Below are 137405 nucleotides of genomic sequence, written 5' to 3' on the forward strand. Positions count from 1 at the left end.
AATGAAGGTAAGAGGGAAAGAGGGATTCTTCGGTCGTTGAGTGTGTAAATGCTCTAAACCATTACACTATAAACTTATATTGTCTTTATATATCATGATAGAAAAGTCACAACAAATTTATAATCCTAAGTTATGTTATTATTTGGTATGTTAAGCATGTGTTGAGAAATTGACTCGTTATTTATAAATAGGAGAAATTAGGTTCATCCTTCATTTTGCTACTTCATTGATTAAAATCATATTCTTTTTTAATTTTTGATCAAGGTCTTTGTATTAATAACATCATTAATTATTTCAATAATAAATTTTTTTTTATTTCTAAATATATTCATTTAATGTTGAAAATGTTACAATTAGTATATTTATATTTATGACAAAAACTTTTATCATATATTTTTAGTTTTAGTTTGTACCCATTTTTAATTTGTAATTCTTTTTTAACTTGTACCAATTTTCTTTTCAGTTTTAATTTGTACCCATATATTAATTTCTTTTTGTGCCCATATTTTTTAAAGTTTATTTGTATTTGTACCCATATATATTTTTTTATTTGTACTTTTTATTTTGCTAAATGTACCCATGCTAATTATATGTACCCATTCATGTAAAACTTTTTAATCTTAAAATGTACTCATTCTTAAATATACCAATTTGTTATATGTAAAATGTACCTTTTTTTTTCCATAAAATCTATTCAATTATTTTCTAATCCATTTTTAAACTTATATGGGTACATTCTTTTTTCTTTGATTTTAAAATGTATCCATGTCAAGTTTAATCGAAGAAATTTACTAATGTTATTAAGCCTAATATTTTTTTTGTTGTTGTGATTTTTGAAGAATATACCCATGTTTCGATACAATAAATTTTTTGGTTAATTTTGATGAATGTACCCATGTATACACACACTCAATAATAATATATTTATATTTTTAATATTTTTAATCCCACAAATTATGTTTTTTTTTATTTAAAATCTCATTTATATAAACAACTAAAATTTCTAATTTATAATTTAAAAAATATAGTAACGTACAAAGAAATAAATTATCACATTAATTTCAAGGACCTCGATCAAAAATTAAAAACCAACAAGGTTTCAATCAAAGAATATTCATAACTAAGGACCGCATCCAAAGTCTCCTATATAAATATCGGAGTTGAGTTCCAAGTCTCGCTCAAGCAACAACAAATAGTAAAAACCCATTGTAAATCTCGCCCTAGAGCACTCCAACCCGCTTGAGTGGGTATTAGATTTTAAATTGTTCCAAGTGTGGCACCAATTTTGGTAAACTAGGGCTTCTTTCGGTTTCATGGCCTTTTTTGGATTCCTATTGTAATTTGTTAAAGTCTATGTATTATAACTGGGACATTTAAGGGTTGTGGGAGATGAGATTTGAACATATAGAATTAATTAAATTGGGAGAACTTCTTGAGTTTATTGAGAAATTTCTTTAACTACTGGGTATTTAAGCGGGTACTTGACGTGTTATAATACAAGTGGAAAAACATAAAAAAATTATCATTTCTTCCACTTGTATTTTAACATGTGGAATATCACTTGAATACCTAGTACTTGAAAAAATCTCTCGAGTTTATCGAACTCCTACACAAGTTACAAGGAGACATCAAAGGTTTTGGTGTGAGAGAGATTAATACCTAGATTTGATACATAGGAGCCAACGGGGTTAGTTGTTTAACCGAAGTGGTTCCTATTCTTCGGTAGTGAAATTTCTCAGTGTGTTATTGGATTGAAGAAATTTTTCAATGTGCCGAAAACACGGTCCGGTACATCAAGTGTCATAATAAAATTGATTGAAATTTTTTTTTAAGTTTCTAACAAATTGTGTTATCACACGTGGTGTACTAGGCCATTTTTCTGGCGCACTAAAAAATTTCTCCTTCGAGTGGACGCAACAAAATTTTGTCCAATCAGCTATAAATTCTTTGTGCGGTTGTTTACTTTTGTGCGACTATTCCTCTTCTTTGTAGTTGGATGTGTTCAAAATTACATGGTAACTGTTGTTGGGCATAACAATTAATAGGGTAACAATGGTCACGAGACTATTGTTGAGGTAATAATAATCACTACTACACGATAATATTGAGTGCGATTATTTGTGTCATAGTCACTATTACGTGGTAATTAATTATTGTTGGCCATAACAACGAATGGTGCTCCAATAGAAAGTTAGTTGCACTTATAAAGGTGAAATTTTTTATAATGTAAATTGACAACAAAACATAATCATAGCTAATAGCCTAATACCCACGTTTTTTACATTTTACGACTTTTTTTCTTTTTTTTACAATATTATCTACATTAAATGATAAGGATAGGTTTTAGCTCAAAATAACTAGCAATAATGTAGTTCAAATTCTTCTTTGGTGATAATCAAACTTAAGACCTGAAACCTCTCGCTTACAAGTGAAAAAGAATATCACTAGAATATAGTACTAAATGGCTACCACTTTTTTATTTTTTTTACTTGCAACGCTTGTTACTCGAACAATAGCTATCATAAACCACCGTAATAGTGACTATTGTGTTTTAAAGGGCACACACTAAACAATGTTGTCGATGTTGAATACATCACTGCCAACTCATCAAAACTCTTCTCCTTCAGAAAAGATAGTTAGGTATTCCTACTAAAATAACCTAAAAAATAATAACACTGTAAATCATCAACACAAACTATTGTGTTGGTAATTCTTTGGCCCAAAACTCTTCTCCTTCAGAAAAGATAGTCAGGTATTCCTACTAAAATAACCGAAAAAATAATAACACTGTAACATCATCAACACAGATTACGTACATAGGAGGTAGTATTCTTGTATTGATATGTTCATACATACAAGACATGGAAGATTAATTTCCATTAACTAAGCGTATGACTCATTTGAAAATACTTTTAAAATGACTAAAACCGCTTTTAGAGAAAATGATTTTAAGTTCCAAGAGTACTTGAAATGCTTTCCTACAAAAAAAAAACAAGTTATGTACTTCTTGCAGGAACGACTTTTAGTGTTTTTTAGAATTCACTTACATTTTTAACGAAGCATTTGTTCCAAAAATATTTTCACCAAAAACTCTTGCATCTATTTTAAAATACCTTTAAACGAGCCCATAATTATCACCACTATTACTAACATTCTCTACATTGTCCATTTCATACCCCGAATTCTTATATTCCTCAAAGATGCTAAAAACGAAGTTTTACCATAACATTCATTCAGTTTGGAACCAGTATGTAATTGATTTTTTTTATTTATTTATTTGTACATCTGTATATCGGGTCCTTTAGATTTCGAGAGTCTTTTTGTTTTAGAAAGACAGCCGGTATTACTAGTAATCCTTTCGTTATTGCCAAATCAATTGGATAATAGTAATCTATTTCATATATTCCGTGCTCCAGATACTAGAATGAATATCCGACGTTCTGTGATTGTCGTAGGTTCCTCACTTTCATTACATCGATGTGGATAGATTTTCACAAATAAACTGCAGTAATCAAGATTAAGCTCGACCAAAAAAAGTAATTAAGATTAAGCAAATAGTAATTAAGGGCCGACAAGTGAGACTTCTAGTTCATGAGTGATTTTCTCAAATACAGTATTACTTTTGAATTATTTTCTTCATAATTACAAGCCCTTTTGGGGCAAACCCTAATCTGTTAGATGGTTTTCTACTCAAACCTAACATATCGGTTATCGGCTATTGGTGTCATATTGGTTTTATCTTTCATTGTCAAAATTCCCATTCTCATAACTAAGAGTGGGTTCTGATGAGTGAGACGACATAGGAAAATCTAAAGCCAAGAATTGCCTTGGAAATATGCAAATTGAAGTCTGACGTGCAAAACATGTAAAGTGTTTGACTTTTTAAATTAAATTATTATCTTTAATACAACGTTATAATGTTCATTTGAAAAAGCTTTTAAAATGACAGAAAACGCTTTTAGTGAAATAGAAATGGTCCATGAGACTGTCCACCATCCATCATTTTAGTCCCTGAGATTTCAAATCAATAAAAGTGGTCCCTAAGATTGTCCACCATCCATCATTTTTTTGTCATTCCGTTAAAAACTCCGTTAAGTGTCCCGGAGCTCTTGGCCGGAAGTTTGGGTAATTTTCAAAGTTTCATAACTTAATCGTTTCTTAATCAAATTTGACCCATAATATATCAAAATGAAGATAGGAAAGTGTAGAATAAGATTATACCTATTTGGAAGCCCAATGGTTGTCTGAGATGGTTAGAAAATAGCCTCAAAGTTGACTGGTCTGATGGAAAACTAGAAAACTCGCCGGAAACTAGGTAAACTTTAAATATTCAAAACTTCTTCAATACTCAACAAAATCAAGTGATTCAAAAACGAAAAATATACTTCTCGACGAGACGAAGAGAATGGTACCTTTTTTTACGGCTAACTCGCCATGATTTAGCCGGAAAATGGCTCGAAAGTGGCTAACTCGGGACCAAGACAACCACTTTCGAGCCGTTTTCTGGCCAAACCACGGCAAGTTAGCCACTGAAAAAGGTACCGTTCTCTTAATGTGTTGTGAGTAAAAATATGGGTTGGAGTAAAAATTGAGTTAGCGCTCATGCTCTTGTCTTTTGGAGTAATACTCGAGTAATGGGTGTTTAAGCCAAAGTCATGAGAACCCATGTTCCTCGCCAGAGCGACAACCAAGCTTAGCTTGCTTTCTTCTCACCTTTTTCATTTTAATTGTCTTGAATATTGATTACTCACTTAAGTACACATTTATTAGTTATTATAACTAGGCCCATCACAAGTTGAGTGCTAACTCAATTATCATTCATGCGCGCCTGTGCATCAGAGTCTCGCTAAAGATTTCCCTATCAGTTGAAAAGACAACAAAGACAAAATTTCCCTATCCCATAATAAAGAAAAGAAGAGGGACACAGAAATTCAACAATTCTTTTGATTTTTCTCTATCAAATACACCGATTGATTGGACAAAACCATGTGCATCTTTAGACAAAGGAGTTTTGCTATCCCAACCCAACACCTGAATAAGTAAATCATGTGGTACCTACAAGTTTTTCACAAGTAGATCGATCTCCACGAGACACAACTAAGGTGGCTTGGTCCCGTGGGAAATGGGGATCAATGCCTTATGCCACGGGTCTCTGCTGAGCTTTCGATTGTTCTGTTTCATCACCATAAAAATGAACTAATCCATATCATGTTAGATGCATTAATTTACAGTACTTGTGCAGCGTATGCTTATAAAAAAAAACATGTTTTCATTGTTTTTTGAATTACTTCTTGCCTGCCAGTTAGGTGTTTGGGATTGGGAGAAAAACTAAGAGTTGTAAGATATGAGATGAGAGGCAGAAAATGGGAAAAGCATAAAGTAGGGTGGTGGAGGAAAATAAAGTTTTGCTCCATCTTTAGTGACTAGGATTACACTGGATTGGACAGCTCACAAAACTTAATGTACGTTGAAGTAAGAAACCATAGATTGTTCATTGTGCCGAGAACATGGATTGATATATCAAATATAATAATACAGTTGGCAGGAAACTTGACAAAAAAAATTCAACCAATTGTGTAATGACGATGTACCGGGCTATGTTTCTAACACTAAAAAAAATTTCTCCCAAGAACAAAAGCTAACTTTTAAATTTTGTCCAAATTGAAAGTTGAGAGTGCAACTGTACAATTTTGTGGGTTTGTAGACAAGTAATTCGGCCCTACATTATTGGGCCGCTTCAAAACAAATCCAGGCATTCCTCTAAGCCCAAATATTGGTAGATATCTTGGTCCACATTTAAACCTAATTTATCCATCCATGTCGCTTCAAAACCATAAATCGAGGTTTCTTCTTTCTATATTACACCAAAGAAAACTTGACCAGTTACTTCCGGCAATTTACCGGCGACTAAAAAACAGACCACAAAGATGGCGAAGAAACCAGAGAGGAGTGTAAACATTTCCGGGAAAGCCGAATCATTTTTTGGATGTGAACAGTAGGAATGGGAAGAGCAAGGCGCAGCCACGGTTTGCCTACTAAAGGTGTATAACACGAGGTCCAAGCGTGACCCAAGTGAACGGTCTTGAAACACTAGTTTCAGTGCCTCACACTCGAATCCAAAGTGAGGTACACTGGTACGGTACGTCAATATGTATAGATACAATCGATCCAACCAACATGTACACATATATAATACTACTAATATGCGATAATGTGTCGATAGTGTAGGAAACAAATGGTTTCTCCAATTCCCTTGTGACTTTTTTAGGAGCATTCACCAAAGCTTCAATAATTTTCGTTTATCATTTACATTTATTCTTGTGTGTATGCTAATATGTTGATATAATGTTGTCTACTTAGTCCCTCTGACTTGTTCATCAGAATTGTTATATGAATGGTTGCGATATTAGGTGGTCGTATAGTCACGATTTTGATTTTTTTTCCAGAGGATTTTTGGGTTGTAGTTTTTTTAGATTTGCATGTCTTACTCTTCAAGAAAGAAAAAAAAAATCATCGAAAATTTCACTTTTGACTATGGCTCTAACAAATGCGTTCTGTTTCTTGATGTACGGGAGAAAGAACAACATGGGTATACGTATATGCATAGCTTTCCCAGTAACCGTCCGGCAGTCTGTATTTAAGGATTGGTTGGAACTTGAACAGAGCTTGGGCCATGAGGACCCAATGGTGCTAACCAATGCGTTCTATATCTTGATCACTTCATCAGTATTTTGTGTACTTATTTACTTTTCTTAGATTACTAATATGATTGTACAGCTATTATGTTAATTCGTTCCTTCAGTGTGATTTGGTTCCTAAAAACGGTGACACAAGGTTGGTGTAAAGTACTATATATCCGGTGAATCTCTTGCATTTGTTGCTGGCATCAGAATTCAGAAAATCATATAACTAGGTACGTACCTTCTCTTCATCTTGATGTCTTTCATGCATGGTACGTAGTACTAGTGAATTGAAAGAAAAGTCTGCCAAGACGTTAAAATACCTTTTGTGTTATTTTTTGCCTTTTGCTCGAGGCAGGAAACATATAAATTGCAGTTGTAATATGTTATAGTTATTGCTAGTAAAATATATGTTATAATTCATAAAAAAAAATTGTTCATTAACAAAAGGATAAAACAAATTGTTCTTTTAAATAACGAATGATAATTCTACCTAGTCCAATGCGCAATAAAGCTGACACATTTTTGTGCTCCTAGTCCTTGCTGCAAGGTTGCCCCTATTCCGAGGGAAACGAAAGTGCACCAAAGTTGTTTCAACTCCGTACTTCAACTCTGAAACAGATAACGTGCTGAAGATATAGTTGTTTTCATCATCATATTATATATACCACCACTTCTGCATTCTATTCTCAATGTGATGATTTTAATTAATCCTCATCGTTCATTTTCTAGTCTACATAATAATCTCAAACTATTAAATAAGAATTGCTTTCCCTCGTTTGAAGTAGTTTTTCTTTAGATTTTATTCCTTTCTGAGCCTGGAGCCTCACGACTTGCAACGTTTTTCTTTGTGGTTCATAATCCTAATTCCACATGTTCCTCAGAATCCCGACCCAAGTTACCAACCAAATACACGAATGGAAACCCCCACGTAGTTCCTACAAATCTCCCAAATAAAATGAAATGGGGGATGGAGATTTATAGGGGAAAATAAAAAAATTAGCATTTGAAATGTAATGTGACTATGTGAGTGTATGTTATGTGTGTCAAACATGGGCATAAGCCTAATCCCATTCATGATGGTGGAGCATATAAAAAATTGAAAGGGTTATTAAGTAGCTAGTGGGGGTGGGTACATGTCCTCTCAATACGAAGAAAAACTTTAGTTAAAATCTAGTACTGGGGGGCCTATGCCCCTTAATTGTCCAAACTTGATATTAAAGGCAGTGCTTACATAAGAATTTTAATTGGCAGATATATATAATATATTTATATTTTCTCTCACACATTTTGACATATTTTTAGGGCAGACTTTATAATATATTTTAACGATTTAATCGTTTATCTTTTAGGTCTTCTTTTAAAGATTATTTCTATAAAAAATCATCTAAATTTGAAACCGAATACTGTTGAATTAAATAATAGTCGTTTTAGTGTTTCTTTATAAATCCGTAAACGTCCATTTTCTTTATTACAAATGAATGTTTTAAAGGTTTTGATTTGTCTAATTTTTTGCAAAATGATCTATAAATACTGAATTGAAAAATAGACGGTTTTAATTCTTGAGTAAAATTACATAATGAAAACTACAAAAAAAATGTGCAAAATTATTATTAAAAAAATATGCGTCTCTTGATCTTTTATATAATGAATGTTTTAATGGTTTTGATTTGTCTAATTTTTTACAAAATGATCTATAAATAATGAATTGAAATACAGAAGGTTTTAATTCTTGAGTAAAATTACAGAATGAAAACTACAAAAAAAGATGTGTAAAATTATTATTAAAAAAATATGCGTCTCCCGATCTTATATATATATGTTGTGTGTGTATCGTGCTAATTGTAATTGCTAATGGATGATCTTTGTTGATGGTGTTTGGATTGATTGATGGGGGCAATTGGACCTTCCACCATCTAATTTATTTAGGAGAAGATGCTATTTGTCTACAACAAATTCCCTGGTTCCATAAACAACTTTTTCATATCAAATAATGTGAGTTAGTTTGTTCAATTTTCAAGAGAAAGTTGATTTGTGGGCCCTAATTTGTTCAAGAGCATCTCATTATCGTAGGAAAAAAATAGAATAATTATAATATAATATTAAAGAGGGGGACTTGATCATGACTTTGTTTGATAATTAATTCATAAGTCACTTAATTCATGGTGTGTATGATTAGTTAGTGCAGAACTATATAATAGGTGAAGCCATAGAAGAGCTTTTCTACACTGCTTGACGTGGAATTTTGCTTTTCTTGGCAATAAAACATACAATCTTGAACTTCTACTATAAGGAAAGCAAATAAAGTTTCAAATACAGATTTGCCTTGGGGTTTCTTGCCCAAAGTAGATATTACATGTGTGCTCATATATAGGAAAGCTACGTAAAAAAATTTGTAACGCTTAAAACAGAATAAATCATTTCCAACTAAAGTCACATCAAATTTGAAAAACCATGCCCCAAAAAAGCAAGAGAGAGGTAAGGGTTCTAGGATGAGACATGAGAGAAGCTTATTTGCACTTGATCAGGTACCTTTACTATGATATTTTAAGCAAATCAATTATTGTTATGTATTATGTGTTGTATTTTTTTTCACATAGCAATGCGTGATATTTAGAAGTGTCTGTTATTAGTTCTCCTCTAGCTAGATATACCAAGATAGTAACTTTAAATATCACATTTTTAATGGATATACAATGTATATCAAGCACTAAGTCCCGAAAGATCAATATAATAGAGAATGAATTAACAATGTATATTGAGCTGACACCCTCATTCCCCGAACCTGGGAAATGCCGACTCTACCAAATCGAGACCTCCAGATCTTACACCCAAACTAGAGACCCGAGACTCCATTCCCCGGACCTTGGAAATAAAACTGTACCAAATTGATTCCATTACTTGGTCTTATTGTCTTACAATAATCTCATATCACTTTGTAGTTGGGAGATAATTAAATAATTAATGGCTTATTGCATCGCTAATTTCAAGTAAATAATTATAAATTGTACATGTGGTTCACGTTCATAAGATTCAATACCGACCATGTCTCTGCAACATTTGATGTGAAAGCCGAATCCAAACCAATAGCTGAATGCCAGGTAGAAGTTTCATGTTGTACGTTGAGAGTTAAGATTACCCTACTTCTTGACAGGCCAACAATGATTTATCACAGAAAAATAGAAGTTTGTGGTTGGCTTACTCCGATGTACACAAATCATCTCCCTGCTCTAAATTTGTTTTTTTCACCAACTGAAATTAAAAAGATAGGATTGTTTATAATAATCGCATATATAATTGAGACTCTGACCATTTTGTGGAAACTTGTTGATTGACAACCACATCTGTCTTTGTCCCTCGATGATCGATCACTTTAATATTTTAGAAAGTGGCAAAATATATGCATATGTTATCGTCCCACTGTATCTGTCTCACCCTTGTTCCTCACATTGATAATTTGATATGGTGGAAGCTCGTCGTGCCTACTAGCTTGTGCACTGCATCCATTACTCTTATTGCTATTATGGACCACCTCCACAAATATTGTGGTTTTCATGTTTTTAGTTTTGCTCACCACTCTCTCACTGTCTTACTTATTATAGTTAGATGAGTGTAAAATTTAAGATTTGTATATATCCATTACACAAATCTCGAAATTTAAATTCATCCAACAATAATAAATAGAGTGGTGAGCATCACCATCACTTAAGAATAGTAAGGAAGAATATTTCCAATTTTATTATGCGAACTTTTGGTTTATGCTCCATCAATGGTATAGTTATGGGAAAAACTCACTATCTACACTATTAAATATAATCAAAATAAGTTAGCAAAGATAATCCAGGTAAGTAAGATATAGCCCTAGGTTATGTGTTGATATTACAAAACATGCCTTCTAGACAATCTGAAATCAGTTACAGAATCCCAAAAACCTTGCTGCGTCGTTTCAAGAACTTTCATGGTGGGAACATTTACACGGCAAGCCGGTTACACCATTGTTGAATTCCAAAAATCAAAGGTCTCAATGGCAGGAATTTCTCATATAAAATCCAGGTCCTGCAGTGAAGGTTTATAAGGAAGTAAATATTATTCCATATTAGGTCCCCTTTTTATTTGGGGTGTGCTATCCACGCATCCCATTTTACTTCTCACACACACCTTGATAATTTTTGTGCGATTATATTCTTTAATTCATCCGATCCGACGGTCGAAAATTAAAAAGGTGTGTGAGAAGTAAAATGGGGTGTGTGGATATTACACCTCTTTTATTTTCTTTGGTTGCCTGGTGTCTCGTCATCAAATAAACTTTCCAAAACATTCTTCTAATTTGGCTCGTAGTTTTTATTATTACCTGAAATTGAGGTTGTGTTTATGATGTATGTTATCTCATTGATTTGGGGTTGTGATATGTGTAAGCTTTGAACGTTGGTATACAGTGGAGTTTTTAGCTTCATTAGTTGCAGGGTTTTCTGATTTCCTTTCCTATAGGTTATTTATTTTTAGTCGAAATGATGCAATTAGTAATTTCATGAATGAAATGAAACTCTTGTTCTGTAGTGTAGGTTGCAAGGACGTAAGTGTTTTTCCAGTTTAGATATCTCTTTGATAGGAATGTTATATATGGTTTGGGATGAAAATAGAAAAGAAATGAATGGGCTCTTTGGTAGATATGTTATATATGTATAAACATGCCCATGGCAAATTCAGCATATGCCAAGAAAAGCCTCGACTTCAGCCAATAATAAACAACAAAACATATGAAATTAAACACAGAAACTAAGAGCTCATTTGTAAGTGCATTTAAAATGACTAGAAATATTTTTAGAAAAAAATGTTTTAGATTCTAAAAGCAAGTTCTTTTGCAGGATTCATTTACATTTTTATTAAAAATTGATTCCAAAAATATTTTCACCAAAATCGCTTTCAATAATTTTAAAAGTACTTCTAAACAAATTCTAATTGAAAATGTATGCCTAATAGCCATTCAGGGTAAAATGGGTATGAAAAGAAATAGTAAATGACTCATCACCTCAAATCATGAAAGTTTGCAGCTTGTTTGCGTGAAATGGTAATGGTAAAAGGATTTAATTTAAAATTTTCAAATTTTTGGGTTTTCCCTAAAATGCATTTGATGCTTTTGAGTTGATATCAAGTTTTCTATTCTATTATTCATAGACATTAGTTCTTTATTCATAGACCTAACTATGATATATTGACTATTAATTTACTATAACATAAATATTGATAATTAATTAATCTAGAAAACAGAGTCGTCATAATACATACCTTTCTTTTTCTACTTATTGTATAAAAATTGATATCTTTAAACCTTTAATCAAATTTTCAGTTTGAAAGGAGATTCGATTTGAAGAGCATCTTATTGATGTTGAAATGTTATAAAGTTCTGATTGTCCACGATGTGATGCAAAGAGAAAAGAATTGTGGTCATTTTCAAGAGCGTGGGCAATGCTCTTAATAATTAACGACCATCCTTTCCGAATTTTCTTTACGAGGATTTTGAGAATTTTCAAATTATGTTCACTCATCATACATCGTGCAATCAATTTTCGTCAGATACTATTCATATTTAATTTAAAATAAAAGTATTTAAAATAAATTTTAACCGCACAATGTACGATGAATAGACACGATTTAAGAATTCTCAAGATGGTCACAAAAAGAGTCAAGAGAGGATCCTCATTCCTTAATAATTAGATCTTAGGTACTTAGACAAGAGTTGTTGTCACAGTTGCAAGGGCCCTGGCAACCTGTCTTTCACCTATCAATTTGGACCCATGAAAACCAAAAAAAGAACTAGAATCTGGATAATTGATTGGTCATTCTGTGCTAAACAATCCTCACTAATTCGTGTACATTATCTAATAGCCACATTATTGTCACATATCTTATAATTAAATGTTGACAAGGGAAATGATTATATTTTTTTTTTAATCTTCTGCAATTTTTTTCTTAATTTCAACTGCTAAACGTGTTTGATTTGTTCACTTCAGTTCAAACTTTATTTTTCTCACCTTCATTCTTGACTTTAATTAAAAAAACTAATGTGCATAAATAATTTTCTACCTATAAAATGTAAATGAAAATTTCATTTTTCTCGCACATTAGTAGTAATTAACTTCAAATTAAGAATTGATTTTTTTTGTTCATTTAAATGTCTGGCAAGACAGTTGAGATATCATTTCAAACACCAACCTAGCTAGCTAGGGTTTTCACTTTACATTGTTTATATGTAAGGACAAAACTTTCTACTTTGAATTCCACTATTGATATGAGAGTGAGCCACGTTTCCAGTCTGGAGGAAACTTTTATTTAAACCTCCAAAAGAGATGGTCGCAATCTTTTAATCAAACTTCACCAAACTTCTACCTTTTTATTTTGGCATTATAATTAAAGTTGCGATCAATTTTTTTTGTGACTTGTTACACAGTTCCTAACCGACAACATGAATTCTATGTCGAGGGATGAATCCTTGCTCTCTTTATCAAACCCAATAGGCACATAGAAAATTCCCTCGGGTAAAAACAAGGGCTGCTTGATGCAGTTTATTAGTATTTTATTTATTTATAAATAATAGATTTTAAATTCAACTTTTATGGATAACTAAAAGTTTTAAATTCGACTCTTATAAATAGCAAAGGTTTTTTAGTTAAAATTGTGCATGAGATTTGCATAATACATTAATTTGGTACCTGAAATTTAAAATCAATAGAAGTGGTTCTTGAGATTGTCCACTATCTATTATTTTGATTATTCCGTTAAAAAACTCCGTTAAGTTGAGGGTATAACACATAACTTTGGTCCATGAGATTTGCATAACACATAATTTTGGTCTCTGAGATTTGCATAACACATAACTTTAGTCCCTGAGATTGTCCAACATTCATCATTTTGGTCATTTCATTAAAAAGCTCAGGGACCACTTAACGGAATTTTTTAATGGAATGACCAAAATAATGGATGATGAACAATTTTAGTGACCACTTCTATTTATTTTAAATCTTAAAGACCAAAGTTATGTGTTATGAAAATCTTATGGACCATTTTCACTAAGAAGCCAATAACAAATTCGATATCAATTAATTTAACCAAATCCCTCTCCCTCCTTATATTTCTTTCTTCTACGCTAGTGGCTAGCTAGTGGTGTACCACGCACTAACCTATTTAAATATACCTGCTAGGGTTAGGGTTAAGTCACCAAGCGACTAATACAACGCGCCCCCAACCCCCCTCGTTTTGTGAGCTCCTCAGTAATCCTTGTTTGGATGATTAAAGTACTGAATACATAGAGAGTGCATAGTACCGTACTTGTTGCTCTCAAACATCCAATTACATCAACACATAGGCGGATTAGGGTTTTCTGAAGCATGAAGAAGCGCCAAGTGGTGGTGAAACGAGATGGATCGGGGAGGAGCTCAAGTACTTCATCTTCAATGGTGCGAACTGTGAGGTATTGCGAGTGCCAGAAGAATCATGCTGCAAATTTAGGAGGGTATGCTGTTGACGGGTGTAGAGAATTCATGGCAAGTGGTGAGGATGGGACGACTGAGGCTCTTACATGCGCTGCTTGTGGTTGCCACAGAAATTTTCACAGAAGGGAAGTGGAAACTGAGGTTGTTTGTGAGTATTCTCCACCCAATTCTTATCGCTAATTGTGTACTCAATAATCAAATGAATCGTGTATATAGGGAGAAAAAAGGGTCTTGATTTCTGAAATTAACTGATTGTGAATTGTTCTCGAATTGTGTATCGATATCATTGTCAACAGATAATTGACTCTATTAAGAGGTAATCAAACTTTTAATTTGATTGTTCAAAAGAAATAAGTTTCGATTGATGTTGTTTACATGTTCTTGAGATATGGTTATAGCTTCAGAAACTAATACATCATGCTTTGATTAAGTTTGAATCTTTTATTTCCTATAAGATTATTCATGGTTCCGGTTTTATTCTTTGTTTGCCTTTGAATTTCTTTGAGAATTTATCGAAATGAAACTACCATAGTTCAACTATATTGAACTTGTTGGCATAATACAGCAACATTAGGATAAAATATACATCAAAACCAGAGGGGAAAGATGGGGGGACTTCACCAGTTTCCTACCAATATATTGAGTGAAACAAGGATGATTTTTCTTCTTCTAAGGATAGGCGTATCATAATAGTCAATCTCCTACATCATCAACAGTTTTAATCATTTTTAGCTCCAGGACACTGATCATTTTCCTTTTAACGTGAATATGTTATAACTTCTTAAAGGCCCACACATCCAATCATGTTAGCAGCACATCCTATAACCTATTTAATATTGGTTCAACAAAGCTAAGCTTAAAAGAAATTATAATGCTATGGTAAATTGGTACTGTGGAGTGTCCTTCCTCTCTACTTTTTGGTGGCCATCCGCTGGAATTCGTTGGAACCAAATAAAAGAGAATAATGTAAATTAAAAGCAACAGTTTTATTAAATTAGCTAGTGGAAACTACACTTCGTTATCCTTGGAGACATTTGGCCCCTTCTTTATTTTTCTATTCATGTTTGTACCGTTGTATAACTGGCTGTGCACAAGCTTGACAACCTCTATTTTATAACTAATTAGCTAATTAGAAGCTTGCTAGCTCGTGAATAGTAATATTGCATATTTAATTTGTAAGGTTATCTGGATATTCTTGATGGATAAAGTCTTCTTCAACTCAATGTGTTTCGTTTGTAATAACAAATATTATATGATTCTCTCCACCCCTCCAATATTGTGTCCGAATTTAGCATGGATTTGTGAGATCTCGTAGATAATTAGTAGGGAGACTTTAGGGCATGTAAGAAGTTCTGTAAGCTATCGATCAAATGAAGACTTATATTTAGGGCTTTATAATGTGCAAGTTAGATTATATCTCATGCATGGTTGTAAAGAACTCTCCTTGATGAGATTTCTTTGGTTAGAATCTTACTGGTGCGGATATGTGAGAAGCACTCTTAGGCAATTAGTATAAAGAATCTAGGGCAAGCATGGATGCTCTCAATGCCACTATATATCGAACACATGAAGAATTTAGGTTATTAATTTAAGGGCTTCTCACAAATAAGTATGTAACAACTTCACCTTCAACTATACTACTTCAAAAGAAAATAAAACAAATACACACATGACAAGTGGTTAGGTAAGGAGTTTTTTCTCTAATTAATTGGTTTTATAACGGGTTGTGTACAAACAACAAAAAGGTTACTCCTTTGTGATCGAAATGTCACGGGTTCGAGTCATGAAAATAGCCTCTTTGCAAAGCAAAGATAAGGTTGAGAAGGATAGACGTTCGCCCCTTCATCTTCGAAAAACGGGAAGCCTTATTGGTTTGGGATCACCCTTTTTGTGTTATTCTAATTACTATTATAATAAGGAATCGATATTAAACATGTGTATCATCAACAAACAAAAGAGCAAGTTAGATTATAGCTTATGCATGGTTGTAAAGAACTCTCCTTGATTAGATTACTTTGGCTAGAATATATTATTGAGTACTTGTAGTGCTAGTACATTAAATCTCAACCGCGTCACACGAATGAATATAGCATTATATCTTTTCACTCAGTCCAGCAGCAGAATCATGACTGCAATAGTGCTGATTAGATGTGGGTTGAGTCATGTCTGGTGTAATATTCCAGTATGATCAGTAGGTATCAAGCAATACAAAGCTTAGCTCGAACCAATATATTTATCAGGCTCTTTATTTAAAGGGATTTCTAATTTTTTCAAAAAATAGGGATTAGTTGTAGGAATCACTTTATATTGAACTTCAACGATTCGAACCGTTTATTTTTTTAAGCCTAACTAGTGTCCATTATAAAAAAAATAATTGGGGATCCATTTAAAGACATCCTCTACGTACACACACACACACACACACATATATATATATATCAAAGAACACTGCAGGGCACCTCAGACCAAGCTCTCCCACAGTATAGTAAATTATAAGACAAGTGCCAATAGTTTAGTATATTGCACTCTCTAATCTGTTTTATAAGCCTAATGCTTGTTTATGGTTGATTATAATCGAGACGATTGACATGCGTATAAATGTCCAAATCATAGAGATTGTTATTTGGCGCTCCAAATTAGATAGTCATTCTTCATTCTTCTCCAAACGCAATTTCTCTTGTATATTTATAAAAGAGGAGTTCGTGCCGTATGAACATTTTAAAGTACCCAATAACAACTCTCAAATTGTAAACAGCATCGTATATGTACGGATCTCATATGAATACGTACAGCTACACAAGAGTAGTATAAAATCAATAATTAAGCAATATTCTCAACATATGCATTACTTGATTTGGGATTTGTTGCTTCAAGCCAATGCATATGGCTAGGCAATACAAGCATGCTGTCGTTTCCCAGTGGCACTGGCAACAAAAGAATCAAAAGCTATACCAATATTTTTGTCCAATACTGGCCGGTGGCATGGCTCCACACTTAATATAGAACAATATTGGTTACTCAAAGATGAGTAAGAACTCTTGCTCAAAACTCTTAGTGTTTTACTCAAAGATGAGGAAGAACTTTTACTCAAAACTCTTAGTGTTTTAATTAGAACCGTTCATATTATAAATTACACTGTAAAAATCATCTCTACAAAAAATGAATTAAAACTAAGGTTGTTTAGTCAATCTATTGTAACAAATACATAGACGGTCCGTAATGCTCTTACCAATACCGTTCATTTGTTTTTAAACAGTTTGATGACTAAACGACTTTAGTTTTAATTGATTTTTTGTAGAGGCGATCTTTATAGGGTAATTTATAATATGAACGGTTCTGATTATAAACATGAAGTTCTATAAATTGACAACGAACAATTTTGAAAAAAAAGAAGAATATATTTTACATAGCAATGAAAAATGATTTATACGAGTGCTGAGGGAGACTCAATTGTTGTATGAAGACTCGCTTCCCTACGGCTCTAGTGGGTTTTCCTTAACCAAGCCATTGCCTATGAGTCATTGACTCATTTATTCAACACATATCACATGACTTTGAGTTATTGTGTTATATTATTATGTTTATATCGATTTATGTGTTGATAAAATGATGAGTTGAGATGAACAAATGGATAAAAAAAAATAGTAACCTGAACACAAGTAGATTGCCAGCCTAAGATCTAAGTTCAAACTTATTAAAAATTGAAAGTCATTTCATGAGGAATTCCCACATGTAACCGTGGAGACGCCCATTACTTTTTAATACTTGTCCTGTGACTTGGTCAAATTTATAAGGTCCTGTGACTTGGTCAAATTTATAAGGCCATCTCCAGTAAAAAGAGTTAAAGCTCCAAAAGTAAAAAAATGGTCAGAATAGTCTCATAACCCATCTCTAATGAATGATTAGGCTATAATTTAAGGGAGTTCACTAATCCATGTTTCGGCCTAAAAGGCATCGGGCTGGCCAAGCTTGGCCCTCCACCCAGCCTGTTTTCTATGGCCCATTAGTAGAGCTGCATATACACATTCAATTCCAACAACAGGGAAAGGCAACTGCTAGTTGATGTTAGCTACCTGCTAAATTTTTTTTACGTGGAATTCAAAAAAAAAACATCTAATTTTTTTCTTTAAGTACTTATCCTATTTCTCACATCTTCTTCACCCTTACATACTATCTTACCTTTTAATCCAATTTTTCATATTCTATTCACCTGAAAGTCTCAAACATTATTTTCATAAACACACCTCTCTTACCTCTTCCAATTATTTAAATTTACATTTTTCAATTTTTTTAAATGGTCACTTCCAAATAATTATTGAGATTACATAAAGATAAGAAATTTGGAGACTTACCCATTTAGGGACACGTGACACTAAAAAATCATGTCTAAACAATCTTATTTTAATATGGTATTTTTAACTAAATTAACCAATAAATTTAAAAAGTAAACTTAAAACTAATAAATTACTTAGAAAGCTATGCTTAGCTATTTTGGTTGAAAATGATATATGAATATGGTCGAACACTGTTCATTTAAAGTAACTTCTTGTATAACTATAATTCTGAACATAACTATATTTAGCTCCTTTATCTAGAGATGACCTAAAACACCTGGTTGAGAGAGATAGAGGGACACCAAAGTTGTACCTGAAAAGTGACATCTGACCAGACCCATAAACTACATTCATGTCATTTTGGGAGTGGGTGATCAAAAACAAAAGACATGAAGCTGTAGGTCAGGTAATATATATGGGTTGCTAGATTTTGGATTTAGCAAGAGAAAGGGCAAATGATAGGGGAGTCTCATGGTAGGGATGCTATGTCCACAAATCCAGTGGGGCCATACTTGGGCTCAACTTATGACGGCCCCCTGCAAAAGGGTTACTTCATTTTTTAGGCCCAATCCCATGCTCTCATAGGCCCACCCCATTTTTGGAGCCCAGTGAAAAAAAAAGAGAGCCTTTCATTCACTCCAGCCCTCTCATGGGAAAAGACACAAATAGACAGCAAAGGATGGGATTCCGGATGTCCATTATTTACGGCACACGACATGTACTCCTGTCGTTTTGGCTTTTTAGTCATGTGCTCGGTTCAGAAAAGGTCACATGCTCACATGGCTCTCGATATCAAACTCCTCCCGTCGGCCGGTCCCACTGTTTCAATTATTGGGGTCCCATTATTTTTGCATCCTACACTTCGGCACACCATAGTTTCTTGACACCCAACCCTAAGATCTTGCCACGTCATCTATGTTGCATCAATTCTTCATTCTCTAGGTGAAGAAAATTTTTATTGTAACGAGAACATGAGTGGTACGCCATGTGTTTTTATGCAAGTGGTGAGAAATTTTATTTTTTAAGTTAATAACTTTTTAACGCATATATCCCACCATTTGTATAGTAACATGTGGTATACCACCTTGTGTGCAGTTCACACTGAAAAATCTCTCCTCTAGGTGAGGGGAGCCCATTTCCCACTAATATGAAAGTATTTTTACTATACAATACGATTAATCAGAACTGTTCATTCTTTTTATCAACAAAAGATCTTTTGTAGAATAGTTTATTCGATTTGAAAACTTGCTAATCATGATTCGTGTCTAACAAATTTAGAATCCTGATATCCAGTAACATTCTCATGATGAACTTTCATATTTGAATCAGCGACAAAATATTCAATTAAAATGAATAAAAGTTAACAGAATTTACCTGAGAATATTCCTTAGATTCTAAAGCGAGTCGGGTCCAATGAATTTGGATTCGGTTGCCAGAAACAAATTCTAATTCTAATTCGACTTGTTCGACCCAGCTTTAGAATCTAAAAGAAATATTTTCAGGTATATTTTGTTAACTTTAAAGATGGATGATGAGGTCCGCAAGTTAAATGATTTTTTATAAATAATTTCTAAATAAAAAAAAGTTATAATTATAATTTGATAAATGTGATGGAAGCCGTGTGTTGATAGGACTGCGGTGTATGATAGTGTAGTGTGTGGGTTCACGTAGGATCCACATTTTTTTAGGTATTTTATAATTTATTTGTTAGTAAAATTGATTGATATGCTTATAAATGATGAATCTTTAAGATCTAATTGCCCGACTTGCTCGGTTTTTGTGGACCTGCACGTAACGACCTTCCCATGTTACTACAAATCAACTGAAAAAGGTGCCACATCTGTGGAATTACAGTTAAGCCCTTCCAAATACTATCCATAATATCGCATGCACCACACTCCTCTGTTTATCTCCGTTTCTTGATCTTCTTCAATATATTTGATTCAAAGCAAAAAATGTACCTTTATATGCAGAAAAATGAAACGAAGATGAGCGAAAATCATTTCTAAGGTGAAAACGAGACTGTTCAGCAATGCACAAACTTGGCTAAAAAAAATAAGGTAACAGTTGAATATCTCCGACTACCAAACACATTTTACGCTTTATCTCTATATCTAGAAAATGAAAAATCGTTCTCTTCGCTAACGTGGACAATTTCGGAATATAATTTACACAATAAGGCAGTATTCAATCATGGCATCTGCCCTTCCCCCTCCAAAGATATTTATATATATATATAGCTAACCTAACACTCACTCTTGCATTCTAAATCAAGCCCCACACAGAAACGAGCCCTCTTCTGCATCTTCCTTCCTTCCTTCCTTCCTTCCTTCCAAAGAGGCAATGGCAATGGCTAAGCTTGTCTGCTTTCTGCTGCTAGCACTCCTTGGGATTTCCATGGCTGCAACCCAGGTGAGTAGTCCCTCTCCTACCCCTAAACCAACACTTTTTTTTCATTTTACCCTTGCTTAAGTACACTATTTCTTGTTTACCAAAAAAAAAAGGTACACTATTTCTTGATCATTTTCTATATTTTCTTTTTACATGTTTGTAGGTTATGGCAAAAGAACAAGCCCGGAATCAATTGGACAGTGTAAGTAATTTATAAATAAATGCAATATTATTTGAATATTATGGCTAAAACTGGCATTTTCTAATAAAATGTAATTTTGATATTCTTTTCCAGGGAGGATATGGTCCTGGGAGTCTCAAGAGCTACCGTAAGTAACATCTATCGTTTTATTTTGAATATTTTTCTTCATAAATTAGGTTAGTTTAGTAATATTTTATCGAAATATTGACAATTTTTTTGCGTGGAATTACCAGAATGCCCATCACAATGCACAAGGAGATGTAGCCAGACACAATACCACAAGCCATGCATGTTCTTCTGCCAGAAATGCTGTGCCAAGTGCCTCTGCGTTCCTCCTGGCTTCTACGGCAACAAAGCTGTGTGCCCTTGCTACAACAACTGGAAGACCCAGCAAGGAGGACCAAAATGCCCTTGATCAACACTTCTGCTTAATCCATTTTTACCAAAATAATCAAAGATTTAAGTACCCAATTTCATAAGTATTAATTTGGAAATTGTGATCTTCTTCTCTGTAAGGGTCATAGGTTCAGTGACCTGGAAATGTTAGTTTAATTGCAGTAGTCCATTGCTCCTTTGAGAATTGGGATATTGGTTGTTAAACACCCTCTCCAAATGTGAGCGTTGACAGATAAATTTAAGGTTTATTATGTTAATCAAATGAGATTATTTCATCTTCTTTCTCTGCCACAACTGCCGATTTGCAATGCAGTCCATGGCCAAAAAGTCGGTTGAGAAATAAAAATATAAAAAATAAAAGAGTCTGGTTATTCTCATCCCAGTATTTTATTTTTTCATCCACTTTTTAATGAAATTTCTAATTACAAGCTTTCTCATTTGTTAATCAATAAGGACCTTAAAAGATATATAATAATGATAAGTTGAGTGTGAAAGGTAACAGGAACCTAAACTCACATTGGGTTGTGAAAGGAATGCAAAATATGTAAGCCAAATTCGCAAAAAAGACAAGGATGAGGATATAAGGAATTTTGGAACGAAAAGATGTGGATGCCCCCTTTCCAATTAAAAGTAAGCACTAGCAACTGATGATGATTAGATTTTGATGGTAATTATTAGAGTGCATAATCACACACAACAGAGCATTTTGAGGGTCATTTATTTGCTGATAAATTATCGTCGAGGAGACTTTGCTTTTGAAATTTCAATTTTTTTAGTAATAATATTAGGTGGGGAAACAGCATGTTAGAGGGTACTTCAGAAATAATAGTGAGTGGATAAATAACATTTCAATTTATTAACTTTTTATGTGGGTAGAGAAATAGGATATTGAGGTAAGTCTAGTAGTTCTCAAAATAAAATAAAATTTTGTAAGTTGCACTAAGGGTACATGATTAAAAGTGTGTACGTAAGTTGCACATAATGACTGCGATTGAGAAAGATGTCTTGTATACACTCACGTATGCGGAAAAGCTAGTATGATATAATTGCACAAAATTCTCAGTCCTTACTTAGGAATTTTTTAATGGAAGACTACCTACTAAATAAGAAATCGGCTCTGTTATTGCGACTCTTAAGTCTTTAAGTGGGTTGTTCAAGAGTTGAAGTTTGGCTAATCCCAACACTTTCCTCCTCTAATTCAAAATGACATTACCCTTTGAATCTTTGATAATTTTAATATTGAAAAAAAAAAATTTAAATTACTCGATAAACGATATTTTTCTTACCACGCACGCAAATTTTCTTTTATGGTTCCAAAGATTTTCAATACTTTTCTTACTGCGCACACAAAAAATTTAAGAAACCCAACAATCGTATTTAAAAAAATATTTATGACCTCAATAAATAGTAAGACCATTTTTCACTGACTAATGGTTCGTTTGGTTGTGCTTTTAAAATAACTGAAATCGTTTTTAGATAAAATATTTTTGGTTCCTAAAGCACTTGAAGTGCTTTCTACAAGAAACACCAGTTATGTGATTCTTCCAGTGCTTTTTCAGAATTTATTTGTATTTTTATTAAGAATTTGTTTTAAAAATATTTTCTTTAAAAACGCTTTTAATCATTTTAAAAGCACATCCAAACGAACTTTAAATATACTTTTTATAACCTTTAGTTACAAAATTGGCCCAAAGAAAAAAGCTTATTTTGGTCGTAGCTTCAGCTTGCATTGGAACGACTAAAATGACTCGTCTGTAGTTTTGGCACTGTGCAACGTCGGTGAAAGCAATTAAATGAAAATTGGTAATAATTAATTGTAATTTCCGTCGGTCAACAATTTCACACGCCATCTCAAGAAATTTGATCCCCTATTTCTCGCAATGTTTTCTGACCAAAAACAAAGGCCATTTTTTCGCAGTTTTTTTTGTTTAGACACGCGAAAGTTTTACATGTAACAAGTTCACGTTTACCGTAATATTCCCATCAAATAATATAATGATCTCATTTGTATTCACTGCTCACAACAAAAGTAAATTTATTTCATATAAGTTGTTCGTCGACAACACTGATAACATGAGGACGAGCACACCATAGCAGAACTCAAGATTCAAAATTCCCACGAGAAATGTTTCATAAAGTCAAGAGCATTCTGTTCTCCTCGTGAACAAACAAAAAGATTAGTATAAAAATGTTATTTTCATGATTTTTCAAATGCCACAGCTCACCAGAGAGGTTTAGAAATAATAATAAAATATTCATGAACTTTGTTCAAAGGTCCCTTTCTATGTTTTAGAATAGCTTCCTCCTCCAAGCTTGGTCCCTTTTGCAAAAGTCTGAAATTATATATCTGCATGCCATGGAGTTTCAGAATCCCAGTTCATCAGGTGCAGTCTTTTTTCTATTTCTAATCGACCCATTTCATCGAATCATACTTCTGTAAAAACCCAGTTGAGAAAGTTGAGAAATTTTATAAATTTTAATCCTTTCATGCTTTTCTGTTCTTTTTTTTTTTGCTGCAGTTTTAGCTGAACTGCTCAAGAATCCAAATAATGCAGTATGCTTAAGTATTTATTCACTGTGTGTGCAGATTTATCACTCTCTCAGTTGCTCTGGCTATGATTTTAAGAGAGACAGAGAGATTATGGTATTTTTTTCAGAATTTCAAGGTTTTATGTGTAGTAAGTTCACAGAATATAGAGATTTATTTTCCATGAATTGAATCTTGATGGTTGTTGTTTTTAGAAATTTTAGCGATTTTTGTGGCAATTGAGCTGCTTTGTTAAGAATCTGAACCGAAAGGCATTGAGTTTTTAGGAGAGTAGCATTGATTGCATTCCTTTTTTGTTTTTTTTGCAGTTGCAGTTGTTATCTTGTTCAATTTGCAAAACTCAGTAGAGTTTGGTTGCCTGAAATTTCATAAATGTTGGAAAAGAGTAGGATTCCATCGAAGTTTTTTTTCTACTTGATAACGATTTCGGTGTTCCTTTTAATCTCTTCTTCTGTCTTCCTACTTCAGTTTAGCAATACTTCTTTTGCACCCACAGTGTTTAAGCTTGTTGTTCTTAATGGCACATACTTTGAGCCCCTCGTAAAAAGTAGGGACAAAAACCTTCCTTCCTTCTCTTCTGAGGTTCCCCGAGTTGATGCTAAAGGATCCACAAAAAGATGTGAATTGGGATGTCAAGTTTCCAATTCAAGCAAGAAGTTGGGATTTTTAGAAAAAAAGAAAATGGTTGCTTGTGACTCGACGCAGGCTCTCTTGAGGGTGTTTATGTATGAGTTGCCTCCTGAGTTTCACTTTGGGTTATTGGGTTGGAAGGGTAAGGAGAATCAAACATGGCCAAATGTCAAAAACCTGAGTCTCATTCCGGCTTACCCAGGTGGCCTGAATTTACAGCACAGTATCGAATATTGGCTCACCCTTGATCTTCTATCATCAAGTATCCCAACTGTGGTTAGACCGTCCACGGTAGTCAGGGTGCACAATTCAAGTCAAGCAGATGTTATTTTTGTCCCATTCTTTGCATCTCTGAGTTACAACAGGCATTCTAAGCTTCGTGGAAATGAGGAAGTAAGTGTGAACAAGAAGTTGCAGGGCAAGTTGGTGCAGTATTTGATGGGTCGGGATGAATGGAAAAGAAAGGGTGGGAAGGATCATTTACTAGTTGCTCACCATCCAAATAGCATGTTAGATGCAAGAAAGAAGTTGGGCTCTGCCATGTTTGTGCTTGCGGATTTTGGAAGATACTCGGCTGAAATAGCAAATCTTGAGAAGGACATAATTGCTCCTTACAGACATTTGGTAATGACCGTTCAAAGCAGCAAATCACCCTCATTCAACGAGCGTCCTATACTATTATATTTCCGAGGAGCAATATACAGGAAAGATGTATGTTTTTACTTCACTTACCTCTTGTCATGACATAAACAGCATTTTAATTACGTTGTATTTGGTTTAAATAGAATGATAAGGGTGCTAAATACATGACAAAATTTGTTTCGATGAGCTCATATTACTCTGAGTTTGATCTCAGAATGAATTATCTGGCAATTAGGAAATTCTTAATAGGAATGTCTCATTAGCTTTATATTTTCAAAGCTCGGTGACAACTTGAAATAGGTGAGCAGATAGTTTACTGTCATTATGATGGCAGTTTAATGCATAAACTACTCCCCAGCGTAGGGCAGTCTCCACAACGGATTGCTAACTTTATATAGTATGGCAATGCATCCTGATTCCATTGAAGCATACAAAGTGTTTGTATCATGATTGACGTGATCTATTTCATGACCCTACTTCATCTATTCTGATTTCCGAAGCACTTTTGTCATTACTTCTGGCTCTTTGTTTATGTTACCCACAAGCTGGTTGCTTTCATTTACATCATTCACTACATTGTTTTAGCACTAATCAGTTTTATAATTGCTAATATCTTACGTATGGTATTGTTACTTTAAACTAAACCAGGGAGGAATGGTACGGAAGAAATTGTATTATCTTCTTAAAGATGAGAAAGATGTAAACTTCACTTTTGGTAGCGTTCAAGGACATGGTATTAACAAGGCAAGCCAAGGAATGGCCTCATCAAAGTTTTGCCTGAATCTTGCTGGTGATACCCCTTCCTCAAATCGCCTATTTGATGCCATTGCTAGCCATTGTGTTCCTGTAATAATTAGCGATGAGATTGAGCTACCATTTGAAGATGTCTTAGACTACTCACAGTTTTGCATATTTGTTCGCTCATCTTACACTTGTAAGAAGGGTTACCTACTGAATCTTCTCCGAGGAATCAAGCAAGAAACATGGACCAAGATGTGGGAAAGGTTGAAGGAAGTCGTACATCATTTCGGATATCAGTATCCATCCCAGCCAGGTGATGCAGTTGATATGATTTGGCAGGCAGTTTCTCATAAGAAATCCTCCACACAGTTTAAATTTCACTCCAGACAGTTTAAATTTCACAGGAAGAAGAGATATGACAGGTCAACTTCTGGTATAAGAACGAAATGACACTCACCCATCTGAAAGCGTTTCAAATGTTCAAAATCACTTAAGATCTCTTGACCTTGCACCGGGGAAGCATAAAAAATTTGCCGAAGGTGGAGTACAAGGGAGGTACAGGCTAAGTTGAGAACTTCAGATATGTAAGGAATTTTGTTTTTGACAGTATATATTCGCACACATCGATACTGATTTAGTTGTAGTTACGTAATTTTCAATCCAATTATTCATTTGTGAATATCTTTCAACGAAGAATTAGTTCTATCGTTACAGCTACTATTCGCGAAATTTTGACTGTTTTGATGAAACTAAAACCAAAAAGCAACACTGGAAAAGGCAAAACTATTCACAACACAGAAGTGTAAAAGTCCTTTTCTTTTGTAGGGAAATATCAGAAATGCATGTAATCTGTGAGAGCTAGCATCATCATTCTCTCAAAGTATTCATCTATTGGTTAGGACCTATGTTTATACAATACAGATGATGCTAGCTCGATGATCGGGTTTCAGCTGCACTTCTTCAGCTCAACAAAAAAACTTTCGACTAAAAAACATACGAAAACATATAATTCAAACAAAAGAGGATGCCCGCCACCCCGTTGAAACATTTTTGTATTAGTTACAGCCACACCAGCTTCTTCTTCTGCCTGCAATGCTCTGTTTTCGGTATCTTCTCCCCATAGCAAACTGCATCAGCATGTTGTCAACATCTGTTGTGAATGGGGTCAGATCCTCTTCCAACTTTTCTTTTGTTTGATTGATTCGCATTGAATGTCATCGCGGGTGCAGGTGCCAAACTCATCTTAGCTTCCATGTCCTCTACAGCAACAGCCTTAAAAAGATGCAAGCTTTTAAGAAACGGCAAGTGCCCTTTGTCCCATCTGAGAGCCAAGTCCCTGCTTCTTAAGGCGGAAACCTTTTCGGGTTGAAGAGCTAGAAACCCAATGCAAACAAGAAGAAGAAGAGCCCTTCTGTAAGCCAAAACCGCCATGCTTCTGAAGCTATCTGTGTTTGATAAGATACTGAGGAGTAGTGTTTGTTATGGTTTCAATCCCTGTGAGAAGAAGGCAAGGGAATGTCTTTTATGGGATTTGGAGGACTAAGGGCATAAAGCACAAAGGGAGGCCCCTCAGAAGAAGGGCAGGCAGAACATTTGGGGAATATTTGGATTCACCACAATCATAAGCAGCCTGCCACAGAAGCAATATATAAGGCTGTTTTAGAAGACTCTGACAGGCTTGAATCAAAAGTTAAGTTGGAACACTATCCTTGGGAAGCCAAGTATCTTTCTCTCTATCATTTGCCTTGCTCTTTTTTACCAAACCAAAGACCAGTTTTGTGCCTCTTGAATGCTTTTCCAACATGCCACCTCATCTACCCAATGCTTATGTGTAGAGTTCTTATGGGCTCCTCATCTCTTCAAATATTCAGTCGAGCCGCCTGATCACGTGGATGGTCACCAACATCACAAAAGAACAAAATTCTCTGTATTTTAGGAGAAAATTTTGGGTAAAGACATCTTATCACGTCATCTGTAAGACACCTCTCACACAAAAGTATAGAATGGTTCCACCTGACCCACATTGATCCACCCGTGTCTAAATGCTTTAATAAAACAATCACATCGAAATTTCTATTGTATTTTGATCTCATCTGGTCCCATATCCCACCCTGCCTAAAAATCTTAAACACACCTCACCAATACAGCAGCCAGTTCCATATTTAGATATATTTAGATAACTAATGCAGCAAAAAAACCAACCATAAGTAGAAATGTTGGAGTAATGGTAGGGACTAGAAATCCATCCACCAAAAAGCCAAAAACAAATAACCAAATAAACCAACCAATAGCAAAGCTTGATGCACCAACCACTTGCTTTAAGCTAACAACTTGCTTTAGAATTCCAAGCTCTTCCCTCCATGCACCAAGAAATCCCAGTCTTGGTGTCTTGTGCTGAATGGAGGTCCTTTATGCTTTTTCTTTACCCTCTCTTTAAATCGCTTATCTATGAAAACCATCTTCATTTCTCGTTGCAGGCGTGGGTTAAGTCAGCTAATCAAAGCAGTGTTTTCTATCCTTTGAAACCCAGTTTGAATTTCCTTTTTTTCGAAGATTTGAATAGTTAAGAATATTAGTTCGAACTGGAAATGGAAAGAACAATATTGAAAAGGAGTCTCCGTTCGAGTACAAAATCGATGAGGAGGTGGACTGGTCATGGTCCAAGCAGGACATGAGCTTTGAGAGCTGTATTAAAGTAAAAGAATTTGAATGGAACGTTTGCTTTCCACAATCATCCTTCACCATCACATTTTACTTTTAACAACTACAACGGAAGATGACATGGTTTTCTTGAACAATCACACTTCAAGAAAGCAACGGTGTGTGATGCATCTAAAAGCTTGAAATCCCAAATCATCATATTCCAACCAGATTGGCTTCGACTAGAGCCTTTCCTCCCTTGGTGCCGAGACCAAAGCGAACTAGCCGTTGGCGCAGTCGGGTTATATAACAGCAGGATACCGATACGCAATGCAAGTAAAGTTCGTGTTTGGCCCAAAGAACGCATCCAAAGATGGTTGCAACTACAATCAGTAACACACCTCTTTCAACAGCAGTATACCGTGCAGCATAACTGCCGCGGTGATAACAAAGATTATGTACAAAACACGGGAAATAGATTAGGAAGGAAAGTAGTGAGCTTGTACATAGTATGTAAAATAATTCGACTACAGATACACGACAGTCAGAAAGCTAAAGCCTTCTGATTTTCCTCTTTAACGCTTGTTTATGCTACAGAAACAACACGCTCATGTTTCCAGTTCCAGCGTAATCCTCTTCACCGAAATAGAACATTGCCATAGTTGAAGAACACCAAATCATTGAATTGGCTCCTGATGGGGAGTCACTGCAGGTCCTGGAGCTATTGTGAACTGCAAGCCCCTGCGTTGCCCTGCCTGCAGCATAAATGCAACCTCAGTTGCTGCAAGTGCTGCTGCTTCCTGGAACAACAGTAACATATAAACAAATTAGCATGTAATTAAAAGAACCATGTTAAAATTTGCATTCACGACCAGAAAGCTTCTTTGTCCGGAGACATGATTCCTGCTTTCTTTTTGTGCAGTGGGAAGCATGCCAAAGCCCGTTCAAGCTTCGTTATGTAACCAATCTAAGAAACAATATCTCATCTCACCAAGGATATATAAAAAAAAATGATTATTCTTGGGTTTCTCAAAGACAGCAGAGGCCAGAACTTACCTGTCTTTGCCTTCGACGTTGTAATATGCTGATGGCCCAAGCCATAATGTAGCACGGGAGAAGAAAACCAGCAGCCCGGAGCATGAAAAGCTGTTAACATTTGATCATTTAGTTAGATAGTGCAACGATCTGGAATGATATAAGACACATTCAACATACTTATGCCACTTACAGAAAAAAAAGTGGATGCATCATCATCATCCCCGTCACCATTGGGGAGGGTCAATGCATGCCTCAAGAGGAGAAGAGCCATTAACTGCCGAGAAACCAGAGAGGAGACCAATACAAATTAAATTAAATTCTCTTATTCAACTGAGAGTAGAGCACGTGCTGCGGTTTAAACTGTGAATGTGCATAGCAACAAGTTGCAGGGCCCAGAACAGAACCTGCAACTAGTTACACTAGTTCAGAATGACCATAGAGAAAAGGTGCACTAAGAAAATATAAAAGTTAAAAGATTAGGGATATTTTTTATAGCTGACAAAAGCATCAGCTAGGTTTTCCTCATCGTCTGATAAGATCCACAAAATAAAATCAGAAAGAAAATGCGACGAAAATATTTCATTCCAACATGGGCTACTATAAAGAACCACACATCATTAATGGCGACAACTATGGCTTACAATTAGAGCAACAGAGCGGCAAAAGGCTGCTCCACTAGCATTTGTGTCAGAATACTCATCATATTCGGCCTCTAGAAAGTGACGTTCAGCCGCTGCCATTGCTAATAGTCGAGGATCACGCAAATCCAAAGGGGTACCAGAGATTGTCCAACCATCACTGTCAGACGGATCCAAGAAGCAAAACAACAAATCAAAACAGATGCGAGTCTTAGATAAAGCTGTATGTTGTATTGACCTCAAGAAAATGGTAATGCAGAGAGACAGGCAAAGCTAAAGTGCCCAAGATATAAAAACAAGCAAAGTCCTCATCACATCTAGCCAAATGCTAATTTGCAAAAACGATAGATAAAACGGAATAAAAAATCCTTACAACATGAACAAGGTTAGTATATGTAAATTCTAAACTTGCCTGATGTCAATTGTGGTATCTTCAGACTGAGGAGGAGGTGGTGGGGCAGTATAATCAGGTTGGTATGACTACATCAGAGAAACTTTTCATAAAAACCCACTCAATGACTTGCAACTCATGAATGGAAAAAATTCATAATAACCAATTGTAATGACCAAGAGGTTACCAGCAAATGCTCACATGACTTTAATATATTACACGGATGCATCATCGTGGTTTATTGATAAAAACCAAATATCTTCTCATAATACAACATTATATTTCGTCCTTTCCAGAAAAGAAAAGGCAAGACTATTGACTAAGATAGCTTCAAACTAAGTGAAGTTGCTTACTTATATGAACATAAGCAACATCCCTGAAAAGTATAAATCTCGAACATAGAACTGAACGGAACAGATTCTCTACTTAAAATCATAAAAAATTACAATTGCAGATGGTAAGGATTCTAGAAATTTACCTGATGACAAATTTCACAAATTATATCTCCCTTCTCATTGCACCATCGCTGGACACATTTCCTATGAGCGAACTGAATGGAGAAACGAAAGAAAGAAATCACTGGCATTGGTTATCAACATATAATATTAGTCTAAGAAGTCACTGAAGTTGGTTAACAAACATAAGACAATGAGCATGATTCGGACGTTAAAACAACTAGTTTGCGATAAAAACTTCATATAGAGCTAAGATCTCTCCATATGGTCAAACCATAAATAAAAGGGATCATCAAAACATTTAATGGTAGGGCTTCATGCCACAAACTGATTTGGGCATATAGCTGACACTAACTGCGGTAGAAAAGAATTTCTGGACAGCACTAACAACAATCCAATTTAAACACTCAAGAGTAACCTACTTCAAGTATTTCTCTATCATAAATCTTGACGCATTTAAGTATTTGGGGTCAATGGAATCAAGAGAGTGATTCCCCTCACCCATAGCCCCCCAAAAAAATCCAAAATTCTAGTTTTTAAAAAAGGATATGTATCAATAAATCAACATACTTTTAAGCTACCGCTGCAAGAACAGGGGACCTCCAAATTTTTAACGCTATCTTCTTCCTGGCAAATGCGACATTCAACCGTCTGAATCAGAGGCTCTTCTTCTTCTTCAGCTATAGCCTTCTCCCCGACCCCCTTAACATCAATGGCACAAGTGGGTAGCTCAGCAGATTGGGAGCTTGAACCCTCTACAGAAGATCCTGGGGTCTCACTCCCTTGCAAGCTTTCAGTTTTTGTGAAGCGGTCAACACACAACACCAGGTGATCACCCATTCGCACTCAAATTAAAACTCCTGCATCCACAACACAGAGAGAAACTTCAATCATTTCAATACAATCTCCTTAAGAATACAATAAGATCCACCACATTGAAAGTTAGGTATGTAGAAAATCACGATGATGGGTTCCATTGATCACAGAAAAAAAAAAAAAAAAAACCTGCATGTGAAGAAATATTTAAGGAATTGGATCTTAAACCACCTTTAAAACAAAAAGGCAGAAAACCAAACGTTAAAGCTTATAACTTTCCCAAACTACCCTGCATTCGAATGCTTTCAGCCGCATGTTCGGATGCTAAGAAGAATATAACATAAAAGCCAAACAAAAAGCAAAGGAAATCAAAAGAATCTAACATTGTATACTAATAAACCGATACAGCACGATCAGTGCTCCATTGGCCCCATCTAATATTCCAACTATAAACTAGGCAATAAGAAAGCCAAGAAAAAAGAATCACCTGCTTTCTCAGATACCAAACAAAAAGCCCCCCACTTGCCGAATCCCTAACCCACCAAAATCCCCAAACTTCCCAAACCCAAAACACTAAATCGCCACTCGAATTTCACAAAACTCACCGATTCGATCCAATCGCCGATGCAAAAAATCACAGCCCAGATCGAAATGCAACAACTTTATGATCCCCAACACCGAAAAATGCAAAATCTACAAAAAAAATGCACTCTGAAAATTCAGAAAACGGAACTTACAAGAAATTTAAACAAATTGGGGGAAAAAGGAGAATCGAAATTCGAAAGCACCTCTGACAAGACCCGGAATTTGAGCTGTGGAAACGCTGAGAAATTCCTCTGTTGTGAAAAAGTCTCTGGCTTTTAACCTTTTCCTTTTCCACGAGAGACAAAAAATTAAAATTTAATTTAATTTAATTTCCAAGGCATCAGGTTTGGGTTCGAGGAGCCTGGGGATGGTAACGTCCATCCAAAGCAAGGGTACAATCCTCTGTGGGTTCCGTACCAAATGGAGGGTTTTAGGTAAATCGGTGCCGTTGAGTTAGACAAGATTGTGACTTGGAAGGTCCAGCTGTACTTCGTTCCTTCCCCTGCTGGCGGGTCCGCGGATTTAGCGCTTGTTTTAATAGTAAACGAATAGGACAATGCCATGTCATGAAAGGAAATATATATAAACGAGTTCTGTTTTGTTTTTGTTTTTTTTTTCTGTTGTTTTCTTTTTTTGTTGGATAATTTTCTTCTTTTAATTTTTTTTGTCAAACTTCTTTTTTAATCATATATACAATTTTGTTAGGCAGATTATTTTTAAAGTAAAAATAATGAAAATGACTTAAAAACTTTGAGTTTTAACGATAAAGACAAAATAAAAGGTATGAATAGTATCAAAATTGACTTTTTAGTGTAAAAATATAGTTTTTCGTTAATGTAAACAGTAACATGAGCTTTTCGTCAAAATTTCCTATTTTTAAACCCATATAGCAAGTAATCATTTCTAACCTAAAAGGGAATTATTTTTTGCAATATTTTATACAATAACAATTATAAAGTAAGAGAATTGTGGTTGAGTTAAGGCTTGCTTAGATATACTTTTAAAATGTTGAAAACGCTTTTAGAAAAAATGTTTTTGGGTTCCAAAAGCATTTAAAGTGCTTTCTGTAAAAAGCACCAATATGTGCTTCTTTCGGGAAGCACTTTAAGTGCTTTTCCAGGATTTACTTGTATTTTTACAAAGAATTAGTTCCAAAAACATTTTCACCAAAAACGCTTTCAGTTATTTTAAAAATAGATCCAAACGAGTTCTTAAACTTTCATCATTGTCGGCAATCATGTTGCAGGATTTGTAATTTTTTACATAAATTCATATGGTAGCAGCTAATAATTAAGTGACACGCATAAGTTCTTTCAGCTCAAAATTATGGTATGACTTAAAGCTAGTAATGAGAATAATCAATCTTCCCTTAAACTTGTTGTTACAAAAAAAAAAAAAAAAAAAGCATTCATCATTGTGCCTAAGTCTCGAATTAGGATTCCTTCTTCTTTTTAATAAAAATGATAAAGCAATTTTGAATTTTTCATGATGACTTGCGAAATTGAATATTTGAAATACAAGTGGAACCCCATTGATCGGTTCATGTACATATGAGTTGAATTTATGAATATATGAGTTTTTTTTTGTTGTTGTAAAGAAATCAGCTAGCAGTTTCGTTAAGATAATCTATTTTTTCAGATGTTAGAAAATTTACAGGTGCATTTCAACTTTTTTTGTCCACTATCGTGCCATTCACTAATACCAGAAGTCAAACTCAAAACGTGCTATATAAAATATGAATTTAAAATATATTCTCAATTACTGGGCCACCTCGTGGTGATTAATGAACATATGAGTTAACTCTCCTAGAAACACCGGATAACGTCATAACTTGACTTTTTACCTTTGTTGAAACAAGTGTGCAAGTTTTGTGAATCCTTAACTCATTTTTGTCATTTCATGTGCCAATAAGATTTTTCTTTGGTCAAAACCAAGAATTCCAATGAAAGATATACCGGAATATTATTTAGAGAATTTTGACACGATATTATTTAGAAAGTTTTGCACAAAAAAGCTGGTATGAAATTTTAAATAAAATGGAGTCACACTAAACAAACATTAAAAAATATATCAAACAAGCCTTAGGCTTTTCTTGTTGATGATAGTGACAGTATTGATGATAACGATGATAATTGTTTGGACTCGTTTCAAACTACTTTAAAAATAAAAACATTTTTGCTCATAAGTTTTTATTTCTCTTAGAAATGCTATTGTTACAAACAAGTCGGAATTTTTGGTACAAGTTCAAGTTCGTCACTTGGAAGTGTTTCTTCATGACACACCTCACATGTGCTTCTCCAAAATGATATGTGCCTCTCTAAAAAGTAAGAGCACATTTGGAAGTGTTTTTGAAATGACTAAAAACGCTTTTAATGAAAATGTTTTTATACCAATCCTTAGTAACAATGCAAGTGAATCTTCAAAAATCACTTGAAATACTTCATGCAAAAAGCGTATAACTGATGCTTCTTGCAAAAACAGTTCAAGTGTCTTTCAACCTAAAAATATTTTCTCTAAAAATGCTTTTAGTCGTTTAAAAGTACTTCAAATATGTATTTTCTCTAAAAATGTTTTTAGTCGTTTAAAAGTACTTTAAATGTGTCTTAATTCTATGAACTAGAATAACTTTTTAGCTTTTAATATGGAGTTACATCTATATGTGCATGGACGAAGCCATAAATTTTACTAAGAGGGGGCATCTTAAAAAATTTGAGCTCTTTTTTTGGACAAATAAAGTTAGTTCTTTTACAAATGCTGAAAAAATTAATTACAAAATACCTAATTTTATTACTCTATTGTCTAATTTTGTCTTTAATTGTTAACAATCTAATGCTCATTTATACTAATTAACCAAGTACATGAAACTTAACAAGGTTTAGACATTAGTGCGTGAGAAAAATATACAAGACAAAAGGGCATTTAAAAAACTAAAAGAGGATTTTCATTATTTTAATATGATTAATTGAATAATTTGTAATGAAACAAAAAGGATGAGAGGGGGCATGTGCCCCCACTAGGCCTTACCTCCCTCCGTCCATGTATATGTGAATATTTTCAAATTTCATGGGTGGATCATGATTTTTCACAAAAGAAAAAAAAAGAAAAATCATAGCCGGGGGTTACTTGACAGAGGATGGAGATTCCACCTCAAAAAGGGAGGTCGCGTATGCTATGTAAAAAAATTAATGAAAATTGTTTGAAAATTTTGAATTTTAACGATAAAGATAAAAAAAAAAAGTAAAATAAATAATACTAGAATTAATTTTTTAATATAAAAATATGATTTTCTGTTAAAATGAATAGTTCTATATATAAGCAACATAAAATCCTAGGGTTTTGGTGTGAATCACAATCACAAAGATGGTAGAGAAACTCGCCGAAACCTCGGAGGCCACCGCCGCTGCTACCGCTGAAGGCGCTAAACACATGGACCTAGAAGCTTCAGAGCCTACTGCCGCTCAAAATTCCGATGAGATTGAAGCCATTAATGGGGAGGTGGAGGCAAACTCGAAGCGGGTCAGGGACGAGGAGGGGAGTGAAGGAAACGATGCGAAGAAGACGAAGGTGGAGAAGTCGCCGGAGGAAGAACGGTTGGAGGAGAAGTTAGGGGAAGGGGAGAACTCAGGTCGGGTCAGCTTGGGTCCGAAGAGTTTTGGGTCGTCGGTGGAGATGTTCGATTACTTCTACAAATTCCTCCATTACTGGCCTACTGATCTCAATGTCAATAAGGTACCCAAAACAAAGCTATTTGATTATTCTTAATCTTTTCAGCCCTATTTTTCTTTTGCTGAAAGTTAAAGATTGGAACTTTTTGTTAGTGTATAGCAATATAATGTATTATTTATTCAATTTGGTGTTTTGTAATCGAGATTAATTAGGATTTGGGAAATTTAGTTTTGGGTTGTTTGCTTTCCTTCGTTTGGATGATCAACGACTGAGGATTTGGGTATTACATAGTTTTATGAAATAAATTTTAGTTAGGATTCGGCTACATATGCTAATGCGGTATTACAAATAGGTTTTTGTTTTAATCAGTGAATTTGGAGTTGTTACGTTTGATTTATTCAATCTGATTGCTAGAAAGATCGAGGGGAGGGGAAGAAAATAAGAGTGCAAAAGTCACCTTGCTACGGAAAATATTGGTTTCGAGTTGAATGTTATGTTTCGAATTTGAGTGAGTATTCTTCATTCATGTGTTTGATGATATAGTTTGTGTGAATGTGAATTCTCTTAGAATTTGGTAGGAAGCTCGATGATGGTAGTTCTTTATTCAAAATTTCAAATTCACTGCCTTGGTCTTTTGCTACATGAAGCTAGAATCTGTTCACATCACTCTGGATTTTAGTTCACAGAGTTGAATTATATTTACACAATGAGGTCGGCTTTAGAATTTTCAACTAAAAAATGATGAATTTTGTAAGATCTGTGTAAAATGGTTGTGATTGTGGCATATAGTGCTTTGATTTTGAGATTGCTTCGCTGCCTTGCCTTGTATCTAGGTTTATTGGATGAAGTTTTTTTATTGAAATTCTTGTTATATTGCAGTATGAGCATCTGGTTTTGCTCGACTTGCTTAAGAAGGGTCATGCCGAGCCCGATAAGAAGATTGGTGGAGGGGTCAAGGCATTCCAAGTTCGGATCCATCCGTTGTATAAAAGTAGGTGCTTCTTCCTCATTAGGGAAGATGAAGTTGTTGATGATTTTAGCTTCAGGAAGTGTGTGGATCAGATACTTCCCTTGCCTGAGAACATGAAAGCAAACGCTGATGCGAATAAAGCCTTAGGTGGCAAGGGCGGCAGGGGTGGTGGCAGTGGTGGAAGAGGAGGCTGGCGTGGTCGTGGAAGGGGTAAAGCCGAGAAACTAAACTAAAATATCAAGTTTTCTCCTTGCTGGCGGGCGTTTTGCGTTTAGCAGAGGTTCAAAGTGGAAAATTTTTGGACCGGTTAAATTACCTCCTTTTATTGCACTAAACAGTTGTATTATTCAAATTTTGATTCTTAATGTCTTCTTTCGCAGTTTCTATTGCGATTAATGTACTATGTTTGCACACTAATACAAAAAATTTAGGATCTTAGCTGAAATCATCAACCTTGCTGTAAAAATACACACTTTCGAAAAATGGTGTTTTTGTTATGGTGTAGATGGTGATACCACATTTCTTTATAATGCTTGGTTGAGTTCAAGGACTATTGCCCCTAAACAATTCTTTCCATTAGAGCATTTCAATCGAGATATATAGAAGTCACATTAGGCCCATCACCAATCAATGGCATTTGGCCGATATTAGCCTAAATTGAACATATATAATCTCCAATCAAATGGCATCTTGATAAACTTTGTAGGCTCATGAAGGTCCACCATCAACATCAATGCTATCTTCTCCATCTAATCACCTATCGTTAGGTGTAGGGTTTTATTATAAAAAATCTGCATGATAATAGCATTGGAATATCCTATATATAAGTTGGGTTGTATTTTGTCATATGGCGATGTGAGAAGAGAATCTGTTCTCCAACATGCTCCTTCACGAGTGACGACACATAGTGTCATAAGTCATTGATCGACCGGTCATATTTCAATCTTTAGTCTGTCATTATTCAGCCCTTGCTGTCAGTTTTCGAAGGCTCAGTCGTTCAGTAGCCTTAAGTTGGAGATAACGCATCTTTCGAAAGCCCAACTTCAAGAAGCGTGTTCAAGTCCAATAAATCAAGCCCATGACATGTTGAAAGAATTATATTTTTTAGGGCTAAAATTGTGACCAGGCACTTACTTTTCCCCATCTTTACATCTTTCCCATTGGAGGAAGACTAAAATATACATTTCTACAATGTAAAATAAGATGTAAATATGGGTTTTACATTCCAAATTTGTATACTTACACCTTAAAAAGTATAAACAAGAAATGTAAAACGCACATCTTTCAATATATTACAACTCCCCTTAAAAATGCTTTTACAAATTAAGATCCTATATAGAATATTTCTTTCACATATTGCTCAACCTTTATTACAGTGGTGGAAATATATTGAACTTTTGCATGACGGCGTGGGTTCAAATCCCGTTGATGGCTAATTTAACAAAAAAAAAAAATAGCAAGAAGTTTTAACCAAAATGTTAATCAAGTACTCGGTGCTTGTTATTTTGTATTTTTGATGAACCGGAAGAGAGAATTTGAATTCAAATATCCATCAATATTGGGTACAAAAATTACTCATTGTCCATTTTTAACCGCAGAACTATCACCCCTACTCATTGCTACTATAAGACCATCTCCAGTCAAGGAAGATTAAATGTAGCTATTAGTTATGTTTTTAGTCCTCTTAAAATAAATATTTTAAAGACTATTTTAGGGCTAAATTTTTCCATCTCCATTCATCTATGGCTATATTTTTTCCTTTCAAATTTTATTACTTTTTGGGTCAAATTTAGTTTGCCATGGGACTACATGTTGCCCATCTTGAAGCCAAACTTAGCCTGATTCTTGCTACTTTGTAATTAGTAATATGATCTAGTAGTGTTTCTTTTCACTTGTAAGTGAGAGGTCTTCGGTTCGATTCTCACCAATGGCGAATTTGAACAACATTATTGATTGCCCACTATGAGGCTAAACCCACTTCATTCTCCTCAGTGTAGATAATATAATTTGTTTAAAATAAAAAATAAAAAACTTAGCCTGATTCTTTTAGCCGTTTGGTTTGAGACTGGTTTTGTAAAATTTAAAGCTGGGCTCATTCGGATGTGCTTTTAAAATAACTGAAAGCACTTTTAGAGAAAATAATTTTTTTTTGTTCCAAAAGCACTTAAAGTGATTTATGGAAGAAGTACATAACTTATGCTTCTTCCAGGAAGCACATAACTTGTGTTTCTTCCAAGAAGCACTTTAAGTGTTTTTCCAGAATTTAGTTGCATTTTTACTAAGAATTGATTAAACAATTTCACCAAAAGCGCTTTTAGTCATTACAAAAATACATCCAAACGAGCTCACATATAGCGTATGACCCTTGACAAGAGATGGCCTAACTCTTCTATGTTCTAATTGGCCACCACTCATATGCAATAATCAAAAAAATGAAAAGGTCACATAGTACTGCAGTCCAGTAGTATTCTTCTTTACTTGTACCTGAGAGGTCTCAGGTTCGATTCTTGCCAAATGCGAGTTTGAACCATATTATTGCTAGCCCATTGTGAGGTTAAGCTTACTCCCCCCTAGATAATATCATTTGTAACAAAAAAAATGAAAAAGTACTTCTTAATTAATCAAACTATTCCTAACTGATGACAGAAAATAAATTCTACATGATATAGTATCTCCCTTCTCTTCCCACTAATCATAACTTCATAATTTAATGAATAAGCCATTAATTTGTAAATGATTATTGATACGTTACATGCATCCATATTAAAACCCAATCCACAGTGTAGTGTAATTAATCTGAGCAAAGTTATTTTTTACAATTTGAAAAATGAACAAAAAACCACAAAAAAAATATAGAGCATAATCTTATTTTTCAAAATTAAAATGGATAGGGTGAATCAATTTAATGCCATATAATATTCGTTCACGAAGGAAAATAATATGAGACTTCTATAAAAATTTTGTTGATTTCAACCTGTATATTCAGTATCTACAATACTTTTTTCTTTTTAGGAAAAATTAGGTTCTCATCATTTCTTTTGCTACTTCATTGATTAAAATCCTATTTCTTTTCAATTTTTTATCAAGGTCCTTGGGTATTAATAACATCATTAATTATTTCAATAATAAAATATTTTTTTATGTCTAAATATATTCATTTAATGTTAAAAATGTTACAATTAGTATATTTATATTTATGACTAAATTTTTTATCATATATTTTTAGTTTTAGTTTGTACCCATTTTTAATTTGTAATTCTTTTTTAACTTGTACCAATTTTCTTTTCGGTTTTAATTTGTACCCATATATTAATTTCTTTTTGTGCCCCTATTTTTTAAAGTTTATTTGTATTTGTACCCATATTTTGCAAAATGTACCCATGCTAATTATATGTACCCATTCATGTAAAACTTTTTAATCTTCAAATATACTCATTCTTAAATATACCAATTTGTTATATGTAAAACGTACCCTTTTTTTTATATAAAATCTATTCAATTTTTTTCCAATCCATTTTTAAACTTATATGGGTACATTCTTTTTTCCTTGATTTTAAAATGTATTCATGTCAAGTTTAATTGAAGAAATTTACTAATATTATTAAGCCTAATATCTTTCATTTTTTTGTGATTTTGAAGAATGTACCCATAAGTTTTGATACAATAATTTTTTTGGTTAATTTTGATGAATGTGCCCACGTTTACACACACACACAATAGTATATTTATATTTTAATATTTTTAAGCCCACAAATTATGATTTTTTATTTAAAATCTCATTTATATAAACAACTAAAATTTCTAATTTTTAATTTAAAAAATATAGTAACGTACATAGAAATAAATTTTCACATTAATTTCAGGGACCTTGATAAAAAATTAAAAACCAACAAGATTTCAATCATAAAATATTCATAACTAAGGACCGCATCCAAAATCTTTTTTTTTTATTATGCTTATATATCCTTCAACTTGTACAGATGAAAGGGTGATGATCCTGAAAATTATTAGGATATTGAAAAATAATTTGATCCGAATGACGAAGGAGAGACGTAATAATTCCAAAAGGTGAACAAACGTGACCGGAAATGATAATCATAAACATATAGATACGGCTACTGCTGCCCAGATTATGGTTCCAAGATTACTAATACTCCAAGCAAATATGTAGGTAGCTTCTGTAGAAGTAAAATCGATGACACGTGGCAATCATGCAGCACACTTCTATGTCCTTAAGTAATTATATTGCAGCCAAACAAATTACAAAGAAAAGAATGATTTCAGTTGAGTAGAGTATGGTTAAGTAGCAAAATCAAGAAAGAAATTAAGAGAAAAAGGAAGAATAATCAAATTAATTAACTGGTGTGGTGGTGGGAGGTGTGGCGGCGCACGTTCATGTAGGCTAATGATCATCACGAAGCCCTCTTAATAATCAATTAAAAGAAATAATTATGTGTTTAGGAGGATCCATTAATACATCTTGTAACTCTCACTAGGTAATAATTAGGCACGCACAGTGAACAATGAATGAATAACACTCCTAAACACTCCATATTCATGCATGGGATTTTTATCCATGCGATATATATACCCACTACTCGTCTCTTCTCCTTCCTCATCCTCCTGTACATTCTCTCTCTCTCTCTCTCTCATCAAATGGCTAGTCATTCACCAATGGGTTGGCTGGCCAAGTACGACGTCGTCAAGGATCGTGGTGAAGACCCATTTTTCTTCCCACATCAACCTACATTTCCCTCTGTTCATGATTTCCGGTGTGTGAATATTATGGACTTTTGCATACACACACACACATATATATATTTCATCGTGTTTTACTTTTAAGTGTTTTTTTATTTTTTTTTAATTTCTTGTGGATGTTAATTATTTTAGGGGGTATGCATGCGATTGGCAATTTGATTTGCCAATAGTACAAGATCATAGATTTCCTGATCATCCTCTTCCTTCACTCGAGAGCTGTGTGAATATTGATCCTATTTACTCCTCACTTGACATTCTACCAATCCGAACTGTATTGCAAGGTGTGTTTTCAGTATTACGGTTAGTACTACGTCTTTGATATACAGTTGAAGTTAATCTAATGAATAAAAAATTAAGCAGATGATGAAATTTTCTTCGGAAATGGAAACGCGTTGTTTGGAGTTAATTCTAATGATTTATGTGGTGGGTTAACTGAGATTAATCACAATCATCATCAGCAATTTCAACAACAGCAGCAACCTCCATTGCTTCTGACTTGCAAGAACGATGAAAATGGAATTACGGACATGAACGATTCGAGGGAAGAGAGGGATAAGGCGATTAGTGAGAGGCCACACTCTTCTAAAAGACATAGATCATCAAGCTCTTCCCTCTCTTCCTCCAAAATGTTGTCAAGACAGACCATTTCCCAGTACTTCTACATGCCAATCACTCAGGCTGCCAAGGAACTCAACGTAGGGCTAACTCTTCTGAAGAAAAGGTGTCGAGAGTTGGGCATTCGTCGTTGGCCTCATCGGAAGTTGACCAGCCTTCAAACCCTAATCCGAAACATTCAGGTCAATAGGCGTTACATATTTGTACGTGTTCGTGTCTGATTCGAAAAAAAATGAATGTGTAGCGATTATATCGTTTTTATGCATGCAGGAGTTAGGAAAGGAAGGAGAGGAGGGCGAAGAGAAGCTTCGAAACGCGATCGTGTTGCTGGAGATGGAGAAGAAGCTGCTGGAGGAAGCTCCTGATATGCAGCTTGAGGACAATACGAAGCGTCTAAGGCAGGCATGCTTCAAAGCAAATTACAAGAAGAGGAAGATCATGGGGACGAAGGTTATGGAAAAATCACAATCATCTTTTAGTTGCAGCAACATTCAGTATCCAACAAGTTCGATGGATGCTAACGAGGAAGACGAAGAAATCAAGTCTCTATTGTCTGACTCTTTTTCCTCGAATAACAATGCATGCATCACTCTATTTTAAATTTTAATCAGTTGGATTTTCTTTTTAATTTTCTTTTTAATTTATTTTTCATGTTATTTATTTATTTATTTATTTATTTATAATTTTCCTCATTAGACTTCATGTTTTTCGATTTTAATTTAGTGATATATTATGAGTGTTTAACTTCATGAGCAATGGGGCTCTGAATTGAATACAGTTGATCCAAATCCAAATCCAAATTTATGTTATATTCTGTTTTAATACTTAATTTGCACAAAAGGGAAAATTCGACTTTAGCACAAGTTATTTAATTTTGAACTTCTTCCTCAATAAATTGACTGAGATAATGGCATTTTTACATCATGCTATACGAAAATTCTAATGGCATTTTTACTATAAAATGTAAATACATGTGTGGGTCTCACAATAAAATCCACAAGCATCAACGATTACAAATTAGTGATGCAAGTTACTTCCAATGCTCTTGCAAAGTTGGTCGAACAGGACATATGGTCAAGTGATTACGCGAAATATTGTCTCATTCGCGATACAAACACTTATACTTGGCACCTTGTATTGCGTTTGAAAGAATAATTTGAAGTGTCTCAAGCTTATAGAAGCACTTTCTGAAGGAAAAATTCTTCTTGAGGAAGCATTTTCAAGAATTTGGCAAAAGTTTTTTAATAAAAGGAAAACTAATGAAAAGGATTTGAAAACTTTGAGTTTTAATGATAAGGACAAAATAAAGGGTAAAGTAAATAGTACCAGGATTGACTTTTTAGTGTAAAAATGTGGTTTTTCGTTAAAGTGAACCGTACCAAGTGCTTTTCGTTAAAGTTCCCTTTAATAAAATGTTTAACTTGTTTATAATAAGGGTTTAACGTGTTTATAATAAAAACATTTAGCTCTGGCCGGAAGTATATGCCCAGATTGACGAGCTCTTCCTTCGCGCTGCGGCGAATAAAAATGCTTATGTGTTTATAAGGTTCTTGTCCCTCGCCGTCGCTCTTTCCCCATGAAAAAACATCACATATTCCCGCCAATTCTTCGACCAAATACCAAAGCCGACGGCTTTTGACTACAACAAAATGATAAGAGCTTACTCCAAGAGCGACTCGCCGGCGGAGGGGTTTTATCTGTTCAGATATTTGCGGCGGCGCGGCCTTTTAGCTGGCTCTATGGCGTCGTCTTTCGTCATCAAGTCTTGCATTAGAGCTTCGTCGTTGGTGGGTGGGATTTAGGTGCATGCTAGGATTTTGAGAGATGGGCATCGATCAGATAGTCTTTTGCTCACCGCATTGATGGGCTTGTATTCGACTTGTGGTAAGCATGATGAAGCGTGTAAAGTGTTTGATAAATGCTGAAGAGAGATACTGTGGCTTTGGGTTTGTTTGAGATAATGCAGAGTGAGGTTCATAGGTGTGAGCCTGATGACGTTACGTGTTTACTTGTGCTCCAAGCGTGTGCCAGCTTGAACGCGTTGGAGTTTGGCGAACGGGTTCATAAGTACATCGAAGAACATGGTTATGGTGGTGCTTCAAATTTGTATGACTCTCTTGTTGAATGGTGGGCAAGTGGCCATTACCTTTTAGCTATTAAACAAAAAAAAAGAAAAAAAAAAGGGACAACATGATTATGTTTATTCTTTGTTTTGGGGAAAAGAAAAGTGCACTTTGTCTAAAGTTTTTTCTTTGCTCCATGTGGGAAGTCACGGGGTGACTTAAGGAATTATTTAGCAGCAATTGCTGCTTTTGTTGTGAAGAGAAGAAAACAGCCGCAGAAGAAGAAAATAGGAGGGAGCAGCAGAAAAAAGAAGAGAGGTACGCAGCTCCCATATAAGAAAGAAAGGTGATTTTCTTTCTTGGTTAGTTCTCACTAAATCAAAGTTGTATTTGTGTATTAGCTTTAAGCTTCGTATAGAGAAGAAATTATTCATTATATCTCTCTATTTGTTTCTTTGGTGTGTGAGAGCTATTGGTTGTATTGGGGTTTTGGGTTGTGAGCTTGTCAACACTTTGTAAACTTCCATTTGGTTGATAGTGGATTATTGGGTGAGCTCCTACTGCTCCGAGGACGTACTCCAGTTACACTGACTGTTGAGGAACCTCGTTAAAATCTTGGTGTCTTTAATATTTTGTTTTTGCATTTCATTTGATATATTTCTTGTGGGTTAGCTTGAGTTGGTTCCAACGGGTTTGGTGCTGTCATAGCACAACATCTCTTGTATTGATGTATTCACGGTGTTGGAGTTTGGATAAGGCGTATGGGGTGTTTAAGGGAATGCGATATAAGAATGTGGTTTTGTGGAGTGCGATGATTTCTGGGTTGGCCGTGAATGGTTATGGTAGAGAAGCTATTGACGCGTTTGGAGAGATGCAGAAAATGGGTGTTTTACCTGATGATCAGACTTTTACTGGGGGTTCTTTGTGCTTGCAGCCATTGCGGTTTGGTTGATGAAAGGATGATGATTTTCGATCGTATGAGCAAAGAGTTTGGGGTAGTGCCTAATATCCATCACTATGGGTGCATGTTTGATCTTTTGGGTCGTGCTGGTCGACTTGATCAGGCCTATCAGCTCATAACATCGATGAACATGAAACCAGATCCGACAATATGGAGGACCTTACTCGGGGCTTGCAGAATTCACGGCAATAATTCCCTTGCGGAACGAGTGGTAGGCAATTTGATTGAACTCAAGGCTCAAGAGGCAGGGGATTATGTCCTGTTGATGAATATTTTCTCTTCAGCTGGAACCTGGGAGAAGCTAACAGAAATGAGGAAGTTTATGAAGGAAAAAGCAATTCAAACTACACCGGGATGTAGCACGCTTGAACTAAAGGAGTAGCACACGAGTTTGTTGTCGATGATGTTTCACATCCGCGGAAGGATGAATGAAATCTACAAAATGCTGGGTGAGATTAATAGCCAGTTGAAGATTGCTGGTTACGTTGCAGATGTAACATCTGAATTGCACAACTTGGGAGCAGAAGACAAGGGGCTCGTCCCCTCTTACCACAGCGAGACATGGGCTATTGCTTTCGGTGTCCTGTCAACTACTCCCGGCACGCCAATCAGAGTGGCCAAGAATCTTCGCATTTGTGTTGATTGCCACAATTTCGCAATGGCTCTCTCAGGGGTTTACAACAGAGAGGTAATCATCAGAGACCGCACCCGGTTTCATCATTTCCGAGAGGGACGCTGCTCCTGCAATGGCTATTGGTAGGAAAACCGAAGATTTACAGAAGATCGAACATAAGAAAGCATGTAGAAGAGGAAAACAAGCATTGCAATTGAAAAGTATGAATTCACATTCTTCGAATTTATTTTCGCATCAGAAGCTAGCCCTTGCATACACGCAAGATAGAAATACATGATATTCCTAAAAACTCATGATCGACCAGCCAAGTTATTTCAAAACTGTCACTACAAGTTTCCGCCCGCAGGAGAAGGCTTCTATTCTTCAATCTACAACAATAGAAGCAACTCTGTATTTCTTCCGAAAATAGCTTCAACATAGAACACTGAAAGGATACCGACTTCATTCTACAAAACTGAAAGTACTGATGCATTGCTAAATCTGCTAAAAAATATCTGTAAAGCATTCATTAGAATGAGGTAATAGAAGCTTCTGATAATAGCGACCTAAGCAGTCACGGTCTGCTTGTTGGCAAAAGCAATACCCTTCTCAATGCTGGCTTTCAGTTCCGGCTTGAGTGCTTCCAACGCCTTTTGCTCATATTCTGTCAAACCTTGGAGGTCAGACGGTATGAAAGCTTCAATTCCATTCCTTCCAAGCTTAACCCTTGATGCAAAGAATGGAAGCTCGGTCAGATCAGACGCTACATATGAGCACTCATAGACATCCCCATCTCCGTCCAGTGCACGCAGAGATGACTCAACAAATCGAGCTGCTGCATATGCCATTGACAATGTTGCGGACCCAGCACCTGCCTTTGCCTCTACAACCTCGGTTCCAGCATTTTGGATCCTAACAGTTAGCTGCTCAACTTCTTCGTCAGTGAGGCTAACAGAGGGGTTTGTCTTGGATAGCAGGGGTAGAATAGTTATCCCAGCATGTCCTCCGACAACTGGGACATCAACATCAATCAGTTTCAGATTCTTCTTCTGAGCAACAAATGTGTTCGCCCTCACAACATCCAAGGTAGAAACACCAAAGAGCTTCTTTGGGTTATAAACACCCTTCTGCTTCAGAACTTCGGCAGCAATTGGCACCGTGGAGTTCACCGGATTACTGATAATATGAATGAATGCATCAGGGCAGTTATCTGCCACAGCCTCGATCAAGTTCTTCACAATGCCGGCATTGATGTTGAAGAGGTCATCGCGGGTCATACCGGGCTTTCTTGGAACACCGGCAGGAATGACCACCACATCCACACCTTTCAAGGAATTGGGCAACTCGGCAGCTCCGGTGAAATCAAGAACTTCAGAAGGAGTGTTGCAGTGACTCAAGTCAGCAGCAACACCCTTGACATTGGCAATATCATAAAGATGCAGGGAGGAGACCAAAGGCGACATCTTGATCAGAAGAGCCAGTGGCTGACCGATCCCACCGGCAGCTCCAAGAACAGCTACTTTATATGAGGCCTGGGGCCGGAACTGAGACTGAACCACCAGCGCTTCCTTGTGGGCTTTTCGAGCGAAAGAAGCTCGAAGAGCCGAGGCGGTTTCTTTGCCGGAGAACGAGGTCTCGGTTTCACAATTGAAAGATGGGGTTGCCTTGAGCCCATTGAAAGAGCTCTTGAGAGGGTTTTGGGAGTTGAACCTCAAAGCACAAGGCTTTGACTGCTGAAACGCCGCCGCTTTGTGGCCGAGGGAACAATTAGTTCCGACGGAAAAGGCAGCTGCTGATGTTGCTGCCATCTCTCACGCTCTGTAGCACGCAGAAATCCAAATCGAACTCAAAAACTTGAATTCAAAACACATAAAAAGCATACAAATTTGACATCCGAATTCCGTTGAAATGCAACCCAATTCACCAAATGAAAAGATAGATTCTGGGTTATGTCTAAAACAATAAAAAATAAAAAATAAAAGATTTCAATCCATTGTTCAGATTCAGAAGCATCAGAAGTGAAGAACTACACAGCTGGGAAAACTCCAACAAAACCCATTAGATCTGAAACTATTGCTCATAGATCCGTGAGTGTACGAAATAAACAAAAAAACAAATTAAATCTTCAGAAACAGAGTTGAAAAGTTCATACCTTGAGGAAGATGAACGCCAACAACCAGAGAGCCACGGAGACGCGAAATGGCAAAAGGAGGGATTTAGAGAGAGAATATAAGAGGAGAGAGAGTGGGTTTTTGGACCTTTTGGGGGTTTTGGCTTATTGAGTTCGTGAGAAGCTCCGCCAATGGGCCTCGGATGAATCCACGTTCCGCACCATTTTTTCCAATTTTTTATGTGTGTTTGACTATACAGTGGGCCAGTGCACAGCGAATCTCCCCTATTTTGTTCGCTTCATCCTGCCGTTAATCTCTGATTCCTTCCAAGTTCCAACGGATGCGATTATTAGAATAAAATAGGAAATCCAACCGTCACTATGGCGGTAATTCAAACCATTAACATATTTTTACGTGTAGAATTTTCAACACAGGACAACGTATTATTAATTTAAGATACTATTACAATGATATTTTGAAGGAGAAATTCTACAACGACTCTAAAACAAGGACGGACTTAGAAATTTACATACGCTAGATCTCATTACACAAACCTGGAATTTCCACTCAAATCTGTTGGATTCAAAGAGTTCATTCCTCGTTACATAAGGAAAAACAAAAAATTACACAAACAACAAGGCTTCCTCCTTTCATACAGTAATTTTCTCCATCTCCCTCCTGAGTGCATTAGCCCTAACCAAGCTCCCAATGGTATTCACAGCCAACTTCAAATCCTCCCACGGATTCCCCGGCACCACCCTCTTGTACAAGTAGCTATCGAACGTCATCTTCTGCACGTACTCATCCGCACACATCTCCACGAACGCTTCCCTCGCGGGGTTCGACCTATAGAACACCTTCTGCAACACATCCAACACCTTGTAAGTAGGCCAATAGGTCTTGTCCCACTTCTCCAAGTACGTCCTCAAGTCCGCCTCATTCACCATCCTCTTCCCATTCTCCGACCCCTCAACTATCGCCTCGGCACACATCCTGCCACTCTTTGCTGCAAAGTAGATGCCTTCACCAGAACACTTTGTTACGTACCCTGCTGCATCACCAACGAGTGCTACTCTGCCCGCCAACCTTCGTGGCCGGGGGTGTTCTGGAATTGGATGCGCCTCCACCCGGAGAATTTTGCCGCCTAGAATCTTGTCCTTGGCTCTGTTTCTTGTTGCTAGTTGGAATTTCTTGATGTCTCCTTTGTGTGTCACAGTGCCGGTACCAACTGCTACATGGTCACATTTCGGGAACACCCACCCGTAAAAGTCTGGCGAGACATCATCGCCGACATACATCTCAGCGAGGTTTTCATAGTACACCATCTTGTCGTCGGGGATTTTGATTCTCTCCTGAAAAGGCCGAAACCAAGAATTTAATAAGAACGAACCAAACATTGAACCAAATCAACATCTAATTTTACTCCATAAACTTTGAATTTGGTAATCATTTAACAACATACACAAGAGCACGTTCATAAAATTCGAGAAAATTTCAGGTTTCAAAGCGGATCGCGTGTTATTAGCACAAAAATTTCTATGGTAGCCACCTTTTCACGACTGATGACCAATGCATACCTGAAAACTATATCTCAATTTCGAGTAATTCATTGATAATTCTCTTACAGTTCATCAAAATTACTGACATAATGTTAATTAACAACTTCAAATCACATGCACTGAGCCTAGTTCATTGACAAAACACCAAATTCTGCAAATTGATCGTGATTTCAAACACAAAGCACAACAATTGACAGCAAATAATTAATTAAGTAGCAATTTTCAACGCAGATGTGAGTTAGACCAGTTTGTCGGGCCCATTGCACTAGTTTGAGTTCTCCTTCAACCGAATTCGAGATTAGATTTGTTTAGAATATCGTAATTTCCTAAAAGGAGAAAAAACAAAGCAAGTACATAATTAATTACCTGGAAGGCAATAGCATACTCATAATCACCAGCATCAATGCTCTTAGCCACTCTGGAATTCGCCCCATCAGCTCCAATCACCGCATCAACCTCCATCGTCTTCTTCACGCCGGCGCCGCCGGCCTTCCCGTCGTACTCCGTGTAATGCAGGACGTACGGCGCCTCCCCATCTCCCGGCTTATCCATCTTCAAAAACAACCCATTTATCACCGTCGCGCCGTTCTCACTCGCCCTGTTCCTCAGGTACTGGTCCAGCACCTCCCGCCTCACCATCCCAATGTACTCGTGCGGCTTCAGGGTCTGCCCGATGTCCACCGCCACGTTCGACGGCGATATCATCTTCATCTTCGTGACGCGGCGGTCGATGATGTCCAGCGGGAGGTCGAACTCGCCCACCATGCAGAGCGGGATGGCCCCGCCGCAGGGCTTGCAGTTGTCCATCTTCCGCTCGATGAGGAACGTCTCGACGCCGCCCTTGGCTAGAGTTTCTGCGGCCGCACCGCCGGCGGGTCCGCCGCCTATGACGGCGACGCGGAGGTTTCGACCAGTGACTTTTGGGCTGGTCTTGGCGGCTTTGACTTGGATGGTTCGGCGGTTTGAGGGGTTCGGAGAAATGGGTTTTGCTTGCATTGTGAAATGGGTTTTCTCCGTGGCGGTTTGGCGGAGGCCGATGAAGGATTTCAGGGCGATGGAGGTCATTTTCTTGGTCGGAGCAGCTGAAGCAGAGGAGGTGGAGAGGAGGGTGAGAGTGGCAAGAGTCTGATTTACTTTCTTATTTTTATGTATTTGGGGGATACGGTTTGGGATATGAGTGGGGGAAGTGGCCGTTGGATTGGGGGAATGGAGGGCTGAGATTTTTTGTGGATAATGAGTTGGATTTTTTGGATTTTGACAGATTTAGGGAGGGGATGACAGAATGCCACGTTGTCTGGTTGTGTAGATTCTGGTAGACAAGTCAGATATCTTTCACATGCAGCCAATGGTGGATTGCCACGTCAGTAAACTGGGGCCTCTATGTGTGGCACTAATTTTTCGGTGCACTAAATACTACATGTTATGACGGGCACTGTGTACAACGACCGTGGAGCTGATTTTTCGGTGCAATAAATATTACATAGTTTGACGGCCACTGTGTACACCGCCCGGAAACGCATTTACCGACGTATGATTGACCGGCGATGACTAGCGACACGTTCGTTGGAAGATGTCTAAAGTGTCAAATCATCATTGTCATTAAGGGCTGGTTTGGTATTGCTGTGCTTTGAAAAAAAGCAGCTGTGAGAATAAGCGACTGTGCTATGAGAATAAGCCACTGTGAAAAAAATCAGCAGAGTGTTTGGTAAACTTTTTTGTCAAAGTGCTTTTGAAAAAAAAAAGCAGTCTGATAGTGGGTCTTTTCATTAAAGAAGCACTGTAGCTCCGTGTGCTTTGAAAAAAAGTCAGTTTTCCTAAGCTACAAATAGCAGCTTCAGCTTTTTCCTTTGATTTCAACTTATTCTCACAGCAGCTTCCAAAATAAGCCTTTTTTTTTCAGTTTACCAAACACCTAAAACCCTCACAGCTTTTTTTCATGGGTGCTTTTTTTTTAAGCACCTCACTTCCAAACCACCCCTAAGTTTTAATAGAGTCTTAACTCAAAATGAAGAAAATGAAAATGTCATCAATAAGAAATTAATATGTTAATTCAAATCATCAATAATCACGTTATATGATTTAAATAAATAGTCTCTCTAATATTATTTTTTCGTAAAATATGTTTCCAACTTCTCGAAAGTGACTTGGCAAATATCTTCTTTAAATTGTTCCTCTAAAGGGTAAAGCATCTAAGTAGGATCATAATATTAATTAGACGTGACGTTATGTTTTAGAACAAACGATATTATTTATATTAAGAGAGAGGAGATGGGCTTAAGCTCCAACAAGCTAGCAATAATGTGGTTCAAATTCTCATTTGAGAATAATTAAACCTAAAATCTCACTTACAAATGAAGATAAATACTCCTAGATGTGCCATTATGTTTTGTTAAATCATTTATATGAAATATCAACATAATTCAATATTTAATCAACTAAATAATATTGTAAAAGCCAAGTATTCTTGTAGTGGTTATTGAGTCAAAGGAAAATCAAAGGGAAAATATTTGGTAAATGTTTTCACCAGGCTGGTTCCCTTGCGCAAAGTTAGAAATCTTGGTAAAGAACCATTACAGAGTGGTCTAGTGGTTATGGACGAATTTCAAGTTCGTGTTCCACATGGTACGTTTTAAGTTCGACTAATGCGGTTGGTGAATCAAATGATGGTGGTCAGAGAGAGGTTGAAATACCTTTATGAGTCTTCCCAGCTCTCGAAAAGGTGGACTGACGTGACGAAACCATCCGCACGAAATGCACGCCACGCTACTTCTATTTGTCTAGATGTGATCCAAGCGGGTTCAAGCGCTTGAAGAGCATATCTACCGAAGCAAATACGATTACTAGGGCTGGGTTCGGTTCCCAGTGGTTCAGTTTTTACCCAAAACTGAAACTGAACCGAAATTTCGGTTCGGTTCAATTCAATTTTTTTCGGTTTTTTTTTTCAGTTCAATTTTTTCCGTTTGTTTTCAGTTTTTTTTTTCTCTACAAAAAATTGGAAATATAACAGTTCACATTCAAAGAAAAGATATGCCAAAGTTGCTCCATGGTCCACCAACTTCGGGAAAGAACATGTTTACAACAACAAAACCATGATGAGAATCCAAGTCTTCCAATTTCCAAAGTCCAAACTTAAATAAACATCAAAGTTGAAGTCTTTAAAAAGTCCATATTTAAAATAAACATCACACAAGTCAAATAAACCTTCAAGGTTTCATCACTTCATGTCTTGCACAAATAAAATCTTCCAAGTCCTCAAGCTCAAGCTCAACGTTTAGGCGGCCTAGGAGGCAACATAACACCTTTATTTGATCTTCCACTTGTCATTTCTACATACAAATAAAAAAAGAAACAACATGATGTAAAGCAAGCATGCAACTTAGCATCTAATTAAAATAGTCTAACAAAACCAAATGCAATAAGTAAATTTACCTTTCTCAACTTCTTCACAAAACTCAATCTCTTCAATGGTTGGCTCATGATGTAATGCTACATGAATTGACCTAAGCCAATTTTGTGTACATATCAAAGCCTCCACCATTTTTGGACTCAAAGAACTACGATATGGATTAATTATTCTTCCACTTGTGCTAAAGGAGTATTCCAAAGCAATGGTTGATACGGAAATAACTAAAATCTCTTTTGCAACTCATGCCAAAATAGGATACTTAGAAAGCCCATTCACCCTCCACCAATTCAAGATATCAAAGTTTGCCTCTTCTTCCCCTTCATTAGGATCCGAAAGATACCTATCCAAATTATTGTGCACAATACGAGCTATCTTTGCTTTTCTCATTTCACTTTTCTCTTTCAACTTTCTTTCAATCTCTGTCATACTTGATAAAGGATCTCCACTTGTAGTTGCCGATTGAGAACTACCACCACTACTTGCACTTTGTTGTGTATCAAAAGATGACTCTTCATGAATCTTGTAAAGATTAAACAACAAATTTTTCACCGCATTGATTGCAATTTCAACTTTTTCCTCGTCCTCCTCGTCCTCGCCATATAGTATCTCATAATAATCAACCACCTTCTCTAATTTATGGCAAGGATCAAGCACAAGTGCAACAAAAACATATTGATTCATATCCTCAATTGAACCCCAATATTTGTCATATTTTTCTTGCATCAATATGGAGATCATAAACAAGAATTCATTGTCTTTGTTTTCAAGGATAAGACTTTTGATCTTAAACAAATCACCAAAAGTAGTATGAATTGTTAGAGAATTAGAACAACACACTTTTAAAGTGACTTCATAGAAAGGTCTAAAAAAGGATGCAAATATTCCCGCTTCACTCCAATCATGAGTCGAAGGTGGCCCTTCCCTTATATTATCATGATTTTCTCTAGTAAAGTAAGGAAGTTAATGACCATCATCTACCTTCAACCTATCAAAAGCCATCTTGAACTTCAAAACCAATTCCAACATTAAAAATGTGAAATTCCACCTAGTAGGGACATCTAAAATCACAATCCCTTTACTTTCTATTCTCACTTTCTTAACACACCTTTTAAAACTCTCCAACCTTTGAGGGGAAGATCTTACATACTTCAAACCCAATTACAACATTAAAAATGTGGAATTTCACCTAGTAGGGACATCTAAAATCACAAGCACTTTGCTTTCTATTCTCACTTTCTCAACACACCTTTTAAAACTTTCCAACCTTTGAGGGGAAGATCTTACATACCTAACCACATTACGAATGCTTTGTATGGCGGTATTCAACATCTTTATCCCATCATTCACCACCAAATTAAGGATATGAGCAACACACCTCATGTGCAAATATTTTCTATCATGCAAAAGTGCATTAGGAATCCCCTACCCACATATTCGGTGCACCAAATCCCTTAACCCGGAATCATTTGCCGAAGCATTGTCAACCGTAATAGTTAACACCTTCTCTATGCCCCACTCCACCAAACACTCATCCAAAAGTTGAGCAATGGATTCTCCCTTATGATTTGGAATGACACAAAAGTTCAAAATATTTTTATGTAACATCCAATCATCATCAATAAAATAAGCGGTGAATCCAACTTATTGAAGAAAATGTCTTCTTTACTTACTTGATCACTTGAGCTTGAGCCACCTTGTTTTGGAGTTGCATTGGATAAATTTGTGGATCCACCATGAGTAAGAGGAGTTTGTTGAGTTGCCACCATGGGGAGTTGAGGTGGAGTTGATTCACCAACAATGTCCTTCAAAAATAAGAGAAGGAATCATTAAAATTAATTATTAAATAAATTGAGACATAAAAACCATAGAGAAAGTATAGAGATGACAACTTACTTGCGATGGAGTAGAAGTAGATGAGTTTATTTTTTCATGGAAGCTATTTGATGATCTCATTGAGTTTGAGCTTGAGCTCGAGGCCTTTGATGCACTTGACTTCATCTAATTAAGATACAAAACATATAATAAGCAAAGGTAGGATGCACATGCAAAAACTACGAATGCACATAATAAACCGAACCGAAAAAATGTTATGAAACCATTAGATTAGGGATGGTTTTTGTGAGGACCATATATATATATATATATATATATATATATATATATATTATTAAAGGAAAGATGGGAAATAAACATTTGTCATTATGGCCATGAAACCGAACCTAACATGCCTTGTATAAACCGAACCTAACATGCACTATAATCTCAGATGCACCATTATAAGCTTTTAATTAGTAAACTATTATCACAACAAGGGCTGGGTTCATCAGATGCAGTTGCACCATTATGTGCATCTCTTATGGTAGTAACCACAAGTTCATACATCAAGAGATTGATATCTCGGTCAATTTGGGTGCCACCAACAACAAGGGCTGGGTTCAGTTTTTTTCCCAAAACCAAACCTAACATGCAGATAACAGAACCTAACATAGTAACATGCATAATTGCACATAGCAGAACAAGCAAGCATCACAATATCACATTGATCAACTGAAGCTAAAACAAAGAAAACGACCCTAATTTCAGTGCAAAACCAACAACCCTAACAACCATAATTTCAGTGCAGAACAAGCAAGCATCACATAGCAGTCACTCCTCAGTCCCCAACAACCCTCATTTCATTTCCCTAACAGCCCTAATTTCCCCAAATCGTCATTGACAACAGAGTACAAACACTCCCCATACCCAAAACATATTGCAGTGCAAAACCAAAATTTATCGCAAATTAATCCAAACCTCAACTAATAGTCCAATAGTTAAATCAAATTACCCAACCAAATCCAGCATACCCAAAACAAATTGCAAAATCCATGAAATTGAAAAGCTACAAATCAAAACCAATGAAATTTAAAAAAAAAAATCTTCAAAACGCATCCGGTATCACAAGGGTGACTAGGTAAGAGACTAACCTTGCAAAGGAGGGAATTTGTTGGTCGAGACTTGAAACGGCGAGAGGAAGTAGTGGGTCGTGCGCAGGTCACGGGTTATAAGGGTGAGATAGTGAGAGTGAGACGGCGTCACGTCTGCGAGATGTGTGAGACAGGTCGCTGGGAAGGAAGAAGAAAGTGACTGAAGTTCCAGAGTGATAGTACAGAGGAGAGGGATAAGCCGATAAAGGAAAGGAAAAGGATTCGAATGGATCTGTTTAGGGTTTCAGTCTTTCAGACTGAAATGAAGAGAGAGTGACTGAAGTGAACTCTGAACGACGCCGTTCAAGGAAAAAATGATGTCGTTTTGCTTATAATCGGTTGGGTTCGGTCCGGTTTCCGAACCCCAGAAACCGAACTGAACTGAACCAGATTCGGTTCGGTCCGGTTTTACACTTTCGGTTCCATTTTTTTTTCGATTCTATTTTTTTCAGCCTCGGTTCAATTTTCGGTTCGGTTTTTTTCGATTTTCGGTTTTTCGAACCCACCCCTAACGATTACCTCGATAAGATATTCCTTTCATTCTTCCTCTGTGTTGTTTACGGAATCTGGTTCTTTTGGGGTTATAGTTGATGGTTGTTTAACAATGCCATCCATCTCTACTACATAACCGGACACGAAAGTTTCTTCTCATCTAGCTCCTTGCGAATTAACCAATTAAAAATAATTAAACAAAAAAAATACACGGTTAATAATATATGGAATCGTGGGATTCTTTGAAATTTGATCTAATTGATTATAAATTATAAATTATTTGTGTTTTTATATATAATTTAACACGTATTCTATTTATAGATGATGTCGGTTTGATAGAACGCTATAATGAATTTTTATTTTATTTTATTTTTCCTTTCGTCCCCTTTAAAAAAGTTCTTGATAAAATAGGGAATTAGGGGAGAAGTCAAGGAATTAAAGATTGTTGAACTTCATTCCTATGAAGAACTTAGGAAATGAGTGAGCCTATATAGTTTGCCAACATGTTGAAAGAGAAGGCCAAATTGGTTGGTAGGTGAACCCACACTTCCTTATAACATTCTCACAAATGCAAAATCATCTTGACTCATAATTTATTTTCTTAAATTGTTTAGATTTCTCTTAATAGTAACAAAAAGTGCGGAAATTATTTTTCTATAAAAATACAAGAGTATTCAAAACGTTGACACGCACCAAAATACTAAATAATTGGGACTTTAGGGACTCAAACTGTTGTAAACTAGTATATAAATATAACTTGTAACAAAAGACAAATCATGGTTAGTTGCATTTAGGTATGACTGAGTAACAGTTGGTTCATCAGACAAGCTAGCTAAGCTACCCTCTCTGTTTTTCCCAAATGCACCACAGTTTCTAGTCCTTCTTCCCAATTTCCGCAACTCAAATTTCACACGAAATCTTAATTCCCAATAACCCTTCTACTTATATATTCTCCCACGTTGTGTTTAAATCCAAAACCCAAGTCTTCGATTTCACGTAGGAAGGTTTACAAACACCTGCATTTCTCAAGTTTTTTCAGCCATGAAGTTCACAACGTTGGCAGCAATGATGGTGGCCGTGGCCGTCTTCGGCCTCCTCATCGATGGCCACGACTGCAAAATCGTGCAGTTTATATTCGGGGACTCCCTCTCTGACGTCGGAAACAACAAGTACTTGAGCAAGAGTCTCGCCCAAGCAAGCCTGCCTTGGTATGGCATTGATATGGGCAATGGACTGCCTAATGGAAGGTTCTCTAATGGCCGTACCGTTGCTGATATAATAGGTAACGTATGTTGTAGTGGTTTCGATTCTGTGCATGACGTCCTGTCTTTCTTAAAGATATGACATGTTGGTAAAACCTCGGTTACTGAAACATAGAATTTGTTGTCGCGTTTATTTTTCTGCTAAACTTGTTTGTTTGTTTAGGTGATTCCATGGGGCTCCCACGGCCCCCGGCCTTTCTCGATCCGTCTTTAAACGAGGACATGATACTCGAAAACGGAGTGAACTACGCCTCTGGAGGTGGTGGGATTTTGAATGAAACCGGTGGCTACTTTGTAAGTTGCAGCCTTAAATGTAACAAAAACACATAAAAATTGAGCTTTCAATTAAGATTGTGCACGATTTGATAAATAATGTGTATGCAGATTCAGAGGCTTTCGCTCTACAAGCAGATCGAGCTTTTTCAAGGAACACAAACACTTATCAGAAGCAAAATCGGTGAACAAGCAGCGGAGAAGTTCTTCCAAGACGCTCGTTATGTGGTTGCTTTAGGCAGCAACGACTTCATTAACAACTACTTGATGCCTGTTTACAGTGATTCGTGGAGTTACAACGATCAAACTTTCATGGAATACTTAATGGGAACTCTAGAGAAGCAACTTAAGGTTAGAATTATCACAGTTTATCTTAATTTCTACCAGTTGATCGTAGTTATTTTCCTGACTTGCGGTTTACGTGCTTTCGTGCAGCTGTTGCACAGCCTAGGGGCGAGGCAGCTGATGGTGTTCGGGCTAGGACCAATGGGTTGTATTCCACTTCAAAGGGTGCTAAGTTCATCTTCGGCTTGCCAAGATAGAACAAACAAACTAGCTCTCAGCTTCAACAAAGCTGGTAGCAAGCTTATGGAAGATTTGTCCAGCCAGCTTCCTAACGCGAGCTATCGATTTGGTGACGCGTATGATGTTGTCAACAACGTGATCAGCGATCCAAACAAATACGGTATGTTAAGACAGAACCAAAAACATTTCATATATCTACTTGTTTCTCTACTGACCGTTTCTTCATTCAAATTCGGACCATGGCAGGATTCAGCAATGCGGACTCACCATGCTGCTCATTTGGAAGAATTCGACCGGCTTTGACGTGCGTCCCTGCATCAGTACTGTGCAAAGACAGAAGCAAATATGTGTTTTGGGACGAGTACCATCCATCGGACAGTGCAAACGAGCTTATTGCCACGGAACTCATAAAGAAATTCGGTTTCTCGCGCGTTGGTGAAACAGATGGTCCTTCCCCTGCACCTGCCATTGCTCTATCACCAGAGGGATAACTTGTAGTACAATCAAGCCAGCAGTCTCTGCTGATTACAATTACTTTCCTAAAGCAACTTCATAGTGATTATTGAATAGCTTTTCGCTTACAACTATTGTTTGGTTTTGTTAATTCAAATATATTTGTTTCTAAATCTTCGGGATTTTGCCCATAAAGTTAAACATATTTAGCATCAATCTGTCATGAACTTTCGACTCCCATATAATTATCAACCATAAAACATAGTTTCTACATATTTAGTAAGATCTGAACACCTCCTCGTGGGTACATATATATCTTGGACTCCATTTACGGAGGCACTAACCCTAGCTTTACGGAGTTATAAACCCTAGCCCCTTCCCAAGTTCCCGCGTGCAACCCAGCTTCTTTTGTAATCTTTGCATGCATGTACTGGTTTACTGGGATTGTTACGACTGAACTTGTCAAATGTTGTGTTCCTGCTATCACAACGAGGGCAGGGGAGTATCTTCTTGTATGCCTCCTCTCTGGCTCGGACTATTTCATCACCACAAGGCTGCAAAGCTGCAGGAATTTACCAAATGTCAAAAAGAATGTGGGTGCAGTAGTACAGAGATGACAAAATCTCAAACACGCGAGATGTCGAGTCAATTACCAGGTCTAGAGGAGCAAGCTTCCTCTCTCCCATCCTTCTTCTGAAGCTTCTTCTCAGCAGGCCTCTTCCTCTTTACATCCCGCTTCTGAATTCCCGGCTTCTCCTTCACGTCCTGTTGAATGAACAGATTTACACATCAAACAACGTCCAGTTTAATAATCTTACAATACGTACACATTCAGAACCGGTTAATCCATAACATCAATCTGTGTTGTGACTCCATGAGTTGAACTTACCCTGTCGTCCTCCTTAACAAGCGCCTTGCTCGCCTCTCTGATTTTTTCCAACTCCACAAGGTTTTCCACACATTTACTTGCAAAAGTGAATTAAGAAACCCAAATGGTAAAATCAACAAACGAAAATAAATGACCAAATAGATCACGAAGCGAAAGGATACGTCCTGTCTTCCAAGAGTTTAAGCAAGATCTCGGTGTTCTGTAAACACATTCAGAATATAATAACATCAAAGAGAAATTCAACAAACAAAAAATCATCAAAAACCAATTAGATTAGCCAAACCAGATTGATACAGCGACAACATTTGCATTTTTGGTTTCGGAAACAAGTTGGATGAGCTTCATGTTTTCCTGACAACATATTCAGATCAAACAAATCACACCAACTTAATTTTTAAAGCCAAATCAGAGATTAAACTACCAGGGGAAAAAAGAAGAAGCAATCTTGTACCTCATGTAAACTTTGAATTGAGACTTTAGCAAAGCCATCAGTTTGATCCCCAATCTTATACTTTTTAGTCTCAGCTGGTATCCATACCATAAATCTCAGTTAATATTTTTAGGCAAAGCATAATCTTACAAGAAGTCCAAGAATTCTCAGGTCCCGTTCGGGATTTGGTTCCAGAAGCACTAAAAGCGTTTTCTGACAACTAGAAATGCTTCTAAATACATTTGAAATAAAAATTTAAAAACGCTTGTAACGTGCTTCCGGTAGAAATATCAGTCAGTTTTAAGGCTTTCAACAATGCGTAATCTTAGCAAGTGCCCTCTACCACAGTAGTGAAAGGGAGTGTTGCCCTTGCACTACGGCCTGGGATTGAACTCCGCTTCTCCCTAAACTAACATATAATCTAACATATCCATTGTTTACTTAAAAATAAATAAAAAGTCAACCAAAAGCATGATCTTACAAAAGGCCGAAAAATTCTAACGGCCAGTTTTTTAAGATTTCTTCCTGGATGAGCTATAAGTACTTTCTAACAACTAAAAACGCTTCTTGCTGCATTTGGAAGAATAACTTAAAAATGCTTATGTGTGCTATTTTTTTTTTTTTTTTGGAGAGTGCTTTTTCGAGAAGCACTTAAATTGGTAATAAAAACATTTCCCAAAAGAAGAACACAAAAACATTTCTCAATCACTTTTACCTAAAACTCCTAACTTTTTGCATGAAAAGAAGAACACAAAAACATTTCCCAGCTGAAAATCGGAAAAGAAAAAAAAGTGCAAATAAATCATAGTTGCAGCAACGACCGAATGATGACTCCCATATGTGAACCCTAAACCACCAAAAAGAAAGAAATGGGAGAAATTAACCTTGAGCACTGTCACCTTGTAAGTCGATTAAATCAACTTGGTCGCCTGTTTCTTCCCCACGACTGGTTGTCTCCGTCTTTGTCCCTCCAGTTAACCGCAGGCGAACCATCTCTCTCTCTCTCTCTGGCTCTCTCTCTCTCTCTCTCTCTAGCTGGTTCTTACCGGTCTGAATTTAGAAATTAGAAAACGAGGGGAAAAGTGTGCGACTTGAAGGAAAATTGGGAGTTGGTCATTGACTCAAAATGGGGAAATATTGCTACAAGAGAAGTCACATAATCGGATAAAAAAAAATTAGTCTTTTTGAATACTTTTGTTATAATTTTCGTCCCTTATTTTGTTTTTCTAAAGCTTTTATATTGAACAGAAGTTCTAACGAAGTTTGTCAAAAAAATAAGTACTTCATAGTGTTATAAGTTTAGGTACTAACATTCACGAACTTTTAGTTTAGAGATCAAAGTCAAATTTGGTCAAATTCTAAAGATCAATGCTCTGACTTCAGGTTTTCTTTTGTTCACTCAAAAGTTTATAATAAGATTTTTAGTATAGTTTTGTGCACAAAAAAAATAGTAGAAGTGGAGCTTTTTCCCGTCTTAAAAAGACAAGATGTCTTGTACAAAAAATTTCTCTCATAATTGTGTAATTTGTCTCCCCGTTATTGTTATCATAATGAAGCATTTTTCCTTAGAAAGCAATGATTTCTTTAAGCATTTTACTTTGATGTTTGTTTATGAATTCTACTTTTAATAATATTTGAAATCCATCACGCAATGCATGCATGTATTTTAATTTTCCCACACAGCGTTACGTGGTTGCTCCAAAGCTGGCCGGCTGCTTACAACTGCTTCCACAAACAAATTCTAGTGATCATCAATAGCCATTCACATACAACTATAGTTTCATTTGTCAACTCGAATATATATGTTTCTGATTTTTCCTATTAAGTTAAGCATCGATTCACCATGAAGTGAGAATATATATATATTGGCACATAACAAAATTACATCTATTGTCCTTAAGTTCTCTGACTTCGTCTCTCTAAATGAAGCCTTTTTCCTTAGGTACCAATGATTTCATTAAGAATTTTACTTTGGCGTTAGTTTATGGATACCATGTTGGCAAAGCAAACACACATCATATACGTTTTTCTCATATAGCAGTACGTGATTGCTCCAAAGTCGGAGGAATAAAGTATATTATCTATTCTAAAATTGAGGAGGGATTTGACTGTAGCTTAGCTACAGTCAAATGATTGACCTTCGGTTTTGCTTTATTTACATCACTACCATCATATCTCTGGCTGGGTTGGAAGGGTAATTATTACAACTTAGAAGGGTAATTTTGTCCGTGGGTTTGAGCCGAATTTCACTTTATTTACAAAATTGCCACCGCCCTTTCCTTTCCTCTTTCTCTCTCCCGACTCTCTCTCGGTAACCATCCATCAAATCCCCATCCTTCCCTTTTCTCACTCTGTAAGTCTCATTTCCTACAACCCTAGAGCACCGTTTCTCTCAAATTTGACTCAGGGAGAGAGAGGGAAGGGGGACAGAAGGGTTGACAGGTTGGAGGGAGAGGATCGTCGGGATTTAGGGGAGAGGATTTTCGGCCGGGAGGTATGGGTTTAGGGAGAGAGAGAGTAAGGGAGAAGTATGGGGTAGGCGGATTTCCAGGGATTTCTTTTCACCCCTTCACTCACCACGAACCCACCTTTCCCTTCTTTTCTTCCGTCCTCAAATCTTCTGATTTCCCTCTCACAAAATACCCACCAAGGAAACCCTACTTTTGGTTTATTTTGGGATTTTGTTTGCGCTCTCGATTTTCAGACGACGGGCCAATTGGTTGAGATTTGGATTTCTTCTCCTTTTGTCGAAACGCACAAATTTTGTTTCGGTGGGATTGGTCTCGAATAGCTGCGTGTGTCTACCCTTTCCAAGGTATGGTGGTCACCGATGGCATGTTTTAGTGTGTTTCTGTTTTTTTTTTCTTTGTTTTGTATTTCTAATTTATCGTTTGCTGCTTGACAATGGTGATTGTATGTTTTAGTTTGGATGTTTTTCTGATTTTGGGTTGGTCAGTTTTTTTGGGCTGCTTGAGAAAATGTGATCCCATGTTTTGACTGAGTGAAATAATTAATAGATAAAAAGAGTGGAGAATTAGTGTCAAGAGTAGTGATGGAAAAAATGAGGAAAAAAATATAGATGTGGAAGAAAAAGGGGGGGGGGGGGCTGGAAATCGAGCAAGGTGAAGAGAAAAAAAAATAGGGGTTAAGTGAGCAGCCAAAAGAGAAAAAAAAAATGAGGGGAAAAGGCTTAATGTGGGGAGTGGGCAAAAGAGAAAAGCAAGGGAAGGGAGACAGAACAGGAACAAGGTGTGGTTTTGTTGTTGGTTTTATCCAAATTTTTTATTTGGCATTGGTTTGAAGCTTATGTGTTATTAGTATAGTCTAATTTAGTGTTGGTTTATCTAGGTTTGTAGCTAATTTAATGTTAATGTTGATCTAGGCGTTTTAATTTGTTGTGAACTTATATGAGTTTCGTTTTTTAATTGTTATTTTACAGTTGCTAGGGATGACTTTGGCTTTTATATTGGTTTGGGTATTTTTTTTTCATTTGAAGATTTAGTGTCATTATACACCTTTGCACCACTGTTTGTTCTGTTTTTCTCGGTTTCTGTATATATTGGACTGTTCTTTTTAACTTAATTAAAGTTTTTGAGACTTAATTGAATGAAAGTTTAGTGTGTGTTTTGGACTAATGGTTTTGTGTTGTTATGTGGGTTTGTGAAGATGGATAGATGTGTGGCTCGGTTGCAGGAGCTGCAGTACACAATTTCGGGCGGTACGAAGGTGATCTCAGGAGTGAGTCTCAGCCCTGGGAGTTCAAGAGGTTATCTCAGGGCTAGCCTCCGATGCAAACAAGAAACTGCAAGGTAATTGAGAATCTGATTTTAATTTGATTTGTACAAACCAGGAACAAAAAATCCCAGCTTTTGCTTGAATTTGAAGTTTTTGATTTTGATATTGGAACTGAAATGGGTCTTTTGATTTATGCAGGATTAAAGGCTCAGCCCCTAGAAAATCTCCTGTTGGCAAGTTTCCAGCAAAGGCAGGAGGTATCTCCCTCTCTCTCTCTCTCTCTCCCTAAAATCATAGACGTATGGCCAAATGTGTTTTTTGACAAGAAAGTTTATCCTTCACTTTTTTCAAAGAACAAAATTGAGTTTAGATTCAAAATCTGAACCTTTTGTTTTTGAAAATACGACATTCTAAACAACAGAAGCTCATTACTTTTTGTTTTTTAATAAAGCCATTACCAGTTTCTGAATTGATTCTACATTTTACTCTGTTTTTATGCCTAATACCGTTTGTTTTCCATTGGGTAGCTGTATAAGTTTTCCATAAGCTTCGATCATCTCCCCAATAAACCCAGAGCCTCCTTCTCTCCCGCTAAGCAAAAGAAAATCAAGGAGGCCTGCAACTTCGTATGCAGTCCGCCACTGCAAATCAGTCTGGAAACTGGATTCAAAGGTAAAACACACCGATGTCTTTGATTTTGGTCTCTACTGCACAGTTTGACAGACAAATGATAAACCTAACACATGCATGCTTTGATTTCCTTGGTAGGTCATATTTTTCACTTTCTGGATGTGCAAAGTCTGGATAGTACACATCACCGGACCAAACCTTTATCAGGTAAGGAATTCCATCGCGTTTGTTGAAAATATTTGCTTCCTTTCCTCTCATGTATGTGTATGTATGATTGTATGTGTGTGATTTTAGATTGTAATGCATCACAAATTTGTGGCATAAAAATTGACATTTGTAGACTTACCCTTTGTTTGGTGACTGTGATAATTGAGAGAAAGGAAAATAAAATTTCGAAGATTGATGCTTTTATGTGATTTCTTGGCTCTTTTTTTTCATATGATTTTCATTGTATGTGTGCCGGTGTATGTCTCTTCTTGAAAAATACATGTTGAAAATGGGAGAATTTTGGACATGACACGTTTAGAAGTGAGGTTTTCTGAATGAAGACACTTTTATGATTTGTTTGTAATTTGTTTTGCAAATGGGTAGGAATGTCATTCTAAAAGGATATTGGCAGGAGAGGGTGGAATGTCATTCTAAAATATGTGTAATTCAATTCTCTCATTTTCTATAGCAGAATTGCGGATTTCTAAATCGAAAAGGAGAAATAAACACTATAGAAGTTTATGCAGAAGGAGCATGTAAAAGAGAAGCACAGGTAAAGGTTTATGAGGTCAGTTGGCTGTTTTCTTTTTAGTGTTTTCAATTTGTTCCTTTTAGTCTGGCTGCAATTTTTTAATCTCTGGTTATGCATCAATTTCTATGCTTCTTTGTAAATCTTGCAGGTGAGGACAACACACTTATCAGGGCAATGTCGGGATGTTTAGGCTTGGGTGGAGACATGGACTTATGGAAGAGGTGAAGTAGCTTAGGTTTCTGTCATTAGCTTTATCTGTTCTATGCATCTCTGCAATCTTACAATGCTCCTTTATTTAATTGCAAGATGTTGGGGACCGGTTACTGGAATACAAGATTTGGAACAAAAGTGGTTGACAATGCAAGAGTCGAAAGCAAGTGTGAAATTCGCATTGAAAATGACAGGTGAGAATGCTAATCATATTCTAAAAAAATGTTGGGTTTCCTGATGAGTTCTCTAGCTGAATTCAAGAGGCTAATTTAGTGATTTGGAGTTAATTTTGTAAATTTATTGAATAAAGTTATTTGTTATTTAGCTTATCTTGCGTTTGGTTTGGTTTGGTTTTAGGAGAGGGTTACGCATGATCCGTAGGTTCATTCAACCTCGCTGTTTTCGTTAGAATCACAATTAAGGTCAGTTTTTCCAACATTTTTTTTGCTTTTTGCTGCATGTTTGTGCATGTTTGGTCTCTGAGATTTTGTTTTTAGTCACTGTTGATTTGTAGTTTATGTCTTCCTTTAGCTACATATTGACACATGTTTATTCTCAGCATTTTTTTGTTATGGTAAGTGGTTTGGGGAGTTCTATATTATTATATAATCTTTGGGGCTATTTTAAGTAAAAATGAAATGTTGACATTGATATAGCATACGGCACACTTAATTCACACTCCTATATTCGGTTTTCATGTTTCCATTGCAACACTCTGCATTTCCGAGCCAATGAATTTTTTGATAAAGATGTACTTAAAGCAATTACATGCTCTATCAAGTATGTTTTATATGTGGTTGTGGTAGTTGCAAGGAAATGAAATATTTGTGCTGATAATTGGTAGTTTAAATATATAGAAATAGAGAAGAATTATAAATGGAGCACCTAGGATATTTAACATTGTTTTCTTTTCCATGTATTTTTTCTTATGTTTAATATCTGCTTTTGCTTATGCATATGATTCAAGTGCTATTTTTATTAGTGTTAATTTTGGGTTGCATATCAACAAACTAACCCAGTTAATTTTGCTTAGTGTTCATGTATAACGAGAACTCTCATTGCATCAACTTGAACAAACATTCTTCTACTTAGTTGCTTAGCTGCTGCAACAAGAACGAAACACTTTTTATGTTTTTTTGTTTAACTGCTAAAACAGGTGACTGGCCTCCAGGACATATATTTTGCCATCTTAACTTTAAAGGCAATACATATGTAAAATGCATGTTGCTTAGGGAAACAAAGCATTTTTTGCAACCACATCTTTTGTAATCAGCTTGGTTGAATGTATATAAAAGTTAAGCTACTTATCTTACCTACACCGATCACTCATCTATCCTTTTTGTTCGTTCATGATTATGTTGAATTTTTTTTCAGGTTAAATGTGTCTTATTCATGTAGTTAAGGCTGGTGCATTCAAGTCCCGCAGCAACGCGCGGGCATTTTTCTAGTATTCTCTAAAGTCGGGTGCCAGCTGGTTACAGTTGCTTCCTAAAACAACTCCCTAGTGATGGTTTAAGTAGTTTTTCCTGTACAACTATCAGTGTGGTTTGTGGTCTCAAAGCCTCAAACATGTTGTGTTTCTGGTTGTTGGACATTTTGCCTATAAAAATGTCACATAGTCCGGCCATAAAGCCACTACATGTTAAGCATCAAATGGCCATAAAATTTTCAAATTACAAACCTTAGACCTTGCCGCTTGACTCTTAATATCGAGCACGAACTCAATCCGCAGCAAATTGCCAAGATAGAACAAACTAACTAGCTCTCAGCCAACAAAGCTGGAAGCAAGCTTCCTAACTGAAGCTACCGATTCGGCGATGTCTTCAACAATGTGATAAGTAATCCAAACAAATAAGGTATGTTAATGTACCTTGATCAATATTTAGTCCTTTCAGAATTTTGATAACCAAATTGAAAGTTTTACACTGCTGTCTATTTTCCACAAAGTTTTTTCTGTTTGACAAACGATAGTGTTGGTAGGCTAAATAGTTAGTTGTTAGAGGAGATGGGACTCGACGGAGATCGAACCCGCACCAACATGCATAGACATATGATTGTTTTCTACCACAGCGGTAAAGCACCATCTGCTATTTTTCATGAAGTTTGAACTTGACTATAATTGTCTGTTAGTGTAACTTGATTTTGCTGGGTTTTTTTCAGAATGCTGAACAGAAGCAAAGCAAAGATAGAAGTTGAACCGAAAAGTTTTTCTTTCTTGTTCTCTCTGCTGCAAAAGTATTGCAGAGGAATATATTTGTACTGCACAGAAAAATGCGCACTAACACTGCTTTACATTTAACTGATGGCCTTAGCTTTAGGACCACACAAAACACTACTTTTAATCTTAGTCACTCATCAACCTAATTACATGGATCAAACACCACATGGCACTCATGGCCTTACATCATTTAACCTTACACTTGGCAGATATGCTCAAGTGAATACACACATTAAAACTCATCTTATTTCTAATACTCAATCAGCTAGAGACTTATAATTCAACACTCCCCTTTAAGTCTTGAGCTGATTTCACTCCTAGCATGCTCCTGAGATAATTAAACCGATCTTTAGGCAAAGGTTTTGTGAAGATATCAGCAAGTTGCTCATTAGTTGGACAGTACACCAGATCAATGATGCCATCCTTCAGTGCATCCTTGATGAAATGGTATCTTCTGTTAATGTGTTTGGTCTTTTGATGAAACACAGAGTTCTTGGTGATTGCAAATGCTGAGGTGTTGTCACAGTGCACTGGAGTGGCTTCGGTTTGAAATTCACCAAAGTCTTCAAGAACAAATCTCAACCAAATGGCTTGAGTAGTTGCTTCTGAAGCACTGATGTACTCTGCTTCTGCAGTGGAAAGAGCAACGCAATTTTGCTTCACAGATGCCCAAGAGAATACTCCACTGCCAAAGGAGAAAGCATAACCAGAAGTACTTTTACTGTCCTCAATTGATCCACTCCAGTCACTGTCACAGAACCCAATTAACATTGAGTCCTTACCCTTCACATATTCCAGACCATAATCAAGTGTACCCTTAATGTATCTTAGCACTCTTTTAGCAGTTCCAACATGCTTACTGGTAGGGCAGTGCATAAATCTGGCTAACAGACTGGATGCATACATAATATCAGGCTTGGTTGCAGTGAGATATAAGAGACTTCCCACCAAACTTCTGTATAATTCTTCACTTGCAGCACCACTTCCATCATCCGTGGTTAACTTCTCAGTTGCAACCAATGGAGTAAGCACAGGTTTGCACTCTTTTAGACCAAATTTGTCTAACAAAGAGTTTGCATATTTCTTTTGGTGGATGAAAATGCTTGAAGTGGTTTGAATTATTCCCATTCCAAGAAAATGATGGAGAAGGCCCAAATCAGTCATCTCATACTTTCGTTTCATGTCTTCCTTGAATTCTTCAAGCATTTGTTTGTTGCTCCCAGTATAGATTATGTCATCCACATAGATCGACACAATCAAAATGTCTTCCTCTTCTGTCTTGATGTACAGTGTTGGTTCACTTAAACTTCTTGTGAAACCACATTGTGAGAAATATGTATCTATCTCTCCATACCAGGCCCGTGGTGCCTGTTTTAGACCATACAAGGCTTTGTGAAGTTTATATACCCTGTCTTCCTCCCCTTTAGCTACAAAACCATCAGGTTGCTCCACATAAACCTCCTCATCTTGAACACCATTTAAAAAAGCCGATTTAACATAAGTTGATAGAGTTTCCAACTCTTTTGTGCAGCCAATGCTATAAGGGTTCTGATTGTATCTAATCGAGCAACAGGAGCAAAGGTCTCATTGTAGTCTATTCCTGGTTTCTGTGCATATCCCTTTGCAACAAGCCTTGCCTTATTCTTTTGCACAGTTCCATCCAGATTGAGCTTGGTTTTAAACACCCATTTTACTCCAATTATAGGCTTGTTACTTGGCCTGTCCACTAACTCCCAGGTTGCATTCTTTTCAATCATGGAGAGCTCATCTTTCATAGCATTCATCCAAGATTCATCCTTAGCTGCATCTTCATATTTCTCTGGTTCTATAATACAAAGATTACACTGAGCAAGAACATCATCCAGCTTTCTCCATTTTAATGGAGTATGATCAAAAAACTGAGTGTCATTCACACCTGCACTTGACTGAGAGTTGATCTGTGTATCATCAATACCACTTGCAGCTTCTTCCAATATTCCAGATGATAAATCACTTGAAACTTGAGGGTCATTTTCTGCATTTTCACTTCTTTGTGTATCAACAGAGTCAAATTCATAAGTAGGCAGTGACATATATCTTTCAGTGCTTCTTTCCCAATCACAAGCTGAGTTTTCATCGAACACAACATCTCTTGACAGAATCAGTCTCTTAGAGATTGGATCAAATACTCTATAGCCTTTCTCACATTTTGCATATCCAACAAAGACTCTTTTTATACTCTTGGGTTCTAGCTTGTGTCTTAGCTCGGATGGAGTATGAACATAACAAACTGAGCCAAAAACCTTCAAATGAGCAATACCTGGTTTCCTTTTGCTGTAAGCTTTAAAAGGTGTTATACTATCCAGTGATTTGGTAGGGCATCTGTTTAACAGATAGACAGCAGTATGCACAGCTTCTGCCCACATATAGTAAGGCATTCCTTTGTCATGAAGCATAGACTTGGCCATTTCAATCACAGTTCTGTTTTTTCTTTCAACCACTCCATTTTGCTGTGGAGTGTAAGAGAGAGACAGTTGCCTTTGGATTCCCTCTGTGTCACAGTATTGCTTGAATTCATTTGATAAGAACTCCCCTCCTCTATCACACCTTACACATTTTATCTTCATTCCACTTTGCAACTCAGTCATGGCCTTGAATTTCTGAAAACAAGTAAAAGCTTCAGATTTGAATCTAAGAAAATACACCCATATCATCCCGGTTGCATCATCTACAAGCAACATAAAGTACTTGTTTCCTCCAGTAGACTCGATTCTCATCGGTCCACACAGATCTACATGAACCAATTCAAGTGGAGCACCAGCTCTTTGTGCTTGACCACTAGGAAACCTTTCTCTGTGTTGCTTACCATATTGACAGCCTTCACACACTTTGTCATACTCATCTAGATATGGTAATCCATGTACCATGTCATTATCCTTCAATTTCTTAATTCCACCAAAGTGTAGGTGACCTAATCTTCTGTGCCAAGTCAGAGAACAATGAGCAAAACTGGTCTTCAACACAAGTTGTTTCTCAGGCCGTAGAGATAGAGGATAGCACCTGTTTTCTTTCATTTTTACACAGATAATTTGACATTTCAGAGAAGGACCATCAAAAACAGTACACATATGTCCACCAAACACAAGATAGTATCCGTGCTCATCCATTTGTCCTACACTTAATAGATTCTCCTTCAAACCAGGTAAGTACATGACTTCTCGAATGTATTTTCTTCCTCTGTTAGTCTCAATTTCCAGTGATCCCATTCCTGCCACATTAACTAACCCTCCTGTTGGCATTTGAACTTTCCCTGCAACATTTGTATTCACATCAACAAGAAGATCAACATTTCCTGTCATATGATTACTGCAGCCACTATCTATGTACCAATCTCCATTAACCTTAGTCTCAGCAACTGCACAGTTTGCATAAAATAAGTTTCCTGTCACTTCCATTTGACTTGCACAGTTTGCCTTTTGAACAGACTTTCCAACAGTACACTCTCTGGCCCAATGACCAAATCTATCACAGTTATGGCACTTGGATTTCCCCTTATATCTACATTCACCATAATGAACCTTTGAACACACCTTACATTGAGGTTTTACACTCTCTTGACCCATAATCTGTGAAGAAATACTATTCTGTGCAACATTTGTGTATGATTTTTGCTGAAACTTTGGTTTTAAATCCCATTTCTTACCCTTTTGATTCCAATTTTTCTGTGGTTTAAAAGTACTAGACTGAGCATAACTTCGATGCTGCCCTTTTGAACTAACAGTAAGAGAAGAAAATGTTCTCTCAGTTGCATCAGAGGAATGCAAATCAAACCTCTGCTCTTGACTCTTCAATATAGCTAGTACCTCTTGCAGTTCAACATATTCTAAACATTTGGTGTTTTCTATCACTAAGCATATAGGATCATATATCTTAGTGAGACTGATTAACACCTTCTGAACTAATCTCTCATTTGACAGAATTTCACCAAACGTCTTCATTTGATTAATCAGATCATTTAAACGAGTAAGATACCCAGTCAAAGATTCATCATCACGCATTCTAGTGTATTCAAATTCTCGTCTAAGATTCTGGAGTTTCACAGATCTTACCTGATCCCCACCGTGATATTCGCTATATAACAGATCCCATGCCATTTTTGCTGAGTCTGCGTTTGTGATTCGAGGGAAAATCTTATCAGAGACTGCGTTTTGAATGATTCCGAGTGCTTTTGCATCTTTCATGAAGGTTGCAGCCATTTTCTCATCATCGTCAGCATCAACATCTGTATCTTCATCAGTCTTAGCTTTCTTCTTCTTCGAATCAGAAACCGAAATCCCTTTTTCCACCAGATTCCACAGTCCATATGACTTGAAAATGGTAACCATTTTGATTCTCCAGAACTCATAGTTCTCACCGGAGAAGATCGGGGTCCTCACTTCAGCACTCCCAGATCCAGCCATCGTGAGCTTGTGTGAATCCAGAAACACGTAGTTCTTAGCTCACAAACAAACTCCGGCAAACTTCACCGAGTTCAGAAACGGTGATGTTTGAGCTCACAGAAACACGCCCAGATCTAATCGAAACAAGGCTCTGAGGCCATGTTAGTGTAACTTGATTTTGCTGGGTTTTTTTCAGAATGCTAAACAGAAGCAAAGCAAAGATAGAAGTTGAACCGAAAAGTTTTTCTTTCTTGTTCTCTCTGCTGCAAAAGTATTGCAGAGGAATATATTTGTACTGCACAGAAAAATGTGCACTAACACTGCTTTACATTTAACTGATGGCCTTAGCTTTAGGACCACACAAAACACTACTTTTAATCTTAGTCACTCATCAACCTAATTACATGGATCAAACACCACATGGCACTCATGGCCTTACATCATTTAACCTTACACTTGGCAGATATGCTCAAGTGAATACACACATTAAAACTCATCTTATTTCTAATACTCAATCAGCTAGAGACTTATAATTCAACATTGTCGACCATTCTACATAATCCAAATAACAAAACTGTCCTCACTAATAAGGTCTTCAGCACATCATAAATTGGCATTAATCAAATTTAACCTAATGCCGTCTACTGTAAGAAACCTACTCGTTCTAAGAAATCAGTTTAAATAATTCCACAAGCAAATCCTGGCTTTAAGAGTTGCTACACTAATTCCTCAAGCTTGCGCCTACCACCCACAGCCTTTTGCAATCCCTGCATATACGTTTGTCTTTACTAAGATTGTAATTGGAGAACCTGTGAAATTTTGTTCTCAAGCTGAAAAAGCGAGGGCAGGGAATCATCTTCTTGCGAGCCTCCGCTTTAGCTTGTTCTATTTCATCAGTAGTAGGCCGCAAAGCTGCAGGCATACATTTACCACAACTGTAAGAAAAAAATGTTGGTACACCAGGACGTACGAAGATGCCAAAATCTCAAACGCATGAGATGCCAAGTTAATTACCAGGTCTAGAGGAACAAGCTTTCTCTCTCCCATCCTTGTTCTGAAGTTCTAGCTTCTTCTCAGCAGGCCTCTTCCTCTCTACATCAGTCTTCCGAATTTCCGGCTTCTTCACCTTTACATCCTGTGTAAATGAACAGATTTACACGGAAAAACAACGTCCAGTTTAATAATCTTACAATTCATACACAACTGGTTAATCCATGTGAAATCATCATCACTACGCGTTGCGACTTCATGAGTTGAACTTACCCTATCCTCCTTAACAAGCACCTTGTTCGCCGCTCGTATTCTTTCCAACTCTACAAGGTTTTCCACACATTTGCTTTACAACTGAATTAAGAATCCCAAAAGTTAAAAGTGACAAATGAAAAAAACCAAAACAATAAATCAATGATCATATACGTAGCAAAGAGAAAGGATACGTCCTGTCTTCCAAAAGTTTAGGCAAGATCTCGGTGTTCTGTGAACACATTCAGTATATAATATGTCAAAGAGAAATTAAAGAAAAATAAATCATAAAAGGTCGTATCCAGTGCACAAGGCTCCCGCTTTACGCAGGGTCTGGGAGAGGTGAATGTCAGCTAGACTTACCCCCATTTATGGAGAGACTGCTCCCAAAAAGAAAAATAAATCATAATTAACAAAATAGTTTAGCCAAATTAGATTGATAAAGTGACAACCTTTGCATTCTTGATTTCAGAAACAAGTTGGAGGAGCTTCATGTTTTCCTGACAACATTATATTTAGATCGAACAAGTCACACCAACAGCCAAATCAAAATTATAATTAGGGACATTGCCTAAAATGATCGTAATCGAATTTCAGTTGCTAAATTGGTAAAAATCAAGCATCGACGACATATCATTCAAATATTGACAATGATTAGATATCAATGACATTCAGAAAATTGATAATTTCAGCAATTAGAATTTATTAATCATTTCAGTAATTGAAAATTGATTATTCCTGAATTAATTAGGAGAAAAAACAACAATAATTACCTCATGTAGACTTTGAACTGACACTTTAGCAAAGCAATCAGCTTGATCCACACTGGAGCCCTCTATCTTATATCTTTTCTTTTTATCTGGTATCCAAATCGAGCCAAAAATCTCAGTCATTTTTCAGCAAGCAAAGAATTTTTTTATAAAATGCTCAAAAATCAAACCTAGTTGCTTACCTAAAGCTTTTACAAAACGTTTACGTAAAAAAAAAAAAAAAAAAAGGAAAAGAAAAAAAATTTCCCAGGTGAAATTCTTCACTCCCACCACTACAAAAGAAAGAAGAAAAAAGTACAAAGAACATCACAGATTAACTCTAAACCATAAACCCTAATATATGATCTGATGTATACATGATTTTTTGGGTCAATCTGATGCATACATGATTATCACGAATAAAACACATCCAAGAACTGTTCACATGATATGATAATAATAAAACATTAGGTTTTCTCCTTGTTTTGATGAATAGCATAATTTGTTGTGTTATCATATTTTATTTCATATCTATTTGCGATGTTGATCTAACACTTGGATGATCGACACAAACACGACACCGGCTGAACACGATCCGTTGCCACCCCTTGCAGACAACAAACGTATCACTCTCATATGCGAAACCCTAACAGAAATTGAACGTGAACCGGACAAGAAAGAAATGTGTGCAAAAGAAATGTGTGCTTTAGAAAGTAGAACTAGAGTAATATAATTTTACACCTTGAGCGATGTCATCCTCTATGTTGATCACTTCAACTTGGTTGGGCGTGCTGCGAGTTTCTTTCACAGGACTGGTCACCTCCTTCTATGTCCCTCCCAGTTCCCTCATGCGATCCATCTCTCTCTCTCTCTCTCTCTCTCTCTCTCTCCCCCCCCCCCCCCCCACACTCTTAGAAATTAAACTAGTGACATACAATATATCCAACTTTTGGCAAATATTTCATTGAAAAGTAGAGCCGTAAACGTGTTTTATTGCCTTTGTCAACAAACAAAAACCAATTTAGTGAAAATAATCCTATTTTTACTTGAAAATTTGCAAAATTTTTATGTAAAGTGGCATTAAAAATAGGATTGTTGACCCATATTTAAGAATCTTTTTAGCTCGATTACAATTGAAACTATTCCATGTATAGTGATGCTCTGCGGTCCATTTGGGTCAATTCCTTGGCAGTTAACACCATTCAATTCGGGACGATTTCTTCGCCCCATACTCCATCAGTTGATCTCAAATTATACTATGGTGGGAATTACCATATATCGATAACAAAGTGAAACACCGCTGGTTTAATACATATCAATTTTCCATCATTTTTTATAGCTAGACGAATTAGTTCATTATTCAGATTTGAAATTCTCCTTCTAACCAATTCAGTGATAAATATATATATAAGAAAATTCATAGCAACAAGAAATTTTGTATCGCCCAAAACATATTTTGTTGCAAGAAAGTATACTAAACATGGAGTTTCATTAGAAAATATTAACAGAAATGAAATGATTATATTCTTTGATTTTATACCATGATATGATCGACTTTAAACTAGTTAATCTAAATTGTGGGGGGTTGGAACTCAAGTGTATAGGGGCAAGTACATCTGTTCTAGCCATATTACTACGTATACATCTACCAAATAAATGATTTATAAGAAAACTAGGAAAGTGCAACTTAGAAGTTATACAGCAATGTTTCTTATAATTAAATAAAGGGAGTGCTATTCATACACCTCATTCTACTTTTCACACTCCTCGTTAATTTTTGTCCTTTGATATTCTTCAATTTCTTCGATCCGAAGGCCAAATATTAGAAGGGTATGTGAGAAGTAAAAAATGATATGTGAATATCACACCCCTTAAATAAATGCAACAACTTCTTGGAGAATATTTGGTTAGAATTGAAGAAAAGGGTAAATGGGTCATTTACTTTGGTATTGTTCTGTTTACTTACTCCATTTGGTCTTTCTTTTGTTTTGTGGATGGGCTTTTGATTTTTCGTTTGGGTAAAAGCCTTTTCCTTAGGCAGCAACGATTTCTTAAATAAATATTCGTTGATATCAGCTGTTTGCAACTTTAAGGTAGATCTTCACCATTTAGTCAATTAAGCATTATTTAAGTGTTTTAATTTTCTTTTGTGACAATAAGTGATTGCTCCTACACTAGAAAAATGAAATGCTCTCTAACAACTACTTCTTAGTGATGATCAAGATTTAGGAAGATTTTTATATACAGTTATAATTATGGTTTGCGAATTCAAAAATGTGTTTTTAACTCTTGGAGGTTTTGCCCTAAAAATTTCACTCTTTGCAGTATTTCCTTATATTGAGTATCAAATGGCCATGAAATTTCCAACTTACATATGATTTTTTTCACTCAAATAACAAGAGGCCAATAATCTTCTATATTGTGAAATAATCTGCTTAATTATATGAACTAACGAAAGTCAAAGCCTAAGCACATAGTTAATGAGATTATCAACAACATCAAAAGCTCATACATTCATTCTGCTTGATCAAATTAATACTCATCATAACCGCTGTACATATAAATTTGCATTAATCCATGATTTCATTTCACGTAATGCATTTGGTTCCTACATTCCTACTCCGTCTAACCCCAAACAATAAACTTAAATGACTGATCTAGCAACAAAAATATCGTTTACAATACTTCCATACATAACAGTTCAATGTAAACCTTAAAACCAATAGTTCCAACAGAAAACTAGCAATCGGAGCATCTTTCAGACTGCGGCCTCGGTGTGTGGCGGTTGTTGGCGCCTGAACCCGGGTAGTCATGAAGCTCCACATCCATTCTTTCAGTGATAGCTTGCTCTTTATAACTCTTCTCTGTGGTTACCTGTTTTGAAAAATGAAAATTAAGTAATGGAAGGCTCGTAACTCAACACATATATATTTTCCTAGAAGTGCTTCTCGCGAGTTGTGTTACATGACACCTGTACTATAACTACATGTATATTAAGATCCTTAGAGGATCCTCGCGAGTTGTGAAGAACTATATAATATCGAAAATATGGAGTAATACCAGTTTGTTACTTCCTGCAATTTGATGAAGTTGAGGTCCATGATTTAAGCTTCCAATTCCTGCATGTTGTAAAAAGCAAATGAGAACAATAAGGAAAAGAATAAGAAGAAGAAGATGCAGAAGCAGAAAGTTGTTAAAAGTTTACTTGTAGCTGGGATGGCATTCAAGAAGACAAGGTGAGAAAACCCTAGCAAGATCACAAGCACATGAAGGAGACTGCTTGCCATTTTCTCTATGAAGTTGAATGTTAATTGTCTTAAAGCTATCACTACTCAATTTATACAACTCAAAAAAGCTGCTTTTCTAGATCACCTTTTTTTGTGTTGCTGGGATTTGGCAAAAGTCAATAAGGTGAAAGAGAAGAGAAGTGTGAACCATAGAGGTGGAATTTACCCAAAAATGCAGTGAGATTGCGGGGAAATTGTTGAGTGGGGGAAATGATATTTAAGTAAATATGGTAGTGGAGGTGACACAAAGGATGATTTTGTGGCAAAATTTGAGCTCAAGGCGTCATGCACTAAATTGTAGGTTAAGGTTTAGTGGGAGTCATCATCATTGGAGCACAAGGATATTCAATGAATTGGAAGAAGAAACTCACTAAAAAAGCAAATTGAATTGGAAGAAGAAACTCACTAAAAAAGCAAAGGCATATGGACTTAGACTTTTGGGATTCAATTTTAGTGGCATGTCAACTAAGGGGTAGGGAAAACAAACAACAACCACCAAATGTGATAGCATGTAGTTATGCATTACAATTATCACTTGTTTGAAAAAAAAAATTGTAGAAGATGATGACATGTTTACATGGAAGAAGTTAGTCAAATATGTAGAATTTTCGATTCCTAATTTTTCTGCGTTTACTGATGCATGGATATTAAAGTTAGTATGATAGATGATTTCACATGCGTTTATTAACATCGTGACATGTATGGACTCAAAAAAGTATATGACTCTTACATTAGGATTTGTAATTGAAAACTAAAAACACTAGAAATTAGATTGATTAGGGCAGTAGCTGGTCTCATTTCCATTCCTTATCTTCCTTATTTTTTTACTTTTCCTATTCATGACCTCCTCTTGTTACGATTTTTTTTTTTTTTCCAAAAAGAAGACACAATGATCTGGTTGGATGATAACTGCATAACATAATTACAGTTGGCTGGTAACACAATCAATTTAACCATTCAACTTTGTTTTGACTTCAGTAGACATATTGGGATCAAGTTGTCATGCTTTTACTTTAAACTGTTTGACTTTATAAATCACCAATTAAGCTTCACATTGCTCTGGTGTGTGTTTGGTGTGTCACCGCACTTACATGGTTCAAGTAGTCATTGACAATGAACCAAACAAGCTGGCTGATGTATTAGTGACGTAGAATAAATGGCTGAGTAGATTGAAGAGGAGATGGGCCGATAGAAGTTTAAAGGACGTAGTGTGAGTTTGTATATTTGGCGTCCGAGCTCTGATTAGGGCTATGATATCTTTCTAGAAAGAGAACAACGCAACGGTTCAAACACTCCGTTTCGTTGTGACATATGATATATTTTGGCTATGTGAAGCTATTTAGACTTCCAGAATTACATGTTAAATTCTGTAATAAAAATCGAACATTTTATTGTCGTCCAATTAATGTCGTTTTATTTTCATTTAATTTCCTAAGACCCCTTGAGTTACCGTAGGGTTCTGTGATCGGGTAATTTAAGATATTGGCCAACTCCTATTGTGATCATCTTTCAATCATTAATTAAACAAACCCTTTGGAACTCATCTCAAAACTGATGGATTCTAGAATTTTGTCCTTCAAGGAATTATGCTTGTAATTCTTTTAGCTTTATGTTGCGTCAATTAGCCAATTCCAGAAATTAATTAACAAAATCAATTAACTAATTACAATGTGAAGCTAAAAGCCTAATTATCCGAAATGGGGCTGAAAAAGTAAAAAAGATAAAGCAAGAAAAAGCTAAAGGATCCTTTCAGAATAATCACTCTACTTTCTGCTGCTTTTGCATGCTTCAATATTTATCATGTTACTTTTTGCTCAAACTTTAGTCAACCCTTTCAGATGGGATGCTGTCCGTTGATGATGCTTGCTTGATCTCACCCAATTTAGTCAATCCTTTCATACCATAAGGATAGGAGGTCGCACTTGGTGCGATGGTAAGTGCTTTCGCCCATGAGCGGTAGGTCTCGGGTTCGAGACTTGGGAGCAGCCTCTCCATAAATGGGGGTAAGGCTAGCCGACATTTACCTCTTCCAGACCCTGCGTAAAGCGGGAGCCTTGTGCACTGGGTACGACCTTTCATACCATAAGGATCAATTTGTCACACAATTCACATTGAGCTCATGTGCTTTACAACTTACATGAAACGTTCACGTAGATAGGCAAGTTTTCTTTCGAAGTTGAGTGAGTTGAGAGAGATAGTCTGATATAATCGTTCAAGTATAGATTACACGAACTCATGATATGTAAGATTTCCTTCAAACGATGACCGATGACTAGTGAGTCTTCTCCATTTTACGTAGATAGGCAAGTTTTTCTTCCGAAGATGAGGGATGATCGATGAGACTTTTGCATTTTGATTTTGGGTTTGGGACACCTTACACTATTTGGGAGGTCAAATGGACCTCACTGTGCCCACTGGCAAAGTTTTCACTGGGCTTGGGACTTTACTCAAGGCCCATAAAATATGGGCCATATTACAATTACTTTCAACCTCATTGACACTGACAAAGCAACTTACTTTAATCATAATTAAGGGAAATTTCTTTCCAACTTTCATCCTAATCTCATCTTAATCAAGTTTATTTGTTTATCCTGTCCAAATCAAATGTCTGGCATAAGCCTCCTAATTGAAAAACAAGATAGTAAAATCCTTAACCGCCCACTGGTCCAATCCGACATTAAACAAATCAACTTTAACTACCTAATTAGACTTGTTTAATTTTGATAAAAAAAATAGACTTGTTTATCAATGTTTTAACATTTAAGATTTGACAACATATATATAATACAATCACTATCTTCACAAGCGGTTTTTCAATGTGTCGAGAACATGGTTCAATACACAAAGTGTAATAATGCAAATTCGTTAGAAACTTGAAAAAAAAACAAAATTAATCAACTGTAGTATAATACTTGATATATCGAACCGAGTTTCAAACACACTAAAAAAAATCTACTGATAAGTACGTGATTAAACTAATCAAATCCATTTGACCTTTTACACCGAAAGACCAAACCTTATGCTAGGAACTTTTTGTCCCTGCGTGTAGATTGTACTAAAGTCATATTTTTTTTACTTTTATATTTCTTAATATTCCTCCACTGGGGATTTGGTGTCATCCTTTGAGAGCTTTGCTTACATACAAAATGGTGGATGGACTACGCGTGTCATGCACTAGGACACGTGTTGCTTATCTACGGGAGCTTGTAGAGAAACTTTGAAGGCTTTTCGGGGAACATTGTTGCTCACCATCATAAATTATAAATTATAGTGTATGCTCACCATACACCTAATCAATTAATACGTGTCATTTCACTTATTTCTAGTTAACTTTCATATTAAATGTTAGTTTTTCAATTTTGAAAAAAATTAAATAAAATTAAGTGAAATGACACGTGTCAATTGATTAGTTGTATGATGAACATACATCATAATTTACGGTGGTGAGCAAAAATGCTTCTAAGCTTTTCAACTTTGAGCTTTTTGGGTGGACCCCATTGAATTGTTTCTGCAGCTAATGTGGTAACAAACTTTGTCCTGATCTGAAATTAAACATTTACAATTCATTTGAAAGTATTATTAAAATAAAGAGAATTTTAACGAAAAGCACCCGGTACTGTTCATTTTAACGAAAAACCATATTTTTACACTAAAAAGTCAATCCTGGTACTATTCATTTTACCCTTTATTTTGTCCTTATCATTAAAACTCAAAGTTTTCAAACCCTTTTCATTAGTTTTCCTTAAAATAAATGCAAGCGTTTATAAAATAATATTTTTGAATTTTAAAAGTATTTAAAGCGTTTTTTTGTAAGCATAAGTTATGTCATTTTTCCAAAAAGCACATTAAGTGTATTTCAAGAATTTATTTACATTTTTATAAACGATTGGTTCTAAAAATATTTTTATAAAAAACGATTTCAGTTATTTATAATATGAGTATTGTAACACGTGATACATGGTAAATAGAGTTGTATCAATCTATTTCGTAAATGAGAGTCATGCAACCAAAATTCAAACATACGGCCAATGCTATGGAATTGAATTTTATTTTATTTCTCTTACATTACGTACATTGTGGACCTACATACGAGTCAGTATAAGTAATTGTCTCAAACTTCATTAATGGCTATTTTTAGTAGCGGAATCAAGAATTTTCAAATAATAGAGTTATGGTTTTTACAATAGAAAACTTCATTGAACCATTTCATCGAGCACTAATAGAACTTGTCAATTCTTGACAACATTTCCTGAAGGCTTATTATGCCAACAACTACTATTGTCTGTAAAGGCTTGTCAATGGTGACTAACTATAAAAAATTATGGAGTAATGTTGAAAACTGTCAAACATTTCATCTAATATTTGGTGTGCACAATATAGTTGCACACAGGAAGAGAGAAATAGAAGACCATGCTAGTTTGAAACTAATACAATAATTTAGGTGACGTAGAGTTTTGAATGCGAAACACATGGTTAAAACTAACACTCTATTCACTAAGATATTAGGCCACATATGATCTTCAATTTTTTTTTATCCACATGTAATCTTCAATTGGTTTCAAATTGCTTAAACATGTAGTAGACATGAAGTACTAGGAATGAACGTTTGTATTTTACAATGCTTCTCCTCTTATTAAAGGATGTGGCCACTAGTGTCTCATATACTTGTACACAAGTGAATTGTTTTGTGGGGTTACTAAAAATAAAAATGGTAACGGTAGGTAGGCTAAAATTTTCAATTAAGTTTACAAATTAAATGATATGTCAACAATACAAAATAAGCACGATTCAATACTTAAGTAATAATTTAATCATTAACAACCACACCTTGTAGTTCACAAAATTTAGTTTATATATCTGATCTCCTTAGCATTACTAAAAGAAAAATTTCATACCAAAACTAAAATATCCCAAATGCATACTCATAAATACAACCATGTCCAATAATCATGTAACATGTAGGTAGGTGCAACCAAACTTTTTTTTTTTTTTCAATTTTTTTGTTTCTAAAAAGAATTTGAAAATTTCTTGTGATTTGGCATTTGCTATTCACTTATTGAGGGCATGGGGCAGTTTAGATATCGACCCGAGGTTGAAAATCGCGTTTCGTGTGATCTAATTTGAGGTGATAATGAATTTGTTATACTTCGATGTATGTATAGCACAAGAAGAATAAACTCTTAGGAGGATGTAGTCAATTGAAAAATTGAGAGATTTTAATAGATATATAAACCCATAGAATTTTATGGAATATAATTGATTTGTAGAGATTTTATGTAAAATTTTGATTAAATTCCCTCGAAATCTATGAGAAGATGTGAGATTTATGGATGCTTAAAATATACTACGAAATTTCCCAAATTCCCTCGAGTTCCTCAACTTTTTCAAATTCTTTAAAATCAATTTCTAATTGAATACACCCGGATAAACTTCTTTAAAATCATAATTGAATATTCTCGAATTTAAAAGGATTTTAATTTACCATCTTAAAATCCTGATTGAATACAATTTGAATTTCAGAGATCACTTAAAATTCTAATTAAATACCCCTATATTTATAAAAGAATTAAAATCTCTCAAATACAACTAAAAATCCATCAATAAATTCAACGTTAAAAATGTGAAAAATACTGGCACATACCAAAAAAATCCAAGAATTAGATACATGTAGCACAGAAATTCCATGCATCAGAGAGGGTGAGAATCCAAAAGAAAATTGACAAGGAAAATCTTGAGGCCACAAGAACATGTGGCTGAGAATCAAACCACATATGCTGACGTGGCACCACTTCCAACTATTTTTAAACGGATCAAAATCGTAGACGAGGTTTTACCACGCCCAATGCCACCACCACTCTCTCCCCCAGAAGAAAAGAAAAGGAAAACACCACCTCCAACGCTCGCGCCTCTTTTTCCACTGTTTGGCTGCCGAGAAAATGCTCGAAACTAAGGACCCCGCGATCAAGCTCTTCGGGAAGAAGATTTCCCTCCCCGCCGACATCGAGGACCTGGGTTTTGCTCGCCCTGTGGAGAAAGAAGTGGAAGTAGAATTGGAAGAGGAGTGCGAAGAGGAGGAAGAAGATGCAGAGACTGAGCAGGTAACAGTTTGTAACTGAGAGAGAAAGTTCTTGTTTAAATTGTTTGTTTGGATTCGACCATTTTGTTAAATTGCAGGGAGCTTTGATGGGTCGAGCTCCTTTTTTTGATTCGTTTTCATTTTTCTTCTTTTTTTGTTTGATTTTTTTTTTAATCCTGTTTAATTAACTTTTAAAGTCTAGAAGATGAAAGAATCAGGGAAAGGAAATGGAAATTCTGATCCTTTTTTGGCCATCTGAGAATTGGAATGGAAAATTTGTTGCCTTTTGATTGTTTGATTCAATTTTGTTATTAATGAAAGATTTTCAATCAATGAATTTCGATCCAGCTTTTGGAAAAAGTATAAAATTGATTCATTTTGTTACTTCGATGCTTATTTGTTTTGGTTAGTTAAGTTCAATTTACATATGCCACTAGCTAATTAGATTTTTTTTTAAAGTGATTGCAGATTAAAAACTGTGAAACTGTTTGTGCTTCTTGATTTTTTTCCTAATTAGGCAGCCAGGTTTTCAGCTGTGAGATTTAAAATTTCTTTTATGAATAAAAACAACAACAAAACTTTATCTCACTAAGTGAGATAGGCCCGTTGAATTCTAAACCGCGCTCGATTTTGCGCTAAGTTTTCGTTAGCTCTAAGTACTCCATGTCTTCTTCGAGTCGCTATCCAAGTTTTCCAAAGTTTTTCTGTCTTTTTTGCCCTGAGCCTGTCTCATAATCGCATCATTTAACCAAACTTCTGTAGATCTTCGGTTCATGTGTCTAAACCATCTTAATTGATTTTTTCTTTTTTTTCTTCAATTGCAGCTGCTCTTACTTTATATCGATTATCCTCGTTCTTAGTCTTATCCTTTCTCGTGTGCCACAAATTCAACGAAGCATTTTTATCTCCGCACATTTGTTTACACGTGTTGATGCTTAACTGTCCAACTTTCTGTGTATAAAGTATTGCTGGCCTTGTTGCCTTCGTATAATTTTTTATTATCAATATGAAAGGAATATTGGAAGGTTTGTCTATTGATTTTCTGAACTGTTGTTTTCATTAATTTTCTGGACTTCTTGGATTTATGTAACAGAGTAATTTGGATTCTCCAATTTGTAGAAGTTTCAGTAGATTTGATTGTGTGAGTGAAACTATAGTACAACCAAACTTGCAACAAAAAGGATAAAAAGGCAAAAGATGATCACTTTTCTGTTAAAAAAAGAAGAAAACTCCTTGTAAACACATAAATTTAGAGTACTCATTTCTTGTAGGTCAAATTGATCGGTTCCATTTTGTTTCAAGTTTATTTTGCGATACTTGTTCCTAAAGCGTATTTTTAAAATTTCAGGATTCGCCGTCACAAAAATCGACTGAGAGCATAGAACAAGATGATGGTTCTCAACCAAAATCTGAAGACCCTACAAATCTGGAAGCATTACCAGGTTCTGATGTGAACCCGAAGACACCCTCTATAGATGAAGAAAGTGCACAAACAAAAACTGCTCAGACGGAGAAAGAACAGAGTACTGAAAACTCGGAAGAGAAAACCCTGAAGAAGCCTGACAAGATACTTCCATGCCCCCGCTGCAATAGCATGGACACTAAATTTTGTTACTACAACAATTACAACGTCAATCAACCACGCCATTTCTGTAAAGCCTGTCAAAGATACTGGACGGCAGGCGGAACCATGAGGAATGTGCCTGTGGGAGCTGGACGTCGCAAAAACAAGAACTCTGCCTCACACTATCGCCACATGACCATTAGTGAGGCTCTTGAAGCAGCTCGGATTGATGCTCCAAATGGAGTTCACCACCCTGCATTAAAAAGCAATGGTAGAGTCCTCAGCTTCGGAGTGGATGCACCTATTTGTGATTCTATGGCTTCTTCTCTAAATCCTGCAGATAAAAAGGTTCCAAATGGTACTCGAAATGGTTTACATAAAAGCGAAGAACAGGTATTTCCATCTCCTTGCAAAGCTACGGACAATGGCGATGATAGCTCCAGTGCATCTTCGGTAAATGTTTCAAAACCACATGTGCAGAATGTCAATGGCTTCTCTTCGCAAATTCCTTGTCTTCCCGGTGTTCCCTGGCCTTATCCATGGAATGCAGCAGTTCCCCCACCGCCTTTTTGTCCTCCAGGATTTCCTCTATCATTTTGTCCTGCACCTTATTGGAACTGTGGTGTGCCCGGCACTTGGAACGTTCCTTGGTTTGGTCCACAACCCGCTTCTCCAAACCAAAAGTCTCCCCGCTCTGGTTCAAATTCTCCAACATTGGGGAAGCACTCAAGGGACGAAGACGTTCTAAAACCAGAAATTTTGGAGAAAGAAGAGCCATCAAGACAGAAAAATGGATGCGTTTTGGTTCCAAAAACATTAAGGATTGATGATCCGAGTGAAGCTGCAAAGAGTTCAATATGGGCGACGCTCGGAATCAAGAACGATTCCATCAGTGGCGGAGGGTTGTTTAAGGCTTTCCAATCAAAGAGTGACAAAAAGAAAACCGTTTCTGAATCCTCTCCCGCTTTGCGAGCAAATCCAGCTGCGTTGTCTAGATCCCTCAACTTTCATGAGAGCTCATGAAGTAGCTAGCTAGCCAAGTAGCCATGAGTTTTGACAGAACCCCATCCAGCTAAGGCCATTTTAGTTGAGCCGGTCGAATCCGGGATGCGGAATCAGAGGGGCTGTCTCTACTCTCTAGGGTTCCTCAGTATGATAGGGGAACTAATGTAGGATAAAGCTCTAGTGGCAACTATTTTTGCCTCCTTGTAATGCACAGGATAAAGCTCTGATGTACTTAGTTTTCCTGAGTTCGTGTTCATGTACATGTCTATATCTCTATATATGTGAAATTCAAAGATCTTTTTGTTCTCTTTTTTCTATCATTCTCCTTCATCTAAAGTTCTAAACTGCATAAACAAGTATCTTCTCTATAAAACCAAGAAAAAACATTCATGAGATCCAATCCGAGTATCTTTTCTTGTGGGCCAAGGACCTGCAATTGGGACGCTATTGTAGCAATAATTCAACTGATCAAGTAGTGTAGCGTTTAACTTTTATAGGTAATACTGTTTAATTGGTTCGAGATACCGTCACAATGACGTTTTCGTTAACAGTTAAGTTGTTTGCAACATTCATATCTTACCAGCCACTCTTGTGGGGCTAAAATGGAGATGGCGACAAACCAACAAAATTGTTCTTTATTCCTAACAAGGGCCAAATTGCCTTTCCCTTTCACCACCAAAGGATATGAACAACTTGCACAAAAGTTTGGTTGCAGACTATCCGATATTATCCTACTCTCCTTTTTCTCATTGTTTTCTTCTCATTTTTAGTAATTACGCTTACAAAACAAGTAAGTTCAAGCCTAAGAAGGAATAAACCAACACAACTGGTGTTTTTTTTCTTTTGGGTTCAACCAATTTTAGTAAAAATGTTTTTGGTACCAATCTTTAACACAAATGTAAATGAATCTTAGAAAAATACTTTAAAACGAGCCCACAATTGTTGAAGCCATAAATTGCCAACCTACATGAGAAGAAAATTTTGAAACTATGGTACGGTATGGTATTGTATCAAAGAGTCTTAGATAGTTAGATTGTAGCATCAGTCCTCAATCCATTGTTTTTCTAGCAAAAATAGTATAAATTGATGCTAAAGAAATCGAATTTTATAAACACATAATGAGAGATTGCGATGCTACGATTCAAGACTCTTTGGTAACATTAATATTCTATATTCGACCCTTTATTCAGCTATGAACGACTACTCGTTAAAACGAGTCATTTCAGACAGATGCCCTATTAATTTGAGCCATAAAAAGTGCACTAATTAAAACCAAACTTATCCCCCTCTAACTAGCCCGTGACAGAAACTTGGAATGTTTCTCCTTTGATGAGAAACTATGGATATTAGGATTACTTGGTGAAATACATCTTTACCTAATTTTCTTTGCAAAGCACATGGTTTGACGCATCAACATCGGTGATGTATGTGTGTCTCAAATCAATCACCAATTTAAAACACAGATATTTTGGTGCAACAGGCAAATGCAGGCCACATTTTTTGTAAAGATGAGTTATTAAATGGGACCCTAATTCCACACATAATGCCATGAATCATTTGGCACTCTCTCTCTCTCTCTCTCTCTCTCTCTCTCTCTTATCTGAAAATCAACTTACACAAAATAAGTTCACCGATATGCATCATCTTGATCCGATAATCTAGTAATATGCAGAGTAAAATTTAAACATAACATTGTGTTATTGAATCAAAATGCTATAACAACGATGAACTTGTCCTATAAGTTCTTATCCTCTCTCGCTTTCGCTTTTTCTGTTTGTTTCTTCCTTTTTTTGCTCTTTTCCTTCATCTTATACGAAAGCAATTGCCCCTCTATTCTCATCCACATACCTAATTTTAAAGCTTTGTGTGGGAGACCAAAGAAGATAAAAATGACATATTGTGCTCAAAATTCTAGTGGCAAATTTGGTGGTGTTGCTAAATGGTGTGTTTCCAATTATGAAGAATTGAGCCTTCTTTCTAGCTAACAACCCTAAAAGGTCTCTCTGTAGAGAAATGAAAAGGGAGGAGAAAGGGTTTGGTTAAGTCATGTCATGTCATTTTTCTGCTTCAACAGACTAACATGGAGCTCTCCCATTTTTCTCAAAAACCTACATTTTACAAGGGAAAGAACAAAAAGAAAGAAAAGGCAACAAAAAGGGCAAACGAACCTAAACACACCGAGCAGGAACGGAAGCATGACTGGCTGGGGCGTCCTACAACTTCCAACCCACCTAGATTCGAAAATATCTCCCCTAGTTTGAGTATTATAAAGCGATTAGAAAAAGCTAACTTCATGATAGAACGACCCCCTTGTTCCCTATCTCAAAGATTTATCAAATAAAGAAAAGTAAATATAAAAGAATACAAGTGGAAGACGAAGACTAAACCTGCAAAGAGAAAAACAAAGAAACATTGATCCCCTAGTTACCAAAAACAAATAAATCTAGTCTAATCTCATCACTAATCCTCTCACCTAGAATGCTCATGCCACTCGTCGAAGCAATTCATTTAAGTACTCAATCAACTTAACAGGGCAGATTAAGCAAGAAATTATCATTTAGTAATTGATTAATGGGATGTGTTATCCACACATCTTATTTTACTTCTCACACATCCCTTGATAATTTATATCCATTGATCTTCTTCAATTCATCCGATCCGACGGCCGAAAATTAAAAAGATTGTGTGAGAAGTAAAATGGAGTGTGTGGATATCACACCCCTTGATTAATATAAGAACAAAGCTTGGCTACCTGAAAAAAAAAAAAACAGGAGCTCCTACTCTCACTCAATAACAACTTGACAAGTGTGTGTTATTAGTTCAAGTTTTATTTTTTGCAATTTTTTAGACACTTGTTAAGTTATTATTGGATGAGAGAATGAGCTCCTACTTTTTTTTAAGGAAAATGAATGAAAGTAACTTGAAAACTTTGAGTTTTAATGATAAAGAAAAAATAAATGGTAAAATGAATAGTACTATGATTGACTTTTTAGTGTAAAAATGTGATTTTTCGTTAAAATGAACAGTACCAAAAGTTTTTCGTTAAAGTTGTATTTTTTTTAAGCAGCCAAGTTTTGCTCTTAATATAATATGAGGCTAGGTAGAGAACCACTTATTTTATTTGCTCATTATTTTTTGAACATGGTGGATCCTTAACAAACCAAACCCAATGTTTAATTATTACAGCACCAAATTATCTGTGATTTTACCATCTCCCATTTGGCTCAGTTTACATGGATTAAAAATTTGCAGTAGAAAAGAGTTTTTTTTTTTTTTTGGAAAGCTGCAGTAGAAAAGAGTTTGGTCAACAATTTTAACCTCTATATTTCCACTTTTTCCATGATAAAAATAAATGCTAATAACACTTTACACACTTAAGAATTGAGGTGATTTTTAAAATGTATTGTGAGATTTTAGTTTTCTTGCATTACTCTTTAAATTTTGAAATTGTATAAGTTAACAACTTTTAAATATTTGAACGTCTAAATATTCGTTTAATTGATGATTTTTTTGGTCAATATGGTGCAAATGTTGTTTATGACGTGTCTCGCAATTATGGGTTTTATACTCCCCATGTCATCAATTTAATGAAATATTCAAACAATTCATGAGACAAAAAGAATAAATTAATACAATTTCAAAATATTAGAGAGCAATGTGAGACAAATAAAACAGCAATATGAGAAAATTAAAACGAATGAGGATCCGGTGTCCGTTCATCGTATATTGTGCGATCAGTTTTCATCAGATACTATTTGTGTTTAATTTTAAATAAAAATATTTAAAATAATTTATAATTACATGATGTACGATAAATTAACACGACGTGAAGATCTCCGAAATCCTCACAAAAAGAATCCAAAAGAATCCTCATTCAATTAAAACCTCGTTGCCTATTTTAAAAACCACTCAAAATATAACAAGTGTGAAATGTATTTAGCCCTAAAACTAAAGCTGATATTGACTTAGAAAAGTAGGTTTTGGCATGTTGGGAGTGATAGTCAAAGCCCCCGCTCTCACTTATCCTCTATTTTAGTTCTCTTTTATAATATCATTCAAAGTCATCCAAGTTGTATAGAAATTGAGGGGGAAAATGTACCTATGTGTTAGGGACGGATAACTATTATTATTGAAAGAAATGTTGAATTCACTTAAATTAATTACTATTTTTTTGGTAAATAAATATATTGAAGAGAAAAAAATTAAAGAGCTGTAGCCAAATAAAAAAAAAAACAGAAAACAACTGTCAACAATGCTACACCAAAACAGCAACAACAAACATAAACTATTCATAAGTTAAGTTTCGGCAATCCTTCATTGCAGATGATTGCTATAGAGGTTTTGTCTTTATTAATCACTTCTAACATACAAGCTAGCCAAAATTTTAGGATAAGTTTTAGCAATCTAAGCCTAAGTTTCAACAATGTAAGCCTAATTACTATTAAATATAGTGTGTAAACAATATTAGTTTTCGAGTTATCCACAAGTGTTGATTACTTTTTTTCTATTAGTGAAATATTATATTATTTGCAAATGTTGTTCGAATTCTTAGAATATCACTGCTTAACTTTTAATTCACATTTGATCATCAAATGAAATGTGAATGACCTATTCTCAACTAATGTATACTATGCGCCGAACTTTACTTATAGTAATTATATCTTTTACTCTTAGTTATTCACAGATGAGAATCCTCTCTGGATCCTCTTTGTGAGGATCCTCACATCCTAACTGTACATTGTACTTCGTGCAGTCAGTTTTTGTCAGATACTATTCGTGTTTAATTTTAAATAAAAATTTCAAAATGAGTTTTAATTGCACAATATATAATGAATAAATAAGATGTAAAGATTTCTAAAATTTCCAACATTTAAATTCGAATGAAATCCAAATCCGTTATCCGCAAGAGTTTGCATCTTCAATCTTGGAGTTGAAGCTTTTTAAGCCTAAAAAGTTAGAAAGAAGTCAAAAAGCAGAACATCAGTGTACAATGTATGCTTCAAATACACTTTATGAGATCAATTGGGAGTTATGACACGTGTAGGGGCACTAAAGTGAAGGTCCAAATGAGAATAATAGAGAGAAGAAAAATCAAAGTGTATGCCACCCTTTCTCCTAACTTGTTCTAACATTTTAAATTTAAATGCTTAATGCAAAAAGCATATGACATTTTACCGCATTAGCAAAATGTATTTATGTTTATACATTTAAATGCGGATTCAATTTTCATTAATTTTTCGTCCTTAACAACCAATAATTTAACTTATTAACATCATCATTTGTAAAAACAGAAAGACCTAGTACAAAAAAGAAGAAAATGCTTTCAAAAGTATGGCTCTATCTATATGCCACCTCAAGCTCTTTGCACAGCGTTTTATAATATTGACGTGAAAATTAACGTTAACTGTAAAGTGATAAAGAGTTGATGAAAAGTCTAACTTTGAAAAGAGTCTCGTTAACGTTTTTCAACCACTAAAGAAGAAGGTGCAGATGTGATGTTTCACTTGGTTAGAGAAATGTACTCAATCTAAAATTTAAGTTGCATAATGAGAGAGATCGAAAAACTATTGTCTTTGACAGAATGAAAGAAAATTTTCTCCTCACATTATGAATCGCGATACTATCAATTGCAATTAAAGATTATTCCAAAGCAAAGGAGCATGGATTTTGCTTCACAAAATACGGACTGTCCATTTGTCTTATGCAACCCATATTTGTCAATGGGAAGAAGAATGAAGAAAATGCTGAGCCAAATTTCTCATATATCAAAAGGCAAGGGATGACATTCTGTGCAGTGCAGATTGATACAAATATTTCCTATCCGAGTGGGAGAACATGCAGCAATACTAGTTTCCAGTTTCCCCTTCAATGCTAGGAAGAATTCTACAAGAAGTTACACAACGTCGTAAATTGTCATTGGATTCTACATCCCCCTGAATCTTGTCCCCGACGGACATTGCCATAGGCTGACAGTTCGAGAAGATCCATGTCACGACCTGCATTTCAAAGCAATACGCTGTCACTTGCTCTCCTAAATTAGTTGAATTCATCCCTGGAAGAACTTCCACAAGAATTTGGGGTTTCTTGAGAGTACCTGAAACCCGACAGTAAGAACTCTTCTGGATGAGCTCGGCTCTAGAAAACTCAGTTTGATTTCCTTTTGATCGATTGACCATTGCCTACAATATGCAAGAGAAAATGCTTTTATTAAAGCGTAAGGTGTAAGTTTTTAAATTCAAGGCAAACATCAGTTTCAATAATCATTTGAATACGAGTGTAGAGCGGAAAGAAGTGAAATGAAAATGTGCAACCTGTGCCGAGACTTTGTGGAGATCTAAAAATTGATTCTAAAATTTTAGAAGATGATTTAACAGTAGGGAAAGAGAGAAGAGACACATGGTTCTGATTTCTTCAATGGTTTAAGCCACAGCACAGGGTAGCCATCGCCTTTAGAATCTCTGGATCAACTATCCACTTCCACTAAACACATTGGACTCTGCCCTCGCATTATCATCCTGCAGTAGAATCTCTTCCATTATCATACCGCAACTGTACAGTCTGCTGATTGTTAAGAATCCTAAGATAGCTCAAGTAGTGTAGGTATTTTGGCATCGCTTTGAAGGTCAGCAATATATAGTAGGAAACTACGGTGTGCTAACATCTACTGGTGAAGGGTTTCTATGGAATGGAGATACCACCCAAAATAAAGACACAAAAATCATGTAAAAGTTCAAGGTTCCAAAGGGGAATGTTGTCCTCCCTGAAATGTGAAAAAATAAAAAATTAATCCTCCAAAATTAGTTTCAGGGATCAGAGGGCTGGGGGAAACAAAATAAAGAAACATTTGTTCAGCTATCAAGATTCATATTAAATTGGGATGACAAAGCAGCCCATTTCCTGAACTCCTTTGTTTCCTTTAATATTCCTTTCCAACCATAATCAGCACAAATGGACACGCAACGAAACATCTTCAATGTTGGTTTCCAGACTTTGTTACAAATTTGCCACGCCAAGACCAGTAGAATAATTAGTTCGCCAGAACTTTTCAATCTGCAAGAAACAGATTGCAGAACGAGCTTCTTCTTGAAACTTGCTAAGCCGCTCCTCTTTCAAAACAAATGCCTCAGCCGGTGTATATTCATTACTGAATTATCTTCTAGTGCACTGTCAATCGACTAAATCCTAATCATTTGGAGCCAAGTTGGTAAAAAAAATTCTCCGGTAAATCAGGCCTGTATTACACCTCAAGACTCCTCATAGGTCTAAACAGTCCTTCAACTAAATACGTATCACCATGATTAGCCATATTCTATTACAATCTCTCTGTCACAGTCTAGTTCAAATTCACATAATCCCACAACACCAGTCATGCCAAGCTGCCACACTCTATGTCTACGGTCGCAATCTAATATGGAATATTGGAATTTGCGACCTCATAGTCATTCTGCTCAATCAACCGCCATAACAAAACTCCAGATTACCTTACATGCATTTTCCACCAAAGGTGAGAAAAGCTTTCTACCTAAGCTTGTACTAATATCTATCGCCTCCAGTATCGTACATGCATATATGCAAGTATGTAGCTAAACTAATTAAGCAAATTCCCTAGCTTCAGCTGCTGTACAATTACAGTAAGACAATTACTTGTTCGCGTATATAACCATGTTCCCAAACAACTATCGGTTTCATACAACCATGTTCGCGAATCGCGTATATAATAAGCAACGGCATACCACATAGCTAAAAAAGAGCTCAACTTTTACAGCATTACTAATGTATGAAATTCAATAACACAAGCATTTCCAAATTGCATCTTCTTTCACACAAAATGCTCAAAATTCCACCCAAATAAATAATAATGTTCCATGGGAAAGAGCCACCAAACAAAAGAAAAAAAGCAAAGAACTTTGAATTTGTAGAATCAAATGCATCCCCAAAACAGAACCTCAATTCCCAAATTCAAAGGGAACCCACCACATAAAATATCTTAAAATTTTGATCACCACCTGGCACCCGATATTTTATATTTTTTTTCTTCGAACAATCGATATTATTTACGCTAAGGTAGATGAGGTGGGCTTAACTTCATAATGGGTTTGCAATAATGTAGTTCAAATTTACCTTTGACGAGAATTGAACATAAGACATCTCACTTATAAGTGAAGAGGAATACCTTTAGACAGTAGTACTAAGTGGCACCCATGTTACATTAAACTATCATAATATATGTTTTAGGGTTAATCTCAGTTTACTATCCTCAAGAGTCGTGGTTTTCAACATTTAGTACATGAATTTTTTTTTTGTCCCAGAGTCATACTTAAAGTGTTAATTTTGAGACAGTTTCATACATCTGTTAAGTTTTCAGTTAGAACTTCTATTAATTGATGACTTCGCGCCCACGTGAACAATTGCTGAACGCCACATGTCAATATGGGCCCATTTCAATATTAAAAAAATATTTAAAAAAAAAAAAAGAAAAAAAAAACAAATAAACATCTGCACCCACCTTATCCCCCGCACCCTCTCTCTCCCTTCTCTCTTATGCAACCCGCACCCCTTCCCTCCCTTTTCTCTTCTGCACTTGCACCACCCTCTCTTCTCTCATCTGGCGAGGTACGACATAGCCAATTAACAACTTACCGATTAGTTTCAATTTCAATTCAATGCACAATTCAACCAATTGCAGCGATTGAAACAAAAAAAAATTAGAAATCGATGCGATTAAAAAACCCTAACCCTAAAGTCCACTTCAATTTTCCTCAGTTAGATCAAAGCAAAGAAAGCACTTTGTGTGTGTGATCTCGGTACCTGGAGTCCTGGAGCTTAGCGGTGGACTGACGGTGTTACCCTTACGGACGACCTCAAGCGCGTACTCGACTTGGAAGAGATGATCATTTAGAGAGAAAACAATAATGGCTTTATCGTACCTCGCCAAAGGAGAGAAAGGAGGGTGGTGCAAGTGCAGGTGCAGAAGAGAGAAGGGAAGGAGATGGTGGGCACCGATGTTTTTTTTTTTTGTGTTTTTGTATTTTTTTAAAATTTTTAATATTGAAATGGGCCCATATTGACATGTGGCGCTTAGTAAATGTCCATGTGGGTGCCACGTCATTAGTTAACAGAAGTTTTAACGGAAAACTTAATAGATGTATGAGACTGTTCCAAAATTAATACTTTGGGTATGACTTTGAGACGAAAAAAACTTCATGTACTAAATGTTAAAAACCACGAAACTTGAGGGTAGTAAACTGAGATTAACCATATATTTTAATACAACAAAAATTATAAAATTAATAAAAATTTTAATAATTAATTTTTTTTTTAAATCGTCAATTTTGGCAACAAGGAAGAAGGTTGCCAATCCATATCATGCCACATTAAATTTGGTTTTTCGGTTGAAAATATTTTTGTTATTTTTATTAACTGCTGATATAGACATTTTGACATCTCTTTTAAAGATACTTAACTAATAACTTTAGCTACTTACCCATTAATAAATTAGGAAAACTAATGAAAAGAGCTTGAAAACTTTGAGTTTTAATGATAAGGACAAACTAAAATGTAAAGTGAATAGTGTCAGATTTAACTTTTTAATGTAAAAATATGATTTTTCATTAAAATGAATAATACCGCGAGTTTTTCGTTAAACCTCTATAATAAATTTCTAATTCCGCCCTTGATCTTCTCTGCGTTTTCCCAGCACTGCTTCACGCTGTATAGAAAACTTCACGGGTTGTAATTATTAAAAGAAGGAACCCTGAGCTCTTTTTCGAAGCAGGCAGTGGCAGTCACGTCGGTGACGACGAGGTCCATATTGATAAGAGCGGAGGCGAGAGGTTTCGGCGGTGAGCTTCCCCGCTGCTCGAAACCGCCGGGGAGCCGGGTGTGGTGGCGCGGTTTGGTCCCTGAGTGGAGATGAAGGGCGGCTCCCGGCTCTTTTGCCTCCATGGCTCTTTGTAATCTGGGAGGGTAGAAAGGACATTATCAATTCTTCTTATTTGTTAATTGACCCCATTGTCGTTTGTCTTGTAGTGGAATTTATTACCAATTGACCCCATTTCCTTCCTTCTTCCTCAAATGCCCATTCTCTCTAGCTTTGTCCCCTCAACAGCAGAAGCATGGACAACCAAGTCACGACAGAGTTGTCCAAATAAAAAAACACCCCCACCAACAAACACGTGACAGGCACGTGAACCACATGACATATATATATTTTTTATAATTTTTTATTCTCTTTGTTTTCATAAATTGACTAAAAAAAGTAGGAAATTGTCATTAACACTCCAAAAATCTCATTCTACACTCATCGCAAGTGTATTTTTCTTTCTAATTATAGAAAGTTTGAAGTGTCAAATGAGATTTTTAGAGTGCTAATACAATTCCCAAAAAGTAATTAAATTAATCTCTTACAAGGTTCTAAAAAACGCTAGGCGCTAGTCGGGCGGCGGGCTCTAGGTGGGAGCCTAGGCGGTTTAGGTAAATTTCTTGTATATCTTGTAAATAAGTGTATATTGATACTTACAAAAAATTATACTTGTATGAAATTCATGTATAATATAATAAAAAAATGATAAAATGCAAAAAGAGTATCCAACAAGTCTAAAATTTAAAAACACATTAAACACATATGCCATATAACCATAGTGAGAAGTATTGTAGGATGATACATGTATAACAAGTTCACAAATTTAAATCACTTAGACTTAGATAATATTTTTTATTTTATTTTTTAATTTCATTAAAAAAAAAAAACAGTTTAGCTCCGCCTAGCACCACCTAGCCTGCCTAGAGCCCATCCAATTTTTCCAACTGATTTGCAAGAAAATGCCTCGGCTCACCACCGCCCCGCCCCGCCTAGGCCATTTTTTAGAACATTGATCTCTGATAACCTATATATTATGCAATTCTTTTTATATGGTACAACTGAGCAATCTAAAAAATTAACAGTTAAATTTTGTAAATAAAGATTTAATATATATATATATATATATATATATATATATAACAATTAAATCTTATATAAAACACGTATCATTGAGTATCGGGACTTGTATCATATACTCAAAAAGTCTTCCCTAGAAGAAGACTTTGAGAGAATAATTTAACTACTTATTTGTTTTCACACTTGTCATTTCCGTGCAATTGCGGCCGCTCCTGCATGCGAATAACATGCATGCGAATACCTGGAAATTTCCACGAGATGACGACCCTAATGGCTAATAAATTAACAAAGAAGAGACAAGTAGAGTCAACAACTCAGCTCAGTTTACGATGTGAACTATGGATGCTATTAATTTGGTTGAAACTTCCCTTCATTTCACACAATTTCTTGGAAATTAATTAAGCAAAATCTTTAGCTCTATATAATATAAACCAAACTCAGTTCTGGTTTCCACACTCAACTCTCAAGTCTCTCAATACTTTCGAATCGCAGTTAAGCGACTAGCGGCTTAATTAAGCACTCTCTATTTCGACTCTCTAGATTTTATCCACCGGTCATGGAGAAGGCGATGAGCGATGGGTTCGGATGCAGCCCCGATTCGCTTCTTGCACTTTTCTTTGTGATCCTAATCATTCTTAACTGGCTCCTTGTACTGCACTTCAACTCGAATTTACGCTACTTGTTTTTATGCTTCCTTTGCGATGTTATGCAGATTAAGCCCGTGATCCAAAGAAGTTGCGCTGACGAGAACGTATGTGATCACGAACCATCAGAAGGAGTTGAAACCAACTCTAAAACTACTAGTCCTGACCAAGTCCCTTCAGTTCAGGCCGCGGAGATTAGTTACATTCACGAAAATGTTGCAGGTGGCGATAAGAATCTGTGTGTAGGAGAACTAGGACTAGTGATGGAGAAACTAGGAACATTAAGTGAGGGGAGACTCGGGTCGAAGGAGATTGCTGACTTGTTCGAGGAGGACCCGAGCTTGGAGGAAGTAAAAGAAGCTTTTCGCGTGTTTGATGAGAACGAGGACGGATTCATTGATGCAGGTGAGGTAATGAAGGTTCTCTCTGTATTGGGTTTCGTTGAAGTTTCGGAAGTGGAATGCAAACGGATGATCAAGGCATTTGATGTTGACGAAGATGGACGCATAGATTTCGATGAGTTTGTTAAACTCATGGAGAACAGCTTCTGCTGAGTTCACAACATAAAATGCTCTCAAATTCTAGGCTCTCTCTCTCTCTCTCTCTCTCTCTCTCTCTCTCTCTCTCTCTCTCTCTCTCTCTCTCTCTCTGCTTTCGATGTTTCAAAATCAACCAGACTGTTGTTTTCATGAAATTGTAAATATATGAAGACTGGTGAAATTGGAAACATAAATAAGATTGAGCAGCAAACCATTTGCACTAGTACAAAAGATTATATGTTCAAAAGTAATTAAAATCTCAAAACGTAAAATTTCAGTAACTACTAATAGTTAACAAAATAGACCTAAAGTAAGACTAAGACAATCAAAGCTTAATAATCTTTTTAATCTTCTGACGTGAGACAATACTCTGTATTCTCGTAGGATTACACTAACTTTGCAAAAAGTGATAATCTTTGTGCGTAAAATTGTAGTGTCCAGTCTAAGCATTGGAAAAAAAAGTGGATCCGCAGAATCCCAAATGAATTGGCTTAATCGAAGTGCTCAAAGTTGTCGTGTCCAATTTAAGGCTCAAGGTTCTAGTGTTTTACAACTTCGATGATGTGAAAAGGCGCTCCTAGTGAGAGCAATTATCATGTTGGAGAATAATGTAACACTTTGACCATGTGAAAAGGTGTAGTGAGAGTAGTTATCGTATTGTAGCGCGATGCATAACTTCTACTGTGTGGAAAAGGCATTGTTAGCGTAGTTTCTGAAAATACAAAACGAATATAATACCTGAAATGTAATTACATGTATGGGTAATTTTGCTAAAATAATACTTTAAAAAATTTGGGAATTTTTAAAATTTTAATATTTATTTACTTTAATTCATTAATTATTTTCTTAAAAAATACTAGTATATGCCCACACACAAAGTGTGAAATTTTTTACTTTGGTTGTTAAAATTGAAAGAGAGAGGAAGAGGATGAGAGAGAACGTGCGAGTGAGGAGAGAGAGGGAGAGAGGTTGTTTTTAATTTTTAATTTTTTAAATTAGAGATGATAAACTTACATGTAGGTGGGGTTTAAAAAAAACAACAAAATTTTGTTTTGTGAAATTATGTTACTGTCCTTAAATTGTTTTTGTTGTGATAGAAGACAAAGATGTATTTTCATCTTCTTTTGGTTGACAAAGAGGGTTTTGTTAATGTAGTTTTAGATGTTTAAAATATGTCTGAAATATGTGAATTTTTTTTGTATCTTTAATCTTTAATCTTTAATATTAGAAAGCTAAAAGGAGAGTTTGGTGTCTCAAGGTTTCACAAATAAAATGACTATAAAGCCGCTCAAACAAAAAAAAATCCACAACTAGCTGAAAATAATAGAGACAAAATAACTGGGATAATTTTGTCAGAATACAGAAAATATAAAATTTGTTTTATTAACAGAAAAAGAAACAGATAACTCCTCCTCCATTTTAGGAGAGAGATGTTAATATCTCACAAAAATATAAAGAAATAAATAAAAATAACAACGAACTTGGGAAGAAAAATTATCAAGATTAGCACGTTTAGTTTTCAAACTGCGTAGCAGTTTTCGTTCAGTTTTCAAACTCACACAACCTTTTATCATAACTTCTCCATTGCATTTGTTCAGTTACAAAATTATGATATCACTCCATCACCCTTCATATCCACAGCTAAAGAAGAATTTACGAAGGGGCAAAAGGTTGGATGCTTTGAATGTTTCATTGGTGGAGAAATGTATGGTAAGTTTTTTCTTTTCGCCTCTAATATTGATAGCCCTCTCTGAAATTTCCAGCGTTATTATATTTTCGTTGACGATGCAATTGAAAGGTACGGAAATTTTCAAATTAAACGAAATCATGCAAATTCCCAATATTTATGAAGTTTTAACTTCAATTTCTCTCAAAAAATTCTTTCATTTTGTTATTGTTTTTTAGCAGGTCGGGAGAGCTGGTTGCATAGGTTACTGGGATGCCTTCGTCGGTAGCATTAATTAGAGCCATGTATGAAATTTCTACCACAGCATGTGATTGGAATTTTAAATTTTCACAGGTTTTGCTACTTTGTTTAATTAAATTTGGTCCCACTTTTCTAATTAAATTTCTTCCTCAGCTGGTACATCAAGTAGCCTAAAAAAAGGGTAGCTTTTGATCCTACTCAATTTATATTGTTGGTTATCTAAATCACAGCATCCTTCTCTCCCACTACAACCCACGTCAACATCGTTCTGCTAGGGGAAGCAGTGGAGAACTCCAGGAACTCCATTTGGTCTCCAAAGAGGTAAGAGAGGTAGAATTCATCAGATCTCTCATTTTCATTGAACTTGATAGTATGTTATCGGAGCTAGCTTTGTGCTACTGTTGGCTCTTTTTTCAGTGTTCGCTCGAGTTCGTTTCTGTGGCCCTCGAGGATCTATTCCTTTCTTTAAGAGCTATTGACTTTTGTAAACATAATACCTTTTGCTCCTCTAATGTGATTGTTTTTCAGAAAGATATTGAAAAGATTAAGAGGTGCCCTGAGCAAGATTCCTATGACTGTCGAAGCCATTTTCATCTGCATAAGCTATCGTTGTCAAATATATTTTCATTGGGTTAGTAATTCATGTTTTCAATTTCTGATCTCTCTTAGTTTTGATAGCATATTTGCACTCAATTAAATTTTTTTATATATAATTTTATGGACTTCTTGCAGCAAATTAACTTTCTCTGGAATTTTTTTAACACCATGTCTAAATTGTCAGCCATGTTTCAAATGTGACTGTTGTGCCTCATTTCATTGTATGGTTTTAGTTCATAATCAACTAATTCACTAATTCAATTACAAATAATGCTAATATTTGATTTTAACCAAACACATTAAATTTTCAACATGATGGAACGATATGAGTTCATGATATGTTTTGCTGTCAAGTGTATCAAGATCAATTGAAGTTCTTCGATTGTTTTATACTTTTTATTTAGCTTTTAGTTGCAACTAAATTATAGGGATCTTCTCTGTTACCTTTTTTTTTTTTTTTTTTACATATTCTAGACAAAATACTTTAAATTCCTGCTTGCATTATTAGAGATGATAATCGCCTTTATTTTATGTTTCTATACACTGAACCAATCCTTGCATATAAATACATCTAAAATGTGTAAGTCGCACGTAACGCGCCGTGATTAAAAAAAATGCCTTATGTACGTAAATGTATTATACTATGTAGTTTAAAAAAATGTAATTTAAATCATTAAAATGTATATGGAAAACAGAAGTATTTTTGAAAAAAAAAAAACCGTAAGTATATGTATAATGTTATGACGAATTTACTAAATATGGTTGATAGTTAGAGTAGTTATCGCCACTATTCTAAAATAGGCCTAGGCGGCTGCCTAGGTGTTGGACGGTGAATGATCGATGCTATTTAGGCCAAAACGTAGAGGAAAATCGAGTAGGCGATAGACGGTCGCTTAGGCGAACTAGGCAATGGATAGGTGGTTCAGGGGTTAGGGTTCCACTATTTTATTTTATTTTTTAAATTAAGTTAAAGGATTTTCTGGATAACCTACCCAAAAAACCCCACATTATTTCGATTGCCGTTTCGTGTTTCTATTCTCCCTGTCTCTTCGCACATAGGCGCTCTCTCTCTCTCTCTCTCTCTCTCTCTGTCTCTCACACTTTCTCTCGCATTCGCTCACGTCGATTCTAACTTTACTTGCGTTGTCTCTTGCAACTGCCGTCGACTAAACTCTCACAAGCCATCGTCAAGGCTCATTATTTTGTTCTTTTTAGCTTTTAATCTTTATTTATTTTTTCATACTGCAATTAAATGACATTGAATTCTAGATGCACGCACGATCCCATTTACATATGTTGATTCATTGAATCTTGATTAATATGTGATGAAAGATGATGTCAATTTTATATTATGAATTATTGAAATTTTTAATTTGGTTTTGAGATTTTCTTATTTTTGCTACATTAGTCTCTGATGATGTCAGAGCCTTGATTGCTTAAACTTTAACTTTTTTAAATTCTCAATACAAGTATAGTTTATTTTAGATAGTAAGTAGACACATATTTATATGTTATATAATAAATTAAATTAAATCCACCTACTCTGCTTAGACCCTTGCCTAAGCTCCGCTTAAACGCTAAGCTCCAACCCGCTGTCTGACTAGCGCCTAATATTTTTTAGAACCTTCGTATTGTGTTCGAGCATAATGTACGACTGCAACAAAGTGAAAAAGAGTCCACACGGACACCTATCGAACCACAGTATAATGAGCCACCATCCTCAGTCAGACCAACAAGCAAATGGAACACTATCCACTTTGTTGCTGAGTGGAAAAAGCTTGAGAATTGGGCTGAAGTTCTTTGGCCCAGGTTTCTTCGTTCCCGCGATTAACCCCTCTCTGCGACTTTCAGAAGCAGCAATACAAGAAGATACAAGAAGTCAACAACTCTCTCTCTCTCTCTCCCGGCCACCGGAGGCAGCTCCCTGGCCTCGTTCCCCTGTTTTCGTCCCGGTAAAGATAAGATCTTTGACCTTTGATTTCCATATTATTAATTGTATGTTAGTTTTTCCTTCCCAATTGAATTTTGATCCGCCTATTTTCCGTAGTCCGATTGTGTTCTGATCTGCTTTTGATTGTCAGATTGTGTGGCTAAAGAAGAAAACACAAGTTCATATTTTGATTTTCGTTTCTATGATAATTATTTCGGAAATATACTGCAAATGTGTGTATATACTCATATATATATATATATGTGTGTGTATATATATTTATATTTTGGTCAGAGGAGAAATAAGCAAAACCCAGTTGCATGCTGTTACCCAATTTGCATCAGAATTCCTAGATGGAAGCTTTTTGATGAATTTTTTACAATTTAATCAGTTGAAAAATGTATAGATTCAATTTCTCTGTGATGATTTGTTCTTTTCTTTGGGTGTATTTGATGGATAGGATGGTTTCAATGACTACTCCTCACGCAAGAAGCATTGGGCTTCCACTCATGAACCTTATCAAATTAAAAGGAATTCCCATTCTCCAACAGCTTCATTTAGAGGAGCAACTTCTGCGGACCTCGTCCCATAATTGGTGCATTGTAAACGATGGAACTAATGATCCCGCTATTGTCATGGGTGTTTCGGGGTAAGATGAGCTTCTTACTCGTTGTCACTATTGATTAAGTTGGTATGTTGTCTGTATTCGAATACCATCACCGATCAAGTAGGATGATATTGTCGTGGACCGTCCAATGTAAGAGTGTCATTGCTTGGTCAATCACAGACTTATTTTCCAAATTACATGATTCTGGCTCTGTTCATTCTCTTAGGTTTGTGATTTTATTATTTATTTATGTATGTTTTTTGTATTGGAGATTGTAAAGGATCCGTGTATGTTCTGCATAGAAAACCTGCAGAGCTTCTTGAAATTGATTTGGTGTTACGAGACCAGATTCCTGTCATTAGAAGGTTTACTGGAGGTGGCACTGTTACTGTTGATCAAAATACGCTATTTGTCACTTTCATATGCAACAAGGATGCCGTCCCTGGCTTGCAACCATATCCTCGACCTATAATGTCCTGGAGTAGCCTAGTTTACAGCAAAGTGTTTGAAGGACTTGCTGATTTTCAACTTCGTGAAAATGGTAACTTAACGAACCTTTCTAACGCTACTGTCTACTAGGGTGCTTTATGCTTATAAGATTATGTGTTTGTAATGTTTATTAGACTGATTAGTATCCTTTTCTTACCTCTTCTGTTAATCCTATTGTTTCCTGCTTTTTTTATTTGAAATTTCTGGATGTGATTTGAGGTTCTTTATTTGATCTTTTTGTGTGGTATCAAATGTTAGTTTTGTGTTTCGACTTTTCCCTAACAACATATTTGGTCCCATCCGGTTGTAGATTATGTATTTGGAAACCGCAAGTTTGGTGGGAACGCTCAATCTATTAGTAAAAACCGGTGGATCCACCACACTTCCTTTCTATGGGACTATGATGTTAGGAACATGGCATACCTGAAGCATCCAAAACGGGTTCCTGAATATCGATTGGTATGTTATTAAGTTGTCACATCTATTTTTCTGTGGTTCCTTTAAATTTTGTGGTTCAACCTGTATTTCCCACGTAGCCAAAGAAAAGCCTGTGAATTCCACACCTTAAATGTGCCGATATGCTATCTATTTCCTTTGCAGGCAAGAGATCATTTAGAATTCATATGCCGCATGAAAGACATCATCCCAAGATCAGTTTTTCTTGAGAAAACAGTCGAGGCACTCGGATCCCAATTCTCGATGAGATCTGAACAGTCGGACGCCATTGAACGTACCTCGAGTACAAAGTTTGTACCCTCAACTAGGCTGTTGACAAGGCAGGAATTAGAGGAAGCAGCAGCTTTTGACTCTCAGGCTGAAAGAAATCTCTCTCAACCATTGTCATTGTAAGGAAAGTGTGAAATTGAGTATTCAGTGAGGGTGGTATTCACATAGTACCACCCTTCAATTTTTTAGTAAATGTAACCTATTTTTTTCAATCAAAACTAATGTTTTAAAAGGCGAAGACGAAGTTGAGGTTTGCCTCACGGGACCTAAACGGGACCTAAAATTATTAATATATATTACATATGATTATATACAAATACATAATTCATACACTTATTTTTACTTCTCACACACCTCTCTCAAATTTTCGGTCGTCAGATTGAATGTAATGAAAAAGATCAATGACAAAAACTTAACAAGAGTGTGAGAGGTAAAAATAAGTGTGTGAATAGCATTTTTCAATCAACAATAGAGTTAAAATCAAACATTATAGAAGAATATTCAACAATTAAATCAACAATTTATTCATTGTAAGTGAGAAACTCTAATCGTTAAAAAAAACCCATCTAACGCCTCAAGTGCCTAAACGCACCTCGACCACGCCTAAGCGAAGCTTACTTTCTCTAGTTAGAAGTGTTTTTCTCACCGTCCCACCTTGAAGGCCGCCTACACATGCCTTAAGGCTCATTTTTTAAAACACTGATCAAACAAATGTTAAAAGGGGTGTGCTTGCTATCCACACATCCCTTTTTACTTCTCACACACCCTTGTTAATTTCTGTCATTTGATATTCTTCAATTTATCCGATCCGATGGTCGAAAATAAAAAAGATGTGGGAGAAGTAAAAAGGAGTATGTGAATATCACACCCCATGTTAAATACCTTTTTGGACAAAAATATACGTCAGTCCAGTTTTTTGGAAATTTGCAATGCAGGTTATTAAATGCACGACCATTGGAGAAGGATTTTCATACGCTTGAAATGGTATTTTCGTTGAGAAATGCTAATAAAATCCTTTTAAATACAACTTTTTATAGATGACAAGAAATCTCGTTCTAACATTATAAAACATCATGCAAAAAATATGAGGTGACAAGAAATCTATAGAGTCTCATTTTTAAAGAGTCTCCTTAACATTTCTCAATGTCGTTATTACAAACTAATCACATTTTGCCGCATGGTATCTCAACACAACCACATATTTCAATATAAAATGCGTAGCAGTACGTCATTGGCTTGGAACAAAGGTGCGTGCAAATTTCTCTACTCGGCCCGCCTACCATGTCAACCGCAAAGACAGCCATGTAGGCTTTCTTGGTGGAGAAGCTCCTCACCTTCCCAACCCAAGATTTTTGTTTTTTTTCCCTCTTCGTTCTCGGTACCACTGCAAACTCACAAAGCGCACCGTTCATTGCACCTCTCTCTCTCTCTCTCTCTCTCTCTCTCTCTCTCTCTCTCTCCCCACACTCTGTTTCTCTATCTGCCGCAGTAAATTTCTGGTGGTGGCTCTGCACATTCTAACGACCGAAATCACAGCTTGACCCGTCGTGTGCAAATTCGTAAGCTTTCAATCTTAATACCCCATTTCTTGCCTTCCCTCTGCTATTGCTTTGTCTGGCGTCCCCTGTATTTTTTTTTTTTTGAATTGCCCTTTTACCATATTCATAAAAATGTTACCTTTTCCCATTGATTGACGATATTTCTCATTTAAGTCCACACTTTTTGTGGATTGTATAAATTTTTTGTTGATGTTTTCGTGAATTATCAACGTCTGTGATTGCAGAAATTTGTTTGTATTTGTCATTAGGTGGTCATTTTCTTTCTGGGATTTTAAGGTTTCATTCTCATTTGACGAGATTGTCTGCTGATATGATAAGCAGGCTCTGTTTTTCTGCAAAAACAATTAATTTGATCAGATTTGGGGTGGAATTGTTCTTTTTGAATAAATGGTTATCAAGTTCTGGTGCCTGGGATGAAAGCTGCATTTGGAGAAGTGCATTGTTGTTGTGTAACTAAAGTGAGTCGATGCACATTTCAACAATAAACAAGAGTGTCGAGAAATTTTCGCAGTTGGCATTTCGTAAGACTTTTGAGGGGTTTGCTTGTTGGATTGCAGGATGGGAAGGGTTAAGTTAAAGATAAAGAAATTAGAGAGCAGTGGTAACCGGCAGGTTACGTTTTCAAAACGGAGAAATGGAATCTTGAAGAAAGCTAAGGAGTTATCAATCTTATGTGATGTAGATATTGTCCTTCTCATGTTTTCCCCCACTGGAAGGCCTACGATATTCCAAGGGGACCGCAGGTATTGCAAGCGGAAAGTTTACATTCGTTCTTTGATCACAATTTTGCAGACAAACCAGCATAAGAAAACTAGAATGAGACCAAAATAGGGAGTGAATGAACTTTCTATATCATATGTTAATATAGCTTCTTTGCTTTCATGACATTCTCAGTAATTTTGAAGAGATTGTTTCAAAGTTTGCGCGGTTAACTCCGCAGGAGAGGGCAAAGAGGTACTAGAATACTTGCAACGAGATTCGGATTTTCTCATTTTCTAGCTCGATTGAGTTTCGATGGCATTACAGCTAACTACTTGTCCATTTGTCTTTAACAGGAAATTGGAGAGCCTCGAAGTAAGACTTTCGCAAATAGCATTTCAAACGGGAACATTTGTTTCTCATTCTATACTTGTGTTTTGGTGTTCTTTTTGTGGATATAGGTGCTGAAAAAAACTTTTAAGAAGTTGGATCATGACGTTAACGTACAAGATTTCATGAGTTCAAGGTATGTGATTGTTTTTATCACATTTGTCATTTCCTTTGAGTGAAATCTATGGGAATATCTGATGCGGCCCTTTACTTAACGTTCTTTTTCTCTTCTGTTTCTTGCAGCTCTCAGACAGTTGAGGTATATATTCTTTACCACCAATAGAATTATAAATGCTTTTCTAATTTAACTACGACAACTAATGTCTTGTGATAAATTGCTATTGGCAGGATCTGACTCATCAAGTAGCGGTATTGCAAACCCAACTTACAGAACTCCATAAGAGACTGAGGTGCACCTTTGGAGCTTTTAGTTGTTAAAGTATTGCCTTGTGTTTTTGGTCTTGATGGTCAATTTGGGTTGTGTTGTATGTTTCGAAAATGTTTGTGCTTCAGTTTCTATATACCAGAACGATAACTTTCGTACAGGCCCTAAGAAATTGTATAAAAACTCTTTCTGTTTGAATTGTCTTGTGTGTTCCTGATTATATTACATATATTTTGACCTGTTTTCGTATTCAATGTTTCATTGAATCTACAAATGATCGCGATCCATTGCATATTAAACTATGCATTGATCAGTAAGGTATATGCATATAAAGAATCCATGTGATAATTCTAATCCTTGCCACTTTTTCAGCTTTTGGAGCGACCCAGATAAGGTTGACAATCTTGAACAGCTTAGGCAGATGGAAGACATGCTTAAGGAATCAATCAACCGAACCTGTCTACGCAAGGTATAATTTTGTATTTCATGTTACAGTATTGCATAATAAATTCTAAGGCTTGTGATGTGAAAGAAAAACAACGAGGGTTTACGGTTTTGTTTACCAAACAACTGAAAAGAAAAGATGAAGTATGAACAGTGATATATCATCGATAAATGGCTTTGGTTGGTTTTGGTGTCATGGTGAGTTGAAGTAGCCATGACTTACCTGATCCGCCTGAGTTGCTACTTGTTCTACCTGCTTTATGTGTGGCTGGCTATTGAATTGATACTAACCTATTGGATAACTAAAATTGTTAGGAAAATTTGGGAAAACATCAACTAACATCACTAGATTGCACAAACCAGGTAATAAATACTTTAGCTGATGAACAATGCTCTCTCTCTCTCTCTCTCTCTCTCTCTCTCTCTCATGTAATCTAATTTGAAGCTTGATTTTTGTGTATCAAAGTTTCAAAATGGAATGCTTTCGTCTTTATTAGTTGGTGGTGGTATGCAAGAAGCTCAACCTATAACTTGGCTTTTCAATAGCGACAATCAACATATGATATTCCCGAATGAGCCGAACTATCTTCCACATAGGTTAGTCTATTGCTGTTATGCATCCACCAGTACAGAGCCTAATGCCTGAGAACTTTCTTTCTGATAAATTACCGATGCTATGATGCTCTCTGTCTCTCTCCCTAGAGGTGTGGAGTGCTCTACAAATGCCACTGTTCCACATTATACTAGTTACTTTGGCACCGGGACGAGCACTAGCCCTTGCAACAGCAAACAATCTGAGGCCGGTGATCCAGTACGACTAGATACTATGGGACAAATTTCTAATATGGAAGGAGGCGGTGGCTTAAATGAGTTTGACATTAATGCTTGTTTAAGTACGGAACATGGTAAGCATTATGCTTATCCATCATATAGTAGTTCTTACGTGCCAGACGATCAGAAATTGAACCATGAAATGGAAAAGAACGTACCAACAAATCCGGTGGACTATCAACTGAGTAGCAACTTTGAACTGCCAAGATCTTTGTATGAAACTGATCATCATGCTTGGCTTTCTTCATCTGGGCCTAGCGGCATTGCTGTGTACAAGGAGAATACCTACCAACCGGTGAGTCCTTCCATCGATATTTTTCATTCTGTTTCGGCAAGCTTATGAAATAATGGACAAACTATTGGTCTATGTATTTTATCGTTCCATTGGTGACTTGCGGCTCTATGTTTGTTTTCGTCTCTTGTAGCAACCAAACGTGAGATTGTAGCTGACAAAATATTGGAAGGATTTACGGGAGGCACATACCGAGCAAATGATATGAGTTGGAAATCTTAAGAGTAATCCAAGATATGTATTGATGCTAACAGGCTCCTTGGGGGATTAGACTAAACCTGTATATATATTGTACAAGACATATAGAATTATAATTCATCTGTATACTAACATCGTTGGGTTCCTTAATTCAGAGCATCCACCACTTTTGTAAACTATTACTCATAGAAAATGAAAGCAAACATGATGGATTTCTCGAACCACTTTGTGATTTATATTATCTTCGCCCACAGCTTTTTTGTAACTGAGCGATTTCTAACCTAGTCTAATTTACGGAGAGGGGAATTCGAGTTTGGGTGTAGATGGGGAACTCTGCACTAGCCAACTTGGCGATGCCCATACGCTCAATGATCAATATTATATTAGTAGATGTAATGAGAATGATAATACTAATTACCACCATGGTTCCTGTACACCGGTAAAACATTTTGTCTACATTGATGCTCACCATTTCACACTCACTCAAAGAACATTAATTCATTGTTACAAAATAAATAAGAACAGAATTTCCATATTTTCTTCTTCCACTTTTCTTGCGTTGCAATGGATCTAGAAGCCTCTTAGGGTTTGGATAATGGTGTTATGCCATGGGTCTGAGAGGTGCTGCAACAGGTTGTCGAACGGTCCTTTTCCGGTCACATTGTGTTGAACCACAAACCCTAGGAATGCCAACATTGCCAGTCTCCCTGCATAACACATTTCAAAACAATGTATTACACCTCATTTCAAACTTAAAAGCAGACGTGAGTTAGGTTAGTTGGTCGGAGCAATGTTGGACACGAGATCAAACGCTTACCATTGGCAAGTTCCTTCTCCTTGGCCTCGAGAGTCGGTGCGAAGTTGAGGGGGTTGAAGATGCCGCCTGGGTAACCCACATCACCTGGGGGCAAGCTGTATTGCTTGAAGATGGGGTCTTGGTTCACACTTCCTGGGTTCTTGATGTCTTGCCACCGTCTGATCTCGACGTAGTGGAACAGGATGAACTCGATCACAAAGAGGGTGGACGAAGAGGCGAAGTACTCGCCCTTTCCGGCATCATGCCATTTGGGGACGTTAAGGATCCCCAAGCTGGTGAACACTTCAGGCAATAGCATCCCAGCAACACCCAACATTGCCCATCTGCTATTGACAAGCTCAGCTTGGACAAACCACCTCAAGTTCTCTGGGTCCTCAGCAAGTGCCAGAGGATCAAATCCATTGTCACCAGGAAGACTGCCCACAAAAACATATCTTAGTCAATCAATGCTTTTTCCTCAATCGAAATATTTATAAGCATTTTTATGGGTCATTCAGAAAAAAGTCATTGTGCACTCTTTTTATAAAAAAAAAAAAAAAAACATTCAAATTGTAATTCGAGAAATTTTAAACATACCTTCCGGTGAGGTAGTCTGGTGAAGCCAAGCCGGGTAACCACTCACCCTTCTTGGCCTCAACTTTAAACGAAGAAGCAGAAGGAGAAGCCATAGGCCTAAAAGCCACTTCCCTATTTAATTTACTCGAAGACCCTGAAAGGAACCTTGATTTCGAGTTGACGCACGGCCGGAAAACGGCCGCCGAGGCTTGAGTTGTGACCGTAGCCATTGTTTTCCCACCTGAATTATGGTCGGATTTGCAAGTAGGGATGGGGGGTTAGTGGTGTAGAGGAATAGAAGGTATGGAGCTAAATGAAAACGTAAATTGTGTAATGTGAGTCCATGGCTTTGTATATTTGATGCCAACTTGTCAATGTGGGTCTTGTGGAGGTTGTTCTTTGATGGAATTTGACCGTTGGTTTGCAAGATTTTTGTGATCCAACGATGGAGATTTGATCATGGTTTGAGATGAGCCAATGGGAAGTCTTGGACCTTATCTTTTTATCTTTAGGGTTGTATCCACAAATCTCTACCTGTGATGCTGTTGGCTGAAATGAGACTGTGGGGTCCACTTTGGGGCCACGCATGAAGATTTTTTTAACAGGATATGGATATGATGATTAGGGTCTCCTTCCACGTGGAATCTAAGGGAGCCTATAGTTGCATGACAAATAGCTGGCTCAAACTACATCTTACCTGATGGCTAATCTGATTTCGGGCAGGGGCACGTACGCCCTCTCAACTTTTTAGAGCAGTTCCACCGTGGGCAATAGCCTTGGTGGACTGGCTCTCAAACAGGGCCAGAAAGCCCGAGCAATTTGGTTCAGCGTGTGCTGGCAATGGAGCCCGAGCGGGCCAAAGGTAGAGGCCCGGCAGGAGTTGCCAGCCTGAGAGCCTGAAGGGCATGTGACGCAAGGCTGACATCTAGGCGACATCAGCCACGTGGTGGACGGGCCGAACTTCCCTATCTCTCTCTCAACCTTCATGGTTCTTGAACGACATCGTTGTCTCACGGTGGATGGGTGCGACGACGAAGCAGAACCCCAAATTTTATAGAACAAAACCCATTAGAGACAATACCGAAAACCCATCATGGAGATTGGATGATCTGAACCGGATCGGATCAGACGGGGCTAAGAAGTTGGGAAAGTTGCGGCTTGGGTTCTGAGTTCATGCCGATGATGATGACTAGGGGAATGAAGTTGTAGTGGGTGACGACCTTGGCCTTCTTCAGGGCCCACGTGCTCCACTCCTTGAAGGATTGAGCCACCAAGCGCTCCTCCGAGCCCTTGGAGGGCTTCGCCGGAGTCTTGCCCTTGCTCTTCAAAGATATTCTTGATGCCGTTGAAATTTGCTTCAGGGGTTTGAGCGAGTTTTGATTTGATTAGTTAATTGCTAGAGCAAATTGTTTTAAAGATGAAAACTTTAGTCAAAATTTGACTAGTTAAAATGTAGAAGCTGCATTAACTTTGCAATGGAATTTGCATCTTTAATTTGTACTTTTCTTAAAATAATTATTTTGTATTATTTTATAAATAAAAAAATTACTATTATTTTATTACCTATTGCCAGGGCTATTCAATGTAGGGTGGAGATGTAAAAAGCAGTTACTGTTTATTAAGGGCAATTATTGTTCACTAGGTGGATTAAATAGTGAATAGCCCTAGGGGGCCTTAGCAACGGTAGAGTTGCTCTTAAGGTTGAAAATAAAAAAAAAGGATGGTTATTCACACACTTGGTTTATCTCTCACATACGTCTTTATGCAATCGATTATATTTGTGCATATTTTCTTTTTCATTATAATATCAAATTATAACCGAAGCTCAAAAGTCATGGACAATGGCTCAATTTTAACTCTACGTGACGTTGAGTCAGAATGTGACAACAGATAAGAATGATGAAAGGTCAGGCAACTATTCATCCTCTTGCTTTTGGAGAGGAGAACTTCTTCCACAACGCTTAATCATGAGACAGACAAAAATGTAAACCATTTCCATTTGACAAAAGTTATGGTAGATTTTGATGAAACAGTAAAAAGTTGAAAAAGTGACATGACGACATATCGTTCAATATTCGACTATCTTAAACCTTAGGATTAGCTCAAGTGGCGAGGGAGTGAGCAGTTGGGCTCTTGCAGTAGCACCTTGTTGCCTCATGTGTCATGACTTATCAGAGATATTCATCAAATCCCGTGTTTAGTACGTATACTAGTTGCATTGGCAAATTGATGATCATTTTGAGTTGTTTGTCATTGTCATCTGATTTTTCAATCCAACAATAAACAATGTGTGTTGTGTGGCTTTAGGGTGCGTTTGGTATGCAGACGGAACGGAACGGAACGAGACGGGACGGGACGGAACGGGACGGGACGGGACGGAACGAAGGTGTAATTTTTGAAAAAGACATGGGGTATATTTGTCTTAAAATGGTAAAACATTGTGTTCCACAGACGTGGAACAAACCCATTCCAGGGGGGGGAGGTGGGACGCAAAAACACCCAAAATCTGTCCCGTGGAACAACCCGTTCCACCCATTTTTGGCGCACCAAACGCGGGACGGAACGCCTCGTCCCGTTCCGTCCCGTCCCGTCCCACGTACCAAACGCACCCTTAGTGACATGAAGTTAGTCAGTATGGTAGAAAGAACAAGACTAACATGCTTTCGCTCACCTTATCTATTTGCGCACTGGCGTATAGGGGCTTATATCTATGTGATTCGCTATGCTTGTTTGCGTTTTTCTTGCTGCAAAAGCAAACTTACTGCTGTAATTAAGTAGCTTTGAGGAATGAGAAAATAGTACTGATCAAGTTCACATTAAAGAGCCAAGTGAAGTATACAAGTTGCATGCCTTCTCCGCCTTTGCCTCTGAGTCGGCTTCGGGCTCATACTTGGTATATATGTGATCAATTTCGAAACACACAATATGTGGCACTGCATCTGCATGACCCTTCTCCTTAAACTCCTTGACACATTCCCAATTATCCATGCTTCATGGATTCTCCAACTCCTCGACAGATCATATCGTGGGTGATGCAGCATCGCTACCATATACAGAGGGAAAAGTTGTCTACAATTGGGGAGACAAAGAACTAGAGATAGTATCCCTATCTTATTTTCTCTCCTTCTGTGAGAGTTCTTCCTTCATTTTTGGTGAGGGTTTCAATCTTGACCACCATCTTAGGCATCGACTCTAGCTTTGGCTGGAGTCAGTTGCCACTTTTCCGTTTCTTTTGTTTTCTCCTCCTTTTCCCTTCTTTGCTGCTTTTTCCCCTCCTCATCATCTTGATTTCCCCTCTTCTTTTTCCCTTGATGTCATCCCTCTTCCTCCTTCATTTGCGTTTCAATCTTCAACCACATTTGCGTTCGAGTTGGTGCTCCGAGTTTCGGTGTTTCGACCGACTCAGATGTTCCCAACATCACCACCTTCTCCTTGTTGTCTGCCAGATCTAGCAGTGTTGCTCATGGTGTTTCATGGGCTTCCTTTTATTGATAACCAACCGATTTCCTTCAGTTTTTGGATATCCTCACTTTATGGTTGTGCTCGGGGAGCAAATCGGTGTTGGATGATACGATCGGAGAGGCGATGTTTGGCGGTGGGCATGGATTTCTGCAAGTTGAGATCCACTATCCTGGCGGAGGCGGTAGCAACGGACTTCTCGACTTTTTGTTTGTTTCTTCTGTTTTTGGTTGGGTTTTTTGTTTTTCTATTTTCCCGCTCTGGTCCTTTTTGGTTTGTGTATTTTGTCTGTGGGCCAATAGTTTGTAAATTTGTGTTGTGTGTTTAATAAAATTTATTGGTGATCCTTTTGGATCCCACTTGATCAAAAAAAAAAAAAAAAGAGTTGTCTACAATTAAAAGAGATAGTAGCCCACTTCAAAGTCCACGTTTAGGCAGAACTCGGGCTGTGGCCGAAGTCTGATGGATAACGAAGAGAGGGTTACAGATTTGTGGCCCAAGATGAGCAATCACGGCATGGTTTCATTACACGGCGAAATATCATATTTCCAGTTGATTAAAATAGTTTAGAACATCGTTCTATTAAGAAAGTGTATGCGGGAATTTCACTTTGAGGTCAAGCAGGAATGGTGATCAAAACCTTTACGCTCATAGATAGAATGAATTCAAACTTCAAGTAACTAGTTTCATCCTCATGAAGAGAGAGATTTTATTCTCCAAAACCTTACAAAATAAAACGCATTACAACGTAATTGAACCAAACCAAACCAAACCAGATGGACAACTAAGTAACCTAACAAAACCCGGCGGGTGGTTTTACACCCACCGCTGCCGAAATCTTTGTCTGCCTTTTTCCAAAAGAGAGCAGAGTAAAGACGCACAATGACCTCATAATTTAATTCCAAATGATAAAGAGCCCCCTTAATAGAAGCCCTTCTCATTTTTTGACTCTCAACAGTACTAGGTTTCAATAACTGTAGCTACACCCTAAACAAACATGCAACTATAATTTGTTTAATTTAATGTTTGCTGTTTAGATATTCACCTCTCCCAGACCCTGCGTAAAGCGGGAGCCTTGTGCACTGGGTACGATATTTTTTTTAAAGTTTGCTGTTTAGAATTGTTGGCCGCTGAATGTTTGGCCAAAGGACCAGCCGGCAGGAACAACTTTGTTGGAGACAATCGTGCGGCCGTCGCTGGCTGTGACCTTGAAGGAGAGGCTCTGGCCGTTGAGGAAAGAGTTGCTCTGCCAGTTTTGGCCCCAGTTCCTTGACATGGGTTGCCAGCCAGTTCTTGACCCTTTGATGGAAACTGCATGAACGTCACCAGCACCTCCAACGTTTGTGATCAGCACTAAATTGAAGTATGAATGACCGTTGATTGTGAATCTAATGCCTCCCTTCTTTAAGCAAGGCACCCTGCAAAAATTCATAAACAACAAATCATGAGTCTTCGTCGTCGATAAAGTTTTTGAGTGTGACAGTCACATTATCACATACGTTTAACTAATACGTTTATAATATAAGTTGACAACTTAATTAATAGATGATAATATGAACAAATTGTTACAATCATGTGACGATAGGATAGTCAGATAAAAGTTGAGGGGTACTTTTGGAAATTTCAGAAACTGGAAAAGATGACGTTAGGTAAATTGGTTGGTTCTTGTAAGTGCTTTGGTCGGCAAAACAGAAAGGCTACAACTGATGATATAAGGTAACCGATTTTAGAGCAGGCTTCTTGTGGACACATGTTTCAACAATTATAAATGCGCCGAATCTTATACATAATAATATCAATTGGAAAATTTTCACTAACACAGTAAAACTCTCTAAACTATTAAGGGCGTGAGATGCTAACAAAGATTAAACAATCATGACCATTCGACAATTTGGGTGAAGAATTGTGTTTTTTGAAAGCTGTCAGCGCAACAGAATTGCCTTACTTTACATGGCTTCTGTTGTGCTCACGAGCTTCAGTAAACGCAATTTTTACACAAACATCTTTAGTAAACGCGATTCTTACACAAACATCGTTTATAAATTATGAAATGGCTAAAAATGCCCTTGAAAATTGTTGTGAGGTGTCTGTGCACACCCCTAAGAATTTAAGGGGTATATGTGCAATTTTCCCTTGTAAATTCATTTTTACTAAGTTGGCATCCGGCCCCTGCGAGAGTGTAGTTTCTCAAGAAACATAAAGCAGGCCAAGCCTGAAATTGCATACCTTCTGTAAGACACAGGCACGATTCCAGCTCGGTACTGAGCAATCTGTTGGAAGACGGGCTGGGCGAAATCAAAGTGGTGCTGCGGCGGGTTGCACCAGCCTCCGGCATTGTTGGGAAGGGCATCGTTTGGCGGGCAGAAATTGGTGGCGGTGACCATAATAGAGCCCGGAAGACACCATTTGGGGTCACTCACACACCTAATCTCAAAACAAGCCCCACAGCTCAACCCATTGTTGAACAGTGCTGTGCTCAGAGCTGCAGTGTTAGTTCCATAGCCTTGGCTATACAGATTTCCATAGCCACAAGCCCCACCTGCAATTTATAGATACATTAAAAAAAAATTAAGACGTGGCGGGTATTAATAAACGGACTGTTGAATATATATGCGCTAACAAAATGTATTGACATGTTATAGATTCATTTTTCACATTAACAATGCATGTATGTTTTTAACGTCCTTTAGAGATAATTTATATGTGTTTACTTACCCATTGTACCGGACGCATCACCTCCGCCATAGAAAGTGGCATGTGCATCAACCCAACCACCGTCACCTCCTCCATACCCACAAGCAAAAGAGCTCAAAAAAAGAAGAACCACCAAGAGAAAACCAAGAATTGCCATGTTTTTTCTTGCACAACAAGCTTTGTATTTGTTTTTGAAGCAGAAACACAAATTTTGGTAGTGAGATAAATAGAGAGCAAAAGAGGCTTTGTGTTTGTGAGTTGTGAGGAGAAGTTGAGGGGGTGAGGTGGGGGGATAAATAGATGCTTGGAGTTGGAGGGAGAGAGGGTTTTTTTTTTTTTTTTTTTTGCAAAGGGCAACGTCACACCAACTAAATGACACTAAATTTTGATTTGTGGGGACCTTGAACCGACAAGTGCGAGCGGTTTTATGCATGTTCCTGTGCAACCAAAGCACACTTTTCTCCAAACCACGTGGTTTGGAGCCATTCATATTTCTGTTGTGCTGGTGTTGGTGCGTTCAAATTCATATAGATTAAAAGACTCAACTAGGGTTCACGACCCCAAAGTGTTTTTTGCAATTTGCACTGAAGGTAGATGTCTAGTTACATAATTTGCATTCCCACTTGACTGCAAGCACTCTTACTAATTTATGTGTTATGATATGCGTGAAAGGAAATGAATGTACTTAAAATATGATAGAGAAAGTGACAATGTCCAAACTAGTATCATACTCTAGGTTTGATATGACATAGAGGCATCGTGAAGGGTGTAGCTAGGTACACAAGTCTTTCTAGACGTGTAAACAACATGATTTAGATAAATGTTACTAACTTAAAATTTTGTACTAATTAATAAATAACTAAGTGTGTTACATCTGGAGTGAATTGGTGAACACCGCACGAATGACTGAGTTGCACAGAAAAATCACTCCTATACTTGACTAGTGCATGTGTAAGTTGTAACGACCATTCATTGTATCTATCATTTACTACAGCTGCAGCAAATTGAGTCTTTTAGTTGCAGTTTGCCTTTTCCTCTGTTTTCTTTAAGCAGCAACGCAGATGCATTCAGATGGTCCCGTGCCGTTAATGTCCGGTCTAAAAAGGTACAGAAGAAGGACTAATACGGCTAAAGTGATTATCATAAACAGTGTACTTTGAAAAATCTACAAAGTTAAGATAAGTAACTAGTAGTTCGATTTCCCAAATTTCTAACCATCTTTCAGTCCATGTCCAAACGAAAATGCATGTGGAAATTAACTACCATTAAAGTATATTTTACTTATATTCCATATATATGCATGGCTGTTGAAAGTGAAAAGTACTTTTGAGTGCTTTTCAACACTCACTTGTATTTTTATTAAAAACTTCGACGTAGAACACAAGTACATTTTAAAAGGACATTTCCAAGCAAGCCCATATCAAATTAAGGAGTCAAATTTTTTTCATCTATTCCATGAGCATTTAGCTAGGATACTAAAAATGGGATTGAACTTTTGGTAATATGCATGGAAATGGGTAAATTTTAATTTGGAAAAATTTGATAACTATCAGACCGACAAATGGAGAAATAAAACATGTTATGGCTGTCGAGTGTTTGACTCCATGACCAATATACATTTTCATGTTGTGAACGAACTTAATAAAATTAATGGGAAAGTTTGACCCAATTATTGTGCTTGGGATGTCTCAAATGCAGAAATCTCATTCAATGTTATCGGTTTGACAAATTGGTTATAGACGCTTGGAGAGCACATGGATGATGAGAAAATGATTCTTTATCTTTCTATTTTTCTTATTTATAACGTGGATGATGAAATGTTCGTAATGTTGATGAGCATGGCTCATCAGGCTGTTACATTACGATCGATCATAGAACAGAGGGAGCTGATGAGGGAGAGGGAGAGGGAGAGGAGAGTAGGACCATCTGATGAGAAAGCACACCAACAACTCAATCCCATTTATTATATTTCATTAATTTTGTTGCCAACCAATTCTGCAAAAGCTGCGAACACACCCGTCTCTCAAAGTTGCATGCATGTGCAGTTTCGTGATTAAATTGAAAATTGCAATCATAAGGATGCATGCACGTAGCATGCATATCCGCTGTACATGTATATAAAGAAATGGTTTATACATAATACATAAATAGAAGGTGTATATGTGCGTGTGTGTGTATGTATAGATTTGACGTAAAAGTTGTATATGTACAAGCTATAATTCTAATTTAAATTGGGTAATATTAAGGAAACTAAATTTTGTAAACTAAATGCTATGATTATCGATGATTGAATTATTACTTAAGTGTTATTTCCTATTGATGACAACATCATTTAATTAACAAATTTATTTTAAAATTTTAATTTACCTAACATTACCCTTCTAATTAAATTTTACTAAGAAGGTGGGAGAATTCAAATACAAGTGTAGTGGATTAATAAAAAAAACTTTAATTATTTCCGCAATTGACCACATCCCTGAAAAGATGGATATGTATAATTGCGGTTAAGACATGAAGGAGTCATGCACGAACTCCGATAACATGCATGATTCAGTTGGTGTGATGAACGTATAGTATGTATTCCTATCTTATCTTCTGATTCATTACAACTAACATCAACTTGTATACCGTGAAAATAGACCTGAAGAAAATCTATTCATGTAGTCAACAATACTCCATTGGTATTTTTTTTTATAAGCGATAAGAGTGGTATTTCATTCAACATCATAAATAAATACAGACAGTACGAATTGGGTTTATAATTTTAGTGACCAAAAAATTGATATGAAGTGAATTTGCACAATTAAGTAAACCCCAATACAGCTACCACAAAACCTAAAAAAAAAAAAAAAAAAAGCCAAAAAACCACCAACACACTAGCACCGCGCACCAAATTTGAGCGTGTGAGGCATAGAAAACACCATATCGATCGAACAGAGTATCAACGCCATGAAAACAAGCTAACGAAAGTGGAACCAACTCACCAGCATACACAGCTTAGCAAGTGTTAGATCTTATCATAAAATGTCTCAATGTTATTAGCAGTGGTACCATTTATTTTTATAAATAGTAATAATTTATGTGAAATTTCCAATGTGGATTTGCATTCTTCGACAAAACAAGAGAAAGAGAGTTGAAAGTGAGATATTGTTGTGGAATTGGGCCACATGTTAGCTAGATTAGCCAGCTAGCTTAGCTCTCGGGGAAGGATTTGGATCCTCTCCTGAGTTGGGGTCTGAATCCTCCTAACCCAATAACACAAGTCGTTAGATTTTGATCCAATAGAGACTTTTCTAAGAATTATAATAATTATAGTCGTTTGATTAAAATCCAACGGCTCGTGTTATATGGTCAGGAAGATTCGAGCCCCCTGCTGAGGAGAGGATCCAAATCCCTCGGGAAAGCAACGTGAAGGGTTATAACTTATAATAAGGGATCGAACACGTACGTACCGCACTAGTTTGGCTCCATTTTTAGATCATACAGTCGTCATTTTTTAACTGCACACGTAGCTTTATAATTAGGGTTTGTCGTTTTCTCTTCTGTAATTTCCTTATCCTTCACGGATTCTTTCTTCAGAACTAAAATCTACTGACCGTCTAGTCGAGTCCTAAATCTGGAAAACAACCAAGAAGCCACCAACACTACTTTACAAATCTATCATGCAAATTGACCCATGCATACGTGTGAATGAATCATGCAAAGCCACTTTTCAAGCGTCTTTCTCTACCTCCCTTGATATTTTTGAGTAAATTACAACCGCACCGTCTGATTTTTGTTTGATTTTCCTTCAAGTTTGTGATCAAATATAAGATTAATAATCTGGATTTTTAACTGGATATTCGTTTCACATCATAACCTGTAGTTTAATTTCACAGTCTGGCGGGAGTTGTTATGCATAAAACAGCAAAACATATATTTTAGTCACACGCTCTGCTACTATTTTTCAAGGGATGTGCCGAAGTGCAGTCCCTGGATAAGTTAGAATTAATGAACAAAATCTGAAATCCTGCCGTACGTTCAGATTGTAGAGGAGAAAAACCGAGTACGAGAACAATAAGTCAATATAAATGGCACAGCAGAGATGGAAAGGGAAATATATAACAGAATAATATTGCCCAGAAATGTCAGAAAAATCGTAAATAAGTAACTGAATTTATATATATGTGGCGAAACGGAATTAACAAGATAACAAGATTATTGTTTGCCAGTTGCAAGATATTTTATAGCTTGTCAAATTTTCTAATAAATTATAGCCCTCTAGCAAATAAATCCTGCTTCTCTCTCAATATGCTGTGAATGCTATCGACTCACTGGAATTTTTTAGTAACCAGTAATAAGAAGGTTATTTAGACAAAAAAGAAAAGAAAAGATAGTTATTAATCCGCATATATAAAAGCAATTTCAGCAAACCTGGACATGAAGTTGGCTAGAATATTGTGCTTTCTTTTCAGCACTCAAGTTTGAATTACTCTTCTCATAGTTTAGAGTAAACCATTCTAAATGAATAAAAATAAAGAAAGAAGATTCAAATCCAAGGTTTGTTTGTTTGTTTGTTTATTTTTTTTATTTTTTTTATTTTACAAATGATAAATTATTAGTTGTTAGAATGGATAGATCTGCATTAGAGTGCATTTGTTTGATTGTTTTCAGCCATTGCAATAAAGTGTTATTTGCCAAATCCAATGTATTTGGTGCAAATAAATAAATCATACGAAATTAATATTTTATATAATATAGGAATTAACTTTAGGTAAAAGAAGTAAGGAAAAAGGGACGAGGATTATCTGCCCTCCCACTTCCGGTGCCCTCCCGTGCCCTCTTGTTTTGTGTGGTCACGGTTAAGTCACGTCAATATTTTATATTGTTTTTTTTATAGAGATAATAAGACAAAAATAAATAGTAATATAAAATGTTGACGTGGCTTAACAAACAGAAGGGCATGGGAGGGCACTGGAAGTGGAAGGACATACAATCTTTGTCTAGAAAAAAGATGCTAACCAACCAAATCCAATGTATTTGATCATACAATATTTGCTCTTTTTAATAAAGAAGACAAAAAAAATGTGGACTGTCCTATAGCGCAGGCAAGATGTCAAGATTACATGAAGATTTTATTACAATAAGTTGTCGACGGTTATCTATGTTGACCTAACTAAGTAGCTAAGATAATATAACCCAAGGAGACATTACTTTTCAGAGGCATGCATGATTGAACATTGATTTGAACTTTGAAGTTTGGAGCACGATGCTTATTTTATGATTACGATTACAAGAGGACAGTGCCATGATCGACGTGGTAATTAAATCGAGTGGTTGTGTCCTTTGCTATTAAGTTCATGAACTTTACTATACGAAAACAAATTAATGTCCAAAAACTTGAAACCTTGTTGGCAATACAGTTCGAGAATCCCACGTTGTAAGTTGTGATCTGAAGAATGATACGATGTTTCAATGTTAATATCGTACTCGTTATAATTTAGTGATGTTCTTGTGACTTGGGGGAAGGTTTCATATACAACTTACTTAGGTAACGAGTTTCATACCTAATTATGGTTGGTTAATCATGTGATTCAGTTTAATTTCTTTTTGTATTATTGGAAATTGGTCCCTAACATTATACTTTCAGATAATGCTTGCATGCATTGCTTCTTTTGGGGAGATGAGCTCATTTCTCACTAGCAAATAACGCATCTTCATCGTAAAAATTTTATAGTCGGAACCATTCAATCTTTTATCTTCATTTGGAGATTATCATTACAAAAAATCATTCGAAGTGGAAATCGTTTAGTCATTTAAATATATCAAATAAATCAACAGTTCATTATGGATATGCTACTTGGTACTTACACCATTGATTTATTTTGATACATTTGGATAACTTAACGATCTCCGATTCAAATGATTTTTTATGAAGTTGATCTTCAACTGAAGATTAAGAGATTGAATAGTTCGATTATAAAATTCTAACAATAAAAATACATCGTTTGCAAGTAAGAGAATGAGCTCATACATAATACATAAAGAAGAGATTCAAGTATTATCCTATACTTTATGCCTACATCAGTAACTATTTGTGATAAACATCCAAAGTTTAAACAAACGGCCGGAATTCATGGAGAAAACGGGCAAGAGGCGTGAAAGAATGTTCTTCCTTGAGAGCATACATATGGAAAGTAAATTAAGTTTGTCAAAATCATGAACCCACGATTAAAGAGAATCAATCAACTTCAAAGTGGAGACATCTTTTTCATCTTTTCGGCTCCTTTTTTATCTTGCTAATGATAAAGTAGCTTTGGTGGGAAGAGATACCAATTAGCCAGATAGGTAAGCTCACGGTGCATGTTTTGGGACTTACATTACAATATCGCACGGAATATATTCTTAAATTTAGATAAGTACAACTCATTGCAGTTGTAAAAACATGCTTTCTTTCTTAACAATACAATATAAAAAGTTTTAATAGGCACTAGGCGCTAGTCGGACAGCAGAAAAGGGTCTAGCGCCTACGAGTCTAGACAGGGCCTAGCCAATTTTTTAATTTTAATTAAATTTATTATATAATATATAAATAAATGTTTACTTGTACTTAAAAAAATACATAATATATTGGGGTACATAAACTGCAAAACAAAATGATAAATAAATTATAAAGTACTAAAACATATTTAAAACATGAAGAACAAACATATAATGAGTATTCATCTAAGTCTCTTATAATTTTTTGAAAAAATAAAATGCAAAATGGAAGTTATCTATTTTCTGTCTAAGTGAGATTGCGACCCAAACAGTCTAGGCGGTATAGGCGGGCGCGCAGGCAGGTCTATGCGCCCTTTATTGGTTTTTAAACGCCTAGGAATTAATGGTAGCCGTAATCAGCCACGTAGTGCATAAGGGGGCCTAGGTAGTGCTGGGCGGGAACTTTTAGAACTCCTTATACAAAAAATATATATACTAATCAAAGATGTCTTATCCCCACTTCCTTGGTAAGGAAGTTTTTCTCCTAAAAATCAAGATGAAGGTAGTACACTACTTTGGCTGTCCACTCTATTAACAGAAATGTAGAAAGAGCATGTATCGAAGAAATGCAGAGAGAGAGAGAGAAAGTGATTGATTACATTGATACTGAATTAATTTTTACAACTATGAGAATACAGTTTATATAGCCATCATGACTAGCTTGCAGCCTAAGCTATTTAACTAACTAATTCGATAACAACTATAACAACGCAGCCACATTCTTAACTGTCTAACAACTATTGTTGAGCTGGAATGATATATTCAACACAATCTTCCTCATATTTTTTTCAAGGCATTTTGTTAAAAAAATTGCACTCATTATAGACTTGTAGTCATGCTCAAGGAGAATATCAAATAAACATAAATTTTTTCATGTGTGCAATAGTAGTGGGCCAATTGCATACACTAGCTGCTGTCTGGACACTGTATAGAGAGATTGCAACATTTCATGAATCATATAGATCATTGAGGCGCTATTTTTGAGAACCAGACTAAATCTTTATCTACTTATTTTTGCATTTCCCTTCACAATTTTGATATTCTTAGTTAACTTCTATGAATGCTCAAGCTTCCAATCTTGCTCGTTTGTTTTATGCACTTTGGTTTGCATTTCAGTTGTTGTTTCATATGTATTATATATCTAACCTTATCACAATGTCAAAATCAATGTTTACTACTCACTTACCCCAAAGTGTAACCAGTAAACTATTACGACTTATGATGCAACAGGATTTGCATCAGGATTATTGTTCATGAGATTTGAATTTAGAATCTTCTCCAACAAGATAAAACTAGATGCCGCTAGAGGAAACGGTCCCGTGAAGCTAAAACTGGACTTCAATCATTGATTTTTTATACTTTTTTTTCCCTTTTTAATTGTACACTAACTTCAACTCCAAATTGACAAGGCCGCTAATTATGCAGATTAAACTAAGAAGAACCCACAGGGCACAAAGGTGATGTAGACCAAGTTCATTGATTCCAAATTCAACGACAATACAAGATTCAAATTTAAGTTTTTTGAATACTCTTAAAGGGTGTTGTTATCTGTACTCTTTTTTACCTTCTACACACACCATGTTAATTTTTTTCATTTGTTTTTCTTAATTCATTTAGTTTGACGGTCGAAAATTGAGAGGGATAAAACCTAAGAGTTAAAGCCTAACATCTAGTAAGCACAGCCTCTCCTTTATTAGAAGATGTTTGACTGTCACTTGTTCCATTCTGAACAGAAGGACTCTAAACTCCAAAACCCTAAAACCCTTAAAAAATAAAAAAATTAAAAAAAATTAAAAAATTAAAAACCCCATCTCCTACCCAACCAAAGTATGGGCTGATTCTTGACCTTGGATAACAACTTTGGCGGCCCCATTGGATTATTGGGCCCTATTGTATTATTTTGGGTTACCAGGTTTGAAAAGGTCCATTTGTACTAGGCTACGTTTGGGCTTTTTAGCCCACTTATAGTTGACACATCTCTATGTCACAAATCAACGGTCCTGATCAAAGTGCGTCCTTTCTGCCTGCAAAACCCTCTATATATTCACACACTCAGTCAAAACCCTAGCTTCCAACCCTCTCTAGCCTCTTCCTCTAAGCCCTCCCTCCGCGTCTCCGCCCTATCTCAACTGGGTTTTTGTTCTGTCAAACGGTAGATTTTAGTAGATTATGCAAGCACTCAACATCTTTCCACACGATGGTAAAGGGCCATTTGCATCTCAACTGGGTTTTTGAGTCTGAAATTCGTAGTCAAATCCCAGGTTTTACTTTGGTCTTTGAACTGTTTCCTTTTGTATGCCCATGCCTATGATGGCGTTAAATATACTTTGAGAGTAAATTCCATGAAACAAATTTACATCTGAGGCATGAGGTTCTACAGTTCTTTATCAATTTTACTGCTGTTTTTTTTTTTTGGCTGAAATTACTAGTCTTTACCTAGTTACGATTGAAAGTTTTGAAATTTATGCTTAATTCTCACTTAATGATTCATAATTTCCAAGAAAGTTTAGTTTTTAAGGTAATTGGAAGAAAAAAATTGTGGTATTTGGAGTTGCAAGTGATGATAAAACAGACAGGGACATCTGCACTCCATTGGAGATTGATGACTAGTCTAAATGGGAATCTCTCTGATGCATTTTAATCTTTTTTTTTTTGAAACTTTGACGAAATGCTCTTGATTTATTTTAATGAAAAACTAACATTTTTTACATTAAAAATTTAATTATAATACTATTCATTTTATTCATCGTTAAAATTCAAAGTTTTCAAGCATTTTTCATTATTATTTTTTATTTACTGCCATTGATTTGAGTAATAAGCATGATTGTGTCCCTCGATCTCTATAAATTTTTATGCGTACCGGAAACACGAGCCGCGTAGTTTCTGAATCATTGTGTAATTGCATTTGATGTGTTTTATGATGGAGTGTTGTGCAAGTGACGATAAAACAGACAGGGACATCAGAACTCCTTCCGGAGGATGGTGAATTGTCGATGGGAATCTGTCTGATGCGCTTAGTTAATGTCTTGCCAATGGTGCATTTCGAATGCACGTATTATCAGATATAGATAATGATGATATAAGCTAATATTGCCACTACCTCTGAGGCAAAATCTTTTACTGCTTTCTTTGCTTGAATTCTGTCGTTCGGAAGTGTTTCTTTGCATAACGGTATTCTGTTCTTCTACCTTATACGGGGAAGATGATTTGAATGTATGTTTACAAAGTTTGAATGTCATTATCTTTTAGTGTATGAATTTGTTTTCGAAAGCCTTATGATTGAACAAAAGAACGGAGATTTGAAGGGTTGCTTTTGCGGAAGCTCGACATTGTGTCGGGCTCCAAAAGCACCTTATGAAATAATCGTTCACGCTGGATAGTATATGAAGGCTTTCTCACAAATTCTACATCTTGTCTGCCTTCTTTGCTCGTCAGTAATCTCGTCGTGGCCATTTTGTTTCTTGTGATCTCTTAATCGAAAGTTTTTGTCATTCCTTTTCCCAAATTAGTCCTTGTTCGATCTGTTGTTGGGAAGTAAGTCGATAAAAGTTCTCAATTACGTGAATTTCTTAGTACACTCATCTTATATTGATTCAGAGTGATGCTATTCTCGTCCAGTTATCTTATTTTTTCAAATGGCGGGAAAAATAAGACAAGTGGGTAGTCATAACAACTCTCTTGTTTATAATGGTTTGAGACATGTGATATAGCGAATGAGTGGAATTAGATGAAATGACACTTTAGAGGGTTTTTTTATTAACTTCTCACATGTTGAATATACTCTACATAAAAATGTAATACTAAATAACTTGTAACTCAAATATAAAATGACTATTCGAGCCCTCATAGCTACTCTTACTCTCCATTGTAGAACAAAATCCTAAAAACATAAACGCATTGATGAAAAATTATCTTTTGGTGAACGGAATAATAAATCGAGTTTTGCTCTTCGTTCATTTGTTGGTTTTCACATTCAATAAATTATTTAAATAATGGAATTTAAAATTGAAGTTTCTCCAAAGCCTTGCTCTAATTGGAATCTAAGAAATAGGAAGAAAACGGGAGAATGTTGTAAAATTTTAAGATGTAATTAAATGTAATATTCTTGTAGCTGTTTGATGATGAAGAAATTCAAAGTTTCTTGGATGGTTGGAATTGACATGGCCGTATAAGAACAGTTCCTACTATTTGTCCATCAGGCGTCTTAGAATCCAACGTGCTTGTTTAAAAAAATTTAATGGATGTTTATAAATCAAATGATAAGATGGAGATTTTATATAACAACTTAATTCATTTTTCTCGTCTTTAAAATGTTGATTATTCTTTTGTTTGAAAGAGGTGAAGAGTTTGATGTGTGATTAATTAGTTGATGATTATGGGGTGTATGAGATGTGAGGTGTAAGGGTAGTATTGGGAAATACATGGGGTGTGTTAAGAAAAATTTTAATTTAAAAAGTAAATGTGATGTATTAAGTACGTGGGGTGTAATCAACAAAATGTGGGTTGTTAATAAAACAACATCTATTATATTGTTGTTTTTATTGCAGAGTAGATCTTTAAAAATCGATATGAAATTAGACGGTTTGAATTACCAGGTAATGTTACAATGCCCAATTTACAACGCCCACAATGTAACAAAGGAAAATTTTATCCAAGCCCGATAATTCTCTTTCCGAAGCCAACTCAAAAACGTTGGAAAAAAAGAAGAAGAAAAGAAACCAACTAAAAAACTTTGTTCTACAAACCTACCATGTTACCCTCAAATGCAAAAGTTACAAACTTGACAAAAACAATAACACAAACACATAAACCACCTACCGTAACAGCAATCGGACTTGGTTCCAGTCGTCATTCCCAAACATGTTGTCGTCGACGTTCAATTTATCGTGCCCAATTGCATGGGGCTGGATTTTTGTATAACTACTATTTTCTTAAACCTTCATGACCTAATTAAAAAAAAAACCAGCAAATTGTAGCTCAAAATACCGGTGCAACCTTGCAATTCTTTTTTTATTTTTTGATAAAAAGGAGACCACCTGGTAACAGCACCATAGCAGTCCACATTTTCAAGGGCTAGGAAGACTAACACAGACGTTTCAACCTCCTATGGCCATAACTACCCCTATATTTCTCCAACAAACCCAACCTAGATCAGGCAACACGTTCTCCCGATGTCGTCAAAGACCACAACCCCCCTATCTTTTTACTGTTCTTCTCCACCTTCATGCCAATTGTGGCTCTCACAGCCATTTCGACCAACCATTCGCCAGTTGATAATATCTCTCTACACCCCTTTTTTTGGGGTATAATTGAACAAAGTCTAACGAATGTAGAAATAAATTTACTGGGTTCAAATAAAATTTTCCATTACTAGATTATCAAAATGTTCACAACTCACATCTTATCCAATTATTTATCCAAATCTTCGAGAAAATAAAAATAAAAATAAAAAATTGTATCCACTAACATGGAAGTGGAAAATAAAAACTGCACATTGCTCTGGATTTGCATGGATTCTGCACGTTTTTTTATCAAATATATAGCCAACAAAGGGATGCTGGTTCATCCTCACTTGCCCATACTTTTTTTCCATTATTTTCCTCCCTGGGACCCACGCTGAGTAGGATTCTGGGCCCATCCACGTCAGTTCCACGTTAGTTGACCAATCAAAACTAGTTGGCCTCCTTTTTGCTTATTTATTTTTTTGTTTAAAATCATTTTCCAGGATGTGTAGGGCACATATGTGTTCATTGCTTAGCCTTAACTTTGAATAAGTACGTAATGAACATTTTGTTGAACTACTTGTAATCAAATTGAATCAATTTTTTTTTTCCACTTTTTAGAGCATCTCCAATAAAAGGACGCAAATTTAAGATGCATAAATTACGTTTACATCTCACTTTACGTTTTTGAGATACATAAATATGAATTTGTTTTAAAACTCATTGAGTAATGAGTTTCATCTATTTTTGGCAATGTTCATATGAGAACCGACTTAATGTATTTGGTTTAGGAGAAATTCATGTCATAGATGCCCAAGTAGTGATATTTTAAGGCTGGTACTATCCACACACTCATTTTTACTTCTTGCAAACTTTTTGTGAATTTTTATTCTTTAATCTTCTTCAATTCATTTGATCACGAGAGATAAAAATGGGTGTTTCGATAGCACCACCCTATTTTATAGCCTATCACTGTTGAGTTTCATCACTTAATTGACTTAGAACACTGTGGTTATGGTGTTATGAGTGCATATAAGTTCTTCTCGGATCATATTAATAGAGAAGTTTTTTAATGTGTTGAAAACACAACTTGATACACCAAATGTTATAATAAAAGTAGTTAGAGACTTGAAAAAAAAATTCTAACATTTTGTATAATAACAATTAATATACCAAATTGTATTTACGTCACATTAAAAAATCTCTCCTATTAATATGACCTACCTTATTTTACACCCCACACTTGGCGCACCACACGCCACCAAATAAATGGGCCATTAAAAAAGTGGATGATGTTTTCATGTGAAACGTTTATTAAGGAGGCAGATTGTCTGCCCTGTTTGGATGTCCTTCACATTTCTTTTTATTTGTGCTGTCACAGTTAAGGCACGTCAATATTTTATATTCTTATTACTTTTTATCTTATTATCTTTATAAAAAATTAATATAAAATATTAACGTAGTTTAATCGTGACTGTATAAAATATAAAAGGATTAAAAGGACATCCAGGAGGGCAGACAATCTGCCTCCGTTTGTTAAACCCACATAACTTTTTGGGGAACTGGATGTTGAAAACAATACAAAGTTTGGCTCTCCAACTGCCACATTGATTCCAAAACGACGGACAAAATCCCAAAAAGTCCAAATATATCCCATGATTCCCTCCTTCTCTAACAAAAGCCAAATCATAATCCAAATCCAAGATGCAAAGCCAACAAAGTTTGGCCGGTTTCCAACACCATTGTTTTATACTTTCATTGTCAAAATTCAAGGGCGGCCACAAATTGATTAAAAAAAAAAAAATTCCACATAAAGTTACACCTGTGTGGCCTAAATTTAAAGAGGGGAGACGGGAAAATTGACAGAGATAGACTGGCACGAAGAATTACAATCTTATTTGGAAGTGTTTTTAAAATGATTAAAAGCGTTTTAGATGACTGGTGTTTTTTGCTTCTTACAGAAAACACTTCAAGTGCTTTTGAAATCTAAACGCGTTTTTTCTCTAAAAAAACGCTTTTAGTTATCTTAAAGCACTTCTAAATGAACTTTACGTGTGTAATATTCCATGTGCCTTGTGATTTTATTTATAATTTATACTAGTAACGGATAGAGAACTTGCTCTCCAAAAATCTTCATTGTCCCATAGAATTCCGATTTACCCTCTTAACGTTCAATTTGGTTGTGATTTGCTCTCTTAACATATAATATGGTTATGGACTTATGAGTCTCCGTTAATCTTAAAATACATACCAATTTTTTCGGTTTATATAAGTTTTAATGAAATAAACTTGGAATTTTGCCGGAAAATTTGACAGTAAGAACAAGTTTCAAAAAATTAAAGAGGGAATTGAAAAGTTTCCCCTAGCTGGAATGATTGACAAAATAAGTTTTGGGGCCTGCAAGAAAAGATCGTTGCTAGGACCCTGTCAAGATTGCCATGCACTTTTTGAAATAGTTCAAGAAGTGTGACAAAAAGCACTTCCAAGAAAAGCAGGTTTTGGTTAATGCTAGGGTTTGAATAGATGAAAAATAGGAGAGGCAAATTTGAAGCCAACAAGCTTTAGATCTGATTAAAAATCATTAAACAGATCACAACATCCAATCTAAATAACAGATGTAACCAAACTAGGCAGGGCTCGATGTAAAAAAAGCCAGAGCCACCTGCTTATGGGAAACCCAAAAGCTAAAAGATATGTACAATCACACCATGTAGGAAACTGCCCTCGAGAAGCTGCTTTTAAACTTTCACCATGGAACTTTCTTCCTCTAGTTCTATGCTATGGCCTGCATTGCTCCAAACACCCGAAAAATCTACGCTTTTCGCGAGCAGATCCTCCAATCTTTCTTCCTTCGTGGAAGTCGATGATGTTGTTGATATTTCACCTATTGAAGCTAGCTTTAGTATCTCAGATTCATCCAACCCTTTCGCCGGCCCAAGATTACAACGATCGGACCCGTGTTTCGCCAGTGCATCTTTGAATTTCTTAATCTGTTAAATAAGAATTCTGACTCAGTTGCTTGTTCCACAAACAATCCACTAATTCGTTGCAATTAAAACTCGATAAACAAGATCATGATTGCAGGAAATACTCACAGTTGCATTGGTGCAGCTAAAGCTACACACGCGACCATCTGCGCCTCTATAGAATCTAAAGAATGGCAGCACATGAATGTTGAGAGCATGACACATAGTCTTGTGCTCTTCATAGTTAACTTTGAGGAAAATCGAATTCGGGTTCGATTCAGCCAGCTGACAGATCTGATCAATCAATCAAGTTTCAGATTAAAGCTCTAACAAATAAATCAATCAAGTTGCCATAATTCCGAGGCGGATTAGTGTGCCGTTGGTCCGTCTCTCTGAAATGTATAAATCGGTTGCCAGAACATAAACTAAAAACCAAATATATACCTTGGGATGGAGAGCTCTGCAGCCTCCACAGCCAGGTGAGTAAAAGTCAACTACAACCAATCTGTCCCCAGCATTTTTCAAGGAATCAACAAGTTCTTGAGCAGAATGGATCTCCACCATGTTGGGGTGAAGGGTCTTTTCCCACCACCTCATAGCTCTGCTTATACAGACAGATGCTTGTGCCTGAAAAACCATAAATTCCCAATTAAAAAAAGATCACAAAAAATGCAATGGGAAAACACAACAACCTACAAAAGCCAAAAGCCAAAAGTCAAAAGGGAGAAAGGAGAGGCCTTTACATACGTGCACAGAGAAATTGCTAGGTTTTCTGACCCTACAATTCTCCAAACCCTTGTGATCTGAGAGAGTCATGGGTTTTCCCAAGAAATCAACACTCAATGAAGGAAAAGCTCTTGAATTTGCATCCTTAAATTGTGAGGTACTGAAGGAGGGAGAAACCCTGAATTCCCCTTTGGGGGATTTGGAGCCAACTGCAATTTCATCCAACCCAGAAGAAATGCAGAAACCACTCTGTGATGCAAATGCCTTGGCCATGTCGAATCAAACGCCCTTTTTCCGAGATTTCACAACGAAAACAAGAAAACCCACCAAATCCCACTTGATCCTCTGCCTAAAAAACCACTTTTTCGAATCGAAACGGCCAAAAAATGGATCAAAATTAAATCAAAAGTTCAACAAAACTTGTTCTTTTAAACAAAAAGTTCAAAAGCTTGGAACAAAAAGCTGCCTCCTTTTTAACTAAAAATCTAATTGACAAGAGTTGTGCCGGTTCTTTGAAAACTTGGGCGTGAGAGAGAGAGAGAGAGAGAGAGAGAGGAGGAAGAAGTGGGGTATTTAGAAAAAAAAAACGAAAATGGTTAGGTGGGGTCCTTCTGATATGGATTTTTACTGTTATCCAAAAACTATTTTTTAGGTTAAAATCTGGGATTCTTATCCAAAAAATTTATTTCTATTTTTATTATTTTTTGGATAAATGACACTGAATTATAGCTGTGTCTTGATTATATATGGGATTATATATGTTGTATTTTTGGATATTGTTTTCGGACTTTAGTTGGCAAGTTTTTAAACAATTGCTATATTTCAGGAAAATGTTTGGCAGTCAAAACTTCCAGTTTTGTGTAAATATTAATTGGGATATTTAAAAAATTATGAAAGCGGATAAATTTGGCAGCTGATAGCCAGATTGCGTCTGCGTCATCAAAATTTAGATAAGATGATTATCTTTTAATCTCTCTTTTTACTTGCTCGAGTAAAATTGTTTCTTAGTTTTTGACTTTTTCTTTATGGTGAATGCTATTTTGGGTAGTAAAATCTTTACCTTTGTGAAATTCGTACTATTTTCTGATAAAAAAAGTTCAATTTTTTATCAAGAGATGCGTATCGTCAAATTCTTATTTTTATAGATAAATTATCTTTCTTGAATGATTTTATTTAAGAGAATTTTAATGAAAAGTTTCCGATACTGTTTATTTTAACCAAAAATCATATTTTTACACTAAAAAGTTAATTATTTTACCCTTTATTTTGTCATTATCATTAAAACTCAAAAATTTCAAATCATTTTCATTAGTTTTCATTTTATTTAATTATTGCAGGAACGTGATTTGCTTAGCCGTTATCACACGCTATAGTAACAAGACAAATATTTTAACATGTGAAATGTTTTGTATCAAATTTCAATAATCATCGTGTGTGATGTATCATACAATATAGTGTACGTTGCTATTATGGTTAGTAAAAATCATTTTCTTTGCGAAATTCTTACTATTTTCTAATAAAAAAAGTCAAGAGATGCATATCATCAAATTCTTCTTTTTATAGATTTTATAGATAAATTATCATTCTTTCATATTTTTATGTAATTCCTCATAATTTAATTTTCCACCTATTACATAAACGCGGTTTGCTTAGCAGTTATCACACTTTATAACCATTGTAGCTAGTAGTCAATAAATATTTTAACACGCGAAATGCTTTGTAATCGGTGTCCCTTAACCACCAGTTGTTAGTTTAATAGTATCTTAAAAAATATTCCAAGTTCAAACTTTCACCTTGTTGGTCGGCCAAAAAAAAAAAAACTCTTGAAATTCAAGCTAGGAAAATTCGTGCGAAGCTAATTTTAAAATTCATTAGAGGTAATTTTAGATTTTTAGAATTACAAGGGTTTTGTTTAATTACCATCAAACCTTAATAATTTTAAAATTTATTCATATGTGTAGGGTGGATTAACTTCATACCTAATCATTTGATCATATGAAAACAAGGGATCCTGACAAGGCATAAGACATGACCAGGGCTAATGCTTTCTGTCTTCTATAATTTCTTATTAATCTTACTTAATAAACAAATGACAATTAGATACTTTGTGGTCAGTCTTCTGCTTAGTGCTTAATCAATAATGGCAAATCTTGGTCATAAACTATGACTTAAACAATAAATTAATACAACCACCACGGAATAACTTAATAGTTGGGAACGAATTTCAGACGCGTATTTGACATAATATGATTTGGGTTAATTACCAAGAATCTACGATAGTAATCAGGTAGAGGCTGAAATACAACTGTGAGTTTTTTGACTAAAAAATGATAGAATGTCATAACGAAATCACTAGCTAATCTTCTTAAAAAAAAAACAATAAATTAATACAAAATATCTACTGCAAACACACGATCGATAGACACACCAAGGTTTGAGATGCAGATGATAGTTTCCCATTAATAATTATGTGCGCTGAGTCATGGTACAAGTGGCCTAATCCGATCCCTAAATCAAGGGAAAAAGAAAGAAAATCAAGTTGTATTTAAATTAAATTTTGATATTTCCAAGAAGTTTGAAGCTCTGCACTTTACTCAACCGAAGTCTCTTTAGAACGCAAGTCAGTTATTATTTGTTATTTGTTTTTTTTTGTTCAAATAATTAAGTTAGTTGTTGGATTAAGAGATAATTGATTTTATATTAGTTAACACGGTTAAATTAAGTACATGATCACATCATGTAACGTGGAGGTGATTCATAATTGACTTAGGTTCATCTTCTGCCTCTTAAGAATAAATATTTTAATATTAAAAAAAAAGCGACATTACGAAGACTTTATTGTTACTTAATTTCTTTATTTTCAATCTTTTTATTGACGTGATTAATGTTTTACGACGCAAACTCATCTCTTAGACTTTAGTTTTCTATTTTTTTATTGGTTAATCGCTTATTTAAGTGTCCAATTTTGGACTTAAACTCTGAAGTTGAAACTCTATTTCATATCCTAAGCCATTAATCATGTCAATAAATAAGATCAAAACTAAAGAAATTGCATAAATGTAATATCTTCTTACATGGCCATGCACATAGAATTTCTGTACCTACGCGCATATATATATTAGAGAGATTATATTCACACACTCCAAATTACTTTTCTCACACTTTTTTAATTTTTTTAATATTTTCTACACACCACTAACACTTGATAAATAAATATTAAAAAATTAAAAGAATGTGAGAAAAGTAATTTGGGATGTATGAATATAATCTCCTTATATATTATATATATTCATTTTACTTCCTCCGAGTTTTACAAACTAACTGAGGATCCCCCAAAATAATTCCATTTTCAATGGCAAATGGCTGCCGGCAGCAATAACTGCAGGTGCAGGCAAATACAAAAATGGAGTAGGACCAAAAACCCACATAGATGATAACAACCTAATATATGTGATACAGAGAAAACAATGGAAAGGAAAAGTATCGAAGAGAGAGAACAAACTTAGAGAGAGAAAGAGGAGGGAAATTTTCTGTTTTTCATTACTCTCCAACTGTAACCCACATGACTTATAAATACATCACACATATAACTAACTCTAAAGTCCTCCAATACAATTGTTACACGTGTGTATATACTCTAACATTCCCCCTCAAGCTTATGCGAGGAACAACCAAGCATAAGATTGTTACAATGAGTACTAAACAAAGGCAAACACAACCCCTTGGTGAAGATATCAGCATGCTGTTCAGCAGAAGAAACAAACTGAAGCAAAATGGATCCTTGCTGAACACGTTCACGCACGAAATGACAGTCGATCTCTATATGTTTAGCTTTGGAATGGAGTACTGGATTTGTGGCCAAGGCCATGGCAGATATGTTGTCACAGTGAAGAAGAGGAATGTCAGTACAAGGAAGATGTAAATCCTTAAGCAACTGTTGTAACCAAACCACCTCTGCAGTTGTGGTAGCCATAGCTCGGTATTCAGCTTCTGTGGAAGATCTGCTAACAGTATGTTGTTTCTTAGAACTCCAGGATATAGGATTACACCCCAGAAACACTACGAAACCTGTGGTCGACCGTCTGTCATTAGGATCCCCAGCCCAATCAGCATCAGTGTAAGCTTTAATATCCAAAGGACCAGATTTAAAACATAAACCGAGAGTCATGGAACCTCTGAGATATCTCAAAATACGTTTGACAGCAATAAAATGACTTTCTAGAGGTGATTGCATGAACTGGCAGACCTGATTTACTGAATAAGCAATATCCGGTCGTGTAAATGTCAAATACTGAAGAGCCCCAACAATACTCCTATAAAGACCCGGATCGGGAAACACAGGACTACCATGTTTGAGTAATTTCTGATTGGGATGGCAAGGTGTAGTGCAAGGTTTGCTATCCATCATGTTGGTCTTACTGAGTAAATCAGAAATATACTTGGACTGATGCACAAGTAAGCCTTGAGGCTGATAGTCGATTTGAAGACCAAGGAAATAATGAAGTAGTCCCAAATCCTTCATCTCAAACTCATTTGTTAACTGATTAATCACATATTGAATCTGAATGTCACTATCACCACTGAGTATTATATCATCAACGTATAGTAATAACACAACAACAGATTGCCCATCATGCTTCACATATAGAGAAGGATCAGCATAGGAGGGTTTGAAACCCAAGGTAAGAAGGAACCTGGTAAAACGATCATTCCAAGCTCGAGGGGCTTGTTTGAGGCCATAGAGAGATC

At 36.1% G+C, this 137405-nt stretch overlaps 19 protein-coding genes, 2 long non-coding RNA genes, 4 other non-coding genes and 1 pseudogene across 43 annotated transcripts; 16 read left to right on the plus strand and 10 right to left on the minus strand.

Annotated features, from left to right (window-relative positions):
* Nucleotides 1–13854: 13854 nt before the first annotated feature.
* LOC126598940 (mini zinc finger protein 3-like) lies at nucleotides 13855–14544 on the plus strand. The gene has a single exon (XM_050265334.1). It carries the CDS (start codon nucleotides 14066–14068, stop codon nucleotides 14348–14350), a length of 285 nt encoding a protein of 94 aa, XP_050121291.1. The 5' UTR covers nucleotides 13855–14065; the 3' UTR covers nucleotides 14351–14544.
* Nucleotides 14545–20748: 6204 nt separating this feature from the next.
* On the plus strand, nucleotides 20749–21768 carry LOC126598939 (gibberellin-regulated protein 6-like). Its single transcript, XM_050265333.1, has 4 exons — nucleotides 20749–20916; nucleotides 21059–21097; nucleotides 21191–21224; nucleotides 21331–21768. Exons 1-4 carry the CDS (start codon nucleotides 20848–20850, stop codon nucleotides 21510–21512), a joined length of 324 nt encoding a protein of 107 aa, XP_050121290.1. The 5' UTR covers nucleotides 20749–20847; the 3' UTR covers nucleotides 21513–21768.
* Nucleotides 21769–23675: 1907 nt separating this feature from the next.
* On the plus strand, nucleotides 23676–26733 carry LOC126598916 (probable arabinosyltransferase ARAD1). 6 transcript variants are annotated; one of them, XM_050265293.1, is made up of 4 exons: nucleotides 23676–23877; nucleotides 24081–24171; nucleotides 24350–25382; nucleotides 25962–26733. In XM_050265293.1, exons 3-4 carry the CDS (start codon nucleotides 24414–24416, stop codon nucleotides 26502–26504), a joined length of 1512 nt encoding a protein of 503 aa, XP_050121250.1. In that variant the 5' UTR covers nucleotides 23676–23877; nucleotides 24081–24171; nucleotides 24350–24413; the 3' UTR covers nucleotides 26505–26733. The 6 variants fall into 6 exon arrangements, with proteins under 6 accessions (XP_050121250.1, XP_050121251.1, XP_050121252.1 ...); XM_050265294.1 differs by having other exon boundaries at nucleotides 24081–24137; XM_050265295.1 differs by having other exon boundaries at nucleotides 23676–23854; nucleotides 24059–24137.
* Nucleotides 26734–29078: 2345 nt separating this feature from the next.
* On the minus strand, nucleotides 29079–32982 carry LOC126598928 (uncharacterized). Of its 4 annotated transcripts, none has more exons than XM_050265311.1 (9): nucleotides 32821–32982; nucleotides 32638–32725; nucleotides 31787–32076; nucleotides 31240–31311; nucleotides 30783–30850; nucleotides 30374–30530; nucleotides 29923–30006; nucleotides 29751–29840; nucleotides 29079–29494 (listed from the first exon to the last, which is right to left on the minus strand). In XM_050265311.1, exons 3-9 carry the CDS (start codon nucleotides 32054–32056, stop codon nucleotides 29372–29374), a joined length of 864 nt encoding a protein of 287 aa, XP_050121268.1. In that variant the 5' UTR covers nucleotides 32057–32076; nucleotides 32638–32725; nucleotides 32821–32982; the 3' UTR covers nucleotides 29079–29371. The 4 variants fall into 4 exon arrangements, with proteins under 4 accessions (XP_050121268.1, XP_050121271.1, XP_050121270.1 ...); XM_050265314.1 differs by having other exon boundaries at nucleotides 32520–32725; XM_050265313.1 differs by lacking the exon at nucleotides 32638–32725 and having other exon boundaries at nucleotides 32821–32967.
* Nucleotides 32983–35941: 2959 nt separating this feature from the next.
* Nucleotides 35942–37698, plus strand: LOC126598934 (protein EMBRYO DEFECTIVE 514-like). Its single transcript, XM_050265324.1, has 2 exons — nucleotides 35942–36346; nucleotides 37163–37698. The coding sequence occupies exons 1-2, from the start codon at nucleotides 35978–35980 to the stop codon at nucleotides 37484–37486; spliced, it is 693 nt and encodes a 230-aa protein (XP_050121281.1). The 5' UTR covers nucleotides 35942–35977; the 3' UTR covers nucleotides 37487–37698.
* A 4229-nt stretch (nucleotides 37699–41927) lies between these two features.
* On the plus strand, nucleotides 41928–43226 carry LOC126599160 (protein RKD2-like). Its single transcript, XM_050265497.1, has 4 exons — nucleotides 41928–42025; nucleotides 42144–42292; nucleotides 42372–42808; nucleotides 42897–43226. The coding sequence occupies exons 1-4, from the start codon at nucleotides 41928–41930 to the stop codon at nucleotides 43224–43226; spliced, it is 1014 nt and encodes a 337-aa protein (XP_050121454.1).
* Nucleotides 43227–43649: 423 nt separating this feature from the next.
* LOC126599161 (pentatricopeptide repeat-containing protein At3g47530-like) lies at nucleotides 43650–46428 on the plus strand (annotated as a pseudogene).
* Nucleotides 46429–46471: 43 nt separating this feature from the next.
* LOC126598921 (malate dehydrogenase, chloroplastic-like) lies at nucleotides 46472–48583 on the minus strand. The gene is made up of 2 exons (XM_050265300.1): nucleotides 48416–48583; nucleotides 46472–48081 (listed from the first exon to the last, which is right to left on the minus strand). Exon 2 carries the CDS (start codon nucleotides 48069–48071, stop codon nucleotides 46830–46832), a length of 1242 nt encoding a protein of 413 aa, XP_050121257.1. The 5' UTR covers nucleotides 48072–48081; nucleotides 48416–48583; the 3' UTR covers nucleotides 46472–46829.
* A 213-nt stretch (nucleotides 48584–48796) lies between these two features.
* Nucleotides 48797–51091, minus strand: LOC126598918 (geranylgeranyl diphosphate reductase, chloroplastic-like). The gene is made up of 2 exons (XM_050265297.1): nucleotides 50300–51091; nucleotides 48797–49726 (listed from the first exon to the last, which is right to left on the minus strand). Exons 1-2 carry the CDS (start codon nucleotides 50996–50998, stop codon nucleotides 49025–49027), a joined length of 1401 nt encoding a protein of 466 aa, XP_050121254.1. The 5' UTR covers nucleotides 50999–51091; the 3' UTR covers nucleotides 48797–49024.
* A 6666-nt stretch (nucleotides 51092–57757) lies between these two features.
* LOC126598926 (GDSL esterase/lipase At1g74460-like) lies at nucleotides 57758–59526 on the plus strand. The gene is made up of 5 exons (XM_050265309.1): nucleotides 57758–58079; nucleotides 58223–58353; nucleotides 58444–58683; nucleotides 58768–59017; nucleotides 59104–59526. Exons 1-5 carry the CDS (start codon nucleotides 57839–57841, stop codon nucleotides 59346–59348), a joined length of 1107 nt encoding a protein of 368 aa, XP_050121266.1. The 5' UTR covers nucleotides 57758–57838; the 3' UTR covers nucleotides 59349–59526.
* A 2-nt stretch (nucleotides 59527–59528) lies between these two features.
* LOC126598935 (uncharacterized) lies at nucleotides 59529–61774 on the minus strand. Of its 3 annotated transcripts, none has more exons than XM_050265328.1 (7): nucleotides 61529–61774; nucleotides 60651–60724; nucleotides 60494–60550; nucleotides 60361–60398; nucleotides 60200–60275; nucleotides 59964–60075; nucleotides 59529–59872 (listed from the first exon to the last, which is right to left on the minus strand). In XM_050265328.1, the coding sequence occupies exons 1-7, from the start codon at nucleotides 61620–61622 to the stop codon at nucleotides 59679–59681; spliced, it is 645 nt and encodes a 214-aa protein (XP_050121285.1). In that variant the 5' UTR covers nucleotides 61623–61774; the 3' UTR covers nucleotides 59529–59678. The 3 variants fall into 3 exon arrangements, with proteins under 3 accessions (XP_050121285.1, XP_050121284.1, XP_050121283.1); XM_050265327.1 differs by having other exon boundaries at nucleotides 60503–60550; nucleotides 61514–61773; XM_050265326.1 differs by having other exon boundaries at nucleotides 61514–61773.
* A 938-nt stretch (nucleotides 61775–62712) lies between these two features.
* LOC126598943 (uncharacterized) lies at nucleotides 62713–67283 on the plus strand. Of its 3 annotated transcripts, none has more exons than XR_007615016.1 (9): nucleotides 62713–63444; nucleotides 64296–64438; nucleotides 64563–64621; nucleotides 64892–65036; nucleotides 65133–65201; nucleotides 65671–65769; nucleotides 65882–66137; nucleotides 66301–66365; nucleotides 67100–67283. It is a non-coding gene; the product is annotated as an uncharacterized LOC126598943 (long non-coding RNA). The 3 variants fall into 3 exon arrangements; XR_007615017.1 differs by having other exon boundaries at nucleotides 65674–65754; XR_007615015.1 differs by having other exon boundaries at nucleotides 62715–63444; nucleotides 65674–65769; nucleotides 67100–67282.
* Nucleotides 67284–72826: 5543 nt separating this feature from the next.
* Nucleotides 72827–75800, minus strand: LOC126599163 (uncharacterized). Its single transcript, XM_050265498.1, has 8 exons — nucleotides 75702–75800; nucleotides 75312–75393; nucleotides 74595–74680; nucleotides 74274–74321; nucleotides 74016–74053; nucleotides 73843–73915; nucleotides 73594–73714; nucleotides 72827–73491 (listed from the first exon to the last, which is right to left on the minus strand). Exons 1-8 carry the CDS (start codon nucleotides 75798–75800, stop codon nucleotides 73301–73303), a joined length of 738 nt encoding a protein of 245 aa, XP_050121455.1. The 3' UTR covers nucleotides 72827–73300.
* A 1256-nt stretch (nucleotides 75801–77056) lies between these two features.
* Nucleotides 77057–78056, minus strand: LOC126598941 (uncharacterized). Its single transcript, XM_050265336.1, has 3 exons — nucleotides 77776–78056; nucleotides 77631–77689; nucleotides 77057–77444 (listed from the first exon to the last, which is right to left on the minus strand). Exons 1-3 carry the CDS (start codon nucleotides 77855–77857, stop codon nucleotides 77310–77312), a joined length of 276 nt encoding a protein of 91 aa, XP_050121293.1. The 5' UTR covers nucleotides 77858–78056; the 3' UTR covers nucleotides 77057–77309.
* A 5616-nt stretch (nucleotides 78057–83672) lies between these two features.
* Nucleotides 83673–86808, plus strand: LOC126598919 (cyclic dof factor 3-like). The gene is made up of 2 exons (XM_050265298.1): nucleotides 83673–83955; nucleotides 85282–86808. The coding sequence occupies exons 1-2, from the start codon at nucleotides 83794–83796 to the stop codon at nucleotides 86518–86520; spliced, it is 1401 nt and encodes a 466-aa protein (XP_050121255.1). The 5' UTR covers nucleotides 83673–83793; the 3' UTR covers nucleotides 86521–86808.
* A 5299-nt stretch (nucleotides 86809–92107) lies between these two features.
* On the minus strand, nucleotides 92108–95722 carry LOC126598944 (uncharacterized). Its single transcript, XR_007615018.1, has 3 exons — nucleotides 95311–95722; nucleotides 92597–92681; nucleotides 92108–92498 (listed from the first exon to the last, which is right to left on the minus strand). It is a non-coding gene; the product is annotated as an uncharacterized LOC126598944 (long non-coding RNA).
* A 2158-nt stretch (nucleotides 95723–97880) lies between these two features.
* Nucleotides 97881–98855, plus strand: LOC126598936 (probable calcium-binding protein CML46). Its single transcript, XM_050265329.1, has one exon. The coding sequence runs from the start codon at nucleotides 97998–98000 to the stop codon at nucleotides 98637–98639; it is 642 nt and encodes a 213-aa protein (XP_050121286.1). The 5' UTR covers nucleotides 97881–97997; the 3' UTR covers nucleotides 98640–98855.
* Nucleotides 98856–102815: 3960 nt separating this feature from the next.
* LOC126598930 (putative lipoate-protein ligase A) lies at nucleotides 102816–105132 on the plus strand. Of its 3 annotated transcripts, XM_050265316.1 has the most exons (5): nucleotides 102816–103100; nucleotides 103539–103727; nucleotides 103988–104226; nucleotides 104485–104633; nucleotides 104775–105132. In XM_050265316.1, exons 2-5 carry the CDS (start codon nucleotides 103540–103542, stop codon nucleotides 105021–105023), a joined length of 825 nt encoding a protein of 274 aa, XP_050121273.1. In that variant the 5' UTR covers nucleotides 102816–103100; nucleotide 103539; the 3' UTR covers nucleotides 105024–105132. The 3 variants fall into 3 exon arrangements, with proteins under 3 accessions (XP_050121273.1, XP_050121275.1, XP_050121276.1); XM_050265318.1 differs by lacking the exon at nucleotides 102816–103100 and having other exon boundaries at nucleotides 103556–103727; nucleotides 103957–104226; XM_050265319.1 differs by lacking the exon at nucleotides 102816–103100 and having other exon boundaries at nucleotides 103556–103727; nucleotides 103966–104226.
* A 992-nt stretch (nucleotides 105133–106124) lies between these two features.
* On the plus strand, nucleotides 106125–109919 carry LOC126598923 (agamous-like MADS-box protein AGL65). Of its 5 annotated transcripts, none has more exons than XM_050265305.1 (13): nucleotides 106126–106459; nucleotides 106684–106917; nucleotides 107017–107202; nucleotides 107354–107413; nucleotides 107515–107533; nucleotides 107620–107684; nucleotides 107792–107807; nucleotides 107897–107958; nucleotides 108306–108402; nucleotides 108693–108740; nucleotides 108844–108974; nucleotides 109080–109503; nucleotides 109634–109919. In XM_050265305.1, the coding sequence occupies exons 3-13, from the start codon at nucleotides 107018–107020 to the stop codon at nucleotides 109652–109654; spliced, it is 1128 nt and encodes a 375-aa protein (XP_050121262.1). In that variant the 5' UTR covers nucleotides 106126–106459; nucleotides 106684–106917; nucleotide 107017; the 3' UTR covers nucleotides 109655–109919. The 5 variants fall into 5 exon arrangements, with proteins under 5 accessions (XP_050121263.1, XP_050121262.1, XP_050121261.1 ...); XM_050265304.1 differs by having other exon boundaries at nucleotides 106708–106917; XM_050265303.1 differs by having other exon boundaries at nucleotides 106781–106917.
* A 139-nt stretch (nucleotides 109920–110058) lies between these two features.
* On the minus strand, nucleotides 110059–111402 carry LOC126598932 (chlorophyll a-b binding protein P4, chloroplastic-like). Its single transcript, XM_050265322.1, has 3 exons — nucleotides 111092–111402; nucleotides 110516–110931; nucleotides 110059–110405 (listed from the first exon to the last, which is right to left on the minus strand). Exons 1-3 carry the CDS (start codon nucleotides 111298–111300, stop codon nucleotides 110269–110271), a joined length of 762 nt encoding a protein of 253 aa, XP_050121279.1. The 5' UTR covers nucleotides 111301–111402; the 3' UTR covers nucleotides 110059–110268.
* A 3791-nt stretch (nucleotides 111403–115193) lies between these two features.
* LOC126598933 (expansin-A1-like) lies at nucleotides 115194–117499 on the minus strand. The gene is made up of 3 exons (XM_050265323.1): nucleotides 117245–117499; nucleotides 116756–117068; nucleotides 115194–115947 (listed from the first exon to the last, which is right to left on the minus strand). The coding sequence occupies exons 1-3, from the start codon at nucleotides 117378–117380 to the stop codon at nucleotides 115644–115646; spliced, it is 753 nt and encodes a 250-aa protein (XP_050121280.1). The 5' UTR covers nucleotides 117381–117499; the 3' UTR covers nucleotides 115194–115643.
* Nucleotides 117500–126040: 8541 nt separating this feature from the next.
* LOC126601039 (small nucleolar RNA Z267) lies at nucleotides 126041–126113 on the plus strand. Its single transcript, XR_007615673.1, has one exon. It is a non-coding gene; the product is annotated as a small nucleolar RNA Z267 (small nucleolar RNA).
* Nucleotides 126114–126292: 179 nt separating this feature from the next.
* LOC126601040 (small nucleolar RNA R44/J54/Z268 family) lies at nucleotides 126293–126379 on the plus strand. The gene has a single exon (XR_007615674.1). It is a non-coding gene; the product is annotated as a small nucleolar RNA R44/J54/Z268 family (small nucleolar RNA).
* Nucleotides 126380–126671: 292 nt separating this feature from the next.
* Nucleotides 126672–126757, plus strand: LOC126601041 (small nucleolar RNA R44/J54/Z268 family). The gene has a single exon (XR_007615675.1). It is a non-coding gene; the product is annotated as a small nucleolar RNA R44/J54/Z268 family (small nucleolar RNA).
* Nucleotides 126758–126769: 12 nt separating this feature from the next.
* LOC126601046 (small nucleolar RNA snoR122) lies at nucleotides 126770–126852 on the plus strand. The gene has a single exon (XR_007615678.1). It is a non-coding gene; the product is annotated as a small nucleolar RNA snoR122 (small nucleolar RNA).
* A 4656-nt stretch (nucleotides 126853–131508) lies between these two features.
* LOC126598929 (thioredoxin-like 1-2, chloroplastic) lies at nucleotides 131509–133227 on the minus strand. The gene is made up of 4 exons (XM_050265315.1): nucleotides 132678–133227; nucleotides 132375–132557; nucleotides 132060–132224; nucleotides 131509–131954 (listed from the first exon to the last, which is right to left on the minus strand). Exons 1-4 carry the CDS (start codon nucleotides 132927–132929, stop codon nucleotides 131703–131705), a joined length of 852 nt encoding a protein of 283 aa, XP_050121272.1. The 5' UTR covers nucleotides 132930–133227; the 3' UTR covers nucleotides 131509–131702.
* Between the last annotated feature and the right edge of the window lie 4178 nt (nucleotides 133228–137405).

The sequence above is a fragment of the Malus sylvestris genome, chromosome 14 (assembly GCF_916048215.2).
Source record: "Malus sylvestris chromosome 14, drMalSylv7.2, whole genome shotgun sequence".
NCBI lineage: Eukaryota > Viridiplantae > Streptophyta > Magnoliopsida > Rosales > Rosaceae > Malus > Malus sylvestris.

Coding starts and splice junctions, on each gene's coding strand:
- LOC126598940 (XM_050265334.1), top strand. CDS start 14,066: ATGAAGAAGCGCCAAGTGGTGGTGAAACGAGATGGATCGGGGAGGAGC.
- LOC126598939 (XM_050265333.1), top strand. CDS start 20,848: ATGGCAATGGCTAAGCTTGTCTGCTTTCTGCTGCTAGCACTCCTTGGG. Junction 20,917..21,058: donor TTTCCATGGCTGCAACCCAG/GTGAGTAGTCCC, acceptor ACATGTTTGTAG/GTTATGGCAAAAGAACAAGC. Junction 21,098..21,190: donor CCCGGAATCAATTGGACAGT/GTAAGTAATTTA, acceptor ATTCTTTTCCAG/GGAGGATATGGTCCTGGGAG.
- LOC126598916 (XM_050265290.1), top strand. CDS start 24,414: ATGTTGGAAAAGAGTAGGATTCCATCGAAGTTTTTTTTCTACTTGATA. Junction 25,383..25,961: donor GAGCAATATACAGGAAAGAT/GTATGTTTTTAC, acceptor AAACTAAACCAG/GGAGGAATGGTACGGAAGAA.
- LOC126598928 (XM_050265311.1), bottom strand. CDS start 32,056: ATGGGTGATCACCTGGTGTTGTGTGTTGACCGCTTCACAAAAACTGAA. Junction 30,851..31,239: donor TTTGTGAAATTTGTCATCAG/GTAAATTTCTAG, acceptor TCTCTGATGTAG/TCATACCAACCTGATTATAC. Junction 29,841..29,922: donor ATGCATCCACTTTTTTTTCT/GTAAGTGGCATA, acceptor AAATGTTAACAG/CTTTTCATGCTCCGGGCTGC.
- LOC126598934 (XM_050265324.1), top strand. CDS start 35,978: ATGGTAGAGAAACTCGCCGAAACCTCGGAGGCCACCGCCGCTGCTACC. Junction 36,347..37,162: donor CTGATCTCAATGTCAATAAG/GTACCCAAAACA, acceptor GTTATATTGCAG/TATGAGCATCTGGTTTTGCT.
- LOC126599160 (XM_050265497.1), top strand. CDS start 41,928: ATGGGTTGGCTGGCCAAGTACGACGTCGTCAAGGATCGTGGTGAAGAC. Junction 42,293..42,371: donor AATCCGAACTGTATTGCAAG/GTGTGTTTTCAG, acceptor AAAATTAAGCAG/ATGATGAAATTTTCTTCGGA. Junction 42,809..42,896: donor CCCTAATCCGAAACATTCAG/GTCAATAGGCGT, acceptor TTATGCATGCAG/GAGTTAGGAAAGGAAGGAGA.
- LOC126598921 (XM_050265300.1), bottom strand. CDS start 48,071: ATGGCAGCAACATCAGCAGCTGCCTTTTCCGTCGGAACTAATTGTTCC.
- LOC126598918 (XM_050265297.1), bottom strand. CDS start 50,998: ATGACCTCCATCGCCCTGAAATCCTTCATCGGCCTCCGCCAAACCGCC. Junction 49,727..50,299: donor AGTATGCTATTGCCTTCCAG/GTAATTAATTAT, acceptor CGGCCTTTTCAG/GAGAGAATCAAAATCCCCGA.
- LOC126598926 (XM_050265309.1), top strand. CDS start 57,839: ATGAAGTTCACAACGTTGGCAGCAATGATGGTGGCCGTGGCCGTCTTC. Junction 58,354..58,443: donor ATGAAACCGGTGGCTACTTT/GTAAGTTGCAGC, acceptor ATGTGTATGCAG/ATTCAGAGGCTTTCGCTCTA. Junction 59,018..59,103: donor CAGCGATCCAAACAAATACG/GTATGTTAAGAC, acceptor GGACCATGGCAG/GATTCAGCAATGCGGACTCA.
- LOC126598935 (XM_050265326.1), bottom strand. CDS start 61,622: ATGGTTCGCCTGCGGTTAACTGGAGGGACAAAGACGGAGACAACCAGT. Junction 60,399..60,493: donor AAAATGCAAATGTTGTCGCT/GTATCAATCTGG, acceptor ATGTGTTTACAG/AACACCGAGATCTTGCTTAA. Junction 59,873..59,963: donor AGCTTGCTCCTCTAGACCTG/GTAATTGACTCG, acceptor AAATTCCTGCAG/CTTTGCAGCCTTGTGGTGAT.
- LOC126599163 (XM_050265498.1), bottom strand. CDS start 75,800: ATGGGGCGAAGAAATCGTCCCGAATTGAATGGTGTTAACTGCCAAGGA. Junction 73,916..74,015: donor AAACTTTTGGAAGACAGGAC/GTATCCTTTCTC, acceptor TCAGTTGTAAAG/CAAATGTGTGGAAAACCTTG. Junction 73,715..73,842: donor TGCTTGTTAAGGAGGATAGG/GTAAGTTCAACT, acceptor TCATTTACACAG/GATGTAAAGGTGAAGAAGCC.
- LOC126598941 (XM_050265336.1), bottom strand. CDS start 77,857: ATGGCAAGCAGTCTCCTTCATGTGCTTGTGATCTTGCTAGGGTTTTCT. Junction 77,690..77,775: donor GAATGCCATCCCAGCTACAA/GTAAACTTTTAA, acceptor TACAACATGCAG/GAATTGGAAGCTTAAATCAT. Junction 77,445..77,630: donor TTGCAGGAAGTAACAAACTG/GTATTACTCCAT, acceptor TTTTCAAAACAG/GTAACCACAGAGAAGAGTTA.
- LOC126598919 (XM_050265298.1), top strand. CDS start 83,794: ATGCTCGAAACTAAGGACCCCGCGATCAAGCTCTTCGGGAAGAAGATT. Junction 83,956..85,281: donor AAGATGCAGAGACTGAGCAG/GTAACAGTTTGT, acceptor TTAAAATTTCAG/GATTCGCCGTCACAAAAATC.
- LOC126598936 (XM_050265329.1), top strand. CDS start 97,998: ATGGAGAAGGCGATGAGCGATGGGTTCGGATGCAGCCCCGATTCGCTT.
- LOC126598930 (XM_050265316.1), top strand. CDS start 103,540: ATGGTTTCAATGACTACTCCTCACGCAAGAAGCATTGGGCTTCCACTC. Junction 103,728..103,987: donor ATTGTCATGGGTGTTTCGGG/GTAAGATGAGCT, acceptor TGTTCTGCATAG/AAAACCTGCAGAGCTTCTTG. Junction 104,227..104,484: donor TTTTCAACTTCGTGAAAATG/GTAACTTAACGA, acceptor ATCCGGTTGTAG/ATTATGTATTTGGAAACCGC.
- LOC126598923 (XM_050265306.1), top strand. CDS start 107,018: ATGGGAAGGGTTAAGTTAAAGATAAAGAAATTAGAGAGCAGTGGTAAC. Junction 107,203..107,353: donor ATATTCCAAGGGGACCGCAG/GTATTGCAAGCG, acceptor TGACATTCTCAG/TAATTTTGAAGAGATTGTTT. Junction 108,975..109,079: donor CCGAACTATCTTCCACATAG/GTTAGTCTATTG, acceptor CTCTCTCCCTAG/AGGTGTGGAGTGCTCTACAA.
- LOC126598932 (XM_050265322.1), bottom strand. CDS start 111,300: ATGGCTACGGTCACAACTCAAGCCTCGGCGGCCGTTTTCCGGCCGTGC. Junction 110,932..111,091: donor CCAGACTACCTCACCGGAAG/GTATGTTTAAAA, acceptor TTTTGTGGGCAG/TCTTCCTGGTGACAATGGAT. Junction 110,406..110,515: donor GGAGAAGGAACTTGCCAATG/GTAAGCGTTTGA, acceptor TGTGTTATGCAG/GGAGACTGGCAATGTTGGCA.
- LOC126598933 (XM_050265323.1), bottom strand. CDS start 117,380: ATGGCAATTCTTGGTTTTCTCTTGGTGGTTCTTCTTTTTTTGAGCTCT. Junction 117,069..117,244: donor TGATGCGTCCGGTACAATGG/GTAAGTAAACAC, acceptor TATAAATTGCAG/GTGGGGCTTGTGGCTATGGA. Junction 115,948..116,755: donor GTGCCTGTGTCTTACAGAAG/GTATGCAATTTC, acceptor GAATTTTTGCAG/GGTGCCTTGCTTAAAGAAGG.
- LOC126598929 (XM_050265315.1), bottom strand. CDS start 132,929: ATGGCCAAGGCATTTGCATCACAGAGTGGTTTCTGCATTTCTTCTGGG. Junction 132,225..132,374: donor GCAGAGCTCTCCATCCCAAG/GTATATATTTGG, acceptor TTGATTGATCAG/ATCTGTCAGCTGGCTGAATC. Junction 131,955..132,059: donor TTAGCTGCACCAATGCAACT/GTGAGTATTTCC, acceptor CTTATTTAACAG/ATTAAGAAATTCAAAGATGC.